This window comes from Pararge aegeria, chromosome 3 (assembly GCF_905163445.1).
Source record: "Pararge aegeria chromosome 3, ilParAegt1.1, whole genome shotgun sequence".
In the NCBI taxonomy this organism is placed as follows: Eukaryota; Metazoa; Arthropoda; class Insecta; order Lepidoptera; family Nymphalidae; genus Pararge; species Pararge aegeria.
This window is the reverse complement of record NC_053182.1, coordinates 20291933-20407239: the sequence shown is the minus strand read 5'-3', so window position 1 is coordinate 20407239 and position 115307 is coordinate 20291933. Positions and strand designations below refer to the sequence as shown.

The window sequence follows — 115307 nt, the reverse complement described above, 5'->3', positions numbered from 1 at the left end:
ATTGTTTACTTAGAAGAGGTAAATCTTATATTTTTACCTTCGGTATTATGTTATAAAAACATATATCCCATCCCCACAAAGGATTTCTGTTCTTTTCACAGACGATGTGCAGATTGCAGATATAACTAATTTATGTTCGTTTCTAGTAAGTCTACATTTTATATCGACTTTTTGTTTATAATTACATTAGTAATTGTTTATAATTATTATAAATATATTGCGAGGCTGACGTACTACGTCCTGGGAAGTACTATACTTCCCAGGACGAGCTCTGTCACAAAAGCTCTAATCCTACTCCTCATTTAAGATTAAAGGGCAGGAAAAAATGAAACACTTGTAAAAAAAGCTAAATTGGAACCAACTATTGCGTATTTAATGACTCTCCGTCCAGAAAAAACATTACAGTAATAATAATAAATATTTAATAATTTAAGTTAATTAATTAGATTTATTTATTAAGCGTGTTAACGAAAACTTCAACTCAGTGGCGCCCTCGGGCTATTCTAAAACGAATATAAATTAACCGCCGACTATGTGGCTATTGCTAACGAGTACACCCCGTCCGTTGTATCACTCTCGATTTGACAGTACAAGTTTACCATATCGATAATCGATAACCGATTCATTTATCGATACAAATAACAAGTTGTAATCGTATTTTAATTCTGTTTTTTTATTTGATTGATTGATTCCTAAATAACTTTTAATTAGCATTACTTAATTCTCTTATGTCGATAAAATTGAGCCTTCTACTCTTTTCACACCTTTGACATTCTGCGTTTAAGAATCAGATTATTCTTGACATCCTTGTTCGTTTATCATTGTCAAAAAGCACACCGTGCAAATGTCAAACAGAAAGTAATACAATGTGCGGAGATTAGGCGCTTGGCAGCCGGCGCCTGGCGTGGTGTTTGTGTGGTGAACTTGGCAACCAATTGGCGGACAGTCTGACAACTTGGCGGCCAACCACAGCTGACTTCGCTAAAGTGACTAAAATAGTTGGCAGTGGAGTTCTAAAACTTGGCCAAGTGTTAACACCAAGTTGGCACAGTAGCAAAATAATGTAGCCAACACGGATAGCTTTTGTAACCGTAACACATCCAATTCAATGTACGGACCACAGACAAGTTTAACGCCGTTACATTTTTAAATATTAATTTTTAAGTGATTAACGTATTCCTTAAGTTATAAGGGTAACCTTGCAGAAGTATAGCACAACTACCATTTTGCAGCTACCACTTGTAATGTGTCCGCTTCTAACACCTTATAGCTAGAGTACGTTAAACAATAATGTGGCCCGCACATAATACGAGAACCCTAGATTATTATCCACTACGTCTAAAATAGAATAGTCTCGAAAATTTCGAATTACCTAAAAGCTTTCATGCGTACCTGAACTTTAACATTATTATATTATTAATAAATGAATAAACGAACGATTTAAAATTGTATGCGCTTACTCTAATACTTATTTAGTTACAATGGTACACACATTTTAGCGCGGTAATACGACTTTTCATTAAATTACAGTTCTGAGTTTAGTGTCTATGGCAACAGTGGTAACATTTTAATCTCAACACTATAAAACGGCAGTATTATGTACTATCTTCTTCGACATCCTAAGCCATGGTTTTAGACTTTAACCTAAGAAACACTGTAGGTTAACGGTGCCTTAAGACTCTACCTACTGACCTCACACTCAGATCTGGATTCCTAGTCAGATTCAAATTCAAAATTCATTTATTTAAAGTAGGCCTAGTTTATAAGCACTTTTGAAACGTCAATTCAGTATATTTGTAGTGACTCTACCACCGGTTCGCAAGGCAGATCCTACTGAGAAGAGACGGCAAGAAACTCAGCAAATTGCTCTTTTTCAACATAATTTTACAGTTTACAATCTTTAGAATCTTGTGAGAGGTGATAGTGGAGCCTGCTTCTAAGCAGCCTTGAGAAATCTGCTTATAACGTTTAATACTTACATATTCAAACACACTGCGCTATCCGTTAGGGATCGACCTACACTATCGTCTATTTATTTGCTACGCTTGAAGGTTCTTTACCTGTTCTTTATATGACACCCCTCATAAACATAATACTCAAGTCAATCAATCACTCATCTTCATTCAAGCATGCTCAACTTATTATTATTGACAGATTTTCAACTTTGATGTTGTGATAGTACATTATACCGCCGTGCTCGGAACTGTAAGTTCATTAATTTTAACAGTGACGGCGTACAAAAGTCATCCGTACACCCTAAAACCTAAGCGTCTGATAGTTTGGCCAAGCAACACAAGTGTCAATTGTTTGCCGCCAAGCTGTCGGTCAGCGGCGTTTAGGCGCGGTCCACCATCAGCTCGAAGTGCACCGAGCCGCGCCGCTCGTACCGGTCGTAGAAGATATTCTTCGCCCACGCTTTGCACTCGATGTTGATGAGAACTCCCGCTACGATGAGAAAATATTCAGTTAGTTACACCAAATTCATATTTAGCCCTCTGGTATAATGGACTGGTGGAAGGGTATAAATTGGACGTGATATTTTTGATATGTTAAATCGATCGCTCATCTTTCGGATATAAATTTAAATTTATTCCATACGTTCTGCCGTGTTATTATTTTATGAGTAATTGATGAACTTTTATCTTAATATTTTAAATATGAAATTTCCAAGTTAGCCCAAATTAAAAAGATCACATTATCTTATAGGAGACAAAATTTATTGAACTTACTCCTTGGCTTCTCAAAGAGCACGGCGACGAGTGGGCTGAGGTATCCCTCCTTGTTGGTGAAGGGATAGTAGTAGGAGGGGAATCCGCGCCGAGGAATGTATTGCACGGGGCCGATGTTCTCTACGTCTGCAGGATTCTCACCCTCGCAGGACACCCACACTGTGTTAGCTTCTTTTTTGCCGGACTGCGCAAAAAAGTAAGGATTTATGAGAGTTCAATCAAACGAATGAGAACACACACAGATTTGTGTGTTCTGTTTTAATTTTATTAATTTCAAGCTCAGGACCTCTTTGGATAAGGAGAACCCATGATCTCGAAGCATGGAAGTACCTGGGGGTGTCCTATGCTAAAGCAAGACAATCAAGCGAAACCGGTGTCTTGATAAGTAAATACTCAGTAAGATAAGATTGTTGAAAAGGCTATAAATAAATAAATTTCAAGTTTAAGTGAGTATAAAACACACAATGAGTTAAACACGCATATAAAAGTGCGCAAATAGAAGTGCCATACGTAATTAAAACGGTATTGTATTTCAATTATTTACCTTAAGGAATTTCTGTTTGTTTGCTTTCGTTAGGTTAGGGTAGATTTTATTTTTAATTTCATGTTTTCTTCCTAGTTCGAAATTACAAACACACAAAGAGTTAAACACGTATATACGAGTAATAGTGCGCAAATTTAAGTGGCATAAGAAATTAATAACGGAGTTCTCTGTATTCCAATTATTTCTTTACCTTATTTATTTATTAGCTTTTCAAAGGAAACAAACAGTACTTATACTCATAAGAGTCATGCCGTAGTTTTATAACACATACACTAATGAAGCTACCACAACTTAGAAAATTCATTGGTTTATGTGATGGATGGAGGGAAATTTCTGTTTATGTGCATTCGTTAGATAAGCAAACTTTGTCACGCGCGCAATTTGACTTTGTTTACAAAAATAAAAGTTTGATGATTATGTAATTTTGTGGCTGTGAAACTTTTTGGTTCACGAATGAACTTGCTTTCGTGTTTCCTTTGCTCACCAGGACAAGCTCAGATTTGCTTTCCTAAGATATCAATTACTATTGAAGTAAAATACTTACGACCAACTTAATGTGTTGCTTCAGGTCATCTGGCATATTTGTTGGCAGGTCTTCTGTGTTGTTGAAGGGGTTTGGTGTCCAGTTGAAGATCTGGAAGGAAACATTTTTATTTATTACTAGCTTCTGCCCGCGACTTGTACACGCGACGTGGAATTGGGTCTAAGCTTTGCTCGTTAACAATTTTTAATCTTACCACGAGAATTGTTTAAGCGATCGGTATAGAAAGTACATGTCCTTTTCCATAGCATAGGTAACATGCATACCAAATTTCAAAACTGTCTGCTCTAGGCTTAGCTCGTAAACATTTTTCAATTTTCCTTTCAGAATTGCTTAAAAGGAATCGGGATAAAGAGTAGCCTATGTTCTTTTCCATATCAAAGGCTACATGTCATGTCTAATCATTAAAATCCGTTCAGCCGTTTTTGCGTGATTGAGTAACAAACATCCACAGCTCCACATTTATAATATTAGTAGGAAGTAGGACTAACTCACATTCTTTGTCTGCTTTTATGAAAAAAACCGCATAATTGACCTAGCAGCCGTGATATAATAAAATAAAAAAACTATAACTTTACGATCCCGAGTTTAAAAAAGGGGGAGGAGGAAATAAGTTTAAAAAGTGGGATAAGACTTCCCATGGTATTAACAATGCTGAAAGTACCGAACTTTATACGGTACTGATAGCAAAAAAGAAATCGGTTTCAATTTTAAGCATTTGTTCTAAGCTAAGAAAGAATTTCTCAAAGGCACAAGCCAATTTATTTTAGCAATCTTCAATTTCCATGGAATATAAAGCAGTCTATAGTACTCTCCGTCTTTTCAACTAACTCTGTGTCATAGATCAAGTTTATTGGTTGCTAAAAAAACACTCTCACATTTCATATTGGCTTCAAATATGTCTTAACGATTTTTCCGTGGGCGTGATCGGGTAACTTTTGTGGTTTTTAAAGTAGTATAAAAGTATCAGCAGAAGCAGCGTTTCAAATTAATTTCTTGATTTAAGGTACAATATTTATCCTCACCTTGTTCAGTTTGAGGAACACGCAAGGTCCAGCTTCCTCATAGTTGTACTGGTTGGCGGGAGTGCAGGGATGGAAATCGTCTATCGGCACGTCGCAGACTTGCTTCTCTGCTAAAGTTGCTGAGTTCGGAGAACAGGGTACCCTGTTCTCTGCGCCGGGGGCCTCTCCACTGCCACTGCCCTTCTTGTGGTACTCTGAAATAGTATAAAGACGCAATAATTAATAATCCACTAGCCAACCCAACCCTTTGATTTACTTCTGATATTTGACGGCCGATTGTCGCAGTGGGCAGCGACCCTGCTTTCTGAGTCCAAGGCCGTGGGTACGATTCCCACAACTGGATATACACGGGGTTTCGGGGGCCATTAATTGATCTAGCTAGGATTCATTTTTAGAAAAATTTGTCATTTTATTCGTGTTTTCTATTACATTCTGAAAAGGTGTGTGAAGTTCACCAGTACTGGACTAGCGTAGTGGAGTACGGCCTTAACTAAAACTTAACCCCTTCTCATTGTGGGGGGAGATCCGTGCCTTGTAGTGGGCCGGTAATGGGTTAACGTGATGATGATGATGAAGGTGATGAATACATGATATGAAATAACTGATATCATGAACTCACGTTGCAAGAATTCATCGATGACTGAGGCCCACTTGAGCACGGAGCCTTTGTCGTTAGCCTTGTAGTAAATAAGGGTGCTCTCCACGTTGGCAGTGTCCGGCATCGGTCGGAATCCAAGACCTGAGATAAAGAACCAAATATTAACATATTATCATTAACATTAGGAGAAAGAGAAAGCAATACAACACTTGTTTTTGAATGAAATTGAAATAAGAAACAAATTATACTTTATTTTTATCGATAGATAAATACTCGCGACTTCGTCCGCGTATGAGTCAATCGAGAAGCTAGAATAGATCTAATGTTTTTTTTTTTAATTCAAAATGCATATGAAAATTTTGGAACCAACAGGATTTGAACCTGCTACTCTCTGGCAATCGCGGCCTGAGCGCTTTCTCCAATTAAGCTCCTAACGTCGATGCCGAAATTAGTATATGCCTTTCACATCAGTCTTATAGCGACTGTAGCGTCATCTAGTAGGAAACGTTTTTCAAAGGTCCGTATTATAATGACACGTTTGAAACAAGAGACACATTTCCTTTTATTTTTTTTTGCCAATTTGACAGAATTTTGGTGTAAAATCGTCAAACTCTTACATCCCCTCTCCTAAATTGACGAAGCTGAATTTCGGGGATAAAAGTTATCCTATGTTTCAAGTTAGATCAAATTGCATACGTTGTGTAAATTTTATTAAAATCGGTTAAATAGTTTAGGAGTTCTTCGCGGACAAACAACGTGACGCGTAATTGATATATACATTAAGATAAGATAAGATGGTACCTGGATTACTGCCGATAAGCGATGCGTCCATCTGCCACTTAGGCATCTTGGAGTCCAGCGTCTGGTAGAAGATCGTCAGCATCGCGGCGAAGAACCCAACCAGAATCAGGTAGAAGATCAGGTAGAACAGAAGGATTTTTGCTGTGAACAAATGAAATTAATTAGTATAATAAGCAGGGTTCAGACCCTGGTCAAGGCATTATTAACTTGAACGTTATTCCGAAGATATACTAAGGTGCATTTCTTTTGTATGACTTTTTTTACAAAAGCTCGTAAATGGTTACTTGGAAGCTCTTGAACTTTTGCATACTCGTAAAACATTTTTGTGAACAGCGGTAGAACGAATTCGGGTAGGAATGCCGCTCTAAAGCGCAAAGTCGTGTTAATAATGATCGTGCTCGCGCAAATGATTTTAAAGATGCTATATTTCTGCTTTGCAAGCAATCGGGACTTCACTTTTGGATGCAACTATTTGATCAGAAATATGGTCAAGACAAACATATATATTTTTTTCGCAGCGAAGAACTACATAGAATATTAAAAGGTAAAATTCTCCACCTCATTTCAGCAGCACTCAGCACCTTAACAATATAGATCCGTGTGTAATCTTTCTTAAATTCGGTTACTGTTGACCCAATAAGGTAATTTCCAATTCCACGTAAAAGGAACTCGTAGGTATGCAGGATCAATACAAGCGTTTGTAATCGTAACTGGATATCCCGGGCAGTTAATCCACCGTACGTTGACAGCGTCAATGACATATTATGAAAATTAAGCTTAATTTGCTATACTCCGCGAAAAGCAGGAGAATCTGTATGGTGTAATTTATAATTTCTTCAATTCTTATACTCCACACCAAACAGATTTTCGGCAATCGGGCAAACGGGTCTTCTGTTAATATGAGGAGGTTTTGTACCGTAGTCCACCACGTTGGCCACTTCCGGATTGATATACTTCACACACCGTTGACAACATTATGGTAAACTCTCATTATTTGCCCAATGCCCTGTATTATTTATGACCAATGGCGTGCATAGAGGGCATGCACAGGGTATGCAGATGGTATAAAATGAAAAAAATCTCCAGTACAAGCTATAAAAAACTCAAGGGTGCATTGTAAGAGTTATAAAAATCCTACCCTCAAGTATTTATAACTAACTATTTATGACGGCCGACTGGCGCAGTGGGCAGCGACAATGCTTTCTGAGCCCAAGGCCGTGGGTTCGATTCTCAGAGCTGGAAAATGTTTGTGTGATGAAAATTAATGTTATTGAGTGTCTGGGTGTTTATCTGTAAATAATTAGTATTTATGTTATTTTTTTTTTTTTAATAAACCCACGCAAAATATGTTTTTCTAGGGAAATAATAATTAGTATGTATTTACAATAAATATAAGCCGTCTAACTGTTCACTTATGGGCATGGTACCCAAAATGCTGGCGCCTTTGAATTCCTAGACTTAGTCATTGGGCTAAATAAGTACTAGCTATTGAGTCACCAGACGTAAGGACCAATTTTTGAGACACGATGTTAATAAAATTTTAGTATTTATGTATATTATTCATGAAAATATTCATCAGTTATCTTAGTACCCATAACACAAGTTACGCTTACTTTGGGGCTAGATGACGATGTGTGTGTTGTAGTATATTTATAAAAAAAAATTATACTGGAAATTTTATTCAATTTTATATCATCTGCATACCCTGTGCATACCCTCTATGCACGCCACTGTTCATTACCAACCAATGTTGGTGATAAATAACTTTATTACTTGTTATAATATTAAATCCATCTGCCGCGATGGCTGGAGGGCAATCCGATTACACGCTAACATAAAATTTTCTTGGTACTGTCTCTAATAGCATTACACAGAAGCTTCGACTACTTGGTTTCAGCGAACGGAAAATGATATATTGATTTTTAGCTCTCATATAATATGTTGCGCTATATACTTGTGAAGCGGTGATAGCCCAGTGGGTAGGACTTCGACTTCAATTTCGGGGGAGCGAGTTCGAATCCCGGCACGCACCTCTAACCTTTCTAAGTCACGTCTCGTCAATATCACTAGCTTACATATACCTGGTAGTTCTCCATAATGTTTGAACATCCAGGTGTGTGGATTCCACCAAACACCAGTGCGGATTGGTGGACTTCCCAGGCGTTTAAGAACATTATGGCGAACTCTCAGGCATGCAGGTTTCCTTACGATGTTTTCCTTGACTGTTGAAGCGAGTGATATTTTAATTACTTAAAACCCACATAGCTTAGAAATGTAAGAGGTGCGTGCTGGAATTCGAACTCGGTCCCCGCGAAAGTGAAGCCGAATTCCTTACCACTGGGCTATCACCGCTTTGTAGCAGTAGATAAATATAGATAATGACCAAGGGTTAGTGTTTAATTAACCCGCAGTAATCTACCAACATACACGCAATAAAATAGAGCGAACCAGTCGATAAAAACTTTCATTTTACTGATAGCGCGGGTTTCAATCAGTTTAGTTTAATTTGCATGTTTACATTATTTCATGTGCTGTGTGGCCGCAGATAAGAATAGAGTAGTCACTACCCTTCCTAAGTCAAAGTCAAAGTCAAAAATATCTTTATCCATGTAGGTAGGCCCTTGGGTGGCACTTTTGATGCGTACATTACATGAGAATTACATTAGTGAGATGATGGCGATAACCATATTCGTAAACTTAAAAGTAAAGCTGCAAGGGTTCCAAATGTGTCCTGGTCTAAGAAGAAGCCCGTAACAAACTTAGCCGGGTGTTTGTTTTTTGTTATCACCATCTCACATTGTCATTTAAAATTAATCCGCGGGTGTCGTACGAGGCGTCTAAGGAAACAAAACGCAGAATGGACAACAGCGTGCTACTATTACTATCGACTGCGATCACGAACCCCTCTCTCCCCGCGTGGTGATAATGGGCAAACGCAAACCTTTCCGTTAGGAGAGGCCTTTAGTCCAACTATAATTCTAACCCTAAAGTTATGGATAGCACCACTAATTTCAGTGTGCCAAGATTCCAAAATAAGTTGGCGCATTGAATCCAAATTAAATTGATTAATAGATATCAGCAGGCGTAAGACACTCAACAAAAGACATCAGGAGCTCGCCTGGGGTGATCGACTAATTCAAGCTTATTTATTTATTCAAACTCTATATTTGTACACCACTACACAGGAATATAAAGGACGTATAGAGAAAAACACAAAGACTGGAGTAGAATAGGCGGCCTTATCGCTTAGAAGCGATCACTGCCACAAAAACTAGTGCTAGTGCGTAAGACAATAAGATTTAACTGCGTTTTTAAACATATCATGCGATTTTGCCTTTACGTTCTTAGCGAGAGCATTCCACAATTCGATGATGCAAGCTGCATTGTGAAGGAAAGCATATAAAACTTCGTCTCGTGGAATGGCATGCTTAGTGTCAGTATACGACATGATCTTAAGTCAGATGGCGTTCCTATAAAGTTGAACTTTTTCTTCAAGTAAGTAGGTGTTTTGGGATTAAATAACCTACAGTACATGGTACAAAAGAAAGTACGTATATGCAGATCCCGGAGACGGCGAATAGATCATATTACAACCATGTGCGTACCAATAATAGAAAAGATAATTGTAGTATAGCTGACTTGTAATATAACTGGTAGATAAGCGGGTAAGCAGCCATATACCTATTTGTCCAACGAATTAGTTTGGCCACCAAAGAGGCAATGCTGCCAGCATCTCAGGAACTGTGCCTCGCTGCGGTGGGTACGAAGACGTTTTAGATTTTATTTAGTTTTACATAATTTATTTTAGGTTATATTTATAAAACAAATATATTAATAATACCTTTAAAAATTAAAAACAAAATACTTTTAATGGCTTTATAATATTATGTACCTATAATGCTACTGATTTTATTTATTAATAGATTCCCTTGAACAGTTTTCAGCAGCACTCTAATAGTGTGCGATAATGGACACAGGTCGGTTGACGCGCGCACTCTAATTAAGCCGATACTAATTAGTGGCTCGAACTAGGCCGACCCGATCAGTGTGCGATGCATCCATTTGAAGATTCGAGACAACGACCGATGCTTCCTCTCAAGTCATCGCTCTCATCCTGAACCTATTAGCGTTACGTTCAACGCCGGCCTCATCTCTTGGATAAGAGAGAATGATTTAAAGCCTAAATCCTCGACGCTGCTTCTATAAGAGTAGGTTGGTGGAAGTCACAGGTTTATATTTCCCTCATAATGGTCAACTCATTATTGGTGACTTTACGGGTCTACTATCAGAATGAGAAGGGTTAAGGCCGTAGTCCACCACGCTGGCCAAGTGCGGATTGGTGGACTTCTCACAACCTTGAGAACATTAGGAAGGGAATGAAAGACGATTTGTGTAAACAGACTTATAAACATTGGTAAAGAATGAAGGACGATTTTCGTGTAAATAGACGAATGCTCCTGTAAACCACTATTAGGAATTTGATGTTTTTCCAGCATCAAAAGTAGCGTATCTTACTGGCCGTTCTTTAAACTAACTCTATGCCAAAAATTAGGTTGATTGTATTCCTAGTTTGGGCGTGAATGTGAAATGGTTCAGGCTGTAGTCCACCACACTGGCGCCATTGCGGATTGGTGGACTTCATTCACCTTTGAGAACATTATGAACTCTCAGGCATGCGGGTTTCTAGCGGTTTGCTTCACCGTTGAAACCAAGTGATATTTTAATTGCTAAAAACGCACATAACAAAGAAAAGTTAGTGGTGCCGGGATTCGAACTCCACGAAAGTGAAATCGAAGTCCTACCTACTGGACCATCACCGCTTCATATAGATATACTAGCGGACCCCAGCACCATCTGTCTTATATATAAAGATAGAAATATGATTATATATAAAGATTACCCTGTCATAAAAAAATACAGGACAAAGTTTTAATACGCTTTATTACATTAAGGTATCGCCTTGGAACTGTTTCTAAGATAAGTATTGTGTTTTAAGGTCACTAGGCCACCGAGAAGCTCAATGAAGTCTGATTATATTTTTGTATAAATATGTCACAATGTATGTGGTATAGGTGACTTAGCGCGCACCACAACGTGAGACTGAATGGGCTCATGAGATATTTGAATGAATATACTTTTATTGCACACCACAAAAAGTACATGGAAAAAGAAGAAAAGTATAACAAAACAACGTATACAATTTGGCGGCCTTTTCGCTTCATAGCGATTTATGAAGGTAGCTATGAAATCTTTAGTTTGTAAAATAAGATTAAATTTATTTGTATTAACAAAAAAAAAGGCGGCCTTATCTCTACTAAGCGATAATGCCGCCTTTTGTATACTGCTTCTGTCTGTGTTTTTTTTTATACTTCTATATTTTTTATGTGCAAAAACAACTAACCGAACGCAAACGCAGAGCTATGGATTAACGCAAATGAGTGTGTACACACAAGGGGGGCCTTTCCAGATCTCAACTAACGACTGACAACCAAACTACTAAAACTAAGTCGGAACAAACTAAGGACGGTAGTTCAAATTCAAATTCAAAATTCATTTATAGTTTCAAGTAGGCCTCATTTATAAGCACTTTTGAATAGTCGAGTCAGTCTGTTTGTAGTGACTCTACCACCGGTAGTAAGATGATAACAGGGCATTCCAAATTAAACAAACACCTTTTCATTTTAGGTATAACCGACAGTCCTCTGTGTAAAGCATGCATCGAGGTAGATGAAACACCGACACACGTAATGCTTCGATGTAAAGGAGTAGCAGAGCAACTCGCAACGTACCTTGGCTCCTCAGCATCACGCCCTGAAGCACTTGGCGACCTGGGCGGCCTGCTAAGCTTTAGGAGTGAGCTCGGCTGGCTGGAGTAACCCAGCGGGAGCTGTACCAGTGGCACTACGTACAACGGAAGGTTCCGGCCGACCAAGTACGGTGACAAGCCCAGGAGAAAGAAGAAAAGAAGATCAACCCATTACCGGCCTACTACGGGGCACAGGTCCTAGAATGAGCAGAGTTTTGACCGTAGACCACCACGTTGGCCAAGTGCGGATTGGTAAACTTCACACGCCAATGACAACGTTGTGGGTAACTCTCAAGCATGCAGATTTCATCAAGATTTTTTCTTCACAATTGAAATAAGTAATATAAAATTTCTTAATGCATACAATCACTCTGAAAAGTTAGAAGTGCTGGAGAGCGAGCTCGGTCACAAAAAGAGAATCCGAAGCTTTACTTTCTATATTAATTTTAATACTTGTTTCTTGTTTATTTTATTATTTTTAATTTTTTTTTTTTTTTTAATTTTTTTATATGTTAATTGCACTGTATATGGGCTATGGCTGAAATAAAATTTATATTTATTATTTACCACTGACCGCTTTTGCTACAGCATACCAGATAGGTACTTGATGATATCTAAAATGTCAGTAAAATGTCAATAGGTGATTCATTCGGTATTCCCGCGTAGGGTGGGGAAGTTCCTACCACGCATGCGTGGGCAATGAGGCTAGCTCCAACGCGCATCCGTCGTGACCTGCACAACACCTGCATAAATCATGCAGCCCACCACTAACGTGAAATGCATCGATTTATTTCCGTTTCCGTCGTAGAACTCATATGTTATGCGAACTTAGCTATAAAGAGTTCTTGTGAAACCTACTTTTCTAATGTAGAGCGACTGTTAGTTAAGTATTTTCGAACGCAGCTTTTCTTTAGAAAGACATAAAGAAGTGTCACCTACGAAAATCTTTTGGGAGTTGAGTATACGATCTATCTTATCTTAATATATATAAATCTCCTGTCACGATGTTTGTCCGCAATGGACTCCTAAACTACTTAACCGATTTTAAATAAAATTGGCACACCGTGAGCAGTCTGGTCCAACTTAAGAGATAGCATAGCTTAGATCTTTAATTATAGTCGCAATTTCATTTTATTGCAAATTATTTGTCTATAATTAATTGACAGTCACATGTTATATATATATATATACTACTATGGCTATGATATAATATGAGGCTTAGCGATACTGAATACATTAAAAACAAAATCAAACGCAGACGAAGTCGCGGGCAACAGCTATCTTAATATATATAAATCTTCTGTCACGATGTTTGTCCGCAATGGACTCCTAAACTACTTAACCGATTTTAAATTAAATTGGCACACCGTGAGCAGTCTGGTCCAACTTAAGAGATAGCATAGCTTAGATCTTTAATTATAGTCGCAATTTCATTTTATTGCAAATTATTTTTCTATAATTAATTGACAGTCACATGTTATATATATATATATATATATACTACTATGGCTATGATATAATATGAGGCTTAGCGATACTGAATACATTAAAAACAAAATCAAACGCAGACGAAGTCGCGGGCAACAGCTAGTAAATTATAAAAAGTCAACCTCTCAAAGAGGGAAGTTATAGCTACGAGTATATTGGTCCTAATTTTGTTTCGTAAATACCCTACCTATCTTTAGAAGAAGAGGAAATACTTAATTGCACACAAACATAAATATATACACAAAATAAAGTAGTAAACGGCTTGCAGAAGCGGCTTTATGCTGCAAGCAATCTCTTCCACGCAAACTCTGACAGTAAGAAACAGCTGCCAGAAAGAAGGGCTTAGGTTAAGTTAACGAATGCAGTTATCACCATCTCCTGAGATTAATGGAAAACACTGTAATATCTAGTCAAGTGACAATAAAATTACCTATTGGAACATAATATAAAATTCACCAAAATACCACCTAACGATCGGATTGCATGTTATTACTACAAAAGTAATTCTTTTGAACTCATTGCCTACTAGTCTAGTCGACAAGTTGAAAATGGTACAAAATAGAGATACTGCTCTTAAAATTACGTGCGATAGCTCATTGGATCCGGAATGACGTCTAGAAAAATGTGCTAAAAGCGTGTATTAGCACATAAAAAATTGCAAAAGTTATAAACAATTAAAGATGAAAAAAAAATGGCATTTCGTTTTTTGCCAATATTTCATAAACTATTAATATTTAAGAAATTTCAAAAAAAGATTCTGAAAGAGGAGGAAATTTCCAATAAAAAACTCCTAACTCCCGGAACTCTATCTCCATTATTTATAATTTTAATTTAACGCTGAAGATAGGTCCGCGCGCGACATTTTTAGGTTGCGCGCGCGGCGTCAAAAGCGAGTACGGCACATTAATTAATTTATTTAAGGTATTGAATATTTTTTTTTTAATTTGAAAAAATTATGGTGTGTTCTGAACACTATAAATAATTCATTGCCGTTGGAAATTTTACTTAAAGTTAATTTTTCAACAAGTTAAACAATTGTTAACTAACGAAATTTTCTCGAACTACCGTCTTAATTGTAAGTGAAAAAAAATGTTTAAATAATGGTTGTAAAAAATTTTCGCTTCGTAGAGCCTTTCTTACATACATACTTAACAAGATCGTGCCATAAAAGTTAAAAAAATATTTATACTTTGTTTATAACAATTTTTTTACTTGAACAAAAACTTAAAAATCCAAGTAATGTTGTTAAAAAATTTTTTTTTTTTCTAAATCATCATATTATCGTTTTTTTATTAATACAAGATATTAATTGATTTGCAAAAAAAATTTTTCCCGCCATTTGTTGATAAATTTTTTATAAACAAATTGATTAAATCAATATTTTTAAAAAAAATTTTTTCACAACTTTATTACATTATAAATATTATGATTTTTAAAAAAAAAATTTTTCCTTAATAACAATTTTTAATTGTTTATAATCGTTTTTTTTATATTTCTATTGTTTAAATAATTAGTTAAGAAATTATTTTTTTTCTAAAAATCATAATTGACAGTCCTCTATAAAATAACAAAAAAAAAATTTTTTTTATTAACAATTCTATTGTTTATTAACTTACCAATTTGTTATAAACAAATTTTCAACTTTTTTTTATTTTTTTTCTAAAACTTCTAAAATTAACAAAAACAACCATATATAACAAAGTATAAAAAAAAATTTTTTCAATTTTTTATTGTACTTTTAAAAAACACGTGTTACAAAAGTTGCAGCGGCTGCTTCGTTTGTCTACTAAAAAACTGAAATAACTTTTAAACTATTAGAGATAAATATTCTAGTCGATTTTATAAACAGTTAAACGATCTTTTAAATGAATTATTCAAAAAAAATTTAGTTATTACTAATTTATTGTTACGCGCATTTGTTTATAAAAACTTATATTTTTTTCGATGTTTTTCGAACTTTCGTGACTCCTAACTTTTTAAATAATGCAGATACGGTTACAGACCTTCAAGACTATTTTGTTAAGTAATAAAATATATAAACGTTGTAGTTGTTTATTTATAAATCATGTCATTTTTTAATTAATTATTGGCATTTTTTCTCTTTTACGGTTCTCTCGCTTCTCACAGTTATTATTTTTCTTGTAATATTCATCATTTATTTCGAGTTCTGTACTTAACAATGAACAGCTGCTTCTTTTAGAGCCCATTTTTTCTGTCCGACCTTTGAATCTTGTCCCTTCTGTTACCTGCTTTCTTTGCTGACGTGGCTTATATACATACCTGCAGGTATAGACATATCTGCTTCAGTTGAAAACGTGGCTCATAGTCGATCTTACAGTTACCAAAAACAGTTCAGTGTCCACAATGGTTGGAATGGATGCAGACTCATATAAGTTTAGCAAAAAGTACTGCGTGAAAACTCTGGCGAACACAAAACCAGTCTGTGTCATCGATAATGAGCCTATTACTGTTAACACTTCACTTTTATTTCAACGAATTGTAGCGGCTATGATTGACAACAAAGATATTGTAAAAACTGCTTTACTTCATGAGTTAGCTCCATTCCCTATGAGTTTATTTAATGATAAAGGGTTGATGAGAGAAAGCAATAAATCCGAGTTATACAAAGCATTACAGTCAACAACCTTCGTTCAACCGGATCCTTCTAAATATGAGTTCATTATTGATGGAGGATTTCTTTTACATAAAGTGGGTTGGCGTAAAAATGTTACATTTCAACAAATTTTTGAAGATTATACATCTTATATCTATAAACATTACTCACGTAATGCCACAATAGTTTTTGATGGATACAACACAGAAAATTTGGGTGTTAAATCATATGAACGCTACAGACGAGTACGTAACAAAACTTCCAATAATTAATTAAAAAATGACATGATTTATAAATAAATAAATACAACGTTTATATATTTTATTACTTAACAAAATAGTCTTGAAGGTCTGTAACCGTATCTGCATTATTTAAAAAGTTAGGAGTCACGAAAGTTCGAAAAACATCGTAAAAAATATAAGTTTTTATAAACAAATGCGCGTAACAATAAATTAGTAATAACTAAAATTTTTTTGAATAATTCATTTAAAAGATCGTTTAACTGTTTATAAAATCGACTAGAATGTTTATCTCTAATAGTTTAAAAGTTATTTCAGTTTTTTAGTAGACAAACGAAGCAGCCGCTGCAACTTTTGTAACACGTGTTTTTTAAAAGTACAATAAAAAATTGAAAAAATTTTTTTTTATACTTTGTTATATATGGTTGTTTTTGTTAATTTTAGAAGTTTTAGAAAAAAAATAAAAAAAAGTTGAAAATTTGTTTATAACAAATTGGTAAGTTAATAAACAATAGAATTGTTAATAAAAAAAATTTTTTTTTGTTAATTTATAGAGGACTGTCAATTATGATTTTTAGAAAAAAAATAATTTCTTAACTAATTATTTAAACAATAGAAATATAAAAAAAACGATTATAAACAATTAAAAATTGTTATTAAGGAAAAATTTTTTTTTTAAAAATCATAATATTTATAAAGTAATAAAGTTGTGAAAAAATTTTTTTTAAAAATATTGATTTAATCAATTTGTTTATAAAAAATTTATCAACAAATGGCGGGAAAAATTTTTTTTGCAAATCAATTAATATCTTGTATTAATAAAAAAACGATAATATGATGATTTAGAAAAAAAAAAAAATTTTTAACAACATTACTTGGATTTTTAAGTTTTTGTTCAAGTAAAAAAATTGTTATAAACAAAGTATAAATATTTTTTTAACTTTTATGGCACGATCTTGTTACGTATGTATGTAAAAAAGGCTCTACGAAGCGAAAATTTTTTACGACCATTATTTAAACATTTTTTTTCACTTACAATTAAGACGGTAGTTCGAGAAAATTTCGTTAGTTAACAATTGTTTAACTTGTTGAAAAATTAACTTTAAGTAAAATTTCCAACGGCAATGAATTATTTATAGTGTTCAGAACACACCATAATTTTTTCAAATTAAAAAAAAAATATTCAATACCTTAAATAAATTAATTAATGTGCCGTACTCGATTTTGACGCCGCGCGCGCAACCTAAAAATGTCGCGCGCGGACCTATCTTCAGCGTTAAATTAAAATTATAAATAATGGAGATAGAGTTCCGGGAGTTAGGAGTTTTTTATTGGAAATTTCCTCCTCTTTCAGAATCTTTTTTTGAAATTTCTTAAATATTAATAGTTTATGAAATATTGGCAAAAAACGAAATGCCATTTTTTTTCATCTTTAATTGTTTATAACTTTTGCAATTTTTTATGTGCTAATACACGCTTTTAGCACATTTTTCTAGACGTCATTCCGGATCCAATGAGCTATCGCACGTAATTTTAAGAGCAGTATCTCTATTTTGTACCATTTTCAACTTGTCGACTAGACTATACATTCTTCGTAGTAAAGTAACACGCATTTGACAAAAGTTATTTTCGTTACAGAAACGTGACTTTAAGTATTTTCTTAGGTTAATAATAGGATTTAAAAAATGAAAACATTGATCCAATGTTCTCTAAATAGTATGCCAGTAATGTAATAACTTTTGTATTATGATTTTTGCCCACTGATAGTTTGTTCCTAAGAAACCTCAGTCATATATTTTTCTTTTTTTATAGGAATAATTGACTGTCCAAGACTGTACTACAAAGTGCGCTTCGTGTTCATCTGAGGCAAAGGTGTAAGACCCTTGCGCCTGTAATTACACGGACAAGTCCTTTAGACTGGAACGTAGCAATGCTTCTTGGAGGCAGCAAGAAGCATGTTTTAGTACTTCCTCCGACGAGTCTTCTGCTACTAAGAGACAAACAGCACTAAATCATCACTGACAACTCGCTCTGTTTAAAGAACTTGATAGTTTTGTCTCTTTCAGCCGAACAACGCTGAAGCGAATCATTTTAAGTGTGTAATTTGAATTATTTATGTATTTCATACTAATTGGGGATGTTATATGTAATATATTTATATAGATATTTATGTTATATATTTTATTTGTATTTATATATAATATATTTACATATATATTATAGTTATATTTAAATATATATATATATATATATATTATTTATATTTATATATTTGTATAATTTTTAAATCTTATTTATTGCACCACCTACCTCTTTTCTACGTTTTTTCCTTTTACGCCATTGGTTGCCTGGAATAAATCGCTATGTAGCGATAAGGCCACCAAATTGTACTCTCTTGATTGTATTTATATCTTTGTAACTACTTTTTGTTTCTTTGGTGTACAATAAAAGTGTATTCATTCATTCATTCATAGTTATTCAGATTTCAGACCGTATTTATTGTTCTGATTCTAAAAAATGGATATTGTAGGTACAACATTTGCATAAAACAAGTCATTTTCAGTGCAAACTTACATTAGTCTTACACATAAGTCTTGGTCACCATAGAGAGCGCTCAATTTAGTTCATAATCCAAGGATGAACTAGTTCGCTCTGAACTAGTTTATTAGTTCTTTTTTTGAAATAATTTATGATAAGAACAATAAATAAAGAAAGTCCTGTTTATTTTTATGGATGGGTATGTGAAGTTGTTTAGTATCGATATCGAAATATCAAGGAGCGCACATTAAAAGTAAATACATAACTCGGTTGGTCACATAGCGACACTGTCTCGTAAAGTGGACGCTAAAAGAAATATAAAAAGAATAAAGACCGGGATTTTCAATGAACTAGTTCGCATAGTTCACCTAAAGGAGCGCTCTTTCCACTTAGATCGTTCGCGAACTACCCAAGACTAGAAAACATACCATATAAAATCTCATACCAAGCCCAAAGTTACGAAATTAGAATTTTCCATCTCCGTGTTTCGGAGAAAGCATTAATGCTTTGTGTCATTGTTTTGGGTAGCAAATCAACAGTTTTATTATCCAAGTGATGGCACCACTTAGATAATAAAATTCCTTGGGGCATTTAACACCATTATGCCATAAGGAGGGACTTGTCACGACACCGGCGGCCTGGCGCGGACGGTAAAGCGTCCTTGGATCGATCTGGCGAAGGACGTGGCGCGCGCAGCCTAACCGGCGCCCCGTACGCCTTGCCCCATATCTGTGACCCCTAGGGTTGTCGACACCTTTTAAATATAGAACTACAGAAAGCCATGTATGTATTTGTTTTTATTTTATACTAGCGTACCCAGCCCGCTTCCCCGGGCTAGATCTTGCTTTATTTTATTTAAACAATAAACTTACATCATAAAATTTTTAATTTAAGTCTCATAATATTTTAAATCATTTATTTCTCTCCGTATTCATTCTCTTCTATTCTCTTCTCGAGCGGGTGAAAATCATTATCTACACCCATGTACACCCAACAATAGAATATCATCATAGTAAATAAAAGCTATATTTGGCAGTTCAAAAATAGGAGTGCTCCGATGGTCACCAAACTTTAAAGGATTACTCGCCAGGTCAATCCGGAGATTCCCTGAAAGTTTCATTGAAATCGGTCCAGCCTATACGGAACATACCCACACACTTTCTCCTTTATGTATATAGATTTATTTTATTATATATTTCAGCTGAAAATGAAAAAGCACTGGCACAAGACCCACATTATTGTCCACCATTGTGATGTATGTTTAAAAAAATCAAGTTAGTGCCTAAAACAATAAATCTGATCTTTTTCCCTATAGAAAGTTGAAAATATAAAAATAAATCACGCAAAATTGATATGAACTGATTGTGATTTTATTTTTAATCCACTACAGCTTAGCCTTTGTCCTAAATCTCACTTTTTACTTAATCTCACTTATATGTATATTATAAGTATTTATGTATATTATTCATAAAAAATATTCATTAGTCGTCTTAGTACCCATAACACAAGCTACGCTTACTTTGGGACTTAGATGGCGATGTGTGTATAACTCATGAGAAAAAATAGCCTAAAAATAAATTAAATTCTCGTATGCCTTTGGTTGCCGAGAAGAGATCGTTATATAGCCTTCAACCTTCAACCTTATTGTGCTATTGTATATGTATCTCTTTGATTTTTTCTGTGGTGTACAATAAAAGTATTCATTCTTTCATTCATAACTGCCTCATTGGTCAGGTGATAAGATAAGTCAATTCTCGACATTATATAAATTTGTATGGGGCCTATTTAAAGCAATGCAAAAAACACGCAAATATACCAGAAAACGGCGCAGCAAACATTGAATGAATGTATGAATACACTTTTATTGTACACCAAAGAAAAAAAGTAGGGACAGAGATATAAATACAATTTATTTATTTATTCCCCATCTTACATTTTTGTCATTACAGGAAAAAGTTATCCTAATACGACAATGCAGCATGTTATGTTAATTTTAATAGTATATATAACTATAATGTTTATGATAAAATCCAAATCGCTATATTTGTGAGTTCACTCAGAGTGCAACAAAATAAATCCGTCTTCATTTAGTGGCCTTATCGCTACGTAGCGATTTCTTCCAGGCAACCAAAGGCGTAAAAGGAAAAACATAGAAAAGAGGTAGAAAACATTCTAAATTCAGAGTTTATAAAATAAGATATCCATAAATTTGAGAACTGTGAATTCGTGGATGATTGTTATAAATGACTGCATATTCCTAGGTTGGCAACCCTGGCATTCACTAATTGTAACAAATTAATTTAAAGTAGTGGCGACAGATTCTAATACATACATGCATCGTATTGTTTACTAATTCACTCGCTAAATTGAAACGCTTGGTTATTTAACCTACTACACTTAAGCCTCAACAGATGCCCGTCCACCCACGATGTACGTCCTGGACATAAGGATCCACAGACTATGGTCTTGGCTTGTGTCCAGCGAACTCTACAATTTTCGATGATGGGTAACCATTTCAGATCCCCGGATTTTAGGAACCTGCTTTGAGTTTTATCTTATCCGTGGGATGTGGAAAGTCCGCGCAAAAACCCAGTGGCATTATGAATGAATAATTTCTGAAGCTTCTTATCTCTGTCTAGTGGGAGGTTTCGGGCGTGCCTAGTTACCACACTAAGCGATTTCTCGTTCCAGTGGTCGCCACGTGGAAACCGATTAGGGGTATTAATTAACTGTCACACTATCAATCCCTATCCCTATCCCAACTTAATATTATAAATGTGAATGTAAGTTTGTTTGTTACGCTTTCACGCAAAAAGTAGTACGCAGTAGGTATAATAATTATTGCAATCTGATTTATTTATTTATTTATTCGCTTTTCAAGGGAAACAGGGTTTCAGGACATCAAGTCACCTATGTATACCTATCTACTTATGATTGTAAGAAAAAAAAAAATGAAAAAAAAAATTCAAGTTGGTCAGTTGTAGCTTGCTTCGGCTGCGACTGGTAAACAATTTAGCGTACCGGTACGGTAATGCGTAGCAAACTATTATGAGTTGATTGTTTTATATTTCAGTTAAGTGTCTAATATGTTTCGAGTTAGTTCCAATAGTGGCGATTTCGATATAATCGTTTAATTTTTATTAAGACAAAACTGTAACCTACCCAGAAAGATATCTGAACTGAGGTCATTGACATTGATTGGGATGTTAGTCGTTTCATATAAAAAGAACGCTTTTAGTGACTATAATTGCCGGTACATGCTCTCTTACAGGAGAGACGGCCATATAACGGACATTTATTTAGCGGAACAGACGAACATGTTGAAACATGTTATAGAGTTAAAACACTTTCCGTTCTAAATTAAAATATTTTAACTTACACAGCACGCTCACGACACTTCAAAAGAGTTTAATACAAATGTTTCTATGCGAGTTTTAGCCGAATAATGGAAATGTTTTGTTGATGGCGTATTGTGTATCCTTGCTTCAACCAATCGATTGTTATTTTCCTAGAAAATGGTACATGCAACATGTTTACATATGTGTTAATAAATATAAAGTGTCACATATCCTGGCAAGATTAGCGTGAAAAAATAAGCCTAAAAATAAATTAATCATTTGTGTTTTAGGGGTATGACTATCAAACTTACTAACAGGTTAGCCCACTACTATCTTAGACTGCATCACAACTTGTAGTGGAATAAAACAAAAAGGAATCGGAAACGCGTTGCCACGCGTTTCCGATTCCTTTTTGTTTTATTTTAGTGAAATAATAATTTAATTCAATTGTATTAACTTTTACTTTACCTAACCTAACCAATTTTATTAATATTAATGAGAAATTATATTCTCCATTTTGTGATGGCGGCCATCTTGAATTTGAAACAAGCTAGATGTAAGTAAAAACCGGCGACAACGTAATCTTTTTAATGTGAAAATCTGGTAACACTTTTGTATAATCAGATGTTTGCAATCTTTGGCATATAATTATCTAACTTGTCCTCTGCGCACGTTTAAAATCAGCGCCCCTTTTACATGACACCTACCATGCAAATCATTAAGTTTGACAATTTATTGTTGTTATTAAGATAAATCGAGCTATTGTGTGGAAGCATGAAAAAAATAATGTAACTTTTTAATAAATTAATATTTTGTGTCGCAATTAGGTATTATTGGTTGTAACAGGAATGTTATATAAGAAAATATGAGTGATAAGAAGTTTTGAGGAAACTGATAACGTCCGAAATAAATAATCTTATTAAAAATCATCAACATTTACAATCTTTCCCCGTCTTGCGGCAGATGAAAGCGAAGCAGTCAGCTTCGCTTTCATCACTGAACTGGCATAGTGACAGTTGACGCACGAAACAGATAACACCTTCATCTGACTAAGTATTAGTTTTTACTTTTTTTGACATCAATTAATATGCCGTACGTAACCTATTGTGTAACATTTCATGCCAAATTATTGGCAATACACTGTACCCTAAACAAATATATAACACCTTATTGACGTGTATTTTTCAATAAATGATTATTGACTGAAACGACGATCGGAACAATAACGGTCGACTCAACCCTCCACATGGCGGTAATCTCGTGAGCAAGGTCCAAGTATTTAGATACTTTTTCACTTTTTTATTATTATTTTTTTTTAATAGAAAACACCTTAGCACCTTGCACTACAATGGCGCATTAATAAATTCAGAATGATGATACAAAATCTATGCCTGAACTGAAAAGGTCAGGCAGGTTTACTGCCGACTGTCACGAAAAGACATTTTCCTTATGTTGGCAGACTTGATTTCCTATGCGCACGCAAGATGTCGCATAGATAGCTAAGTAGCTATAATCTGTAACTTGCGGCTATTTATAATATCAATTAGAGGTTTACCGAGTGCTCTATGATTACGAAATGCGAATGCTAACATTGGTACTAATTCGCTCTCTATACTTAGTTATTAAGTAACTGAGTCCTAGGCCGTGAGTTCGATTCCCACAACTGGAGAATATTTGTGTGATGAACATGATTGTTTTGATTCTGGGTGTTTATCTGTATATTATAAGTATTGATGTGTATTATATTCATAAAAAAAATATTCAACAGCTGTCTTAGTACCCATAACACAAGCTACGCTTACTTTGGGGCTAGATGGCAATGTGTGTATTGTCGTATTATATTTATTTATTTATTCTATTTCCTGTTCCTGAGCTTTGGCAGGTTCATTATATCCTTTGTCAGGGGGATATAATTTTTGCCTGCCTGTGCAGGTAAGGTTCAATTTAAAATAAACCCTTGTGACCTTCAAAAACCGCTATGGAATATAACAATGGTATTTACGCTGCTGTGCTCGCATTTCTAAGGGGTCCATTGATGAACTAAGACTGAGGGTTCGCCAAAATCTTTCTATATATATTTGTGCGTGTGTATGTCACTGAACTCCTCCTAGATGGCTGGACCGATTTGAATGAATTTTTCGGTATGGGTTTGTGTGGCACCCTGGATGGATTAGATTCACAAATCAGCCCGACAGATGGCGCTGGGATCCGCTAGTCTTATATAAAGGTTAATGGGTCAATGGAGTATATTAGCAGCAGTGGCGTGCATAGAGGGTATGCACAGGGTATGCAGACGCTATAAAATGAATAAAATCTCGGATAAAAGATACAAAAAACTTAAGGATAGGCATTGTAAGAGTTATAAAAAGCCTACCCTTAAGTATTTATAGCTCATACTGGGGATTTTCTTTATTTTATATCATCTGCATACCCTGTGCACACCCTCTATGCACGCCACAGATTATCAGCATTATTAAAGCAGAATAAAATCAGAGCAACATTTCGTATTACGAAAATTATAATTGGCCTTTTTAAATTTTTTTGTATTAGGATAAATAGATATCTTAAAGTTTAATAGTTTATGAGATGGTCAATCTCATACTAATATATGAAGCTGAAGATCTTGTATGTTTGCTTAAGCGCATAAATCTCAAGAACTACTGGTCCGATTTGTAAAATTATTTCAGTGTTGGATAGCCGAATAATTGTGGATCACGCTAAGTCCAATAGGAGGATAATGAAGAAGGTTTTAAAATCGGGGTTTGGTTTTTCTTTTGAGAGATTCCGCTGCCTGCGCCGCGTAGACGGTTAAATTTTCGCAAAAATCTTGGATCTATCTTTTAAAGTTGCCTTTTACGCGGACGAAGTCGCGAGAGATCGCTAGTCTCATATAAGATGGGAGGGGAAGCAACATATCTTACCAAATCTCATCAGGAGAGAGGGGGAGGGGAGAGTCTATATTAAAAAGTCATTTGACAGGACTTGAAATAGTTTGTCTCTTTCAACAGGGAATAATGTGAAAAGGACAGCAATACTTTCAGGTTGTCGGTAAGTTATTTCAAATAACATAGTATCTGCTATATCGAAATAGACAGGACAAAGGATATCGCATAAAGAAAATATCTGAAACAAAAGGAAATCTTTCAGCGTTAACTGTGAATAAGCAATGAAACAGCTTTTAATATATATTTTTTTCATATTCGATGTTAAGTCTGCGCATAGCATTAGCGATACTTAATATAAGGTGAGAACGTAATGTCACCAGATGGTAAGTGATGATGCCGTTTAAAACGGTAGCGCGCTAACCTGGAAGGGGTATAGACGTTTATTGATCCCGCACCCCTATTCTGTTCAGCGCGGTATCTCGAACAATAAAACTTAACTGGTACGAGAAGCTAAGATATATAGTTAGCTAAAGCTAGCCGCGGCCGAAACCTCCCACCAAACCAAAATATACCCAGTATAATATTTTCAACTATTATATACCGAATATTTTATTATCGATCAAATATATTCTCTGAAAGAGTGTTACGCAATAAATCCCAACAAACAATGTAAATGAACAAAACAACAATTTAACATGAAAGCATTTGATATGAAAATGAAAATCTTTCAGCTTATTTTAATCAATGATCTTCCCTCCATAATACGTAATTTTGAAGTCACTAACATGACTTCGCCCATATTCTATTTAGACTTATCGTCCTTTTACTCTATTAATATTCAGAGGGATGGATTTAGTCCTTCCCTTAGTACAAGGACTTATCAAACTTAGGGGTAGAAAATGACAGAAACTGACTCACCCCAGCTTGATCCCGTGCGGCCCAGGAACTGCCCCGTCTCCGAGTTCCACAGGAAGACCTTGAAGCCCTCCCATTTTCCTAGGTCCGGTGGTGGGGCATAATACTGCTCAGCAACTTTATTCTTGTCTGCCATTGTCGAACGCCTAGCCGGACTGCGGTGCGGAATCGATTGCCGGCTGCTTCGCCCCTGCTCGCCTCGCCCCGCGCACCCCGCACCCCTGCAACCCCCATTCGCCCCTTACGTAACGATTACGTAAGTCGGCGCGCGCATCTTCGAACCAATATAGAGGTACGAGACTCGACCAGCGAGCCGGTCAAATATTACCCCTTGCTCGCCTGATTTTGTCACGCTGGAGAAGGACGCGGAAGGTCATCTGAAACTGGTCGAAAATTGAGGCTGCAATCATCGATATACAAATAATAGACACACTGTTTCGCCTGAAAAAAAATCTAAAAACTGTGTTTCAATAGTATACATTTGCCACAAACATTAGGTACTGATATTATAAATGTCAACGTAAGTTTGTTTGTTACGCTTTCACGCAAAAACTACTTAACCGATCCTCATGAAACTTTGTATACATATTCTTGGAAGTGTTAGAAGTAATATAGGACAAAATATAAAGGATATATTGACTTTTAATCCCGACATTAAGCTCGGTTCCTTTGGGAGAGGGGATGAAAGTGTTTGACGATTTTACACCATAACTCCGACAAATTATAACCGATTTAAATAATTTTTTTAATATAGAGGTTATAATATGTGTTTAATTTTGTCCAAGCTGTGGTTGGAGAATGAGGACAGAACTCCTCAGCGGACAGCAGCAAACCCCTCATTCATGGCTTAGCGATACTGAATACTTTAAATTTTTAGCTACTTAATAATAAATATATTAACATAATACACACTTTGTCATCTAGCCCCAAAGTAAGTGTAACTTGTGTTTTGGTTACTACGATAACTGATGAATATTTTTTCATTTCATACATAAATATTTATAATATACAGATAAACACACAGAAACTTCAAAACATTAATGTTTATCACATTTTTCCAGTTGTGGGAATCGAAACCACAGCCGTGGATAAAGAAAGAAGGGGCAGGGGGGATTTTTATTAATAAACTAACCTAATAGTTACAATTATGTGATTTCCGATTTTTATAAACTTATTATATTTATCTGAGTACCTACTTCTAAATCCGGACCCGAAAGAAATTCATTTGTATCATAGATAACATTTTTTTATTTTTGCGATGCGATAAACCTGCTTGTATAAAAAAAAATTGTGTTCGTCACTAATATACAAAATAATATACAACATAACATATAACATGATATAAAAGAAGAAGTGGATATGATGACCTACTTTCAATACACACGAAGATATTATTCACACACACTGATAAATCAATGTTTTATTTATACCTTAACTCGCTTTAAATATTTGATCATCTGGACAATATGTCATGATACCAGGCCACATAATATATGTATAGACTCAAAACTACAGAAAATTCACTTACTTAATACCTACCCAGTTTTAAATAAAGCGATAAGTTAAAATTTTTGTAGCTGCAATGTGTCTGATTTTATATTTTACCTACGATAGTGTGCACCAGATAACCGTAGCCTAATCCGGACTACTACTTATTTACCTAAGCTAACTTCATCACCGGATTACAGATATCCCGCAAGAGACGCTGCTGGCACCATTTAACGATATGCGCTGTACACTGAGATTAGTTCGCTCGCAATCAGAGTAGTTTTTGATTATCGAAACGAATGGATAGTCAGAATAATATGGCACCTATCGCTATTGCTTTAATACCCAAATTAGTTTGCAATTCTTCAACTAGTACTTTGTCAAAATATAAATCCGTAGTACAGAATTTTGCGACTGACGAAGGATATTATGTCAATTTTGCAATAACGGTATTTCGATACTCGACAGCGATTCCACGTAAGCGAGCGTCTTTCTATACTAAGCTAAGGGTAAAAGCATAACTCGCCAGTTACAGTCAGATTAACGTCGAACCGAGCCGAGGTCCGAGCCCTCGCAGGAGGCACCCTCGGTTCGAAGTCTCCCACTCTCCCCCCGATGTCGTCGAGCCCTGGGGCTCTTCTCATTGCGAGCTTTCGCGCTCGCCCCACTCCTCCGGTGACGCCGTAGCAACCCCTCCGGTGGTTAGCGGCAAGTATCCTTCCGAGCGAAAAAAAAAATTAACTCGCCAGTTGTACCACGAAGACAAAATTATTTATTTTGTGCTAAATCCGTAAACATAAAACTAAAGAGGGACTAAAACCGACGCATTTTGAGTACCTACTCGACACAAAACGCGTAGGTATGATTTCGTACCTAAAGCGCGAAGTAAAACAGTCCGTCGGTCAGTATAAATTTGATAAAATGATAATTACAGACAATGTCATTTGTTAACATTGCCCTACACAATTAATCTGCTTCCGTCACAGCGTCGACAACGTGGTGTTTCAGTTACTATTATGTCACTCTGATTGCTATAAAATACTATGATACCGTATAGTACATACCAGCTACATGGCAATCTTTACTAGTATTATAAAGTATGTTTGTTTGTCCTTGCTAAACACTGTAATTAGGCTACAAATCAATTTGATTTTTAAAATAGAGCTAATTTTATTGTAAATATTAATTTTAAATTGTAATTATAATTACTTATAACTTAAAGTCTCATCTGTGCCAATATTTATTTCAAATACCAAATATACTTTAGTGTGTGGAACGAAAAAAAAAATTCTACCCTTTAGTTTAGTTTATTTATAAAAGCGTGATTTTAAGTTTTTCTTAAACTACTATTTTCATTAGGTATAGCATAGTTAATCGGTTAACCATAGAAGATGAAGATAATGGTTGGAAATTAAAATTGACATCATTCATGCTTTATCGACTATAGATGAAAATCATATAAATTAACAAAAATCTTATTTTTCAAATGTGGAATAATCTTATCAAATTAGTGTATTGTCATCGGTCCTCGATATTTCTAAAAATTTGTGAAGGGTCCAAAGGAGTCGGTTACAAACATACAAACAAACATACAGGTGATTTATTATTATTATGATTATTATGAAGCAAATATAAAGCGTATAAAAACAGACGGCTCCCATTGGGTTTGTATGAAACCGTAACAAATGCGGAAAAAAAATTTCAGTTGTGTGTTTATATTATTTCGATTTTAAGTTTTCAGTAGAATGCATAAAACTTGATCGAGGGTTTTTTTTAACTGACTCTTTTTTAATTTTTTATTCATTATTCCTGGTGGTAAGTGATGATGCAGTCTAAGATGGTACCTGTCAGGGAGTATGGCAGTCGTAACTCTAATCGGTTTCTACGCGACATCGCACCGGAACACTAAATCACTAAGCGGCACGTCTTTGCCGGCAGGGTGGTAACTAGCCACGGCCCAAAGCCTCCCACCAGAGGACCAGACCAGAGAAAACACCGAAATTCCTTGGAATTCCCAAATTGCTCTTGGGAGGTCGACAAAACTGGCCAACTGACTGAGAGACTGAGCCTAAACCTAGCTAGAGGGACCGGGAATCTATAAAATTCAGAAGAAAGGTTTTACATTCAATTTCTAATCTAACGACAGTGGTAAGGTATGTAATAGTTTTTATTATTATTCTGAATTCATCACGCGTGCAGCCACACATAACAGATTCACCATATTTTTTCAGTCGTCTAGAATTTATTAATAAAATAAAAGTTGTATTTTATTACCAAAATTTTTCTTTATTATAGCTTAAGTAAATAAATAGCTACCTACTAATAAATAAGAATAAAAGTACAGAGGAATAAGAAAAATAGATCAAGTTTTATAAATTACACGCCTGCAATTTTATAATAGCATAAACATGAAAATGGAAATTAACTATAACTATTTTGAACAAAATATATTATAAATAAGTTTTTATTTCAATGAAAAGCTTTCGCAAAAGTGTTGATAGTGCTTTGTAATTGGTTTTATAATAATAATTTAAAAGTTTAAAAGATAGACATGCATATTATATCTTTTAATGCATATGTTTGTTTTTGTTTGTCTCTAATGATCTAGTTTTATAAAAATACACACTTTTTTATAAAACTAGATCATTACAGAACAATTCACTTATACATTATTTTGGAGTCAATTCACCCGTTTACGCAACGCACTTGTTGGAACTAAGCCAAGCATGGGTCAAATATAATTATTTACTGTATATTTCAAAGTTATAAAGATATTGGGGAAAAATTATTTTCTTCTGGCAAAAGCTTTTGCATCAAACTACTTATATCTAAAAATAAATAGATAAATAATTGATTAAGTAGGATTATGTATAGATCATTCGTTCTTTAGCCGATTCTTCCTTCTTTTCATTCTTCTCAGTTACTGGTGAATCTCCATAAATCTCTTGAGGTGGTTTGGTCCAAGCTTGGCAAACGCACGTAGGCCCTTGAGTACCTTGGCCAGCTTGTGGAGCACCATTTCCATAAAACCCTTGGCTAGTTTGACCAGATCCATTTCCTTGGCCAACGAATCCTTGCTGTCCAGTATATTGGCCGGTGCCAGTATTGGTACCTTGATATTGGCCGTTGGACTGACTTTGAGTGTAGTACCCGGTCTGTGTATTTTGCTGTTGGGTTGGTTGGCCCATCTGATTGGCGTTGTGGTAGACTCCTTGATACTGCCCTGGGCTCTGTCCTTGGTTGAATGACTGCCCAGTCACAGCTGGATAGCTTTGGCTGCTGCTACCGCTGCCATAATTATTCCCATTTTGGGGAAAATTGTTACCAGATTGCGGAAAATTGTTGTTCCCACTTTGCGGATAATTGTTGGTAGCTCCTTGTGGGAAATTGGTGTTGCTCCCTTGGGGGAAATTGTTGTTACTACCTTGAGGAAAATTGTTGTTACCGCCTTGGGGGAAGCTTGTGTATTGTCCCTGATTCTGGAACTGTTGACCCTGGAATTGGGGCTGGGGCTGGAATCCTTGACCTTGGTAGTTTGACTGGCCGTTCCACTGCTGGTATTGAGGGTACTGGTAGTTGGGGGGGTAGGCTGGCTGCTGACCCTGGACTGGTTTGTTTTTGTGGCTCTGCACGATGTCGATAACTCCACCGATGATCTTCTCGGGTATGTTCAGGCTTTCTTTGATTGTAGATGTCACGCCGGTGACGGCTGCAAAACTCAGCACCTAAATAAAGAGTACTTGTCATTAAAATTTTACTAAAAGTATAATCGTTTTAAAAATAATAATATATATAAAATAAAATAAAATAAACCTTTGGATTCCTACTTACAATAATTATATAAGTTACATAGCAATAGTAATATTTAAAATTAAAACATAAAAACAAAAAAAAATCTTTATAATTGCATTATCAAAAAGATCTTATCATTATAACCATATCAACCCGCTATCGGACCAGTACAGATTACGGATCTTCTCCCAGAATGACAAAGTGTTAAGGCCATGGTCCACCACGCTGGCCAAGAACGGATTGGTGGACTCCTAACACCTTTTAGAACTGAGAACATTATGTTTTCCGTCAAAGTTGAAGCAAGATATAATTTACTTGCATAAAACGCACGTACTTGTAACTTAGAAAAGTTAGCTGGGAACCGAACTCGGCCCCTCAAAGTGAAGTCGAAGTCCTACCCACTGTGCTATCACTGCTCCAATTGAAAAAAATTGGTTGAACCTTCACAGTGCGTAAGGAAACACTATGAGACTTTAGTGTAAATATTAGTTTTATTCCAACAGTAATTTATTTATTTATTTATTTATTTATTGGGTCTACCAGCGATTTTACATAAATAAAACTAATATTACTTATCATATAAATATTACACAGAGTATGCAAAACCATATAAAGGTAAACACTACATGCTAATTTCGCTTATGTACTAACAATATTCAAAGAGAATCAATAAAAACTAATAAAAAGAACAACAATAAAGGCGGAACAGTTACAAACGGAAAAAAATAAATTATTATTATAAAAGAAGTTATGATTAAAATTAAAATTAAAATTAGAACTATGTTTAACTACTCTACATACTAAAGAGACTAATTATGCAAAATAAACAATGATTAAGATACTATTAAACTCGGGATGACAGATTGGTTAATTTACTGATGATAATTTTACGAAAAGTGCTATGCGAGTTAAAGTTAATGTCAATTGACTGACTGAATTTATTGTATAATTTACATAACCGAGGGACAGTGGAGTTTGCTCCGAAGACTGTTCTGGTGCGTGGCGGCACGATCGGCGTAATAGCAGCACGCGGATATCTATACGGTACTCTGAAATTAATTTTACTCAGCAAAAAATAGTAATAATTGATATAACTCACAATAAAGCAGAGTGTCCGGCGTCCTTCCATATTGTAGGTGTGAAGGCTGTCCAGGGAGTTGCCAAAAACTGGCCAAGGACACACTTTTATACCCAGCGGTCAGCAGGACTTGATGACCTAGGGTTGTCACAACCTTTTTACCAAAACTAGTGTTTACCCTAGACTCCGTTCGTTCCAAAATTTACCTATTTTAATTTCCGTTCAATCCTTTATTCTAAATGAATTTAAGCTTCTTCGAGGAGGATAAATATTTACCTTTTTATAAGAATCAGCATTTTTTTTTTTAAATCTAAATTGAACTAAATTTTATCACGCATTTCATGTTATATTCAATATAATTTTTTATTTTATTTAAATGCATTAATAATCCATTAAAATGGACATTGAAATTTCCTCCTATCTGAATTTTTATATAATAGTTTTTTTCACTATTCATTATTTAAAGTTTAGATTACTAATGGTGTACTGAAAAATACTCTATTGAATAATGTGTACTGAATAGTACTGAAATAAAAAGTTAAGACAGATTAGGTCCCACGATCAGAGTGCTTTCTACCATTTTGGTGTTGATGTCTAAAATAACCGAAGTACCGACTCTACCAACCGAGGGAACCGTTGGTAGAGTAAAACTACTTACTTGACGTTCTAAAAGGCCTACTTGAAATAAATTAATTTGAATTTGAATAATCATAGTGTCCATTTTGAAAACTTTTTGAACATTAAATCGAGGAGAATCTATTTGGCACAGCCCTGGCGGTGGCGTGTAATTTGTCTCGCAAGTGATGGAAGAGGCTGAGCGCGAGTTATCTCACCCTGATGCAGTACCGCTACAATGAGGCCAAACCGGTGCGACCAGATCGCGAGTATCGATACGTAGCGAGAATAATTTCGGTACCAATTTTCTTATACACAACTCTGTAACTAAATTGGCAGTTCTTGAATTAGTGCTATCAGTAATTAAAAAAAAGTAAAATAGATAGAACTACCTTTTAACTTACTAATTTAGCTTAGTTTAGAGTTAATAAAACAGGCAACGTTGTATGGTATATGTATAGTTTTATTATATTTTAGAAATTCGAGACAATCTGATTATGTGGACCATATAACACGAGGTTAATCAAGGAAAAAAAATACTCCACTCTCTTGTTAACATCTTTTAGACTTTAAAATACTAAAGTCATAAATAAATTAAATTCTTATAACTTATATTTAAAAAAATTTATTAAAACGATATCTTATATTATTAAACTTGATTTAGCATTATGTATTTTTGTTGAAGAATCTGTGTGAAAATATAATGTCAAGAAATTTAGTGACATTTAATCTCTCACAAGATAGAAAAGTTCTAAAGATTGTAGAACTGTAAAATGATGTTCAAATAGAGCAATCTGCTGAGATTCTTAGTTTCTCATTAGAATCTGCCTTCCGAACCGGTGGTAGAGTCACTACAAACGGCTTACTTGACGTTTCAAAAGTGCTTTAATAACCAGGCATACTTGAAATAAATTAATTTTGAATTTGAGATTGAATTATCATAGCGTCCGTATTTATATTTAGTTAAACTGAATATGGCAATCCACGTTTCAATCATAATATTATATTGATTTAGCATTGCGTTCACATTAATAACGTAAATTTTAAATAACAAAGTCAAAGTCAAATATTTCTTTATTCAAATAGGCACATAGATGACACTTTTGATACGTTGATTATATATAAAATGTGTACATAGTGAGTAGTGATGGCGATGACTAAATCCATTAACTTAAAACAAAAGCTACGAGGGTTCCGAACACCACCGAGTAATTAAATTCAAATTCAAATTCAAAATTTCTTTATCCACGTAGGCCTATTAGAAAGAAAAATCGTCTTTATTGTCACACATTTGTGTAAATTGTTACATTTGTATCATAAATTGTTAAAGAATACACAAAAAAAAGGTGTGACAAAGGAGCTGGCTCAGTATAGCTGCATACTAAAACGCGCAGCACTGGTTTTCAGCCGGTCCTAAACGCGCCCTGGTCTAAGAAGAAGCGCGCAACAAACTTAGCCGTTTGTTCTTTTTGCTATCACCATCTCACATTTTCATTTGTAAATATTTAAGAAACCTGCTAAGTGCAAATTTTTACACCCAAGCTTTTTTTATCGTTTACGTAATCCTTTATACTATAAGTATAATATGACTTTTATATAAGCTTTCAACAAATATTGATAAACTTTTCTTTATTCGCTTGTATCGACAGCCGAGCGAATATCGTAACTAATATCGCCCCCGCTATCCCAAATCATGATTGAATCTCCGATCGTTACCGAAGGGCATGCACGCTAATTTCTCCTTCTTTTCGTTTTTTTTTTTATTCGAAAAATTACCACGGATCATTGTGGATGCCCGATACATTACGATGTGACCCGGTTCCGCTTCGAGGAAGCGTGAGATTAAACCTTCATCCTTCAGATATAATAAATGCGAAAGTGTTGTTTTGTCCTTCAATCACGTCCTTTTTCCGATTTTGTACCTTTTTCCAAGTCTGTGAATCATATAGCTCTTTTGTATCCCGGAAAAGCAACCGGGAACCGTTCCCGAGGGCAAAAAACACTATTGATTGAGCAATACAGAGGTCGTTTATTCTAACTCATATTATTTAAATATGTGTATATGTTTTTATATAAATATTATATTAATATGTGTGTGTAATTTGAATAAGTATTAGTATGTAATTATTCGTGAACATGATAGTAAAATACCTACCCCACCCTTTTTAAGTTTCCTCATAGTTTCTTTTATTTTGGTGGTGTACAAATAAAGTGTATAAATAAAAAAAAAAATTACTCCCTATGAACGGCTTATAAGCAATACCGAAGTATATTTGACTGTAGATTGGCGCAGTGGCAGTTAACCTGTTTTCTGAATCGAAGCCTGTGAGTTCGACTCCCATAACTGGAAAATATTTGCGTGATAAACATGAATGTTTTTCAGTGTCTAGGTGTTTATCTGTATATTATTAGTATTTATGTATATTATTATATACATAAATACTAATAAAAAAATATTGCACTATTCCGTTTCCATAATCATTTATTTTCTTCTTTCATTATCTGTATGGAGGAGATCACTTAAAGGGATAAGACCGCCTTTGCATTTTGATTTTTGATGTATTTCTGTTTCAAATATTTATTATCTTTATCCCTTAATTATGTGCAATAAAGTATTTATCTATCTATCTATTTAGATTATTCATAAAAAATATTCAGCAGTCTTTTTAGTACCCAGATGTGTGTATTGTCGTAGTATATTTATTCAGGTATTCTCAATATCCTTTCTTTGTGTCCAGGGTGCACGCTACGGCGGTGTAACGGATGAAACATAGGTAACAAATAAATGATTAAGTAATACAAACCAAGTATTTTTTTTAATTATTGACCTATTTTTTTTAATTTATATAAACCAATAACCGGTCTTCTACAGGGCACTGGTCTCCTGCCACGATGAGAAGCTCCACCGCGCTGGCCCAGTGCGGATTGGTGGGCATTTATAAGGACTTTTTAATTCATGAACTTTTTAATCTTTTGTTTATTGTGAATAGACAAGTAAAATTAATGATCAAGATACATTTCTTGACTAAAAACTGACCTCTATTATAGCGTACTATAGTATACAGGTCAGTGGTAATAGAACATCTTTTCTGAAGAATTTAAATTTGACACAAATAACAAACAACACACTTTCCTCATTTACTAATAAATAATTCATAAGGATAAAATGTTAAAACTACTTACTTTATTCACAAGTAGTGCAAAGTACATGACATGCGAGCGAAGACGGGGCTGGTTCTTAATATGTTCGTAATAAATCGATGGCGAGGATAAGAGGATTCGCTTGTAATTTTATTCATTACCAGCGTTCACGCTATTTTGGGATGCCATTCAAATTAGTCAATGCGCGCAAAAAAGGAGTTTGATTTATTTTTATTTGGGTTTTTTATTCCCAATAAGTTTTCGTACGGTGTGAGGAACTCTGAACCATTCTTGGCGTATTTCGTGTAACTGTAATTTACTTACGCTTTAAAAGCACCAGCCAAGGACTTCTATGGCATTTGTATTACATCGCTTTTAGTTTAATAATCCAAGATATGAAATACTCTTGTTTTATTTCATACTAGCGGAAACTCGCGACTTCGTCCGCTTATGAGTCAATCGAGAAGCTAGAATAGATCTGATCTAATTTTACGTGGTATACTGAGTTAGTAAGTTGTAAATATTTTAGTTGACACATACATACATAAATCCATCCATACATCTATCCTCACAAACATTCGCATTTATAATATTAGTACGCATGATTCAATCGCTGTCCCATATGCCTTATGTTATTTATGATGAGTTACGTCCTTTATCTCCGACAATATTTATCAGATCTTCATTAAAATTAGACAATACATGTTAAATAGTATACACTTTCAAATAAAAAAAGAATTAAAAATTCGGCTCAAATTTAACGGAGTTATGAAGTAAAATTGATTAAAAACTTCATCTCATTTCACGGAGGAAACTTATTATTTATCGGGATAAAAAGTATCCTATAGTTAACCCGAAATATCAGCTACTACTATACCAAATTTTATTTAAATTTGTTCAGTAGTTTTCAAGTGATGCCCGGACAGACAGACAGACAGACAGAAAGACATACAGACAGACAATAATTAAATAAAAATCTGTTTTGGACTCAGTATCGATTATAAAGCATCCCCCGGTGAAAATTTTCAAAATATACTAAATATACAGAAATCTTCCAGTTACAGTTTTATTATAAGTGTAAATAAGCACACTTATGAGTTCTATTTTACGATAAGTGTTACGTCGCTTTTAGGTCCATAACCCAAGATATGAAATACTCGTGTTTTCTTTCAAATTACTACACCTGTGAGTTGTATTTTACGATCAGTGGCCTATCCATTACTATTTAGGAATTTATAATTTCTCTATTCCGGATTGGTGGGAGGCTTCGGTCGCACCCTACCGACAAAGACGTGCCGCTAAGTGATTTAGTGTTACGGTACGTTGTCAAGTACATAAACCGATTAAGGATATAACTTCCACACTACCTAATACGTTAGCCCGCTACCATCTTAGACTGCATTTACCAGGATAGCAGACAAGGGCGAACTTGAAGTGGAATAAAAAAACATATATTGAAATACCGATGTTTTCAGGAGACGACACGCATTTTCGAACTAGCGGAAGAATGGACCAAGGTAAAAAAACGTCGGTTTATTGAAAGTGGGCCCGCACTCGTGGGTGGCTACGTAGAACAATTATAGAGTTACTGACATAGCTCAACTAGTCGCGAAGCTGAGGCAAAGAGCTCGGAGAACCGATGACCGAACCGGGTCCCAAGGTGTTGGAATGGCAACCCCGCACTGGTCGCAAGGTGAACAGACGACATCAAACGAGTCGCGGAGAGCCGCTGGATACAATTTTACCAGAACCATGGAGTTCGGAACGCCCTACATAAGACCTATGTCCAGCAGCAGACGTCAATCGGTTGAAATTATGACGATGATAATGAAATTTACTTATCAGAACTTGCACGAAAAGACGCGGGGATGAGCTAGTTACTAATATACCCATTGTGTCTACTTGTTGTCTGGAACTTGAGGGGGATAAATTAGATTAAAGTGATGACTCCTAAAAACTGGAAATATCCAGTCACGTTGCTACAGTTTCGTTGAACTAACGACCACTCTGGCAATCTGTGACCTCGTATCCACAATCTAAACTCTAAGTGTTTTACTGGTTAAACCTAGACACGCTTCGCTCTGGCTCTGCGTTATTGCACTTTATATTTAGTACAATTACCCGTTTCTTCGGGAACTTATGAATAAAGAGTATGTATAGAAATGCAAAGTTTTGTAAAAAAACTCTAGTCAAATAATTGATTTTTTTTACAATTAAAATTAATATAAAAGATACAAGGTACGCTTACTTTGAGGCTAGATGGTGATACGTGTATTGTTTTAGTACAATAATTTATTTATTTATTATTAGGTACATCACGCCTGTGCACTCACAAGGTTTTTCGCAGAAGTATTCAGTATATCGGGGTAAGTTACGGGTAGTTTAAAGCAAGTGATATTTAAATTGCTTGAATTAAAAACTCCCATAACTCCGAAAAGTCAGTAGTGCGGGTGGTGGATGCCGGGGCTCGAACTCGGTCTCCACGAAATGAAGTCCGAAGCCTTTCCCACTTGGCAATCACTGCTTCCTTCCATAGCTGATATACTGAACGCAAATAAATTTTCAGAGGACATAATGGAGTTACGTTGTCCCTGATTGCAGTAAGAGGGTTTTATTAACGGCAAGGTGACAAATTATAAGGACCGCCAAGTGGATGGCTTTATGCAACTTTTATAATTTATAGTGGGTGTACTACCATCGCTTAAGGCAATAGTTTAAAATGGCGTACATTGACGTCCAAGTTTGTTTGTTCATTTACTTGAATGCGCTAATCTCTGGAACTACTAATAAATTCAATCATGCAGCAGAAAAATATAACAGGTGCTTAACATAATCAGCTACTACCGTATTCCTAAATCTATCGTTCACGTGGATCAAAAATCGGATAGTTGAAAGGGGATTTCGATGTTCGATGTTTAAAAAAACACTGTGTGTGTTCTCCTAATTTTTTTTTATATTTAAATAATAAATATACTACGACACTACACACATCGCCATCAAGCCCCAAAGTAAGCATAGCTTGTGTTATGGGTAGGTACTGAGATGACAGATGAATATTTTTCATGAATATAATACACAGTGGCGTGCACTTCATACATGCACAAAAGCACTGCATAGGGTATGTTGTATTACTCATAAAGGGGAAGGATTTTCCCAGTTTATGCCATTTTCCTTCTTTATGCATACCCTGGTCAAAAACCCTGTGCAAGAAAAACGTTCCAGTAGTGGGAATGAAAAGCAAACATTTTCCAGTAGTGGGAATCGAACCCAAGGCCTTGGCCTCCGAAAGCAGGGTCGCTGCAAACTGCCGCCAATCGGCCGTCATATATACTTCGGTTGTATAATATACTTCGGTATTGCTCATAAACCTAACCGTGCATAGGTAATGTTTAGTTTGGCCCTCGGGAACGGTTCCCGGTTGCTTTCCAATTGGTTCTGTATAGTATTTTATGTTTTTTATATGGCGCTCGTTGCCTGCTGATACAATTGAATAAAATATTATTCGATTAAATGCATAGATAGGGTTTTCAAACGACTCAATTTAATATTAACTGTACAAGACAGGATTTACTTGATTAGTTCCAACTTTAAGGAAGCTCGCATTTCACTGCGTGATTATGTTACGTGACTCACTGTCGCGGTGCGCCATCCCGCGTCCCGGCACTTGCGCGCGCGCAGTCGCCGCTGCACTCCGCCGCTCGACGTGCCCGATCCCGCTGGGTGAGATGCTAGCACGTATTTTCCATACAAATCATATTAAATCTTAAGTTAAGGCCTTTCAGAAAACGGCTTAAAGAATTTGTAATTGAAGCAACACTATGGCGTTTCCCTTAAGCTGTCCGCAAACAGACAGTATTATTGACACTTTAAATATTGAGAATATTTGTTACCATTACTAAAATTCTTCAATACACCAAGAAAATTTGGGGCTATTATTGACTATTGTCAATATAAATGCGGAATATTAATGATATCACGGTTTTTACAAATCTCCTGCAAACCGTTTGTTTTCCTGGGATAATAAACTCTGTGCAAAAAATCAAGTTGATTGGTTAGTCAAAAGTCAAAGTCAAAGTCAAATATTTCTTGGGCATGAGGCAAACAAACATACACACATTCACGTTTATAATATTAGTCAGGATTTAATTCATCATAAGCATATAACTACGCTCAATTCGGACTATCCGTATGGGGCAAACGATGACGAGTTTTGGCTATTTATTAAAATCTTAATCTATATATCTAAGAGAAAGTTGTGTTAGTTACACCATTTATAACTAAAGAACGGCTGGATCAATTTTTATGGTATTTGATATTCTGGATTATTCTTAGTCCGGAATAGGATAAAAAGTATTAAAATATAGTATTCATAAAAAAATTGTTTGACGGTACGAAGTTCGCTGGGACAGCTAGTATGAAATAAACTATAAAAGTGTTTGAAATTTTTTTTTTAGGATTTGTTGTTTAACCAATGATTGTTCTTTCACGCAGCGCTACTACATAATTTATGACATTAGTGTAATGAAAAAGTAAAACAGCATAAACGAATTGAAACTAAACTAGTATTATACTATTTTATTTATTTACTAGCACCGCGCGACTTCGTTTTCGAATGAGCCAAGTTCAAAAAGTAGTCGTGTTTTCGCAGACGGTTTTATAGAACTTTAAAAAACAATTACGACATACTTACTACTTATTTCCGTCGTTTGGCGTAACGTTTACCGTTCACGCATCGCACGCAACGGATTCTCTCAAAAATGTATATTTCTTGTCGTAGCGTGATGTTATACAGCCTTAATTGATACTACCAATCCAAATAAAAATCGAAACAGCATTTCAGATGAGATAAGCGCGTTCTACAAAACAAACTTAAAAGCTTGATAATACTTCAACTATGCCTATCTAAAAAAACCACGTCAATCTAAAACTCCTTTGCGCGGATTTTGTAAGACAAATGCGGAAAAAATAGCGATGCTATCCTGTAGGAGCAGTTTGCTTTTCCGGGATAAAAAGAAGCCTATGAGCTATTCCAGGATGGTACGCATGCATTCGATCGTTGTCCTATATGCCTTGCGATTTGTTATCTGTGAAGAATTATGTTCTGATCTCCGACAATATTCATCAGATCTTCATTAAAGTTAGACAATACATGCTTGGTAGTATACACTGTCAAATAAAAAAGAATCACTATAATCTGTGCAAATTTCACGGACATATGAAGTAAAATTGATAAAAATGTTCATCCCATTTGCCGGAGGAAACTTATTGTTTATCGATAAAAAGTATCCTATATGTTGACCCGGGATATCAGCTACTATTCCAAATTTTACTTCAATCCGTTCAGTAGTTTTCACGTGATGCCCGGACAGACAGACAGACACACAGACAAAAATTAAATAAAAATCTGTTTTGGACTCAGTATCGATTATAAAACATCCCCCGGTCAAAATTTTCAAAATATATTAAATGTACAGAAATCTTCCCGTTACAGTTTTATTATAAGTATAGATAGATAGATTTCATTAGACCGTGATCGAGAAAGTGTCAAGAAATAGACCACAATCTCACATCATGGAAAGTGTAGGTGTGAACTAAGATGGGACGCGCTTGTTTAGAAGATGCCTATTCACTCTTGTTTTAAAGATACCCAGGTTGTAAGAATTAGGAAACACAGAACTCAAACTACAATCAAAGTTCCGTCCTTAATAATTATTAAATATACAATTGCATTAGGTTTTTGAAGAAACGAAAAGCAAACTCAGTCGAAATGACAGTGAAGAAGAGGCCGTCGGATCTGACCAGCTTGGAGCGGTTCAACTTGTACTACAGAGAAAAGGAGCCGCCACTGACGTCGGGACAGAAGTGCAGAAGGTTCATATGGAATCCGAAAACAAAGCAGTTCTGTGGCAGGACTGCGTCTAGCTGGTGTGAGTTATCCAATATTTAATTTCTAAGGCATTCCTAATTTTTGTTCGAGCGCAGTGGTCTTCTAAGTAATGATACCGGATCCGATTGCCAGCGGGGGAAATTACGGAATTTATAATTTTTGTTCTATCTGCAGGGCTAGCACTGGACGTAGATAAAAATTATATCCCCCGATTATATCCCCTGGCAAGGGATATAATTTAAGTGTCCACCTGCTAAAGCACAGGAACAGAGAATAGAAGTTTACCCCCTTTTTTATTTTATATATTGTTTGTGCTCTGAGAGTTGATTAAGCTGTTGGAGAAGATAATTTTTTATCCTTTACCCGGGGATATTATTGTCTCCTGCCCATGTTAGCCGTGCTGGTGGCTTTAACCGTGGCTCACCAAAGACATGCCGCTACCATTGAATTGGATCATACAGAAGTCAGAATCCTCATTCAGCCATTATTGTGTCCAAAAATGGTGAAAACGCCCCGCGCACGTCCCACTTTACACCCGCTAAATGTTGCTAGCTCACATACTATTTTCCCATTTTATTGTGAACGCTCAGAATATTTGAGGTAAATAAATACTGTCATCTGCTAGTGTGGTATGAAGTGACCAACCGTTTGTTCGAGAAGCCATTCCAAAGTGGAGTTGTTTTTGATGCTTCAATATTAGTCGTGTACACGGTTTCTGTATGTTCTTAATTTTATGATCGCTAAGCGATTTAGCGTTCCGGTACTGATTTGGGTTATGGGTTTAATTTGAATTGCAATAGCCCTCACTGGTTAGATTAAATACCTCCTTAGATTAAATCATCGGTTAACAGTACCAGAGTAGAGTAGAGATTGCTATCTAGGGATAACTTGTAGTGGAAAAAAACGTACATACTCAAAGGATACAGTAAAAAAGCTTGGTTATGACGATGTCTCCGATTATGAATTTCTGCTATTGAGGAAAAGTTATAGATGCACATATCTACAACAATTAATGATTCAAAAAACAACATTCAGAATTCCATTATTTCGGATGGACCTAATATTATAAGTGTATTTGAAACGTCGAGAAAACCAAATACATCAAACTGGCAAATGTCGCAAAAGTGTGCACTGAGGTATTAACCTCTATATTAATTATAATGTGACGGTTGATCTCCAACAGGTGCAATTGTAAATACCAATATTTGTTGTGATATCGAACTCGATGAAAAGAAAAAAAAGTTCATAGAGACACAAACACATAAATGTATAGGACAGAGTGAGATAGAAAACATTATACATTTTTTACCTATTCTAGTTACCATGGAAACTAAATAATAAACTATAAATATATCCTAATAGTTCTGATACTCTACATCCACCTCAATCTCTCGTAGGCTACTTTTCAGAAGTTACACTTCTGCCCTGTGTGAATAAATTGCACAGGATATTTTTGTATGTTGTTTTCTTACGCCTAACTAACCAAACAATCTACTTGTCTTTTGGCATAGAGTTAATTGACAGGACGGAGAGTAACATAGGCTACTTTTTATCCCGGAAACAAACAGTTCCTGGATTTGTAAAAAAATCCCTAAAAACGCGGACGAGGATCCAGCCAACACCTAGTATTTTCATAATATTAGTAAGGATAGCGGATAAAATAAATAGAGAAGGCACTTTTTGATCCCCAGACCACAGAATTAAGAACATACAGAACCCGTGTCATCATCATAGTATCAACCTATTACCAGCACGGGTCTCCTCCCACAGTGAGAAGGGGTTACGGCTCTAGTCCACCACGCTGGCCCAGTGTGGATTGATGGACTGCACTGTCTTTGAGAACATTATGTAGAACTCTGAGGCATGCAGGTTTCCTCACGATGTTTTCGTTCATCATTGAAGCTAGGATATTTTAATTAATTAAAACACACATAAATTAGAATTTGGAGGTGGGATTCGAACTCTGCCCCACGAATGTGAGGTCGAGCTCCTGCCCACACGACCAATATTGAATCATCAAAAACAACTTGAGAATGATTTTTCGAACAAACGGTTAGCCACCTCTTACCACCATTTAGCAGTTGACAGTAATTATTTTACCTCTAATGTTCTAAACGTTAACCATAAAATAGGAAAAAGTGTGCGAGCTAGCAACATTCCGCGGGTGTAAAGGGAGACGTGCGCGGGCGTTTTCACTGTTTTTGGACACAGTATCTCTTGTTTTGTTTGTTTACCTACCTTCATTTTAATGTATATTGTTATGGTTATTTTAATTATAATGGAAGAGCGGAGTTTTCTGACAGGGTAGTAATACTACTATTAAAAGAAGGCTTCAGCGATATATTGATACCATTTTGTTTCTCACCGAAATAAACTATTTTAATTTTTATTTTTTATACACTGCATACAATAATAGCTGAATTAGGATTCTGTATGTTCTTAATTCAAAGCACCAAAGATTTTTATCAAAAAAAATACCCCACACTCTCGAACTAAGTCATAATAAATATGTTTTATCGCATAGTTAAGACTTGTTTATCGGTAGGTCGGAATGAAAGCGGAATAGTACAGTTTATATGTGTAGCCGAGGGTCAGTCCGCATTCCGGCTGAGCCCACGGCAGCGGGAGTGCGGCAGGAAGTCGCAATGAGCTCATTGAGGCAATGGTTCAATTCCCGCGCGGCTTCCTGCCGCGGCCGCGTCTTGGTCACCTTGGATGCACGGTACTTGCGATGTTACATAACCGAGTGCGGACAACGAAGCTCCAGTGTCTTTGTCTCCTTTTTATAGTGAGCCATTAACTGTAATCTGTTAAGTCAGATGGTAGACAAAAGGTAGCAAAGTTAACTTTTTGAAGAAATATAGAATATACATTTATTCATGTTAAGCGTTACAAACGCATGATTACCTATGTTGAAACAGCTAGGCTTGTTTATTTCGCATACTTTCACAGTATTATTTCCTATGGGATCTTGTTGTGGGGGAAAGCTGCAGGTATTGAAAGTATATTTATACTACAGAAAAGAGCAATACATAAACTTGGATCACGCGAATCGCTTCGCGACAAATTTAAACAGATAGGTACCTATACTTACAGTAGCTTCGCAATATATTAATAATTATATAGTCTTTGTGAGACAAAATATTACTCTTTATAAACAAAAAGCTGATATTAACAATCGACTTACCAGAAACGGACATAAATTAGTGATATCTGCATATCGTCTGCGAAAGGTGCAGAACTAATTTGTGGGGTTGCGCTTTTACAACATGATCAATTCTTGACCTACCAATACATACATTTAAAAAATGTTTAAAAACACATCTAAAACAGCAAGGTTACTATATATTGATGAATTCCTTAATGACAAAGTAGACTGAAAGCAGCCAGCTTCGCTCTCATCGCCCGCAAGATAGAAAAATGATTGTAAATGTTGATGTTAAAAAAGAGCAACTACTGAGTTTTTTGCCGGCTCTTCTCGGTACAATCTGCTTTCCGAACCGGTGACGGTCACTACAAACATACATACCTGACGTTTCAAAAGTGCTTAAAGTAGGCCTACTTGAAATAAATGAATTTTGAATTTAAACAGTAGTTACATCTTACAATAATATTAACAGAATGTCTGTGTGTAACACCTCAGGATGTATATTAGCTCAGCGGGCTCAGCATTTGCCATGCATTATAGTTGCTGTGAGAGAGCTGAGACCCGAGTGACGTTACAGAAAATTAAATAGATTAAAAAAAAAAAAAAATTAAGTAAAGTGAAGCACAGGTTATTTCCATTAAAGTGATAAAAGCAGCAAAATTATGATTAGAAAAATAATAAAAAAACAAAAATAAAGTAAATTACATTATAAATAAATAAAATGGTGTAAGTATAATTTTTGCTAACGAAATGATTGTGGGTAGTAAAAAGTAACTCTGTAAATCCGCACAAAAGTCCAAAGATGAAAAATTTTACATTTTTTTTTTTGCATTTTCACAGAACGCTTATATTGGAATTTGGTATCATTATTATACCTTTCCAGTGCTTGCCCACTATTTCACAGGAGAGAGGGAATCAGAGCGTTGACCCACCACGCAGCTCCAATGCGAGTTGGCGGAACGACTATTATCTCATGTTACTGATTATATCCGGGACCGATACGACGGCCTTACGTGGCATTGAGTGTACGCCAATTTCTCGTAGTAATTGGAATTTGAAGGGTTTAGTTGCCGGTGTGATTTATGCACATGTAGCTTTGTTTGGTGCACACAGGGCGGTACTTTGTAGGACGTATTTCTTGCATGCCCTGCCGACTCTTGCTCTTTATATGCGATGGGTATTTACTAACGGGTACGTCAATTATTTAAATATTAAAAAAATGCAGAAAATTTCAATTCAAATTCTAAGATTCATACATTCTAAACGTATTTTTCGATTATTGTTAGGTTATGGTGATAACCTCATTGGTTAACCTAAAACTAAAGCTACGAGGGTTACAAACGCACCCAGGTGTAAGAAGAGCTCACAACAAACTTAGCCGGGTTTTTTTTTTGTTATCACCATCTCACAGTCAAATAACTAGCTATGAAGTTAGAGCAATTCATACCCAAGCTTTCTTATTGTTTACGTAATCCTTCAACATTGTAATAGGAATTTTCCAAAAACTTGCTTTTTATGTAACCTTCGAACTTATTGAGAGACATCTCAAAGATTTCATTGAGTAATAGTATATAATATAAGACATAGAAGCCGAAAAGCCGGGCTTGTGATTTAATAAATATCTCTTTTAAATTTTGCTCGACTACTCCGAAATGCAATTCATAAAATAATAAATAAATATACTACGACAATACACACATTGCCATCTAGCCTCAAAGTAAGCGTAGCTTGTGGTTCTAAGATGACTGATGAATATTTTTTCATGAATAATGTACATAAATACTTATAATATACATATATAAACACCCAGACACTGAAAAACAGTCATGTTCATCACACAAACATTTTCCAGTGGTGGGAATCGAACCCACGGCCTTGGACTTAGAAAGCAGGGTCGCTGCCCACTACGTCAAATTGTACAGTATTGATTGTTTTAACATTTATATTTTTTCCCCTTCGCAGCCAAAATCTCCTTATTTTACTTCATCTTCTACGCCGCTCTTGCCATCCTCGTCGCGATTTGCATGTGGACATTCCTTCAACTGCTGGACGCGCGGCAGCCCAAATGGCAGCTGGAAGGTTCCATCATCGGCACCAACCCTGGGCTGGGCTTCAGGCCAACGCCACCTGAAGTGGCCAGCAGCGTCATCTGGTACAAAGGAAACGATCCTGCCAACTATCAGTTTTGGGTTAAAGAGCTATCAACTTTTTTAAAATGTAAGTACCATAACTGACTAACTGTCGCAACTGTCAACTATCAACTGTCTGTGTGGACTTTTGTAAGCACTGAGATCTCAACCGAAGGACGTCCACTGATGGACACAGGAATTTTGTAGGGATTTCAAAACGTTATGATTTTGTGCCATTTGTAGATCATAATTTTTTTGAGACTTAGCTCATCCGGGGAAGTATTACAGCCGTGCTTTTTTCTATCGCAAAGCAGCGTTGCTTTGATTCGGTCTGAAGGGCGACATAATATTAGGATTAACACCTACGCTTAAGTTTGACAGATCCAAACGTAGCGTGATCAGTACGTGTTTTTTGCATGCTATCACTTGTGTACTAAATGTGTAATGAAAAATAAACTATTTAATAAATACACTGACTGACTGATATACACACCGATGGTCGCACATTGCCATCATCATCTTGTACTCCACTAAATTGTACTCTCTTGCTCTGTATTTATATCCCTGTAACAACTTTTTTTCTTTGGTGTACAATAAAAATGTATTCATTAATTAATTCATTCATTCATCTTTATCACCATTAACGGCCCACTACAGAGCACGGGTCTCTCACAATGTGAAGGGGTTAAGACCGTAGTCCACAACGTTGGCCCAGTGCGAATTGGTGGACTCCACACACCTTTTGAGAACATTATAGAGAACTTACAGGCATGCAGGTTTCCTCACGATGTTTTCCTTTACTGTTGAAGCTAGTGATATTTTGAATGCTTAGAACGCACATAGCTATGAAAAGTTAGAGGTGCGTGCTGAGTTTCGCACTCGGCATTGCTGTAATTCCTGTCTACGAAGGTTGCCGGTAAGAGATTGCTATAAGTCAACCTTTGTATGTCTACATTGTTTGCTGTATACTCCTTACTGTTTCTTTTCCTGTATGTTAGATGTGCGATAAAGTTTTTCTTTTTCTTCTCCGGCTCCTCGACACTGACGTCGGTTGTCTGGTCACTAGGCTATCACCGCTTCATAACCCTCACTCCGCATAAAAATATTTCGAAATCTCCAATACAGTTTCATGCACAACCAATTACACTCCTGGCATAGCTTTCCGAACTTTCCGCCTCCGCCCGGCTATACTGTTCAAACCTACAAGGTTTTCAGTAATGGATGACATAAACGCATAAATTAAACTAGTAGGTCCAGCGTGAATTCTGCACAGGAACTCCATACGTATGTCCTAAGTGAGCAATTACCAATGGAAGGATATTAATGTCATAGCGAATGCCCAGAGCAGATGATATAGCACGGAAATTTTTATAATCTTACATAACTTAAATCAAGCTTGGTATCTTTTGAAGTTTTTTTTTTGTAATAGGCCTTAAACTTTGAACTTTGCTTATTGTCTGTGGACACTAATTTGTTGAAACATTTTTTTCCCAGTACTGATCATGTACTTATACTGAAACACCATCACAGGTGTTTCAGGTCATCACTTACTATCGGCACCAGATGAGATTGCAGTCAAGGGCTAACTTTTAGTGGAATACAAAAAAAAACTGAAAACAGCTACTGGTTTCTATTAAGGGATAAAAAGTTTACTACGTCCTCGGTGTCACAAGCTATCTCTGTGCAAAATTTTAACTAAGATCAGACCAGCAATTGAGCCAAAAATCGACCAGTGAGGTAGTTAATTAAAAATCTTCAATTACTAACAATCATAAAGCATATATTATTAAATAAGTACTAATATTATAAAAGCGAAAGCTGATGCATATTTTGGCTCAACAGCAAGGTTCTTTGACAAGAATGAGATTTTCGGAATATTTTTATACGGGATCAGTCAACATGTAAAGTAAGTTATATTGCCGACAAACTGTATTTTAGTTTAGCAGACTGTGTTTAAGTGTAAAGTATGTACAAGTGTAGAAAAAAAATAATCATTTTACAGCTTATAAACGGGATGCTAACAAGTCCGGCGCGGGTCAGAACATCCACAATTGCGACTTCAAGCTTCCTCCACCAGCTGGCAAAGTCTGTGACGTGGACGTCAACGCCTGGAGTCCCTGCATCGAGGAGAACGGCTTCGCCTACCACAAGTCAACGCCTTGCATCTTCCTAAAGCTTAACAAGATATTCGGATGGAAACCAGCGTTCTACAACAGTTCTGATCTCTTGCCCGCAGCTATGCCTGATGACTTGAAGGACCATATTAAGAATATGACTGCTTTTGATAAGAATTATGTGAGTTCTCTGTTTTGGTTATTAGATAATCCATACTACTATAAATTGTTTGTTTGTCCTTACGTTACATCCTAACTAAGCAACCGATAGACTTGAAATAGAATTAGATGAAAGCACGCAGAGTAATAAAGGCTACTTTTTATTCCAGGAGAAGAAACTATTCTCACGGGATTCGTACAAAAACTCGAACAAGTATTATTTACGGTTTTTTACGAAGGACACGGGCAAAAGCTACCGAAGTAATAAATGTATTTCTCAAGTTATTACATTAGACGTGTTTTATAATATTAAAACTATGCCTATTTAAAAAACCACGTCAATGTAAAACTCCTTTGCACAGATTTTGAAAGACAATTGCGAAAAAAAAGCGATGCTATCTTGTAGGAGCTGTTTACTTTTTAGGGATAAAAAGAAGCCTATGAGCTATTCCAGACTATATTGTATGTCTCTGCCAAATTTCAGCCCAATCGGTTTATTCGTTGTGGCGTTAAAGCGAAACAAACATCCACACATCCATTTATACATACAGCCATCCATACATACATCCATCCTCACAATTTTTTTCATTTATAAATAAATAAATAATAAATAAATATACTACGACAATACACATCGCCATCTAGCCCCAAAGTAAGCGTAGCTTGTGTTATGGGTACGAAGATAGCTGTTGAATATTTTTATTAATATAATACACATAAATACTTATAATACACAGATACACTAAAATCAATCTTGTCCATCTCACAAACACTTTCCAGATGTGGGAATCGAAACCACGGCCTAGGACTTAGAAAGCAGGTTCCCTGCCCACTGCGCCAGTCGGCCGTCAATTTATAATATTAGTAGGATGTTATACGCATGCATTCGATCGTTGTCCCATATGCCTTGCGACTTCCTGTTATCTGTGAAGAGTTGTTTCCTTTATCTCCGACAATATTTAATTTTTGATCTTCATTAAAATTAGACAATACATGCTTGATAATATGCACATTCAAATAAAATAAAAATTATTAAAATCGGTTCAAATTTACGGAGCTATGAAGTAAAATTGATAAAAAAACCGGAATATCAAATTTGACCCGGAATATCAAGTACCACTATACCAAATTTTATTTAAATCCGTTCAGTAGTTTTCACGTGATGCCCGGACAGACAGACAGACAGACCTATGTCACCGCACGGCATAAATCACTTTTGTGATATTTAAACTGTTGCTTCTTTTATTTTAGCTGAACATGGTGTGGGTGTCCTGCCAGGGCGAGAACCCCGCGGACAGGGAGAACATCGGCCCCATCCAGTACCTGCCCTACCGGGGCTTCCCGGGGTACTACTTCCCCTACACCAACCAAGAGGGTTACCTGAGTCCTCTAGTCGCTGTACACTTACAAAGACCCAAAAGTAAGTCTTAAAATTGCCATTGTACTTCCATTTTTTTAAGCGGCATCATCGTATTAACGCCCCACTGCTGGGCACCGGTTTCCTCTGTCGTAGGAGATACATATTACTAGCTGTTGCCCGCGACTTCGTCTGCGTTTGTTTTTGTTTTTTTATGTGAAATTAAATTTAGTTGTAGTTCTAAAAAAAATTTATGTTTGGTATTCTTAAAAAAGTGGTGTAGTTTTTAAAAAGTATTTTATCAATTCATATAGTAACAATATTTTAAAAGAACTGTCTGATCAGTCTTGGCTCCATCAATCACTTACAAAGAATAGCAATCGTTAAAGGAAGAATCGAAATCGCATTGTTAGTTGATTCATATGCTAAAAGTTAGCGAAGAACATTTCTAACATGTTTTATTTAGTCCTAGCACTGAAGTCCTCATAAATGTGGCAGCAATTATGTATTCAGTATCGCTAAGCCTTAAATGAGGGGTTTGCTGCTGTCCGCTGAGGACTTCTGTCCTCTATCTCCAACCACATTCATCAGATCTACACAAAGTTTGGGCAAAATTAAACACATATTAAAACCTCTATAGTACAAAAATAATTATTTAAATCGGTCATCATTTGTCGGAGTTATGGTGTAAAATCGTCAAACACTTTCATCTGCTCTCCCAAAGGAACTAAGCTTAATATTGGAATAAAAAGTATCCTATGTTACTTATAGTACTTCCAAGAATATGTGTACAAAGTTTCATGAGGATGTTTCATTAAGTAGTTTTAGTGAAAGCGTAACAAACAAACTAACATTTACATCTATATATATGCGATAGTTACACCATTTATAACTCAAGAACGGCTGGGCCAATTTTTATGATATTTGATTTTTTTGGATTCCTCTTAGACCGGAATAGTATAATAAGTATAAAGATATGACATTCATAAAAAAAAAAAAAAAACATCCGCGGTACGAAGTTCGCCTGGACAGCTAGTTTATAATATTAGTAGATAATATTTATTTAAATATATAGAGGATAATATTTATTTAAATATATTAATAAAACCTATTTTATTGCAGCGGGCATGCTGATTAACATAGAGTGCCGCGCCTGGGCGCACAATATCAAATACGACCGGCATGAGGGCATCGGCTCCGTCCACATCGAGATCATGGTGGAATAAAAAGAACAATCCAACATTAGCTTTATTGTTGTTGAACGCCCGAAATTAATAAAACCAGTAAACATCTTCCTTCATGAAGAAAAAAGGTTTTAGCTTATAAATACCTATAGTTTTTTTTTGTGGAAAATTTGTTTCTAATCGTATATGCACTTATTATTGGGCGATGAAAGAATAAGCGCCTAAAAAGTAGTATTTATAAATCCTTCTACTCCACTGAGTGGAGTTCTTGGCTTTCAAGTGTGAAAGCCAAACCTTCTTGTTTAAAAAAAAACAATCCAGGTAATAAGATCATTATAATATGAACTGTAAAATTTATGAAAGTATTTTTGGTCAAAGCGTCTACAATTCTTTGTAATCTAGGATCCCAAGACTAAAGATCGATGATTTAAAAAAAGAATTATTTTTGTAAAGCGCATATAAAATCAATCCATAGATTATGTCTTTGGTTGTGGATACGCTATTAGTTTCGGGCGGAAGTCATAGCAATCTGTGAACCGTTTTTTAATTTAATTTAATTGTAATTAAATGTTGTTCTTTAATTTTGTTTTACGTTATTTCCGAAAAAAAAACTTTCAAAAAACAGATTTTATAGCCCACTGCGAATTTTTCTTCTACTATGAAAATAAGGACCTTGCATATTAACGTTAATTAACGTCGGAATCAGTGTTTTGGCACACTTCAACTGAGAAGCACCTTTCAAATGTCAGAGCATGAAAAACGTTTTTTTGTAAGGCCTTTATGTTTCAAGATGGAAGTTGGTTCTTTAGAATAACTTTATTTGAAATTTTTAGATTTATTTTGAATAATTAGAATTATAAATAGGTCTAAGTGGGTGTTGCAATCGGACAAGGTAAATTAAATAGTTACATTGCTTTTTAACATTTAATACATATGTTTTTAAATACATTACAAAATTACGTCTTTCTTATATTTTAAAATTATTTACTTAAAACGCACATAACTTAGAAAAGTTGGAGGAGAAAAGGAGGGGCGTGCTGGGATTCGAACTTGGCCCCGCGAAAGTGAAGTCTAGCTCCTACCCACTGGGCTACGATCGCTTCTCAATATTGCAATTTTCTAGTCAATTGGCTAGTCCCAATATTGCATATAAATTACGTATAATTTTAAATAGTACCTACTACCTTCTTGCGCTGAAATACACATGAATCTACTTTTATGTTATTAAAAAGCTAATCCTATATTTCGCGTGTAATATTACGACTACTATGACACTGATCCCAAATTATTACATCTATTTTGCTATCATTTAAACGTATTGACAATTTCAATATTTGTAAAGTTAAAAAAACTTTGAACTGGAATTCTGGGTGATTTTTCATCTGGTTCTTTATTTGTCTCTTAAGGCACAAAATTTAAGGCACGTACTTCTCAAGTAGATCCTCAAAATGAATTATCTTCTGCTACAGCCAACGCCATACTTTCATTATAAATTCAAATAATTTTAATCCTAAGCAATAACATATTATACACTCAATGAATAAAAAAATTGCAATACACTCAATGATCGTATATCTTATTAAATATATTAGGATTCAACTTTTCTCAAAATCCGATAAGAATATTTTCCAAACTTACAAGCTTGTTGCCCTTCATATTACATACTATTTCTTTAAATTAGCCAAATATTAATCCCATATTTTCTCTACTATCAAGCCCAGCTTCCAAACCAACTGTTTATTTAATCCCTTTTTATTCCACACTAAATATCCTACACACTTCAATAGACTCTAAATTAATTACATAAGTGACATACAATTATGCATTAATAATGCTATTCAAGCAGTTCGCAAATCTCTTAAATCGAACTAAATCAACAGGTCCATAAGCAGTGCTATCTTTATTTATGGAAACCTAAAATACCACTCGTTATCATGTCTATAAAAGTTCGAGTGAGCCCGAGGTCTTTATTATTTTATGAAGAAGGTATGTCGTAAACTGGAACGATATTAGGCCATTTTAATTATGGCATGTCCATCTGCTGATGCTACTGGTCACCGATGAATAAAGCAAGTGCGAAAGGTATACTAATCAAATAAATCAAGAAGATGATTTGCGCTTTCGACTCCAGTAACTACTGTGTCACCTATCAACACAGTTTACGAAAGATCTAACTTATCAACTATCAACACAGTTTGAGATTTGTGTACGAAAGAATTAGCTTATATATCTAATAAGGATATGTACTCGAACTTTCAGTCGATCATTATCTCAAGATGCGTAGATCCGAGGCGCTCTTTTAGACTCTCTGTGTATTTGATGTTCTTGGCCCACGCCCGGCAGCGGATGTTAATGATCTGGTTTACTGGAAGAAAGAGTTTATTAATCAATTCACGAAGAGCCTGTACGCAGTACTTTTATCTACAACTAAATGTTGCAAACGTTCTTTATCCGCGTTTTTAACTGTTTTTTTTCCAAATCCATTTGTTTCCCTGGGATAAAAAGTAGCCTATGCTCTGCATTCTTACAACTTGACAGCCAACTGACGCAGTGGACAGCGAACCTGCTTACTGAGTCGTGGGCGTGGATTCGATTCCCACAACTGAAAACTGTTTGTGTGATGAACATGAATGTTTTTCAGTGTCTGGGTGTTTATCTGTATATTATAAGTAGTTATGTGTATTATATTCATAGAAATATTCATCAGCTATCTCGGTACCCATAACACAAGCTACGCTTACTTCGGGGCTAGGAGGCGATGTGTGTAATGTCGTAGTATATAAATATTTATATACTTTATAAATATAAATATTTATAAAGTATATATAATAAAATTATATTTATTCTTATAAAAAAAAACTAATCCAGCCAAAAATCGAAATGATTGGTGGCCGTGGAAGTAAGGGGTTGAAGGAATGACAAACAAACAAACAATCAAACACGCTTTAGCATTTATAATATTTGTAAGGATGATGTAGTCTAAGATGGCGTGATAATCTGCAAAGGGATGGCACATTGTTGACATTGTTTATTTTATAAAAGCTGCGTACACGATGACGGAGCAGTCAACGAGTGATAAAATGATTTTATTTGATTTTTTTGAAATATTTTTGTACCTGATGTTTGGTATTCTTAGACAGATTCGTTGCAATGGATTTCAAATTCGGAAATATCATGAATATCAATTTTCAAAACTCCTGGAAACTTTCCATATAAAAGTAAGTAAAAAATGATTCTGCATTTTCTGTTTACTCACATTTCGGTTTCAGCAGCTGTACAGCGACTAGAGGGCTCAAGTAACCCGGCGTGTTGTCGTACGGAAAGTAAACTTCTGGAAGACCAGGGTAGGGCCAATACTTCAGAGGCCCAAGAGCATCCACGTCAGCTGGCCTTTCTCCCATGCATGAGACCCATACTTTGCGGCGCTGTAATTATGAAAATTGGATTCGTAAGGCTCTAATTATATTTTACTACAGTGAGGGAAATTTATCCTTAGACTAAATGTAACAAGTGACAGGTCATTCGCCTTGTGAAGGGGTAATTCACCGATCCGCTGGGCCACCATAATGGACTATGACCATTATCCCTTCCCACTTTATTATCCCTTCTCACTGTGTTAAACCCGTGCCTTGTAGTAGACCGGTAATGGGTTGACCTGGCTTACGAAAAAACCTTAAAACAGATCAATAATATATATGCAAATATATATGTTTATTTATATGCACCACCTACCTCACTTCTTGAGCTGTGTTTTACGCCTTTGGTTGCCTAGATAAGATCGCTATGTAGCGATAAGGCTGCCAAATTGTATCCTTTTTGTTACATTTTTATTTATGATTTTTCTATATGTTTGTGTGGTGTACAATTAAAGTGTATTCTTTCACTCGTTCGTTCAATAATGTCTGGGGCACACCCAAAATATTAAGTGAAACCCTACCAAGTCAGCGATAAGAGGGCAAGCATGCCCTTTCTGATTTAGTTTCCGGCATAAGAAGACGATGTTAACGAAAGTATAAAATGTACTCAAAAGAAAAACCCATCTTATTATAATAAATAAATAAATGAATATATTTTTATGCTGCATAGCGATGATAAACCGCTTAGAACGCTTTAAGATTCGGTTTCAAATTGAAAGGCCCCAAACCATAAACTAGGGTTTTTGGAGCTCCTGTAATCTAATCAAGTATTTTCGAAAAGGTCTGTTGCAGGGAGTACCAAAATTCATGATTCTGGGCTGCTTGTTTCCAGTGGCTCCAAGCGACTCGTTTAATGACATCTGTCCAAATATTGGATACAAGCAGGCGTTACTTCGCGGTATGATAAATTATGTGATATGTTATGTAAGCTTAATTTGCTATACTCCGCATAAATTAGAAGAATCTGTACAGTTTTATAATCTGTGTTTAAGGATTAAAGAAATTATAAATTACACCATACAGATTCTTCTACTTTTCGCGGAGTATAGCAAATTAAGCTTAATTTTCATAATATATCATGGAATTCAGCAAAGTGTCCACCTCGTTGTGGACCGACCAACTGCGTTTACCGTAGCGGAGTCTTTATTCCAGCACCAAGCGACCCCAACGTCCATCGGTCTTTCGCGACTCGCTGAGCTATATCGGTAACTGTAGTTCTAAATATGGAAAAGCCGACCAATCCACCGAAAAAGTTTTCGAACTCCGTACAAAAGACATATGTCCAGCAGTGCGCCTGAATCGGTTTATGCGATGGTCATAATTTTTGAGAGCTCAATGTTGTAACTTACTTCTTGTAAAGTTTTAGTTGAGTTGATATAGTTTATTATGTCTGGGGGCATATTAGGAGGGAGCGTTTCGGGGTCGTCGTAGAAATCGGGGTTCCAGTCAAAAATCTGAAAAAAAAACAAGGAAATCAGGACTGCGTTGGTTCTTGAAGTTATCAGAACGTTCCTCCGCTATGATACCATTAAAACCAATAGGTAATACTCTGAGCATCTGATTAAGCCTATAAACACGAAAGTATTAATAACGTCAAATATCAGACCTTTGCTGGTTGTATGGAGGGTAGAGGTAAGGAGGATCATCTGTGTATATGAAAAAGTGTCGTCAAAATGTATTAAATTAGGATGGCGCCACATTTGCATCAAGGTAACTCTTAAAAGAAGCGCCAAACAAAATATTGTTAGAGTAGGCTTGAAAAATAAACAAGGAAGTAAGGTTATATTTAGCACAATATTTTGTACAACGTAAGTTGTTGAAATTCTCAATAATTAACTACTTTAGTCGATAATGACATTAAATTTTTTAACTCGGCATACTTCAATTCATCTACGATTGCTACATTCATACCATACCCTGTGCATCCACCAGCGCCATTGTGGAAGATTTTTGAACTGTTATTTAGCGCATACAACTGGACACTTTTTCAACTTTTCTCCCATATAAGATGACTCTCCTTACCTCTACCCTCCATAGCTGGTTGCTTTAAAAAACTGTCATGGAGTTTTCGAGTGGTTTTTATCCTTTCCGTTTCTATATATTTTGACGGCCGATTGGCGCAGTGGGTAGCGACCCTGCTTTCTGAGTCCAAGGCCGTGGGTTCCATTCCAATAATGACAATATTTGTGTGATGAACATGAATGTTTTACGGTGTGTAGGTGTTTATCTATATATTATAAGTATTTATGTATATTATTCATTAAAAAAATATTCATCAGTTATCTCAGTACCCATAACACAAGCTACGCCTACTTTGGGACTAGATGACGATGTGTGTATTGTCGTAGTATATTTATTATTATTTATTATTATATATAAAGAAAGATTTGCCGTTAGAAATAATTCTAAGTATCTTTCAACAGCCTAGTGGTTAGGATAGGCTTCGCTTTCGGAGACCCGAGTTCTAATCCCAGCACGCACCTCTAACTTTTCTAAGTTAAGTGCGTCCTCAGCAATTAAAATATCACATGCTTGAACGGTGAAGGACAACCTCTTGAGGAAACCTGCATGTCTGAGAGTACCGTTTTCAAAGGCGTGAGGTCCACCAATCCGCTCTGGGCCAGAGTGGTGGACTACGGCCTAAACCCTTCTCATTGTGGGAGGAGACCCGTGACCTGTAGTGGGTCGGTAATGGATTGATGTTATGATTATGATGATCTTCAAATCTGCATTTAATATTGTGGCGGTCTCCACATTACATAACTAGATGGCGCTACTAAAATCCTACATCGCGCTAGCGAAGTGTTCACTAAGAATGCCTATATATACAACTTCCAAAAATGAAAGTTCGGACCTCGGTCCCCGAGCACGATCACCCGCTCGGAGGAAGATCTTCCTATTGTTACGGTCGAGCGTATCACGATAGCTCCCGTACAATATGAATTATGGAATATATCTTTAAGGAACACCTTTTACCTATTTTATTAATGTCATACTATTTGTATGCATATTGTTTAAGATGGTTGAAATGCAACAAAGTCGCCGACCCAACGACACAATCCGGTGACTTGCTGGTTGCGTAACGTCAACAAATTTATCGAGCTGGTAACATCTACCGTCGCCGACTTACCGATCAATTCGCCGAGCAGTGTAAGCGTGTCTTATGTGTGTCAGACTCCGTTCAAATCTAGCACACCCTTTAATATAGGAACCGCAGAAAAATATATCGATAAGGTACCTACCCTATTGAGCTTAATAATTATACAGGGTGTGATATTATAGAATCCGTAGCCACTCTCCTTGGAGCAATCACCGAATTGTGAGATATTGAAGGAGCAGACTTCATTGCGAGGTGGTTTAGAGTCACCGCAGTCTCGCTGGTTTACTCCTTTATTATTCAGGAGGGTTTTGTTCTCATATGCTGAAAAATTAAAACAGAACATTTAACACTCGTGCAAACATACCTCTAGATTCAGAAATTATCGTCAAAAAGATTTTTGTGGAACCCCAAAAGCTCACCGCTTACAAATAGTATCTACTTAGCACAAAAATGCATGTCGCCTTCAATTGAAGCCCTTTTTATGCCCCAAGGTCAAACCCTACAATTACAGTCGATCCTGGAATCTAGAGACAAAAGCTAATCTCAATGTGTTTCGAATGAGTCGATCAGACGACATAATAGGTACGTTTGTTAGGAGAGCAGTGTGGAAGTATATATATAAGTTTCTTGTGTCGTATTTAATTAAGGTTTCATTAGAATAAGTGGCTGTATCTGGCCGTTACAGTGATTTAATTAATTAACGAAATAAATAAATAGCCCAAGAGCAACGCAACTATATCGTTGATCCATTCATTGATTCATTGAATGATTGATTTGTTAACCTGCAATCCGCAAATACAGATTTGAATTTGAATTTGCTTGCGAAATCGCAACGAGTAGGTATGCTATTAATTTGACGATCCTGTAGTAAGAGTTAATAAGTCTCGGCTTCCTTTTCGGGGTGAAAGCCTTTGATCTTCGGCACATACGCCTTAAACTTTTCGGAGCTATGTGAATTATTAGTTTAATCAATTCGACAGCACTTGCTTAAATGATGAACCAAAACATCGTGCGTAAGCCTGCATGTCTGAGAGTTCTCCAAAATGTTCTCAAGGGCGTGTGGAGTCTACCAATTTACACCTGTGTAATGTGGTGGACTTGGACCCAAGTTTTTCTCATCCTGAGAGAAGACCCTTGCTCTGTAGTGGGCCGGTTATGACGATGATGATAAGATATGAGTATTAGTTAACTTATCATAGAAGGTTTTTATTTTAGTCATACTCACGCGCTAAAAACTCGTTGATGTTGTCGACGTATTTCTTGATACGCGTGTCGTTGTCAGCTTTGTACCATATCAATGCGCCCTCTTCAAACAGAATCGGTCTGTGGCCCATGCCTGGATTGTCCCCTGAAATAACTCTCTAACTATGAGCTCACGATCTGTGTTTTTAATAACAGCTGGGATCTTAGCTTAGTCATCCAAATCCACATACAGCTGTCGTAACTTTTAGTAGGAGAGCTTTTGTAGCAGAGCTAGTCTTATTTCTGCCGTTAAACAGTGTTGCAATTGTTGCAATGCTGTGCTCCGGCCTAAAGGGCGTTGTTGCCGGTGTAATTACAGGCATATGTGGCTTAAATTATGACACACCACCAGGCCTTCGGCAAAGTACCCTCTACGCATGTTTAGCTCCTAAACCAGAGCATCCTCAAGTGATGCTGACTTTACAATGAATAATTTCGCTAATAAGATTTGTTTAGTGCGGAATATAAAGCTGAACAATTACACCGTATAGATTTTCCTGGTTTTCGCGGAAAAACTAAAGTTAACTTTCATAGTGTATTACGGAATTTGAAAAGTAACGCTTGAAATCCAATACTTATGGTGCCCGTAACTCTGGCACAATTGCATCTTTGTAAAAACATGGCCGTTTGGCTAAATAAGCACCAGCTCTAAGGTGACCAGAGGCATGTAATTTCCGGGACATTTTTTGATGATTCATATATCCTATGTGTAAAATTGTATGAGAAACTAATGAGAGTCTAACGTCATAAAGAGAGTTTAACGTCGTTTCTTAAAAAATGCTAATACAATTTACCAATAATCGAGTCTGCCAGAGTGAAGTACGGTATCCTGTCGTCCATAGCGGAGAGCAGACCGCACATGCAGAGAGAGAAGAAGATGATGATGCAGATGTACATCACCAGGTAGATCAGGCCTATCACACCTGGAAACAACATGAAGTCAAGGTTAAGTATACCTCTCTTATTTATTTATTTATCAAAGTATCATATGACAATGGTATACATAGTACGAATACTCACTACGGCGTCAACTGCGTAAATCACGTTTTAAAAGAAATATTTGTTAAGTCGGCTTATTCAAAACCTAATAAAACATTATAGTTGCAACAATTTCTACAAAAATATGAACCAAAAAAATATTTTGGAAGGAAATCTTACAATTATTTATTAATAAATTGTGGTCGCAACAGTTTATCTGTAACAGTACCTAATTGAATATTGATTATTATCCGGAATACTAGTTTGTAAATTCAATTTAAAAACTACTTCAAATGATTCATAACCAACTTCTTAAAGGCGTTTAATACGCGTAGAAAAATATATATAATATGATTGTGTCATTCTAAATAATGGAGAACGCTTGTAGAAGCAAAAAGCTGATGCTTTCAATTATTTCGTATAGGTTCTAAAGGGCATTCTATAATAAAGTTTTCGGGTTAAGGTAATACAGTCATATTTATACAGTTACATATATTTGTCCCATGATCTGGGGCGATGAAATCTAAGTGCAAAAAAAACTTCAAGACATTTCACCGCGGTTGATTGCCTCGTCTGGTGACAGAAGGGCTTGCTGATTTTTTGTGCAAAGGATCAGGAGGAGGCTGTTCAACGCAAGCATGACCTTAACACAGCGGCGTGCATAGAGGGTATGCACAGGGTATGCAGATGGTATATAATGAAGAAAATCTCCGGTACTAGAAATAAATACTTAAGGGTAGCCTTTTTATAACTCTTGCCTATCTTTAAGTATTTTAAAACTCGTACTGGAGATTTTCTTCATTATATCATCTGCATAACCTCTGCATACCCTCTATGCACGCCACTGCCTTTACAGTAATAAGTTTAGTTAAAAGTTTTATTTGAACAACTACATAAACTCTTATTTATAGTTAGTTTTGTTTTTGTTTTATATCTTTATTAATTAAATATTTTTATTACAGCAGTTCATATTCTAGTGACTAGCCTAGGTTAAGTCCGCGAAAAGCAGAAGAATATGTATGGTGTAATTTATAATTTTTTCCTTTTACTCCACACGAAACAGATCTTTGGCAATGATCTACGCACGTTTTGCTCAGAAACTGGAGCATCCTCAGGATATGTTGACTATAGCAAATTAAGCTTAACTTTCATAATATATCATAGATTTCCGCGAAGTAACGCCTGCTTCTATCCAATATCTAGGTTTAACAAATAAATAATTTATTACTTACAGTTTAGCAGGATAAAACACCTTTTAAAAACATTACAGCATATAAACTAAACATTTTTAACAGCTTATCGAGCCAAATACAGATGATAATAACTTGTTTCACGTAGAACTTAGTACAGGCATACGTTTATAATAAAATTTAATGCGTTAATTGTTCATAATATGAATCCTATATTTATAATTTGAACTTGGGTAAAACTCGGAACTATGCAATAGATAAAGCATTCAGTCAGTCGTCGAGAATTTTTACAGTGTTAGAGTGTATAGCACTCTTAGGTAAAACACTTAGAATGATAAAGAGAAATGAGGGATAATATATTAATTTCGGCACTGGTGCAATGAGAATGAATGAATGAATATACTTTTATTGCACACCACAAAAAGTACATAGAAAAAAAATGACATACAAAAGATATGAGAGCCTAGAGAAAGTAACTTAATCGTAAAGCGTTCAGGCCGCGATTGCGAAAAAGTCGCAGATTCAAATCCTATCGTTTCCGAAATTTATAAGTAATATTTAACTGCTAAAAACTTACATAACTCCGTACTGTACTACGTATATAAGATATCTAACTATCCATCGGTACGGTACTTTAAAAAAGATCAAAGTCGTTCTAAATATTTTTGCATAAATAATCTCGCAAAGCGGGCCGGTTCACGCACAACTCCCCGTCTGCAATTCACTAAACAAATTTCCACCAGTGCATTATATACATATGAATTTATGGCGAACAGTAAACATGTCCGTGACCGGTTTTCGCAGAATGTGCTATTTCAGTTGGGGATCGATTCGATACGGCTGTAGGTAGTAACTGTGGTACTAGAAGTAGGCACATTTTACATGGTTTCAGAGTACCTATTAGGCCCGCTTTCCAATACAGGCGTGCGATGATTTATTTGTATTATACTTTGTGGTATTAATATAACCCGCACTGGGCGGTGCATAGATGCAATAGGTATGCAAAGGGTATGCACATGACATAAAATGAAGAAAAACTCCAGTACGAGTTATAAAAACTTAAGGGTAGGCTTTTTATAACTCTTACAATGCCTATCCTTAAGTTTTTTATAACTCATACTGGAGATTTTCTTCATTTCATATCATCTGCATAACCTTTGCATACCCTATATGCACGCCACTGCCTTCTCACTGTGGGGGGAGATCCGTGCCCTGTAGTAGCCAACCATCAAACCGACAACAAAGTATTACCTGTTAGGAGTATGGCTATTATTACACCCATATTTATAACAGCTATGACCAAATCCAAATGTAAAAGCGGTGATAGCGCATTGGGTCCGAGCTCTACTTCGGGGGGGCCAGCACGCACCTCTAACTTTACTAATATATTTGCGTTATAAGTAATTAAAATATCACTCGCATCTACTGTGAAGGAAAAGATCGAGAGGAAACCTCCACGCCTGAGAGTTCTACATAACTTTGACGTTTGTGATGGATTGATATGATGATGCTACTGAATTGTGGCATTGAACTTAAGTCAGTCGAAGTCACTGGGCATATTTAATAAAGCTGTTAAGGCTCATTATCTCGCTCAGTAAAGATGACTATTATTATTTATTTACTCAAACTCTTAGTTATTGTGGTATGTTAAAATATGTATTAGTATATTTATTTTTTATATTTATCAATAGTATTATTGTATTTGTGTTGTCTGGTTTATGTATTAGTATGTAGATATTTGTGTGTATGTACTAAATAGTGTGCCCCACCTATTCGTTTTTCTTTTTAGTTTTCCTAATCCTAAGGTTGCCTGGCAGAGATCGCTACTTAGCGATAAGGCCGCCTTTTGTATCCCGCTTCATTCTTCATGTGTTTGTTCTTTTTTTTTGTCTTGATTTCTGAGTGGTGTTGCAAATAAAGAGTAAGCTTGCAAATAAATAATGATGATGATGACCGGTAGGCGGTAATTGAGAATCGGTTTAATTCATGTAAATTTATATCTCTATAATTTAGGCTATTCCTTTCTTTGTTTTTATTCCACAACAAGCTAGGCCTTGACTGCTATCTCACCTGGCTGTAAGTGATAATGCAGTCTAAGATGGTAGCGCGCTAAACTGTTGCTGTCATCGGAATCAACTCTTCAACCGTAGCGTAACGAGTTTGATAGACAATAATCCCAAAATCCACGGTCCTGGGCCGCTTGTTCCCAGCGACTCGCTTGATGTCGTCTGGCCACCTCATTGATGGTCGACCAACGCTTCGGCTGCACGACCAAAGACTTCCGGTGTGAAATCACCAGTCCAGCACCTTGAAACCTCAACGTACATAGGTTCTTATAGCCACTTCAGCTACGCAACTATTTGAGCTATATATTATTCTAGTTCTTCTACAGATCTCCTCTTATCTGATACTCCTAGCATAGCTCTCTCGATTGCCCGCTGACTCTGAGCCTTCTTATGAGGCACATAGTATGACCAATTTCATATCCGTAAGTCATTACTGGCAACACTGTTAGAAGACTTTGGTCTTCCAGAACTGAGTGTTTTAAAAATGCATCTATTTGGACTAAAAAGGAAGATAGTTTTGGGTTTCTGTGTGGGCTGCTATTGAATTAATTAATAATTCTTATCGCTTCATAGCGATCTCTTCCAGGCAACCAATATATAGGAATATAGATAGGAAAATAGCTAGGTGGTGCAAATATACATATACCAGTGAAAAAAATATTTGCTTCTGATGCTTTTGTTTATTTTGCTGCTTTTTATTACGAGAGTAAATAATAAATTTTATTCCGATGTTAGCTTACCTGCCTCTCACACCCTAAGTGAAACATCAACCTAACTTCCTAGTACCCGCAGGCGCTGGAGACGAGAATAAACTATGCCAATGGCGTATAGACGAGTGCTATTTTTTTATTCCCTTTTCAGAGGAAGTTATAAAATAAATAAATAAATAAATATACTACGACAATACACACACCGCCATCTAGCCCCAAAGTAAGCGTAGCTTGTGTTATAGGTACTAAGACAACTGATGAATATTTTTACTTACTTACTTACTTACTTAGAATATACATATAAACACCCAGACACTGACAAACATTCATGCTCATCACACAAACATTTTCCAATTGTGGGAATCGAACCCACGGCCCTGGGCTCAGAAAGCAGGGTTGATGCAAACTGCGCCAATCAGCCGTCGAATGTATATCTTCTAGGTACTGAGAATATTTTAGTATAGATAGTATCTATACTATCTATATTTATCTATATCTTTACTATATATACTAAAATATTCTTAAATACAATACAAATAAAACGAAACATAATAAGACAAATGTCACCCTCATTTCATTTGTTGTTCCAGTTAAATAAACCCCTTTTACTGCGAATAATAAAATGGGAAGTGAAGTGTTTGCTTGGGACAAACTTGACCCGCTCAGTTACATTATATCCACTCCAGCTGTCACAACCCTTAACTACGACTGGCAGTATTAATTTGGTCACACCTAAGCATATACTGTCACACTGTTGTATGTCAATAATAGCGGTCACTCGCGACTTTGTAAGCGTTTAATGCTGCTTTATTTTAGAACTTTTAAAGGGGGACAAGTTAAAACAACCGCCCAACGGTCCTCAAATTCTCAGGGATGCAGATTTCCTCACGATTTTTCCCTTCATTGCTAGAGTTATTTATATTTAAAACGCCAGGCGAGGCGCGTACTATTTATCAAGTTCGCCTTAGCATCTTAACACGAAAATTTTACGTAATCGTGTAAAGTGGAAAACCATATTCAGAAATAATATGGTATTTAATCTTATACTTACTTACATATAAAGCTAAAGAGTTTGTTTGTTTACTGGTCCGATCACAAAAATTATTTCAGTGTTAGATATCCCAATTATCGAGGTAGGCTATAGGCTATATATCGTCACACTAAAAAAGAATTTTTAAATGACATTGGGAGATGGTGATAACAAAAAAAAAACACCCGGCTAAGTTTGTTGCGGGCTTCTTCTTAGACCAGCGTTTGGAACCCTCGTAGCTTTAGTTTTAAGTTTACTAATGTGGTTATGTGGTATTTTTGACTTTGACTTTGACTTTGAAGAATATTTAATAATCAGGGTTTTTTCCTTTTGAGAGCTTCCGCTATGGGCCCTTCGTAAACAGTTAAAGTTTCGTAAAAATCAAGTATGACAAAGTTGACGCTCGTTAAAAGTTTGAAAAAAAAGTCCGCGACAGCATATTTCTATATTTTAAGGTTGACATATATGCGGACGCGAGAGACCGCTAGTAACATATATGTTTTTGCTGCAACAGTTCAACTTTTTCCAACCCTATTTAGCAGTACTCGGCACCTTAATACATTGTTTATCGGTATCTATAGTTTTGCGATAGAGTTTCTAGTATTCTAGTTCAGCGGTTAAGATATCAAATTGTCTCTAACAAGGATTTATATTCAAGGTTAATGAACGATGCAAATGTAATTTACCTAACTCGTGGTCCAACCTCGTATTTTATAGGCCCATACCATTTGGCTGAACAAATTGGCCATTTAAATACTTATATTTCGTGTCACGAATGTGTAACCTAGTAGTTCCCTCAGCCTACTTTTTGACAACCTTCCAAGCATAGTGGTGGTGTCGTGGGCTTTCGGCCCAAAGTTCAATTTAGAAAATTATTAATTTCTTTATTTTCTTCGGAAGGCTTCGGCCATGGTTAGTTACCACCATACCCACAATAACGTGCCGCTAATCGACTTAGCGGTCCGGTACGATGCAGCGTACAAACCATTTATTGATAGATCTTAAACAACGTGTAACAGAATTACGAAATAATATTGAAGGATGCCTAAATATATATCATAAGGAATCACTCAGTATAAATATTACATCAAAAGAAGCATGTTTATTTATCCATACAAAATAATTCAAAACATTCAAAATGTTTACTTATGACAACCCTATTGAAGATAAAAGACCGATACGCGCATAGTACCTACGCTACGCGACGCCTTCCTAATAAAGTGATAATAGTCTCATGATTGAAATTTTTCAGGTGAGCTTTCCCGCTACCATTCTGGAGATGCAGCGCTTAAGAACTTGGTGTGGAATAAAATAAATAAAATATTTTAATGTGTAGTGTGTGTGTAGTTTAGCTGGGTACTGTGTGACTTGTGATACTTTTGGAATGCAAAAAACTAATTATTATTTTTAAGAAAGCCCAACAGTTTTAGATAAAACGAGTGTGCTTTAGACCAAACGTCTCAAGTAAAACTTCGGTGGCTAAATCTTTATGTATGTATAATATATACATGCACCTACGTACATTCATTTTCTACAAACATTTAAATTTATTATGAGTTTTCGTTTATAAATTTCATCTTTTTGCATGGCTACAGTAGTAATAAAAACCTAATAACTCAAAGCTATAGGTACACACACCTACGCACCGTATAGTTTGAAAGCCCGGGGGGAAACTGCCTCCCTCCCGCCCTGGCGAGCCGGTCTACCCCAACACGATGGGAGAGGCTGTATTGCCAATCAATTAAAGAGGACTAGCTAGTTGCTAGCGAAGCTAATAAGTGGATGGAAAATTTCCATGTTTTACTTGCCATAGAAGAAATTTTACTTGTAACACAACCTACAGTTTTGTTTTTTTCCTTACCATGAAGAAAAAGCGAAGAACCATTTCTTATAAATAAAAAAATAAATATATTACGACAATTCACACATCGCCATCTAAGCCAAAGTAAGCGAAGCTTGTGTTATGGGTACCTACTAAGATGACAGATGAATTTTTTTATGAATGATATATCTTCATAAATACTAATAATAGACATATTATAGACACATATTCACGAATTTTCTTAAAACTACCATTTTATCAATTTAATTCTCTTATGATTTTTTTATAAAGTTTTAACTTTTATAAAGAAACGTTCGTGGAAATAAGAATTTCGAATTTTATATATATACTACTAGTCTACATATCTATATAAAAATGGATGTTCGTCAGTTTCACTAAAACTCGAGAACGGACCTAAATTAGAGGTCTTGAAATAATTTCGGAAGTATAGGGAAGGTTTAAACTGTAACCGATCAACTAAAATGCCTCTGAACGTGTGTTTGTAACCTAACTCCTCCTAAACAGCTAGACCGATCTTGATGAAATTGTGTGTGTATATTGTAAATAGGTTTCTGGTTGGTTTGAAAGCACATTTAGACCGGGTAAGTGGCGCTTCTTTACCAGGCAGGACGATGTCTGCCTGGTAAAGAAAGAAAGAAGCCTGACAGACGTCAGTGTCAATAGTAGACAGTTTAAAGGGGGGAAACGCATTGTTAAAATATTCAAGATGGAATAAACGCGAATCCTTTTAACACCTTCCATTTCATTTTCCTACACCTGCCCAAACTTAAATGCATATACAACGCCTTACACTGATAAGTTAAGGTTGGGCTTTAAAGATCTTAAAAATAAACTTGGAATAGTTGAAGAGTTTATTGTAACACTTCAACTAAGAGCCTTTCATAAGTCCGAGCATGATCAACCACTGGATTGCTGACGTTTTTGCACGTTTATTTCTAATGCGTTTTGATACAGAATCTTTTTTACAACATAACATAGCGAGTAGTTTATTATGGAATCAAATATAAACATGCTAGTGAAATATGAGTGTATTTAGATTTATCTATCATATTTTATAGCTTACAACGAATTTAGGTTTTAAGCACCGACGGATGGGTTTTATGGACTTCGCTACGACTATAAGTTTGTCTGTAGCATCGTAGCTCACAAAGAATTAACCGTATTAAAAGTATATTTTAGTACGAAAATATAATGGTTAAACCAAAATGGTTCTTAGTTACGATTTGAACCTTATTGGGCCTTATCTGAGAGAGGTATTTTAAATTGGAACACACTACGTTGATCCAATGAAAGTTGTCATTTTTTTTATTGCTCACGTCGCTTGTGAAAAATCGTGAAACGCCTTGGTACTATTTTGTTTTTAAATCATATTTTTTTTGCAAAATAAATGATCAAAATTCAAAATTCATTTATTTCAAGTAGGCCCAGTTTATAAGCACTTTTGAAACGTCAAGTCAGTCTGTTTGTAGTGACTCTACCACCGGTCCGGAAGGCAGATTCCACTGAGAAAGGCCGGCAAGAAGCCCAGAAGATTGCTCTTTTTCAACGTCATTTTGAAGTTTAAAATCTTTTAAAGAGATGAGAGCGCAGCTTGCTTCCAGGCAGACTCCGCTCTCAACCTATCTATTTGTACCCTAAGAATACAAGTTTGTTCTACATTCTATGTATATACTCGTACCTATATAAGTATTTATTCAACTAAAAGTTAGTCCGTTACGTAGTTTTATGATGCAGTCTAAGATGGTAGCTGGCTAACCAGTTAGGGGTATAGCGGTTATATAATCTATGTATTTATGAATCGCTTGGCGGCACGTCTTTACCTTTAAGGGGCGTCCATAAATTACGTGAGGTGTGTTTTTTTTTATTTTTCTCCCGCCCCACCTAGTGAGGTGTCGTGAGCTTTTATTCAATCTCACGTGAGATTTTTCAAAATGTGGGTTTCTTACGTTAACGCGTTGGATTGTAATTGTAAAAAGACCAATGGACTAAACAGTATAATTTTTTTTTGTTTCAATCTGGAAAAAAAATTGCGCGATATTTGCTGCGACGCCCTCCTCCCCTGATACATCTCACGTTTTTTATGAACGCCCCCTTAACGTTGTAACTAACCACGACCTCACCGCGGTATCGACATCACTTCAAACAATTGACGTCCTCTGCAGGTCATAAACTGTCTTTTGTAGGTTCTTATAGGCCCAATATCTCTAATTACTTACCTCGCAGTGACTTAGAAACTTATAAAATATAGTGAAACTAATTTAAGACCTATTTATTACATATAACATATAGGTACGTGAGTACAATGTAGTTTAATATCTAATTTATTTTTGCGAAACACTAGAAAGATTATCTTGCCATAAAAAACCTACGATAACGTGCCTACGATAATTGTTAAAGTTTTTTTAAATGAATTCGATCTACTTTACTATTCTCATCATGCGGGCCCACTACAGAGCACAGGTCTTCTCCCTGGATTTAAGGCCGTAGTCCACCACGCTGGCCCAGTGAGGATTGGTAGACTCCACACACCTTTTGAGAACATTATGCAGAACTCTCAGGCATGCAGGTTTCATTCACCGTTGAAGCAAGTAATATTATTACTTAGAGAAGTTAGGGGCGCGTATTGGGATTCGAACTCGGCCCACCGAAAACGAAGTAGAGATCCTACCCAATGCGCTATCACCGCTTAGCTACACTACACAATTACCTAGTCTAAATTTGTGCTGTTTTCCCAGTAACTAAGTAAAGTATTTTAGCCTAAGACAATACATCCTTGAGAACGAATTGAAAAAGGTCTAATAAAATCGTTATCGAGATAAAAAGTAGTTTCGAATACCTTGGAGAGTACGTAGTATGCCTGTTAACATTTCATCAAAATCGATTCAGCCATTGGCTCGAAGAAACGGACAGAAATAGAATTAAAAACGTGTTGCGTTATGGTTCAAGTAAACATCATATATAATGCCACATAATGCATGTCCACTTCTGGACACGGGTCTTTTGTGGGGAGTTCTCAATTCACCACGGTCTTAAGATCCTTTTTTTTTTTTCTTTTTTTTATCGCACGAATTACCCCTCGACTGCAATCTCACCTGATGGTAAATTATGATGCAGTCTACAATGGTAGTTGGTTAACCTATGGCGGTTATATAATCCATACCCATAATCGGTGTCTACGCGACATCGTACCGGAACGCTAAATCACTTGGCGGCGCGTCTTTGATGTTAGGGCGGTAATTATCAAAGGCCGCTGTCTTCGACCAGGCCAGACCAGACAAAATTTAAAAATTTAAAATTTTTATATTTCCATCGAACCTGAGACTTCTAGACCATAGAGCGCTGAGAACTGCGCGGTGAGATCGTAAAAAAAAAATCTTATTTTCGGCAGTTATTTCGAAATCACAAACAGAAACTCAAAACTCATTTATTTATTTAAATGTGAATTGTATATGATTTCGAGCGAAAGTCAAACATTAAATGATAATGTGGATATTAAGAGGTTTATTTTAAGTTAGATTATCCGGTTATTTTATAAAAAGAAGCCTTACCCCATCTCTTCCCAGTGCGCCCAAGGAAGGTTCTTTCCTCAGGATTCCAGATCGCGTACTGGATCCTCTGAAGAAAGGGTCGCTGTGGAGGTCTCCGGCAGTAGTTTGCCACTCCGTTGGGCTTGTCCGCACCCATCTTACCCACAGCACCAAATGAACTGAGCGACCGAAGACTCGACTATGATGACTCACTTGAATAGATGCTACAAAGTAGTTATCGCTTTTGCAGTATCTGCCCAATTCTATTGTGACTCTCAGAGAACAGAGCTATGTAACTTGTGAAAGAGACTAGTTTATTTTTACTCTTTGTGCTTATCATGTTAAAACCATTAAAAGAACTAAAGTGATAACGTGAAAGATAACGTTTAACAAAGTTGTTGTTATTGCGTAAACCTGGAGTTTTTCTAAGCGAATGGAGTGCGAAGACTGAATGAAATGAATGAATGAAGAATACCTCACAGCTATAATTAAATTAATTCTCTTTAACAAACCATTTAAGCTTGCCAATACATCTACGTGAACAGTCCTTTATGATAAATCTTCATTTAGGGTATGATCTCTGGCACTCAGAGATTTTTAATTAAATATCTACAATTCACTGTTTTATATCATGGAAATTCATTAGGTATTATGACTTCATTTTTTGATACTTAGGAACTTCGTTAGCTTTTAATTGGGTTAAGTGAAAGTTATAACTGTTATACAGTGCACTAAACAAGCTTAAGTTATAACAAAGAATAGCCAAAAAGCCTCGAAAAATATTAGTTGCAAAAAACCCTCTCTTCCGCATAGTCCACGAAGCTGGCTAAGTGCGAATTTGTGCTCATTAAGTGCCTTTGCGAAAATTATGGTAAACATTGAACCATGCAGGTTTTCTGATTTATTCTTTCACCTTTAAAGTGTTATTTAATTTTATATAAAATACACTGTGCCTGTAGTTAGGATCAGTCTCACTTATAGTCTAGTAGACTATAACCGCTTACTAGGCTATCGCCTTTTATTTGATAGTATTAGAAGGGATTAATTTTACAATATGCGGCATAATATAGTAAAGTTGGGAATTGCTCCCTCTGTTAGAATAATCTTGGACATCCGTTACAGATCCGCCCAAATCTGCCCCGAACCAGCAATAACCGCGCCCCGTCCCCAATTAACTTATCACCTTATCCTGGGGGTGATAAGTTGAGAGAAGTCTGCCTGGATAAATTTGTTTTATAACCACCCCCTTTATTGTATTATAATATCAATATCTGCTGGAATTTATTACTCGACCCAATTATTTCGTAACAGTCTATGAGTAGATCTATATATACAAACGTACGTGTTGATGTCTGTTCAACTGTAACGTATTGTACTGTTGGGTCGTACTTCAGGGGGTTATGCAGGCTGTAATGTTATATAGAATAGCCTAAAATAAAATTCATGACTAAAAATTCTTATGTCATTAGATATAGATCTCAGTGACATGACCCTGGATCTGAGTGGGACCCTGCAAACATAGTAACTTGAAGGTAAAAAAAACTTGAAGGTAAGATAAAATAGAAACGCAAAAGAAAATTCTTAGGAAAACGCCTACACTGTATGCCTTACAATCAAGTAAATCAATGGAATCATACTTATAAAACGCGCCGCGAAGTTTTGTTGGGTTTTCTTTATTCATGCAAACGCTTGGCATAAATCATACCTGATTGTAAGTTATGTAAGGTGACGTCTTAGAAGTTAGATGGACCGCACTTGGCTACAAGGGCACCTTAATTTTAAGGCATTTTACGCTACAGGGATGCAAGAGACCGAAAGACATAGTATACCGTATTCACCCAAAAGGACCGATTGACCGATTTTTTCATTCAGTTACGAGTATGTGAAACAAAAATCTTTAAGCCGGAGCGGCAGGCTGCGAGGGGCGGCACAAGCATAAGTTAGAAGTTAATGTACTGTGATAAACTCTTAACGCACAAACGCTTTTTCATTTATAACATTAGTGGAGAGATAGGGATAGGTACAGCAAATGCGAATAGTACAGCGGCAAAGTAGCCTGTAAAAACCCCTTTTAGTCATTACTAGAAGAGTAGTGAATAAAAATAAATTTAGGCGACCCCGCACCGGTAAACGCAGCGTTGGTCGACACCCATCGACGGTGGCAGAGATGCGACATTAAATAATCTTATCGTGACGATTTTAACGCGAATGGCGGTTAATCGGGACGAGTCGCTTTATAAGTATGCCCCTACCTTAATGTACCCATGTCAGCTTTGTTTATGTTAGCTGCCCTGCCCAAACTATGAACTTGTTAATGTAAGTATATACCTAATGGTTTGTAATACAGAGTGCGAGGAGGGTAGGGGGTGATTCTAGTTAAGCGATGTTGACCCAAGTCGGTCATTTATCAACAAATTAATATTTCACTTTTGGGTGCATGCCTCCTCTATCATTTGAGAGAGGTTCTTTTCTTTCAACAATCGTGTAGTAACCACGATTTGTTAAATGTGTTTTAATATATTGTTTAAACTTAGGTAAAGTTAGTTCTAATATTACCTTCGATATCATGTTATAAAAGCATATACCCATAAGATTTCTTTACTTTTCTCAGACGATATGCAGATATAACTAATTTATGTCCGTTTCTAGTTAGTCGACTGTTTATATCGAATTTTTGTTTATAATTACTTTTGTTTTCTGATAAAGATTATATTATTATGAATATATTGCGAGGCTACTGTAAGTATACCTATTTCTTTAAATTTGGTATGAAGGTATTCGCGTGATCTAAGTTTATATATCGATCGCACAGCTCTTTACTGTAGTATAAATATAGTTTATATATCAGCTCTGCCCCATAACAAGATTCCATACGACATTACACTATGGAAGTTCTCAAATAGGGGCCTGAAAATGCGGCAATACGATTCCAGTAGAAGATGGTACGGCAGTTTGCTTCGCGCTCGTCTTGGCGCCTACAAATACAAATCTCGTAACTTAACTAAATTGTTGTCCATAAAAATGCTTTTCTTTTCTTTAGAAAACATTCAAGTATATTACTCAGCACTTTTATATCATCAAGCATTAATAAATAAATAAATATACTACGACATTTAGCCTCAAAGTAAGCGTAGCTTTTGTTATGGTTACCATGGTGACTGATATTTTTTTTTATACCACTACAAGTTAGCCCTTGACTGCAATCTCACCTGGTGATAAGTTATGATGTAGTCTAAGGCGTAAGCGGGCCAACCTGTTAGGGAGTATGGTAGTCAAACCGCTAATCAGTTCCTACACGACATCGCACCGGAACACTAAATCGCTTAGCGGCTCGTCTCCGTCGGTAGGGTGGTAACTAGCCACAGCCAAAGCCTCCCAAAGGGTGTATCTGATTTCTTTCAGTAAAAGCTATGGCAGCAACTCAAGGTATTTATCGTAAAGAAATATCACGGGTGTCCCATGTATTTATCGTAATGAAATACAACAAAACTCAAGATAATATTTATTCAAACAACAACATTGTTTCAACAATTACATATAAACAAAGTTAGTGATGTGCTCGATATCAATAAATGCCAACTTTAACCAAATCGAAAAAAGAAAACCTAATAGGTAGATATAAATGATTAGATTATTATATAGAACATTTTACAATACATATTTTGTTCAGCAGCAAAGTTATTACTTACTTCCCTGAGATGATATTCAACATTAAAATACCACTAGCTGACCCGTGCAATTTCGTAAAACCAAATCGGTTATTACCGGAAAACACGAATAAAATGACATTTTCTAAAAATGAATCCTAGCTAGATCGATTTATCGCCCCCGAAACCCTCAGTATACTAAATTTCATGAAAGCCGATTCTGAGATTCCAATTATATATATACAAGAATTGCTCGTATAATAAGAATAAGATAAATTTTCGCTGCTTTATCAAATGAAATGTATTTATTTGTATGAATATGTTAAAAATGTTCTTAGCTAAATAAAAAGTCGCAACATATCCGGTCAGGCAACCCAACATACAAAATTTGGTCAATTATATATAAACGATCTAGTTCTGAGGCTTAGATTTCAGAAATTCATCAATTGGATAAAATACATTGTATAATATTTTTTTAGTAATTGATTCTTGATTTTTGTGCTATTTCAGTAATTAAATTATCAACTAATAGTGTTATCAAAATAATAAATTGGTTATAGGCCAGCATAAAAAAACCCTAAAAATCGATTACTGTAAACAAAATCCTTTAAAAGAAAACATAACATCTTATATAGATTTAAGTAATGTTTTCTTTCACAAAATATATATTTTTTAATTAATTATTGTCCTTCTATGATTTAAAAAAAAACGTGAAAAAATCGTGCACTTTTTACTGATTTTATGCAATATATTCTTACGAATGCAATAAATATAAACATTGAATACAATTAATCTCAATAGATAATTACAAAACAACACACAATTTGTACTGGTTACAGGTAAAAACATCAGATTTTTTACAGTTCGTGTCATAAAAGCTTTCAGTATATACCTATTCACTCATACTAGTTCTGCAGTATTTTATTAATAAGCTAGTACAAATACAACTTTATTTATTAAGTTTTAAATTATAGTTTACATTATATCTTATAAAGCTAAACGTGGATATCATAAGAAAGACATTTACTTCATTCCATACTAAATTGAAGCAATTTTAATCTACATTTCAAACATTCGTAGTTATATTTCTTCATAACCACAAAAAAAATGTGTATAATTATTTCTAAGGTGACATATTTTGTGCAAAATTAACGTCATTTCCATTGGCGTACCCAGGGGGCAGGGAAGGTCAGCTGCGCGGCTAGCATTGGCAAGGAGACAATAATCTCACCGGTGAAAGGATAAAAATGTATCGTCTCCCACAGCTTTATCAACTCTCACAGCATTGGCGCACAAGTGGAAATAATATTCATTATTTCCCCTTGACATATTGGTGTATACAGTGTAACTATCCAAAACAATTTAAGTATCTGTGATAGCGGTATAATTAGGATCTTTAAACTTGCTAACAATTTATCATATAGGTATGTGTAACATAGACATGTTATAATATATGTGTAATAATAATCGGGCCTCGGGGGTAAACTTCTCCAATTCCATGTTCTAGCAGGTGGACACGTTAATTATATCCCCTGTTAGGGGATTTAAAAAATACAATTTTGGCTTTAATATCGATTATAGAGGGCCCTCTAAAAGAAGTTCACTACAGCCGCGGACGATCTGACCAAAAAATTCTACTAGACCAGAATCTGGGTACGCCAATGGCCATTTCACTATATTTCTTTCAGTAAGCAAAAGCACGTAGGTACTCATATAGTATTCAGGGATTTTCTGATATCTTTAGCAAACACGTGAAATCACTAACTGCGTAGTTTCACATTTCTTTTAAATATTCCTTACCGCTGACCTCTATTTCAGTAATGTAAAAGGAAAATTCTTTGATACCGAAATATCTACATCAGGTATCAGAAACATTTGTTTATTAGTTCATTAAAAACTAGTTGGCTTTGCTCAAGCTAGTTTTGAACAAAATAAATTTCTTTCTTGCTGATCAGGTCAATAAATAAAAAAATTATGCTATCTTAGGTTTCCCTATCTACAAGTAATATTATTTTTTATATAACGCCTGATCAGGAAAATAAAAACCTGTTCTGGTAACGCCACATTTGCATGGCAATGCATTTGGCAGACTAAGTGTATAGAAAGAAATACTTATTTGTATCCGCTTTAAGGCGAGATTTTTATTTTCCTGCAGGCCTAGCGTGTGCACCACGAGATAGTTATCTCTAACCGTTACTCGTATTTTTTCTACAGTGTTTGACGAGATAATGGGTGGACATATCTCTCTAATGGCGCGCATCCTAACCCCACTGGTCAGGCTTTACAATTAATACTCCAATTAAGGATACAGGAATGATAAATGTAGTCGGTAGTATGAAGGCACAAGCGAGTAGGGTGTTATAAAATAACGTTTTCTAATATTACTCAAATTTCAGAAAAGAACTTACTTTTTTGCAATTTACTTTTTCTTTCTTTTATTATATATGCGATAAACTAATATATTTATACATGCAACCTTATATAAGAGCCATTTAACCTTAAATAGTGCAAAAACTTAACCGAAACTAATTATTCATCTGTTCAGTTACTATAAGGCATCAAACCGAACGTTAAATTGTTAAACGGCTTTGCCTTTACAGTAATAATAATCCACAAGGGATTCTTTGAATATTATTTATGAAAGGTGACATTTGGGGCTGCTACTTCCTTCAAAACCCCCACAAAACAAGGATTTTATCCTAGACGCGACGGGAAACCCCCTGACAGAGACGACACTGCGTACGCGCTCGACTATAATGCGCAGTCGATAATACAACGCACCCTGTATCGTTAATATAAGAAATAAAATAAGACTGGCAATCGAAGAGTTATTATTAGCCGATGAATAATACAGCCTTAAAGTAAAATATACTTAATTGTCCTTATTTTAAGGTCATATATGCTGTACAACAGATTTCTATTTTCCAAACATTCTGTGATAATGTGGTCGAATGTAATCTTTAAAACAAGAAAGATAAGTTCCATTTTCAGCTGAGCTTACCGTATTGCGATACTTGAATTGGACTCTTCGATTGCAAGCGTCTTACACCAGTTTATAACCAGTCGGACCATAGTTTTTTACAATCACAATTTGGCGCCGAGCTAATTATCTATTTAGTTATCTATACTAGCATGTGCGCCACGAGATAATTATCTCTACCCGTTACTCGTACCTTTTCTATAGATATTTAATATAAAATGGGTACGCGTAACTCTCTCGTGGCGCGGTTGCCTTACAGAACAGGTACCCCATTTTGCCCCCCACCTGGACTGCGGATGTCGTTAAGATGTTGCTGATACTGTAATGTTCACAGCGGCGTGATCTGTAATCATGATAGGAATCCGGACGTATCCCGATGGTTCCTTGAGACTCTTGTTATAGACTATGTTCTTTGCCCACGCTCGGCATCTAACCGCTATCAATGTGTTCGCTAGAATACATAAATAAATGAATTAATTAACAAACTTTTATTGTAAAAAAACACATAAACACAAAAGTATAGAAAACAGAAAACAAATAACACACTCTTAGTGACAGCTCGTCCGCGAAAGTATTACCGCCATATTTATTTCTGCATACTAGCAGCATATTTGCAATCCTGTGTTACAGTCTTAAAAGTGGTAACCGATGCCGTAGTAGCCTAATGCGTAGAACTTCTACTTAACTTTCGGGGGTCGGAGTTCGACTTCCAGCACGTTTTAATGGACGCAAGCCGATACTTTGCAGGACGTGTTTCTGGCATACCCTACGAAGTGTTACGCTGTTATGAGGCAAAATTTCAAACCTCTGGAAATCGGACCTATTGTACCAAATGTTTAGGACCACATCGCTCCATAGGTCGTTAAACCAACACACTCCTACGGCATTTTATTGCTGCCGATATAGATTCTATGTTCGTGAAATATGTAAATATAAAGAAATAAATAAAAAAAATAAAAAAAATTAAAGAAGTTCAAATAATGACGGTGCATAGTCAGTACATATTTGAAAATTTAATTTATTTCCATAAGAATATAACAAAATTTAAAAAGAAAATGTATTGACTGTAACAATATAAATATTAGAAGTAAAAATAAACTCGTGCTACTAGGCAATAATAAAATTGCTTATTCATTCAAGGGCAATTGTATTTTATTTTATAACAAATTACCAAATAAAATCTTTGAGATGTCTCTCAATAAGTTCAAAGTTTATATAAAATGTAAGCTTAAAGAAAAATCTTATTATAATGTTAAGGATTACTCAAACGATAAAAAAGCTTAGGTGTGAATTTACTGTGAGATGGTAATATCAAAAAATTATGTACCCGGTCAAGTTTGTTGTGGGCTGTTCTTAGACCAGGGCGCGTTTGGAACCCTCGTGCCTTTAGGTTTAAGTTGCCAAACAAAGTTATCACCATCCCCTTACGATTATGTAAACATATATGTATGAAAGCTTCATAAGGCAGTAAACGGGGCCAGCTGAAAACCAGTGCTGCGCGTTTTAGTATGCAGCTATACTGAGCCAGCTCCTTTGTCACACATTTTTTTTATTTTTATTCTGTAACATTTTACACAAATGTGTGACAATAAAGACGATTTTTCTTTCTTTTCTTTCTAATATGCCGACATGGATAAAGAAAATTTGAATTTACTTACTCGGTGGTGTAATTCTGACAGCCACCAGCGGACTGATGTAGCCATCTTGGTTCAGGAAGGGGTAGAACCTCCCCGCCAGCCCCCTCCCCCACGGATACTCGATCTGAGTCGTGGTGGAGTTGTTCTTCTCGTCCCAGCAGGAGACCCACACTTGCTGACGCTGGAACAAAATGAATAATCATATCAACCCATTACGGGCCCACTACCGGGCACAGGTCTCCCACAATGCGAAGGGGTTAAGGCCGTAGTCCACCACACTGGCTTAGTGCGGATTGGTGGACTTCACACGCCTGAAATGTGACGTTTGTGTAAAGAACACATAATGAATGAATGAATGAATACGCTTTTATTGTACACAACAGAGAAAATTTACAGAGATACAAATACAACAGCACAATAAGGTGGAACGTACAATTTGGCGGCCTTATCGCTAAATAGCGATCTCTTCCAGGCATAAATTCCATTTCTATTCCAGGGATAATTAGGGTGGGAAAAAGGAATAGTGTCAAAAATTGTTCATTATCCTTTCAAACACCCACTGATGGACACAGGCCCTCTTTGTCATAGGAGAGAGAGTTCAAGAGCATAGACCAACCACGCTGCTCCTGTATAGGTATAGTCCACCAACCCACACTTGGCCAGCGTGGTGGACTACGGTCTAAATCCTTTTGAGAGGAGACTTCTGTCCTGTAGTGTGTCAGTAATGGGTCGATTAGTTATGTGTTGGTGACTGAGTGAGGGAACGATGGCTTAATGTGCTCATCACAGACAGTATGAGCCCCGAGGGAATATCCATCAAATTGAAACCAAGGTTGAAGGGCTGCTTTTTTCCTCCTTAAGTAGTATTGTCTTCGACCAAGCACAAGGTACATGCACTCATGTCCCGATATAATAAATAAATAAATATACTACGACAATACACACATCGCCACCTAGCCCCAAAGTAAGCGTAGCTTGTGTTATGGGTACTAAGATGACTGATGAATATTTTTATGAATTATATATACATAAATACTTAGAAAATAAATATAAACACCCAGACACTGAAAAACACTTATGTTCATCACACAAACATTTTCCAGTTGTGGGTATCGAACCCAAGGCCTTGGACTCAGAAAGCAGTACTGCGCCAGTCGGCCGTCGAAATCTTTCTAATGCGAGAAATCTTTCCCCCCAACACTCCTGGTGTTGCCACGTGATCTAACTCCAAATTGCATATTCAAACTCCTTTGCAAAACTGTGTTTGTTCGTTTGTTTGTTTCTCCTTCCTTCACACCGTAACCAAGCAAGCAATCGACTTGATTTTTACCAACGAGTTAGTTAAAAAGACGGAGAGTAACATAGGCTATTTTTTATCCCAGGAAAACATTAAGATTTGAAAAAAAAACCCGTAATAAACGAGGGTGTCCTGCGTGGGCAATAGCTATTGATTGTTACTCACCTCGCTTTCAGATAGACCCTTGATGTACTCTTGTAAATCTTCAGACATATCTGCCGGCAGTTCAGTTGCGCCGATGAAATCGGGCTTCCAGCTATAGATCTGCAGAAATGAACACTGAGATTATCAAATAATGCCTATTCCAACTTGTTGATGTAATTTTTTTTTTTTCTTATTCATAGCGGGCAAACGAGCAAGTGGGTCATCTGCATCATCTGCAAACATCTGCAGCACCAGAGGAGCCACCGATGCGTTGCCGGCTTTTAAGGAATTTGTTTATCCGCCCCTTGAATAACCCTAGATTGAATTTTTGAGAAAACACATCAGACTCTCTACGGCCCATTATTCAATCATCCAGACAACAATTTAAGGAGAGCACTGTCGCCTGTAATACAGGTTTTAACCTAAATCAGGGACAGTGGATTTTAAATTGCACCATTACATACATTTATTGCGTACACTGTACACACCAATATAAGTTGTGAGGTACGCATTTGTTTGTATAATTATTATAATTACTTTACTTGTATATATACCTATTTATGATAAATAAAAAATAAATAAATGTAAAATAAATGAAAAACAAGAGTCAAGAGTCCACTATTGCCAGTCTTTCTGTACAGTGCATCTTTTCTGTCAGAATTTTTTTTTTTTGTGTTGCGGATGTAAAATAAAAATAAACAAACAAATAAATAAATAAAGAATATTAGGCACTGTCTCAGGATAAGAATGGTTTAGCCATTGTCCAATACGCCGGCCAAGTGCTTATTAGAAGACTTCACACATCTTTAAGCACATTACGGAAAACTGTCAAGCATGCAGGTTTCCTCAGGAAGTTTTCTTTCAACGCTACCCCTGGATATAATAAATTGCTCATATTGTTACGTGCTATATTCGAACCCGGAATATTTGGCATAGGAAAACCTGATGGCTCTTTTAAGATTTTAATCTTCTCTACAGTTAAAAATTCCAGAAGATTACAAATCGAAGGACAATCTTAGACTTCTGGAGTACTGTTAGCCGACGTCACTATATTTCTATATTACTTCCCTTCGCTCTCAGAGCAGACTGACTCAATCATTTCAATTTTTCGGGTGGACATTTGCCGATAACCACCTGATTGCTACGGCGTCACCGGGGGAGTGGGGCGAGCGGGAAAGCACGCCATGAGAAGAGCCCCAGGGCTCGACGACATGGGGAACTCGATCGCGTCGGGCGCCCGGTTTTATACCACTTCGGAGGGATAAAACCTTCTTTACTCGGGAATTGTAAACAAAGGAAACTATCTAGAAACGTTTCAAATTGTGCCTATTATCGGAATTGCTTTTCGTAGGTACAAATATATACAAAACTTTAAACAAACCGCAATTACGAACTTTACATTACTAGTATTGGTTCTGTATAATAAATAACATTAAAAACGCACGTAACTCTGCTAGATAAGTGAGAGAGGCTGAAGTGTTAACCACTGGGTATGCATTCAAGATGGATGGATGGATCACGTCTCTTCAAAATAAATAAATAAATAAATATACTACAACACATCGCCATCTAGCCCCAAAGTAAGCGTCGCTTGTGTTACGGCTACTAAGATAACTGAAGAATATTTTTATGAATAATATACATAAAAACTTATAAAATAGATAAAAACACTCGGACACTGAAAAACATTCATGTTCATCGCACAAACATTTTCCAGTTATGGGAATCGAACCCACGGATTTTGAGCCAGATAGCAGGGGCGCTGCCCACTGCGCCAATCGGCCGGCAATAAAATATATACATACCTCTTACATACAATAAAAATACATACCTTATTTAGTTTGACAAAAGCACACGGTGATTCGGGGAATCCGTAATTGTCTTCTTTTGTGCACTTCTTTTTAGATGAGAACCATGTTTCGTTCTCGTAGGCTGGAATAATTCACGATATTTAAATTAGGAACACATTCTTATCACATACTCAATGATATATTAATTGTTATTTTAAGTCATCATATGCAGTATTATAGTTGAAAGTAAGAAAATCTAGAAATTACACTTTCAATGACATTTATAGTAGGTTTTAATCTTAAGATGGCACACTTGATGGTAAGTGGAAAACCATCGCCTATAAACAGAGCAACAAGCGTTAAGCCTCATGTGTTCTTAAATACAGGATTAAATAAATAAATATATACTACGACAATACGCACATTGCCATTTAGCCCCAAAGTAAGCGTAACTTGTGCTATGGGTACTAGGATGACTGATTTATATTTTTATAAATAATATACATAAAAACTTATGTTATACAGAGACACCCAGACACTGAAAAGAATTCATGTTGTCAAACATTTTCCAGTTGTGGGAATCGAACCCACGGCCTTGGACGCATTGGCGGCAGAAATAGTAGAGTCGTCTTAAACTCTTAAAGTTAGATCAGGAAAACTATACGACTTATTAAAGGGCAGATATCTATTCGTAAAATCAATGAGGAAATTAATTGAGATCCCAATGTTTAATTCTTAAGCCACGGATACACTAGGGGACAAATGGAGCAACATGTTGCGGAACATGTTCCTCAACAACTACGTGGAATGTGCCGACATACATGTCGCGGAACATTTCGTCGACCACACTTCTCAGTGTTTATAGAAATGTCGCCCGAGGAGGTTGTGGCTATTAGTGCTGCGTACATAGTAATTATATCGAGTGTGTTGAAACGTAAGAGAAAGAGAAGGTGGTGGATGCGGAATTTCTTATTACAACGAGAAAGAAGAGTTAATATTTTAAGTGATCTCCGAATGTCTGACGGATCGTTTGTGAATTTTACTCGCATGTCATCATCTGATTTTGAAATTTTATTGCAAATGATCGCACCTTCCATAGCCAAACAGGATACAATATTACGGAACGCTATTAGTCCTCATATCAGACTAGCCATTACATTGAGGTACTTGTCGACTGGAGATTCTTATGCTTCTTTGTCGTACACTTTTCGAGTGTCAAAACAACTAATACGTAAAATAGTACCAGAAGTTTGTAAAGAACTGATAAAAAAATTGAAGATATTTGTAAAGGTAAGTTGAAGAAAACGCATAATTTTATTTATAATTGTATTTTAATCTTCAGTAAAATAAATTTTAAAGAGTACAAGATGGATATAGCGATCAACGTAAATTAATTAGTATTAGTGCCATCAATGCTATTAGTGCTCGAGGAATCCATATTTGCAAGTATATTTTGTATAATATGCTCTTCAGAAGGCTCGGGGCTAATATCACTGGATGCAGTGCTATAGCCCTGTTGAACAACTGACTGGCTTTGATTATTATAACTTGTACGGTATTTTCCTAAGCGTGCATCTAATAAAATATTATTAATATAATATTTAGCCATAATTACACTATGTTCGTCATTTAATGCACGTAACTCAGTTCCTACGTACTGTCCATAAACATCGAATTCATCTCGGGACATCATTCTGTTTTTAGCAGCATGCAGAACTTCATAAGCCTCCTCCAATCTATCTTCATTGGGGTGGCTCCTCTTCCGAGTTGGTCGCGACGATGAAGGTGTTAGTGCAGGGGTTGTGGGTTGCTCTGCTTGATCAATGGTACTCGTAGATTGCGATTCTAGTTGATGAGGAGATTGAAATTCCGGAACGGAAGATTGAGAATGTATAACGACATCTTCATCCGGAGACGAAATCGAGTTTTGGCTTTGTGGACTCTGAAAAATTAATGATATAAATATTAAGTCAATTATTATAATAAGAATATACTAAGTATAAAACACGTAGTGTATTATATCAAACATCTGTTAGACATGAATCCTTAATTATTAGTACGCAAAAATAGTATTTAATGTATCATTATTTCTTTACAGGTCCCAGCTACTCCAAATGAATGGAAAACCAAGGCTAAAAGCTTTGAAAATATATGGAATTTTCCGCATTGCGTTGGATCTATAGACGGTAAACACGTTTTAATCCAAGCTCCTTCGAATTCGGGAAGTGACTATTTTAACTATAAGGAACAATTTAGTATTGTCCTATTGGGTATTGTCGATGCAAATTACAATTTTATCTATGCAAATTGTGGTGCTAAAGGAAAATCTTCTGACAGTGGAGTATTCCAAGAGACTGCTTTTTATAAAGCTTTAGCTGATAACCAACTCAACTGGCCAACTCCAGACCCAATACGACAAGATGGGCCGAATATGCCTTACGTACTTGTAGGAGACAGCGCCTTTGCACTGACAGAAAACATGATGAAGCCATATCCCGGTAATCATGACGTGGGTACAACAAGACGCATTTTCAACTATCGATTGTCAAGAGCTAGAAGAATTGTCGAAAATGTGTTCGGTATCTTAGGTGTTGTATTTCGTATATTCCGAACTCCCATAACCATCCTACCCTTTAATGCTGAAGTTGTTGTAATGGCGTGCGTATACCTCCATAATTTTTTGAGGCGAAATAGTCAATCGAGATCACTGTACAACCCACATGGGACTTTTGATTCTGAAAATGTGGATCACGATATTTTAGAAGGATCTTGGCGCAGAGAAACTGGCTCTGTTAATATGTCGAATTTAAATGCTATGGGAAGACGCTACCCTGAATCTGCAATGGAAATAAGAAACAAATTTGCTGAATATTTCATGAGTGAAGAAGGACGTGTTCCCTGGCAGAATAATTTTTAAATGAATAAACTAGTATTGTACTATATTTTTTCTTTTAATGTTACTGAACAACGTCAATCCTTTTAGAAGTGAAGTTTTGTGGGTGAGGTGTGTACAAATCTTAGTTTATGTAAATAATATAGGTACGTATTAATTTGTTACTTTTCCTTTCCTTGTGTGTCCGTACAATAAATTATAAATAAATAAATATAAATAAATTATAAATAAAAATAAATCCGTTTGCGCTAAATTTGTCGCAAGTGATGTGACCGTGATTACTGATTACAAATGACAAAATAACTAAAGTATGACTTACGTTTGTGTCCAAAGTGTCCAAGCTTCCAGAAGTTGTGGCTCCCTTTAGCAAAAATTTCATTGCATCGTACGCAAACCATGCACTGGACTTCACGTCCTCTCGTCCACTACCAGTAGTTTTTGACGATTTCACTTTCTTCCTTTCTCGGACAAATTGCGAACGCAGGGTATGAACTTTGGTTTCTATTTCTTTTCTAGGCAATTTAAGCGCCTTGGCAATATCCTCCCATGCATCATTTTTCTTTATTTTATTTCGATAGTCACGGTGTGAAGTATTCCACAACAAGTCACGACTTTCGTAAAGCTCTATAAGCAAAAGCACGGTATCATTTCCCCACACTACAGACATTTTAAAGGCACGTTGCGTACGCGACTACACTCAGTGACAAATGGCGCAACACTGACGCGGGACACGTGCGCTCGCTCTCGAGGCGGGAGCAAGCAACATGCCCCGCGTCACGTACAATGTTGTGGGTCATGTTGCGGGACACTATGCAACGTTGCAGCGTCACGTATATTTTGTGTTGCGCGTCATGTTGCGGGACAAAATGTTCCCTAGTGTATCCGGTGCTTTAAGTCCTTGTCAAACATTTAAAAACGCGGTGAAAGCATATTATCTTGCACAATAATGACGACATTTATTATACCTTGATAATGTTTTTTTATTATCTATATGTTCATAAGTATTGAGTATATATTAGTTTATTATTTTATATTTATTTATTATATTTTTCTTATTTGTACAATTTTGTTTATGTATTTGTATTTAGCTATTTGAATGTACGTTTATAATAATTTTACACCACCTGTCCGCTCGCTCTCATCTTGTCCTAATCCAAAGGTTGCCTGGCAGAGATCACTACTAAGCCGCCTTTTGTATTCTACTTCTATCTTTGTATTTCTATTGTTTTTTTTATTTTCCTAACTTCGTTGTGGTGTACAAATAAAATAAAATAAACCAGTATCTTCTACAATCAGCTTGGCGAATAAACGTAGGAATAAAAAACTAACCGGTTACTAATTTACAATGAGTCTCTTCTTAGATCAGGACGCATGTGAAACCCACTTAGCTTTAGTTATGAACGCTTCACAGATTTCTGCGTTATGAAAAAATAACTTTGAAAATTAAATAATAATAATAAATATATTACGACAACGCACACATTGCCATATAGCCCCAAAGTAAGCATAGCTTGTGTTATGGGTAGATGACTGATGAATATTTTTATGAATAATATACATGAATTATACTTAGAATAAACATATAAACACCCAGACACTGAAAAACATTCATGCTTATCACACCAAAATTTGCAGTTGTGGGCACAGAACCCACGTCCTTGGACTCAGAATGCAGGGTCGCTGCAAACTGCGCCAATCGGCCGTCAAAATGAAGGAACGAAGTAGGTATGAGGTACAGGTACTTACGTTTTAGAAATTCTTGTAATTCATTCATGTAATCGTCAAAGTTTGATGAGTTTTGTGTATCAAACGCTATACCACGTGGCCTCGATGCAACGCCGGGATTTGCCCCTAAAACAAAAATATGTTTTAAACGGTTGCCATGTAGTGAACAGAGCAAAAACGTAGCAAAACATTATTAATTCAATATTTTAGAAACGTCGAAATGATGTATCGAAGTTCTATTTGATTCGTATCGATTTTCGAAGTTCAAGCGGTAGAAATGTTTATATAGAAGTGACGTCATGATTTTGATAGCACATCGCCAGATTTTGCAGTTTAATTTATTGAAAATAAATACCAATCTCACTTCGAAAATAAAAATGTGTTTTTCATAATACATAAATCATAAATACAATTTTTTAGCGATTCTTTGTTATTGTCATCAAGCCTGTTGTAATTTTATATTTATACAACGTGTAAATGAAAACCGGCATAATAATTTAGAAGCTTTAGAGGTTAATTATATACTGTCTGTCTGACACTTATCTGTGAAACCGAAACGTCAATAGTTTTTGAGTAAACCATTGCCATAGTTTTTACTGAAAAATCAAGTGACCCCTGTCACTTTATTAGATACCGTAAGTACTTTTCGCGTGTCACTCCTTTATCTTCAATAGGGTTGTCAAAAGTAAACACTCAGAATAAATAAATAAATAAATATACTACGACAATATACACATCACCATGTAGACCCAAAGTAAGCGTAGCTTGTGTTATGGGTTCTAAGATAGCTGATGAATATTTTTTTATTAATTTAATACACATAAATACTTGTAATACACAGATAAACACCCAGCACTGAAAAACATTCATGTTCATCACACAAACATTTTGCAGTTGTGGGAAACGAACCCACGACCTTGGACTCAGAAAGCAGGGTCGCTGCCCACTGCGCCACTCGGCCGGTGAATGTTTTGTATTAGTTTGTATGAAAAAATAAATATGCTTCTTTTTATTTAATTTTTTTATAGGGCGATTCCTTATGAAATATACTCATTCACCCGGTATTTCGTAAAAATTCGAAATCATTTATTTCAAGTAGGCTTAATATAAGCACTTCTGAAACGTATAGTCTGTCTGTTTAGTTTAGTGACTCCATCGGTTCGAAAGGCAGATTCCATTCTACCGAGAAGAAGCCGGCAAGAAAATCAGCAGTTGCTCTTTTCCAACATCTATTTACATTTTACATTTTAAACAAGATCCCGTAGGTTATTCCGTAATTCCGTTACACGTTGTACATTTGCATTTTTTTATTTTTGTCCTTTATGATGTTTTCTATAATAGTGTATTCATTGAATCATTCAAAAGGCTATCACCGCTCCGATTACTGTTGTATTTAAAAAGTTTAATTCATCGCAACCAGCACTTCCATTGACCTATAAACCCCGCAATGTGAACGCATTGCTCAGCACCGTTTAATATTGAAATTAAAACACCTGTACACGGCACAGTAGCCGGTCGGTCGCGGTAATTAAAACTGCTGCCGCTAATTACCCGTTTCCTATAAACATGACGTGATGGCGGACAATGAACAACATTTTTTTTGTATATCAATCTATAATCAACTCTTAGCACGACTAGCATGGACAATAAACGTTTTTTCCACGGGGGAAAGGAGAAAATCCTTCTTTAAAATCTCATAGATGATGGTACGAATAAATATTTCTATATGTACTTAAAATAAAGGGTTTTATCAAATCTCTGAAGCGGTGGGTACGACCTCGACTTCACTTTCGGGGGGCCGAGTTCGAATCCCAGAATTCCATCTCTAACTAGTCTAAGTTATGTGCGTGGCAATTGAAATATCACTAGCTTCAACGGTGAAGAAAAACATCGTGAGAAAACCTCCATTACATTCTGAAAAAGTGTGTAAAGTCCGACCAGCGTGGACTCATTGTGGGAGGAGATTTAATTTTTGTCTGTCTATCTGTCTGTCTGTCCGGGCATCACATGAAAACTACTGAACGGATTTAAATAAAATTTGGTATAGTGGTAGCTGATACTCCGGATTCACATATAGGCTACTTTTTATCCCGATAAACAATAAGCTTCTCCCGGGAAATGAGATGAAAACTTTTATCAATTTTACTTCATAGCTCCGTTAAATTTGAATCGATTTTAATAATCATTATTTTATTTGAAAGTTTATACTACTAAGCATGTATTGTGTAATTTTAATGAAGCTCGGATAAATATTGTCGGAGATAAAGGACATAACTCTTGACAGATAACAGCGAGTTGCAAGGCATATGTGACAACGATCAAATGCATGCGTTATACCATCCTACTTAGATTATAAATGCGACAGTGTGTGAGTATTGATGTGTGGGTATATGTTTGTATGTATGGATGGATGGACATGTTTAAAGTAATCATTATTACCTAAAATAAGTCCGGGAGGCTAAATGTCTAACTGTTAAGACGCAATAACCGTTTTTTGTTATAATTTGTCAATCAAAACACGGGTACAATCTTAAGATGGTGACGTCCCTATCAGATCCTTATCCAAATAAATAGTTTTATAGTTGAAATTGATTATGTACCTGCAAATTCCTCTTTAAATTATACAAATTGGACCTATCGTTTAGACGTTACGACGGGTATAGAAATGTTAATAGTGCCGAGAATTTTCTACAAATCTCTATGATAATATTGAAGATTACTTAAACGTTAAAAAAGCTTGCGTACTATTTGCTCTCACTTCATAACTTAGTATTGATTGACTGCTAGATGATGAAAGCAAAACAAATTACCCGGCTAAGTTTATTGTGGGCTCTTCTTAGACCAGGGCGCGTCTGAAATCCTTTAAGCTTTAGGTTTAAGTTGGCGAACGTAGTTATCACCATCCCCTTACAATTTATTTATTTATTTTTAGCCTTTTAACAATCTTATCTTACTGATTATTTACTTATTGAGACACCGGTTACGCTTGATTGTTTTGCTTTGCATAGGCCTCCCCCAGGTTCTTCCATGCTTCGCGATCATGGGTTTTTCTTGTCCACAGAGGTCCTGCTGTCGCTCTCAAGTCATCTTCCCACCTTCGGAATGGTCTTCCCCTTCTTCTCTTACCGTCTTTAGGATACCACTCTGTTATATCTTTAGCACAATTTTCTTTTTCCCTTTTCATAATTGCCTGTGATAGACCTACATGAATAAAGCATTTTTGAATTTGATGCTGGCTGCACTTCGTCGCTGAAAAGCCAGGCTGATCCTTTGCGCAAAAAATGGCATATTCACAGTCACAATGGCACGTACCTATCAAAGAACTCCCCAGTATGAAGGTGGGCTTCCGGTCGTCCAGCACGGAGAACAGGCCGGCCATGCAGATCGCGAACATGAGCGCCAGCACCGCGTAGAACACCGCGTAGAAAGCCAGCACGATGCCTGCAGCAGACAATATCAAAAATCAGCATAAACAGCGTCGTCATCACATATCACATCACACACATATGATGGATATGTCTGTTCCGTACTTTGTTATGGTCTTAAAATTTGGCGAAATTCAACCAATGTTAATAAGGTATTTTTAATGCAAAAAAATGCCTTAGAGCTATTCTAAGCATCGAACCCTACGAATCGTGTTAGCCGGCTTTTATAAAACTTAATGTGCTAACGCTTTCTTGTTAATTAATATAACAAACTTTTAAAATTCTAATATATATATATATATATATATATATATATAGATGTATTTGAATTTTGAAAGTTTGTTAAATTGAATATGCATATCTTCAAATCCAAACGCGACATAACTCATTTGAGTTCACATTTCCAAGCTCTGAGATACAAAGGTAAACTGGTTTTTAGGAGATTCCATCTAACCGCACTATTTAGGAAAAAATGTTACGCTATGGCAATAAAAATATATAGTAAACTTCGATCCGATCTCAAAACACTTTCAATAAAACATTTTACGCAAAAGTTGAAGAAACGTATATTAAAGTTGCATGTTTTTAAACTTATTCTATGTGTGTGTAATATTTGCACGCCAGTTAATATAATGGCAATACATTGTGATTTCATAATTGATATTTAAATGGCATCTATGTAAACGTGTGTATTATGCAAATAAAAATCTATCTATATATTAGGGTTTTTGACCAGGGTAGGCATAAAACCAAAAGCGGTGCCGTCGCCATTTTGTAGTGCCGGTCATTCAAACAAAGAAACGGAATCAAAATCGGTTCAGCCGTTTAGAAGCTACGATGCCACAGACGGACACACGGACGGAGGTCATCAAAATTTCCTTGTGCTTGTTGTGTATAGTTCAGGACGTCTAAAAACGTAGCATGCAAACTTTTTGGCCGCCCTTTTTGGTGAAACGTAAATCAGGGCGACCAAGAAGATCGGAGTCTGCGTCAGCATTTTTACAGCCTAAAAAAATGCTGGTCATAAACCAGACTAAACGAGTGGCAAACGAGATGGGATGAGTTACAGATAAACGTAATATGTATTACGAAAGAGACATATATAAGTAATGCTCAGAGTTCCGACGTCAGCGCCGTCTAAAAGTGTAGGGACTAAAATAACCGATGGACGCATTCTACGTCCTTAGCGAGTACATCGAGCCCGCGGAGATTGGCCTAGCGTCTGGCATGGCCGTAATGAATAAAGAGCGAAATTATAACATTAACGATAAAAATGGAAATGTGAATAAACTTCGTAATTTTTTGAGTTGTTTGTAAATTTTAAACCTTTTTTGGTTTTTCAAATATTCTAAATTTATCTGCGCCTACGCCTGATAGAGAGGGCGGTACAATTTGATAAAAAGCCGGTACATTAAAGAATTTCCACATTTCCAAGTTCATCTATTTCTAGTAGTCCTAGTTTATAATCCCTATTGAAACGTCAAGTAAGTTTATTTGTAATGACTCTTCCACCGGTTCGGAAGGCAGACCGAGAAGAGCCGGCAAGAAACTTAGCAGATTGCTCTTTTAAAAGATATACCTACATGTTTTGCTACAAAAAATTTAATCCTAATTCAGAAGAAAAAATTCTTCTACCTTCTTTTAAAAATTCAAAACCGTTATCATACGTGTTTTTTTAATTTCAACTCTTCAAATACGATCTACAATCATGGTGTACTTATCTGAATAAACGGGTTGTCAGACATTGTGCTGTGCTTAACAAACATGGAGCTAACAAAAGCAAGGTTAAAGGAGGGGCTGACGGTCATTCATGTTTGAATTATTCAAAAGCTATAGAAATTTGACCGGTCATAATGAAATGCAAGTCTGGTTACTGGTCCAGCGACTTTAGAAATACACGTTCAAGTTTGAAAAGAAGTTTAATCTTTTCTTCGAAGAGACCGTATTTTTCACCAATTTCGATAAATACAATTTATTATTTTATATTCGTGTGAAGCGGTGATTGCCTAGTGGGTGAGGTATCGGATATCCTTTCGTGGATACCGAGTTCGAGCCTCGGCAAACCACTTACTTTTCGGAGTTATGTGCGTTTTTAATTTAAGCAATTTTAATATCACTTGCTTTAAGCGGTGAAGGACAATATCGTGAGGAAACCTGCATGCCTGAGAGTTCTCCATAACGTTCTCAACCAGTGTGTGAGGTCTACCAATCTGCACTTGGCCAGCGTGTTAGACTGGCCGCGTAATGGGTTGATGATGAAATGATGATGGAGATATTCGTTTAGCCTGTCACAAATATGATGCGTTAATACATAGGTATGTTTTCTATTATCGTAAGCTGATGATGTTAAACATACTTATTTAGGTAGGTACATTTAAAGCTACCAGCGTTATAAACAAAGGGTTCTATAAAAAGGAATACTCATGCTTTTTTACGATACCAACCGTGTGAGAGCTTCTCGGTTGTTTTGCGTAATAGATACGTTTTACATTTGGCGTTTTGTTTTTTCTTCTTTTTAGGGGCCTACTGAAATACAAAATAGGTACATACATTATTTATCCCGGGTATCGTCTACGATCTATTTCGGTTCGGTTTCGGTTTTCAAATAAATAAAAAATAAATTTAAACCTACAGTAACTTGTATTGTAATTTTTCTACTGTAAAAACAAAAAATAAACAAAACGCCACTTCTACGCATAATCTAAAACGTAGGATCTGTTCTTTCAATAACAACCTATTAATTTTTCACAACTGGGTTAAACCCTTCTCTTTTATAGGGGAGAGGGTTTACCTTTTGAAGTGTTAGTTGATATTATAATATAACCTGTCGCAACTAAAACACCTTTACTACGACGCAAACGAAGTCGCGTGACACCTAGAAGTAAGTATCTTTGACAAAATAAATGTGACCGGCGAATGCCTGTGCGAGTAGGGTTTCCAACTCTTAAAAAATAAATAGAGGATATCCGATGTTAGAGAATTTATTTATAATAGTACATTTATTTTAATTTTTGATGGGTTTTACCATTTCACCATTTTTCAAAGAATTGCACGACTACAAACATTCTGAATCGACATTCGAGAACGGATTCTAATTCGGAAACGTGCTTGCGACAAATTTTGGCTTTGTCAATGTATGACTGATATAGCATTGTGGATAAAAGAGTATTTTAGCGTACTTTATTATCAGTATAAAAGGTTATTAAGTACGCCTATATGAAGATAATACAGACTCGAACACAAAATTCTATTTTAGAGAATGGTTGGCAACCCTACGTGCAAGTGAAGAGAAAGGTGCACGGAGAATGCACTCAAGCGTGGCTCGGAATGCTGGCCTCTTACAAACGTAGGTACATGCCAAAAAACTGCATACAGCTGAGATGCGGATGTTAAGATGGACAGACGACATCACCCTTCTGGATTATGTTTAAAAAATAACAAAGAATCGTATTTTTTTTATACCAACAAGAAAGTTTTATACAAAATTATTGTATAAATAAATTGAAAATTTTATTTGCTTGAATCTAATTAGCTTCCAGTCTACAAAAAATATGCAAATACTACAAATTTTGGTAGAAAATGTGTTTTTTACCGAATACATCTGCGTAACCTTTTCGAATGTGCAGGCGTAATGTGTGGAATAGCAGAAATCGCTGTTAATTTGGTGTAATGTAAAAGATGTGACGGCTGATTGGCGCAGTGGGCAGAGGCTCTGCTTTCTGAGTGCAAGGCCGTGAGTTCGATTCTCACAACTGGAAAATGTTTGTGTGATGAACATGAATGTTTTTCAGTGTCTGGGTGTTTATATGTATATTATCAATATTTATGTATATTATTCATAAAAAATATTCAGACTAAGATGACTAATCTTAGTACCCATAACACAAGCTACGCTTACTTTGGGGCTAGATAGCAATGTGTGTGATGTGTTTTGTCGTAGAATATTTATTTATTTATTTTAATTTTTGACGGGGTCCGTTGTCTCTCTCCGAAAATCAGACGCCTTTCAAACCAAATAACATAGTTCTGCAATTCCGTCTATAATATGACGGAGTTATGCCTCAACATAGGTAAAAAAATAAACATACGACCTATAGCTTTAAAGTCCGACTTTTAAAGTCGGTCCCATTGAAGATAAGCTCTCTAATTCTGGGCCAAGGCGTTGAGGAGCTACGGAAGTCTGTCAGATTATCACAGAATCAGAAAGGTTTTCGAAACAGGCAGAATAAATATACTACGACAATGTATATGGTAGGTGTAGTATACATATGTAGATGGTAGGTGATGATGCAGTCTAAGATAGTAGCGGGTTAACCTGTTAAGGAAAAGCTATAAGCCATACTCCTAATCGGTTTCTATGCGTTATTGCCCGGAAACACATATCGCTTAATAACCAGACCAGACCAGAGAAAATTCAAAAAACCGTCCCAGGTTTGATTCCCAGCTTTCACTTATGAGACCACAGCACTCACCAATACGTCAGAACTATCGTCATAGCGAATAGTTGGTAGGTGAGGTAATTAATTACCCTGTACTTATTGACTTTACTTAATAGCCGCTTATCTATGTACATATACAATCAGACCATAAAAACTGACCAAGAGCGAGATAAACTCCCGCGCAGAGGTTTCCGCATTATCTAGGAGATATACCTATCCTACCTACCTAAACAAATCAAAGCATTCCGTTACACGTTGTATATATAATAGACTAGCGTACCCAGCCCGCTACGCCAGGCTAGATTTTGCTTTATTTTATTTAAACAATAAACTTACATCATTAAATTTTTAATTTTAGCCTTATAATATATTAAATCATTTATTTCTCTCCGTATTCATTCTCTTCTCGAGCGGTTGAAGATCATTATCTACACCCATGTACACCCAACAATAGAATATCATCGTATATATGTATATAAAAGCTGTATTTGACAGTTTGACAGTTCAAAAATAGGAGTGCTCCGATCGTCACCAAACTTTACAGGATTACTCGCCAGTTCAATCCGGAGATTCCCTGAAAGTTTCATTGAAATCGGTCCAGCCGATCCGGAACTTACCCACACACTTTCTCTTTTATATATATAGAAGATGGATGTAAAATAGTAGACCTTTTTAATAGTAGTAATAGTTACTTCTTCTGCCGCCAAGCAGCATTCGATAATAAGTTATATTAAGATAAACAAGAAATACTAGTGGCTTACAGCGTACAATATCCCTCACTCGCAACCACTTCGCTCGTGTAGCTACGCTGTAACTAGATACAAGGTGTCATAAATCATAGTAAACGGGAGACGGGACGGACGGAAAAGAATTAGTATCCCCTTTTCGCATGGCATCGCACACCGGGAGGCCTTGAACTACTTTATTTAAGTGTAACGACTGAAGACACCGGAGGCACCTTCGCACCGCTGCGCCGCGTGCTGTTTCCGAGTAGGATTACCATATATAAATTCAGTATTTTTTAAATCTTCTAAGGATTTTGCAAATGCTCAGGATTTTTAGACGGCCGGCACAGTGGGCAGCGACCCGGCTTTCTGAGTCCTAGGCCGTGGTTTCGATTCCCACGTCCGTAAAATATATTGTGATCTTTCAGTGTCTGGGTATTTATATGTCTATTATAAGTATTCATGTATGTTACTGATAAAAATATTCATCAGTCATCTTAGTACCCATAACACAAGCTACGCTTACTTTGAGGCTAAATGGCGATGGGTGTATTGTCGTAGTATATTTATTTTTTTTTTAAATATACACCTTAATAATACAATAGTTACTTTAAAGTTTTGAGATGAATCATATTGCAGTTTTTGAGTCTTTTCTCTCAAAACGAAAATTCGATAGAAAAGTATGTGGCATAGTCAAAACATAATATATATGTTCTGAGGTTTATACAAACTGATAAACGACTGAGACACCGGGAGGTATCTTTGCATCGTTCGAGTCCATATAGGATGATGAGGTGCATCGATAATGCAGTCGTATTTATATCAAAATAGCCACCAACTCAATGTCATGAACATTGGTTGTTAATCAAATATTATTTTAATGGTTTCTTTTAAACTATCGATTAACGAGGTATTTAATAAAATATGTAGCAAATATGAATTTATAGTTATCAAAAGTTTAATAATTTACTGACTTTATAAATTTACTGTAACAAAATAAAAACTAGTCATCACAATATAAATAGGTTAGCACTTTGTATCTCGTCTCTGACCATCATTCGAATATGTTATTGTTTTAATCGTAATTTAAATCGTCCAAACTCGGCGACCTCTTTTATGCTCGTGTTTTTGTAAATAAATAACAAACCTACCTAATAGGTACCCAAGAAATTTTATCTTTGGTTAAATAACGTCCAAATCAGTAGCTGGATAAGTTAAAATTTTAGCTGATCTGATAATTCGATGCTTCGGTTTCGAGTTAATAAACGGTGTGCGAAGACAACATAGTGTTGTAGTCTAATAGTTCTTTTATCTTCTAAGACCACACCATACAACTTTTCACTCACTGCGAAAATATGTTATTTTTGATCATAATTAAGACTAAATGGTTATCCGCTTTACTAAATGGTTTTCTCGAGAGATTAATAAAATAAAATGTCAAGGTATAAAATAAGGTACGCAATACCTCAAACGAAAATTTGTATTTTCTAAATATTTATTCAAATTTCGGGATAGCATAAAAAATACAAGATGCTAAATACATATTCAGCTCTAACAGCTACGTTTGCACGATCAAGAGGTGACTATCTGTGTACCAAAGTTAAAAAGTAACCTATGATTTATTCCCAACTATAATCTATCTCTGTGTAAATTTTCATCCAGATATGTCCAGCCGCTATCGCGTGATTTAATAACAAAAAACCATCCAAACTTTCGCATTTATAACAGTAGTAAGATTACAGAGTATCATATTTATAAATTTATATATACACAATACAAATTTATATTTAACTATAACTATATAAATATAACCTAAATTAAACTATTTAAAACTAAGAGAGTATTTAGCATAATTAATATTTTTATTAATAACTAATTAATATCTACTGCTATTTGCTCCAAATTAAGCAATTTAATCAAAATATAAAATTGAATGGCCCATAAAAATCATCAAAAACCAACAAAAAATACGAATATCAAAGTCGCATACAGAAATTGAATCCGGGCACGTCACGCTCTTGAGTGACATATTAGACACACAAAGTTTAATTAAAACACATCACATATATTGCTCAAACACATGTAATCATTATGGTTCGGCGGTTAAATAATAACCCATCATGTAATATGGATATTATGAGGCCTACCTATACAGTTACATTCTAAACTGTGCGCCCACAGTACCTCTTATAGTGACACTATCTTTGTATATTATTTTCAACAAAGAAACATCTGTTTAGTCATGTTTAGCATCCGAGTCGCGTCAGTGAGAAAATCTTGTACCTACGCAATGTAAAATAATATACAAATCATGAAAATTAAGCTTAGTTTAATATACAGCGGGAGAAGCAGGAGAATCTGTATGGTGTAATTTATAATTTCTTCAATCTTTTTACTCATATTTCGGCAAAGTAACGCCTGCTTCTATCCAATATTTCATATACCACAAGCAGTTCCACAGGACTTATCTATTATACGTACAAGTTCTTATTAGATTGTATACATCACCAAGTTGTTTACAACTCACCTTACAAGAAATAAAAAAAATCCTGTACTTTTATGTGTTGTGCAATAAAAGTGTATTTATAACGCTAACTGGGCTCCTAAATTGGGTGATCAAATGAAAAAAATTGTTTTTATCCGCAGGTTAGAGCGCTCTATCATATAGTACGAGTACGTCACGTACAGATCGCTTAATAAACAACAGTTTATGCAAGTTTTTTATGTCTCGTATGCCGGTCGAATGAGCCTTTTATGCAAGTTTAGTTCGTGTCGTGTACAGGTCGCTAATGTATTTTATGCAAGTTTAGTACGCCTCGTATATAGCTCGCTAATATCGTTTATGCAAGATTAGATGTCTCATATACAGGTCGCAAGTGTCTTTTATGCAAGTTTGGTACGCCTCGTATCTAGGTCGTTATTTTATTTTATGCAAGTAGAGTACGCCTCGTATACATGTCCCCAATATAGTTTATGCAAGTTCAGTACGTCTTGTATGTAGGTCCTAAGTGTATTTTGTGCAAGTTTAGTGCGCTGCGTATACAGATCGCTAGTGTCGTTTATGCAAGAATAGTACGTCTCGTATACACGTACTCGTATACTGTATTTCACTACACAAACATACCACAGTGTTCACTACAAATAATATTATAACACCCTCGTGAAACTCAGGAGATACACTAAAATCCGTCGTTAGTATAACAACTAACGTTAACTATTATAACAGACCGTCAAGAAGTGGGCAAGTTCCTTTTAATACACCTCCGAGGCTAAACAATCTAAGTAAATCCATGCAAGATTAACTCGCTTATTTAAAGTGTACAATATTTAATTATGCACGGTTTATTATACTAACATAAATGCTGTGTACTACAATAAAGGTACATTACATATACGCAGTTTTTCACACATTCTTATATAAATTTATGAATCTATTTATTTTTTTACTTTTGTAACTTCCATATGAAAGACTACATATATGATAAAAAGTAAATTTATATTAAGCTATGAAGTTAGAGCAATTCACACCAAAGCTTTTTTATCGTTTAAGTAATACTTAACATTATAATAGGGAAATATTTTGTTTCATTCGAAATAATCTAGTTTTCTCTCTGCTATGTAAAAGGAGCTATGCCCAGCAATGGAACGCTTTAGGCTAATCATGCCAATAATGAAAGACATAGCATTTGTTTCTGGACACTTTTTTGAAAACGTCTTATAATTCGATGGAGCCGGCTGCACGCACGAAAAAACATGACGTATGCGGCGTTACCTCGCTCTGAGGCGTTCCATTCAAGGCTTGAAGTGCAAGCGAGAACGCGGAACGAGCGACAAAGAGGCACAGTCGGTCTCCGCGTTCGACATCTGTCTCTCTCCTACTTGAGTGAGCGATGCGTCCGCGTGGACAGCTTCTATACAATAATACATTTACATGTTTTCGGCAAGGATGAAGTGCAGAGAAAAGTGAATGTGGTGTCAATTGTTTATAGCAACGATAATATCTATCAAACAAATAAAATTAAAATTTTCTTTTGAAAAATGCAACCATTCCATCAGTATTTTCTTACGACGTTGTCACGTTCAACTATCGTCCGTAAGCCGACTTTACAGACAACCAATTTTTTTTTTTATTAACGATAGGCCAGCGCTTGACGACAATTATGCCCGTTAGAAAGCAATGATGAGGTCTAGGTTGGAGCACGCTTGCTTAGAAAAAGCCTATTCACTCTAGCCTTGAAGGTACTCAAATTATACGTGGCAGGAAAAACAGTTGCTGGGAGGGCGTTCCACATCTTAGCCGTACGTATCAGAATCGTGGATAAAAAACGTTTTGTGCGTACATAAGGATGCCACCGCTGACGGTGTCTCGCTGTTCTGTGGTGGTGGTGTGGTCTGTGGACTTCACTTCATTATACTCTGAAACACTCATAATATTAAAAAATCTACTAAGATGTATGATATCAATTATTAACTCGAAAGACATGATTATCATCAGAAATTTATATCATCGGTTTAACTATAAAGGAAGCCAAATGCGGAAAACATGAATAAGTAATAATTTATGAGGAATCATTGATAAATCTTACAAGTATCTGTGTACCCAATGACAAGGTTTTATACGAACAAAGAAACGTTACATAATATTATTACACGTACGACTAATTGCCTACCTTTAATGATACAGCTATACAAATAAATAAAGTCTTACTATCTGTCTGTGATTCCAGAATAACTGCTGCTATTTTAATCAGCTCAAATAATACAACCACCGCTTGCCATAGATATTTTGTAGGGAGTTCCAATCCGATTTGGTCCAGAGTACTACCTGTGCGACTTGTTTGATGTCATCTACCGAGGTTTCGTACGCTCACCCCTTCGCGTCTAGCAACATTCTCGCCTCGCTTATCACCTGTTCTCGCACTAATAATGCCTTTATATTTTATTAATTTATTTATTTCTTTAATTACCTTTATTACTTTATACATACAAGCTATCTGCTATACAATAATAAAATAAGTCATAATGTAAACCAACTAAGAGATTACCTCAGCATGCTTTAAAATAAAAAAGTAAATCATCTTTGCATATAATAATATTGGAATGTCTGTTTGTAATATTGAAATAACCGTTTTTACTACATGTATAAATATATATATATACGGTACATACACCAATTTTTTTTTTTTTTTTCATTTTTTTGCTGTCTGTCTGTTTGTTCCGGCTAATCTCTGAAATCGGAACTTTATAATTAAGGGACTTTTATTAGCAGATGGAATAGTAATTTAGCCTACGTTTATTTTAGAGAAATAAAGTAATGTTGCAATGGGGCCGTCACGTCGAGCTCCTTCCATCACTTCTCACACCAATGGTACAAATATATAGAGCTGAAGAGTTTGTTCGTTCGTTTACTTGAACGCGATGATCTCAGGAACTACTTGTCCAATTTGAAAAATCCTTTCAGCTTCTTTGACTGCCCAACTATCGAGGAAGGCGGTATGCTATAGCATCACGCTAAGACCAATAAGAGCATACCATCAAATAAGAATGTTGTAAAATCCGGTTTTTTTACTTTTAAAGAGCTTCCGCTGCGTGCGCTGCATAAACGGTTAAAGTTTCTATAATATCATGTATATGACAAAGTTGTAAAAAAGTCCGCGACAGCATATGTTTATCTTTTAAAGCTGACTTATACGCGGAGGAAGTCGCGAGGGACCGCTAGTTACAAATTAGTTGGAAAAAAGAAAAAAAATTGAATTATTAAAAACACTACCAACAAGAATATTTTTTTTTAACTGAAGAAAACACGTTCGAGGTATTTACACGTCTTTATTTGGATCAAAAAATAATTCATCGATTTACCTTTAGACTTTGGAAGACTGTTTGTATACTTAGTTAATGTGTTCACGGCATTACAGTTCGGCAACTAGTAAATTGCGTACATTCAATTTGTATCGATTGCCAGTTGATTGCGCCCAAGGTCCGCTCGTGCGACATTGATCCATCTTCATCATTGTATACTCGGAGCGACAAAGAGCCCACAACTGAACACTTGGGTCAAGGTTAACGTTCATTTCATATGGGGATTGTATGGGTAAATTGATACCCACATTGATTAACGTGCAATGGATCGACCTGCTGTCAAAGAATGCAATCGAATTAAGAACGTATATACCCCTCATTCAGCCATTGTTGAATGCAGTGCATTGTGTCCAAAAAACAGCAAAAACGCCCCGCACTCGTCTCACTTGACATCCGCATTACGCATTTTCACATTTTATGGTAAACGTTTAAAATATTAGGGGTAAAATAATTAGTTAATTTATTAGTAGGTGGACTGTTTGACGGCTGATTGGCGCAGTGGGCCCTTTTCGGGCCACAATTTTTTTTCATAGTAAACTAATCTTCTCGTTTGCTTTTGTACTTTATTTTTGTTTACCTCTAGCTTCTATCATATACCATACATACATCCATACATACATATCTACCTATAATAATTCCGCCTGTTAGGTTAGCGTCATATATATGAATGTCGAATGGAATAATATATAAAATAGGTAGCTATAGTAATAATGTTTCACTTTAAATATTCAATATGCATGTTGAGATACACAAACTGTACCTACCTAAGTATAAAATAGTTTGTATAAAATCCTTCATTCATCAATTTATTTTTCAAGCTACATCCATGAAGTTTGATTTTAGGTTTTCGATTAAAAATAAAGCAATAAGTGTTTCACAAATTTTAAAAATTCTGTGGAACCAATATAAATAAGGTTTTTATTCGAAGCAAGCCCTGCAATCTAAACTGGTAAGATGATGCAGTCTAAGATATTACCTGTTAGGGTGTAGGGCGGTTATATTACACCCTTACCCCCAATCGGTTTTTAGCGACATCATACCGAAAATTGGAATAGTTTGCGGCATGTTTTTGTGGGGAGGGTGGCAACTAGCGGCCGAAGCCTCACACCAAGCACACTCCGGACTACCTACTGAGAATTTCTTACCTATAAAGCCTATATATAATTTATTATTCCCGAGAAAATATACAGTTGCACAGAGAATAAAGCTTTCGCCGAGTCTTAAACATAGCGAGCGTCCCAGTAATACTCGTAAACAGAAAGTTTTCTGCCAAATATACATAACGGACAAACAACTATTCAGACCATTTACAGACGGAAACTTGAGTTCTATCGCTTTGTTCGGACTTATTTAGTGCATCTACACTTAACAATTTTCGTGGTATTGTCTCTTCATAGGTATTTATTTCTTTGGCAAAAAAAACTTAAAACAATGCAAGCAGAAAATAAATAAGTAAGCAGAAATGGTGGGTGGTCGGCTTTACTCTCAGAGGGCTGGGTTCGAATCCCGCATCTCTAAATATCACTTGCTTCAACGGTGAAAGAAAACATCGTGAGGAAACCTCCCTGCCTGAGAGTTCTACATAATGTTCTGAAATGCGTGTGGAGTCATTGTGTTGTACAACGGTTTATTTATATATTTATTTATTTATTGTTAAGGGTTTATACCCTACCCATTTTGGGAGAAGATATGCGCCCTGTAGATAGCTGTAGCTGTAGAATAGTGATGGGTTGATATGATGATGATGATATAAAATTCAAAGTCCTGAATTGGTTCATTGGTTTATCTTAATATATATAAATCTCCTGTCACGATGTTTGTCCGCGATGGACTCCTAAACTACTTAACCGATTTTAAATTAAGTTGGCACACCGTGAGCAGTCTGGTCCAACTTAAGAGATAGGATAGCTTAGATCTTTAATTATAGTCGCAATTTTATTTTATTGCAAATTATTTGTCTTTAATTAAATGACAGTCACATGTTATACATATATATACTACTATACTCATTTAAGGCTTAACGATACTGAATACTTTAAAAACAAAATCAAACGCAGACGAAGTCGCGGGCAACAGCTAGTATGATATAAAAATACGGCATTACTCGAGTAATAGTACTGCTTGTTTCCCTTGAAAAAACTAATAAATATATTAACAAATAAATGACTGTAAATCTTAACCGAAACTTAGAATTTTGACAGTAGAATTCTTTTATGACGTAACGACGCACTAAGAACCTCCCTAATTCTAAGAGATGACTGACCCAAAATGTTCTACAAAACATTGTTTACTTGGACGCTTCAAGGAACGATCGTGCCAAAGATCGTAACACCGTTCGTAGGTAGACATATTTAGGTAGGGTATCGAACTCAGAACTCACCACTTGAGACACACCTCTGAGCCAAAGAGGTCGTCTACAAAACGTCGTTTAGTTGGACGCTTCAAGGAATAACCGTGCCAAAGATCGTAATATCGGAAGTATGTAGATATGTAGGTGCATATAGGTCTATCTAGGCAATCATAGATTACCATCGCTCGCATCTCGCGATGGTAACAATGGGGTATAAAATATTCATAGCTCAATAATATATAACCACACCAATCAATATAAATCTCATACAACGGCTCAGAGTCACTCAGCGGGCGATGGAGAGAGCTATGCTCGGAGTATCTCTACCTTATCAGATGATGATTATGAGGACAGTGTATACAGGACTTTGGTGACCTCCCTGGCGCAACGGTGACCGCTGGGGGAGGAGGTCCCGGGGTCGATTCCCGACAGGGGCAGTTAGGGAATTTATAATTTCTGAATTTTCTCTGGTCTGATCTGGTGGGAGGCTTTGGCCTTTAGTTACCACCCTACCGACAGTGACGTGCCGCTAAGCGATTTAGTGTCGGTGCGATGTCGCCAGTGACGTGCACTGGGTTTCTTCCCAGGGTATGCATAAGGCAGGAAAGTTGCATAAAATGGCAAAAATCCTCCTCCTATACGAGTTGTACATCAGTTTTAGGGTAAGCAGTACTTTTAAGCATGTATGAAGTGCACGCCACTGGATGTCGCGTAGAAACCGATTACAGGATTTTTTATTTCCATGTTCCCGTGCTTTAGCAGGTGGACACTTAATTATATCCCTTGTCAGGGGATATAGGTAATCGGGGGATATAATTTTTGTTTCCTGCCCGTGCTAGCCCTGCTTTCGGTACTCTTCTGTACCTCTTTTTTCCCCGCAATTTTTTATGTCCTCCCTTTTTGACCTGGGTTCGTGTCATTTTAGAATTCCTACTCCAGCTTTTACTTTTATGTGCATAATTTAAAGTAGTCTGTACGAATGTGGGTATCCAACTTATACTTTTATCACAGATTATGCATAATTTAAACTAGTCTGAACAAATGTACCCACAGAGGCAGATTTGGTAACACTTTGAATGTCTCGTTACTGGCACAGGGCTTATTGTCTTAGAGATAAAGATTTCAAGTTGATACCCTCCACGCTACTCTAATAAAGAGAAGCGGGCTTTAACATTAATTACAACATCTTATTTTTATTTTTTAATTTTCAACAGTAAAAAAAACACTATAAAAAATTTATAAAAAAAACACTCTTCCGCTTGCGAGGCTTTTGAGTACCCAAGCAACCGGTGGTCAGAGCACCAGAGTTAGGAACCTCCTCACAATACGCGCCGTATACAATACGTGTACATTATGATTTCGATTAGAGTTCTAGGCTGTTTTATTCTGAGAAACGGGTAGGTAAATACAAATTCTATGCGCCGTCAATTTTTAGTAAACATTAAACACCGAGTACTTAGGTACCTAAACAGCGGTGTGGGGTTACTACTAAAATAACCGTAAGTACTAATTTAGCATTCATAAACAACTTTTAGTGACAACACCTATAAACCTTCATTTGCACATTAAACTTTTGACAACCACCCTGGCGCGCAGCGGTAAGCGCTTTGGTTTTAAGTTGAAGGTCCCGGGTGCGTTTCCCGGCAGAGGCGATTTCGGAATTTATTGTTTCCGAATTTTCTCAGGTCTGGCCAATTACTACCATAGCGACGCTAGTGATGCGTTACAGTAAGATGTCGCTAGAAATCAGGGGTTTGGGTCAAATGTAAGTTGTAACTGTTAGGTATATTCCCTGACATTAGGAGCCCGGGGCGTAAATCTTCAAATATGCAACTGTTCTGCCCATTTCTATCTATAATCCTTAACCTATTAAACTCCAAATGTTTGTCATATACCTCTTCTGTTATGTGAAAAAGAAATTCAGATCTTAAATCCACCAAGGTAAGCCGGATTATTATCACAAGAAAATAATATAAATTGGTATTATAACTAGAAATTGGGAAAAACCCGCAGAAGAAAAGCATAGAATTACTATTCTAAAAATCCGATAGAAGATAGGAGCCCTTTCACCAACGGTTAGGCTACTTTTAATAGATACTTTTTAATATTGAGGATTACTTAAATGATATAAAAGCTTGAGTGTGAATTGCTCTAGCTTCATAGCTTAATATAAATTTACTGGAAGATGGTTATTACAAAAAAAATACCCGGCTAAGTTTGTTGTGGGCACTTCTTAGACCAGGGCGCGTTTGGAACACTCGTAGCTTTAGATTTAAGTTGGCGAACGAAGTTATCACTATCCCCTTACAGTAATGTAAACAAATGAACGCTTCATAAGTGCCTGTGATAGGCCTACATGAATAAAGAAATTTTAAATTTGAATTTGAATTTGATAATCATCAATGGTCTATTAGTCAGTCCACTGGTGTTCTAAAGGCCCCTCCCAAAAGGAGGGTTTGTCTGTAAACTCCACGCTGCGTTGGGCAGACGGGACGGGTGGTCGCACTAGATGGCGTTACTAGAACAGAGGACGCTACTGCCCTTTATCCGTTAGAAGAGAAGATTATTTAGAATGACACAATCATGTAACGAGAACTTTAATAATATAGACATTTTTTTCTACGCGAATAGGCGCCTTTAAGAAGTTGGTCATTGATCGTTTAAAATAGTCTTGAAATTAAATTTATATGCTAGTATTCTGGGTGATAATCAATTACTGTTACAGACAAAGTTTATCACATCATTGATAAATAATTTCCTTCTTATATTTCTTTTTTGTTTGTAACAATGATATTTTATTAGTTTTTGAATAAGCCCCATTAACAAATATTTCTTGTAATATGTGGTTTACGCAGTTGACGCCGCAGTGAGTAATTATTTGTACTATGTATACCATTGTGTAATGTGATACTGTGTTGTTGTTTGTGAACCAAAATAAATAAAGAAGGGGTGGCTACAACTGTATATTCTGGTCTGCCATCACAACATAGCGGAATAGGTACAGTGTAAATGCATACGCCGAATTAACGCGTGTTAACTTGAAAATTTTCACGACGGTTTCAATTGGTTAGCGAGCGCTAACAAATAAACAAATAAACCGAAAATATGTTATAATTTTATATACTTAAGTCCAAAGGTAGTCAAACCTAGTATACCTATATATCAACCGATATATTATGACAGTAGTATTCTTTAAGTATCTGATGTTTTTATTTTTTTTAATCAACTACAAGTTTGTGTTTCTAAGGTGACAGTGCAATAAAATAATGTATTATGCAGGCAGATTATGGACTCGAAAGATGCATAGCCATCTGAAATTTTGTTGTTGACGTTTATGTATAGGCGAAAAGGCAAAAACAAAATAAAAACCCAAGGTTCTTTTAACTGAAAGTACGTTATTTATTATTCACGGATTAGATGAGAAGTCAAAAAGATCCAGTTAATCATTGGAAGCTGTTGCAAATAACGTTTGCTTTAATTGGTTTACTATATTGTAGATCCATACTCCTAATTATTTATCTTTATAGTATTATTCTTAAGTAATATTTAAATGTTACTTATAGCTTATTCATTGACCTTAAATATAATTTTAAAAAAAGCTTACCCCATCGCTTTGGCGTCCTCCCCAAAAAAGTTTTCTCTTCCGGATCGTATATAGCTCTCAGTGCCCTTTCACAAAAAGGTCTATTTGGCGGGGGTGCGCGTGCCCACGACGTCTCCAACCCATTCGATTTACTGGCCATTAAAGAAAATTAATTCAAAAATGGAATATGCCCGTTTATTTATATAATGTTCGTTTATTATTTCGCGGCAGTGCACGATCGACCGTCCCACGGCGCGGTGTTTATACGACTGCGGGCTGCGCGCTGCGCGTGCGCACGCATGTATCGCACGTGCAAGAAGTTAAATAGCATGTGTGAGCGATCCAATTCCAATCGATGCAACCGAGGTTTTGTATTTCTGGATAGCAATACAATGATTGGCAAACCTAGAACTTAAATGGTCATAATTATTATGTAGTTTATACCTAAACCAGTTTCCATAATTTGAATTGCACAAATTTATAAATATATTCACTTACTCACCAATATATGATATATCACTTACTCACATTTCATATAATTAAGTACCTAACAATTGTTTGCTATATGCATAATAGTTTTTGAAGGAGGTACTGTATAATATACTTTATAGCCAGTTGCGTGCACTTCATAGATGCACAAAAGCACTGTCTACCCTAAAATTTTGGTATAAGAGGAGGATTTTTGCCGTTTTATGCAATTTTCCTGCTGTATGCATACCCTGGTAAGAAACCCCAGTGCACGCAACTGTTTATAGCCTACGAAAAAAAATTTGGTAAATTTGGCAATCAGACGAAATTCATATATTAGATACGCACGTAGGTATTTAGTTTGTGTGTATTGTCATAGTATATAATTGCTAGGTACAAACAACTGGTTAATGATGTTATTGTTATACGACCGAATGACGCAGTGGGCAGTAACCCTTTTTTTTTTGTCTTGGTGGAAAAGCTTTATGGCTACCTCTGTCCTTTTGGGCAGGACAGAGGTTATGTGGGACTCGTTTACCCGAACTAAAAACCACCACGGCATGTCCCTCTCATTGGCTTTATTGGACGTCCGGGGAACCCGTTGTATACTTCCCAGACGTCTACCAACAACCCAAACTGATTGCCAGGGCTACTACGCTAAGGAGGAGGGCATCAGGACAGCTTGACCCCCCCTCAGACAGTAGGGAGACTCATATAGGGATGGGTAGCTAGAGCTAGAGTGGCAGTAACCCTGCTTTCTGAGTCTGATCTTCCGTTCTGTGGGTTCGATTCCCACAGCTGGGAAATGATTGTGTGATGAACATTATTATGAATACTACAGATAAACATTCATTCATGTTTATCAGTACATTATAAGTATTAATTTTCATGTTCATCAGTTAGATAGCTGTAGTACCCATAACACAAGGTACGCTTACGCTTATGTGTTATCGTCGTAATCTATATTTATAAAAATGTTATGTTGGTTTGTGTACGCTTCAAAAACTCAAAAAGTTCTGCACCGTTCGAGCTGAAATTTTAGCATGATATATAATACGCATCAAGGATTGTTTTTATCTATTTTTCTCAACCATTCAATCACAATATGCCACAGCGAAGCGTGGCAGGGTATAGCTGGTATAATATAAAATATACATAATACAGTATCATAGATATTTAGTTCCAGGCTAAATAATTATGTAGGTATTCTATCCAATACATAGATACTTTAGTTAGACAATATTTAGTTGGCCCCCTCTAAATCTAACGTGAAGTACTTATGTTTGTAGTGACTCTACCACCGGTTCGGAAAGCAGATTCTACCGAGAAGAGCCGGCAAGAAACTCAGTAGTTGCTCTTTTCCAACATCAACATTTACAATCATTTTGCTATCTTGCGGGAGATGAGAGCGAGGCTGGCTGCTTCCAATCTACCTTGTCAATACGATGCCATGTAGAGCCGATTAGAGTTATCGGTTCACCAACAAAATTCAAAATTCATTTATTTCAAGTAGGCCTAATTAATAAGCACTTTTGAAACGTCAAGTCTGTCTGTATGTAGTGACTCTACCACCGGTTCGGAAGGCTGATTCTACCGAGAAGAAGCCGGCAAGAAACTCAGCAGTTGCTGTTTCAAACATCAACAATTTACATTTAACATTTTAACATTCATTTTTCTATCTTGTGAGAGATGAAAGCGGAGCCGGATACTTCCAAGCAACCTTGTCAATAAGAAATTCATCAATTGTATAGTAACCTCGCTGTAATAAATGTGTTTTAACATATTCTTTAAACTTATGCATTGGTAGGTTCAAATTAGGAATCATATTATAAAAGCGTATACTCAATCCCACAAATGACTTCTGCACCTTTCGTAGACGATATGCAGATGTCACTAATTTTGAACATACCTCTCCCTCGTATATATTTAATCATCCTTCTTGAACGTAAATTTTGGCGACCTCCTGAGCGCATCGACGCGTTATGGCAAGTGGGAGCTCCCACAAACAGACGCAAACATCACACTCGGTGCTATGGTCTAAAACAAAAGAGTGCAAACACACGAAGGAGGCCGTACCAGTTCTCAACCCACGACTAACAACAAAATTACTGCAACTGAATCGACCTAAACTAAGGACAGTTGTAGGTATGATAACAGGGCACTGCCCACTAAACAAACACCTTTCCATTTTAGGTATAACTGACAGCCCTCTCTGCAGAGCATGCATGGAGACGGAGGAAACACCGATACACGTAATGCTCCAATGCAACGGAGTAGCAGAACAACGCGCAGCACACCTTGGCTCCTCAGCAACACTCCATGAAGCACTCGGCGACCTGGGCGGCCTGCTAAGCTTTTGGAGCGAGCTCGGCTGGCTGGAGTGATCCAGCGGGGAGCCGCATCAGTGGCCATACGTACAACGGACGGTCCCAGACCAACCAAGTGCGGAAAAGGCCCAGGAACAGAAGAAGAAGTGGGAGCTCCCAAGCTCGATTCCCAGTAGTACACTTTCGGAACTTATAATTTCTAGACTTTTTAGGTCTGAATGAATGTAGGCATACACTGGAACTCATTGTACCTACGTTTTTCTCTGGCAAGTTTTAAGTTAACAAATTACGGCATATTTAAGCTAGCACAGAATTTAATAATAATATTGAATTTTATTTCATAAACAATAACATTCATATCGTAATTATTACGCTGAGATCTCCTTTTAAGCATATTATTTACTTGTACCAGGAGGTTTCGCTCTTCTCTAGCAAAAGGTGTACATAAATTGAGCTAATTTTTTTAATCCAACGGAATATTCTAAAAACATGATTGTTTAAAGCGCACTTTAGGTTTATCTACATTTCGCCTGTGTCATAAAAGAGACATTAAGACATTTTCACTGTGACTTTATCTATTTATTTATATATTTTTTTATGTCTGTGAATGTAATAGGATTCAAAGATTAACTAAAGCGAGTTTCATATTGTTCTCTGCACCATTAAGATGGCTCCTGGCCGGATAAATGTTCATTCGTAATCGGTCTGATATTTAAGCATCGAAAACCACTCTACTTTAGTAGTGTTTTCCAAACAGGTGTTAGTCACTTCATTTCATTTAGCAGGTGACAGTAACTATTTTACCGCTTATGATGTAAACGTTTACCATAAAATGGGGAATATTCGTAAAAGTTTGTGAAAAAATAATAAACTACGTAGCGCGGGTGTAAAGTACGAAGTGCGCGAGGCGTTTTCACTGTTTTTGAACGCAACGCACTGCATGCATGCAATAATGGCTGAATAAGATTTCCGTATGCTCTTAATTCTTTGTCTAAAAATAATGAATTACCACAGTAAAAGATCTTTTAATTCTCCTTTTCCATTTTCAGAAATTAACTATTATAATTAAAATAACTTATTATTGAAAGAACTTGATCTTGAACTTCTTTAGATTATTTATAATTCATCATAACTAAACTTAACCCTTGACCCACTAACCCCGTCCCACCGCGTCGCGACGCTGTCTTGCACTATTAGATACTTCGTTTGCCTCTGCTGCTAAGAGTTTTAGCGTGATGCAAGATGTTAATTAATATTTACCTATAAACACAGCAATTACCTATGAGTGCTAGCATATTCAAATATTCATAGCATTTCCAATTTAAATAAGATTTTTCCGTTCATGCCCAGCGGTCCCTCCATATAAAATACTAGCTGTTTCCCGCGACTTCGTCTGCGTTTGATTTTGTTTTTAAAGTATTCAGTATCGCTAAGCCTTAAATGAGTATAGTAGTATTTATATATAACATGTGAGTTGTGACTGTCAATTAATCATAGACAAATATTTTGCAATAAAATAAAATTGCGACTATAAAGTGCTTATATTAGGCCTACTTGAAATAAATGAATTTTAAATTTTATAATTAAAGACCTAAGCTATCCTATCTCTTAAGTTGGACCAGACTGCTCACGGTGTGCCAATTTAATTTAAAATCGGTTAAGTAGTTTAGGAGTCCATCGCGGACAAACATCGTGACAGTAGATTTATATATATTAAGATATCAGGTGGGCAAAAATTGAAACTTTTGATAACTATAACTTAATAAATATATATTAAATATATAAAATAATAATTAATTAAATTGATTAGCATGTAAAAAATATTTGCTTATGATAATTGTTATTTAGTTTTTTTTTTTTAAGTTGAGTTTTAGTTTTATATGTAAATACCAAAGTTCATTCGCCTAGTCCGGCAATAAGTTCTATTACCAATGAAAGAAGTGAAGAACTTAATGTATTAGTATTCAAAATGTATAACATAAATCAATTTTCCAAAACATACAGATAGAATTCCAGAGATTAGAGCGTTCAAATAAACAAACAAACAAACAAACTCTTCAGTTTTATTATCAGCCTAGATTGATATGTACTTCATGAATGAATGAACGAATGAAAGAATGAATGAATTAATACACTTTTATTGCGAACCACAAAAAGTTCATAGAACAAAAAGAAAAGTATAACAAAACAACGAATACAATTTGGCGGCCTTATCACTACATAGCGACTTCATGGTATGTATAAAAAAAAACAATTTCAAAACCTCTAATTTTTTTTTAAGTTATATGCGTTTTGAGCAAGTCGCTCTAAATTTCAATGTAAGTTTGTTTGTTACGCTTTCACGCAAAAACTACTTAACAGATCCTCATGAAACTTTGTACACATATTCTTGGAAGTGTTAGAAGTAATAAAGGATACTTTTTATCCCGACATTAAGCTCGTTTCCTTTGGGAGAGGGAATGAGTGTTTGACGATTTTACACCATAACTCCGACAAATTATAACCGATTTAAATAATTAATTTTGTACTATAGAGGTTATAATATGTGTTTAATTTTGCCCAAACTGTGATTGGAGATAGAGGACAGAACTCCTCAGCGGACAGCAGCAAACCCCTCATTTAAGGCTTAGCGATACTGAATACTTTAAAGATTTTTAGATCTAAAACTAAATTTAATGCCGGATCAAAAAACAATATCAAACGCAGACGAAGTCGCGGGCAACAGCTAGTATTAGATAAAGGATAGTGATATGACCCTTCTCATTCTGAGAGGAGAACCATGCTCTGAAGTAGGCTTATAATGAGTGGTTTATAATGGTGGGATTGAGAACATACAGGACCCTCATTCAGCCATTATGTTGTCCAAAAACCGTGAAAACGCCCCGCGCACGTCACCCTTCACACCCGCGGAAAGTTGCTAGCTTACAAACTTTTCCCATTTTCCCCATTTTATGGTAAATGTTTAGAAAAATTAGAAGTAAAATAATTACTGTCAATTACTAAATGGAATGGATTTTTGGAAAGTGGAGTAGTTTTTGATGACTCAATATTAGGCGTGTACACGGTTTCTGTGCGTTCTTAAATCTCTGGGGTATACAATAAAAAATCGGAGCATTATAAAAATCTACACTTTATTGCTAAGTATTCGAGGCACACGTTGGAATAGTTGAAGTTAAATGTACTAAAATGTAAAATGGACGGATTACATAATTGTCATACAAATACATTCACCATTTGTCACAAGAGATTCATATAATTATAGTCTTAATATAAATAAAAATAAATGCACAAAGCTAGCATATCAAAACATTACTTATTAACATCTATTATAGTTTAAAATAAAATCGGTATAGTTCGACGCGTTCGTTCGCTTTTAATAGTCTGCAAGCTTTGAATGCGGGCGTTGGCTACTTCAAAGACTCGGCAAGTACTCAACACACGCGTTGGACACTGGTACGTCGCGATTCGGAGGATTCAAATGATTGTATTTTGATTTTAAGTTGTTTTATAGTCATTTCAATTAAAGTATTAATTCTAGTATTTGTTCACGTATTTTCACATAACTAAGCATCGTGTTGATTGTACTGCAAACTATTTGAACGAAAAAACCGTTTCTTATATTTCCTTTAATACCGTTTCAACTATGTAAAATTAATAGTTAAAAAGATACTAAGGGAATTCATACAAAAATATGTATTTGTAACCTTATTTTTCATTTCATATGTCATAATATGATGAGCTTCAAAAGATTTCGTCCCCGTTTTTAAATATACCACTCACACAAAGAGATACTCCAAAGTGAAGCAGTTTTGAATAAATTCCAATACTTCACGGGTTAATTACCTACTCGCATAACTAACTGGGTAATCTGTGAACTTTTCCTATCCATATAAGTACCACATTTCATATTTACCTTCCAAACGATTCAAAACAAAAAGTTTCTGGCAAACGGAAAAATGAGCTGACATACAGACGGACAGAAAATTAATAGCGGGAAAACAAGCAAGTGGGTCACCTGAAGTTGCCGGCTTTTAGTGAGTTTTTTTATCCGCCCCTTGAATAACCCTAGACATCAGATGGGTGACAGTGACCACGATTTGCTAGTTCGCGGTAGAAAAGATCTGGTATTGCGATTAGTAGAAGAATACAAGATGACGAGCATTGAATTTATTTCTAACGAGTAAGGTGCGGTCAGAAAACAGTGAAGGAGGTAACAATGCAAAGAACTCTTCAGAATACTCTCCATTAGAGTCGATAGACCACACAAATGGAGCTAACATCTCTTCGGTGCCCCAGGGACTCAAAACTGCAAGTCAATTTGGGATTGTCAGTCGAACAGCCCGCTTTTTTATCTGATTAAATGGAAGGAGCAGTACTCCATGTGAGGTCTTACTTGCGCTTTGTTTGTGGTTCCGTTTCCCCATTAAAACTTATGAATTAGAATATTTATTTCTTTAAAGTTTCTTTAAAGCTTACTCTATAAGCACTTTTGAAACGTTAAGTCTGTCTGTTTTAACGACCACCACCGGTTCCGAAGGCCGATTGTACAGAGGCAAGAAACTAAGCAGTTGCTCTTTCCCAATACAAATTTTTTTTGTAACTTGTATTATCATGTAAACCATATTACAAAAGTGTAAATTATGTTTTAAAAATAAAAAAGAAACTAGTGTGACAATATAAATAAACACAATAAAATTAAAAAAAGATTGTTTCTTCAAGTAAATGAAATGTTAGTGTGGTGTTAGATCTGAATACAGTTGAAT

At 36.0% G+C, this 115307-nt stretch overlaps 7 protein-coding genes across 8 annotated transcripts; 2 read left to right on the top strand and 5 right to left on the bottom strand.

Moving 5' to 3' along the window:
* Positions 1-339: 339 nt before the first annotated feature.
* On the bottom strand, positions 340-26226 carry LOC120637214 (sodium/potassium-transporting ATPase subunit beta-2-like). Its single transcript, XM_039908934.1, has 7 exons — positions 26065-26226; positions 6239-6379; positions 5459-5578; positions 4840-5033; positions 3818-3907; positions 2730-2913; positions 340-2445 (listed from the first exon to the last, which is right to left on the bottom strand). The coding sequence occupies exons 1-7, from the start codon at positions 26195-26197 to the stop codon at positions 2336-2338; spliced, it is 972 nt and encodes a 323-aa protein (XP_039764868.1). The 5' UTR covers positions 26198-26226; the 3' UTR covers positions 340-2335.
* A 4187-nt stretch (positions 26227-30413) lies between these two features.
* Positions 30414-32470, bottom strand: LOC120637011 (glutenin, high molecular weight subunit DY10-like). The gene is made up of 2 exons (XM_039908593.1): positions 32441-32470; positions 30414-31274 (listed from the first exon to the last, which is right to left on the bottom strand). Exons 1-2 carry the CDS (start codon positions 32468-32470, stop codon positions 30414-30416), a joined length of 891 nt encoding a protein of 296 aa, XP_039764527.1.
* A 7369-nt stretch (positions 32471-39839) lies between these two features.
* On the top strand, positions 39840-52734 carry LOC120637486 (sodium/potassium-transporting ATPase subunit beta-2-like). Its single transcript, XM_039909351.1, has 6 exons — positions 39840-39895; positions 41909-42102; positions 47173-47427; positions 49342-49634; positions 50864-51032; positions 52092-52734. Exons 2-6 carry the CDS (start codon positions 41943-41945, stop codon positions 52193-52195), a joined length of 981 nt encoding a protein of 326 aa, XP_039765285.1. The 5' UTR covers positions 39840-39895; positions 41909-41942; the 3' UTR covers positions 52196-52734.
* A 456-nt stretch (positions 52735-53190) lies between these two features.
* LOC120637487 (sodium/potassium-transporting ATPase subunit beta-2-like) lies at positions 53191-71413 on the bottom strand. Of its 2 annotated transcripts, none has more exons than XM_039909352.1 (7): positions 71277-71413; positions 60706-60834; positions 59895-60017; positions 58812-58990; positions 56919-57023; positions 55410-55578; positions 53191-54518 (listed from the first exon to the last, which is right to left on the bottom strand). In XM_039909352.1, exons 1-7 carry the CDS (start codon positions 71410-71412, stop codon positions 54409-54411), a joined length of 951 nt encoding a protein of 316 aa, XP_039765286.1. In that variant the 5' UTR covers position 71413; the 3' UTR covers positions 53191-54408. The 2 variants fall into 2 exon arrangements, with proteins under 2 accessions (XP_039765286.1, XP_039765287.1); XM_039909353.1 differs by lacking the exon at positions 71277-71413 and adding an exon at positions 62657-62751.
* Positions 71414-74741: 3328 nt separating this feature from the next.
* On the bottom strand, positions 74742-108009 carry LOC120637489 (sodium/potassium-transporting ATPase subunit beta-1-like). The gene is made up of 7 exons (XM_039909355.1): positions 107771-108009; positions 90681-90809; positions 87390-87494; positions 82792-82892; positions 80982-81080; positions 79541-79700; positions 74742-78333 (listed from the first exon to the last, which is right to left on the bottom strand). The coding sequence occupies exons 1-7, from the start codon at positions 107907-107909 to the stop codon at positions 78185-78187; spliced, it is 882 nt and encodes a 293-aa protein (XP_039765289.1). The 5' UTR covers positions 107910-108009; the 3' UTR covers positions 74742-78184.
* Positions 83510-85818, top strand: LOC120637485 (protein ALP1-like). The gene is made up of 2 exons (XM_039909350.1): positions 83510-84040; positions 84849-85818. The coding sequence occupies exons 1-2, from the start codon at positions 83513-83515 to the stop codon at positions 85665-85667; spliced, it is 1347 nt and encodes a 448-aa protein (XP_039765284.1). The 5' UTR covers positions 83510-83512; the 3' UTR covers positions 85668-85818.
* LOC120637488 (transcription factor Adf-1-like) lies at positions 84038-86525 on the bottom strand. The gene is made up of 2 exons (XM_039909354.1): positions 85963-86525; positions 84038-84692 (listed from the first exon to the last, which is right to left on the bottom strand). Exons 1-2 carry the CDS (start codon positions 86308-86310, stop codon positions 84141-84143), a joined length of 900 nt encoding a protein of 299 aa, XP_039765288.1. The 5' UTR covers positions 86311-86525; the 3' UTR covers positions 84038-84140.
* Positions 108010-115307: the final 7298 nt, after the last annotated feature.

What these genes read in the sequence shown, in the direction of transcription:
- LOC120637214 (XM_039908934.1), bottom strand. Translation starts at nt 26,197, where the DNA reads ATGGCAGACAAGAATAAAGTTGCTGAGCAGTATTATGCCCCACCACCG. An exon ending in CCGCACGGGATCAAGCTGGG is followed by an intron (nt 6,380 to 26,064) that starts GTGAGTCAGTTT and finishes ATTTGTTCACAG; the next exon opens with CAAAAATCCTTCTGTTCTAC. An exon ending in TGTTCCTCAAACTGAACAAG is followed by an intron (nt 3,908 to 4,839) that starts GTGAGGATAAAT and finishes GTTTCCTTCCAG; the next exon opens with ATCTTCAACTGGACACCAAA.
- LOC120637011 (XM_039908593.1), bottom strand. Translation starts at nt 32,470, where the DNA reads ATGGAAGGACGCCGGACACTCTGCTTTATT. An exon ending in GCCGGACACTCTGCTTTATT is followed by an intron (nt 31,275 to 32,440) that starts GTGAGTTATATC and finishes CTCTTTATTTAG; the next exon opens with GTGCTGAGTTTTGCAGCCGT.
- LOC120637486 (XM_039909351.1), top strand. Translation starts at nt 41,943, where the DNA reads ATGACAGTGAAGAAGAGGCCGTCGGATCTGACCAGCTTGGAGCGGTTC. An exon ending in GCTATCAACTTTTTTAAAAT is followed by an intron (nt 47,428 to 49,341) that starts GTAAGTACCATA and finishes ATCATTTTACAG; the next exon opens with CTTATAAACGGGATGCTAAC. An exon ending in ACACTTACAAAGACCCAAAA is followed by an intron (nt 51,033 to 52,091) that starts GTAAGTCTTAAA and finishes ATTTTATTGCAG; the next exon opens with CGGGCATGCTGATTAACATA.
- LOC120637487 (XM_039909352.1), bottom strand. Translation starts at nt 71,412, where the DNA reads ATGGGTGCGGACAAGCCCAACGGAGTGGCAAACTACTGCCGGAGACCT. An exon ending in CATCAACGAGTTTTTAGCGC is followed by an intron (nt 58,991 to 59,894) that starts GTGAGTATGACT and finishes TTAATTTTTCAG; the next exon opens with CATATGAGAACAAAACCCTC. An exon ending in CAACTAAAACTTTACAAGAA is followed by an intron (nt 55,579 to 56,918) that starts GTAAGTTACAAC and finishes TCATAATTACAG; the next exon opens with CGCCGCAAAGTATGGGTCTC.
- LOC120637485 (XM_039909350.1), top strand. Translation starts at nt 83,513, where the DNA reads ATGGAGCAACATGTTGCGGAACATGTTCCTCAACAACTACGTGGAATG. An exon ending in AATTGAAGATATTTGTAAAG is followed by an intron (nt 84,041 to 84,848) that starts GTAAGTTGAAGA and finishes ATTTCTTTACAG; the next exon opens with GTCCCAGCTACTCCAAATGA.
- LOC120637488 (XM_039909354.1), bottom strand. Translation starts at nt 86,310, where the DNA reads ATGTCTGTAGTGTGGGGAAATGATACCGTGCTTTTGCTTATAGAGCTT. An exon ending in TGGACACTTTGGACACAAAC is followed by an intron (nt 84,693 to 85,962) that starts GTAAGTCATACT and finishes TTAATTTTTCAG; the next exon opens with AGTCCACAAAGCCAAAACTC.
- LOC120637489 (XM_039909355.1), bottom strand. Translation starts at nt 107,909, where the DNA reads ATGGCCAGTAAATCGAATGGGTTGGAGACGTCGTGGGCACGCGCACCC. An exon ending in GAGGACGCCAAAGCGATGGG is followed by an intron (nt 90,810 to 107,770) that starts GTAAGCTTTTTT and finishes TGTCTGCTGCAG; the next exon opens with GCATCGTGCTGGCTTTCTAC. An exon ending in ACTGGGGAGTTCTTTGATAG is followed by an intron (nt 87,495 to 90,680) that starts GTACGTGCCATT and finishes TTTTTGTTTTAG; the next exon opens with GGGCAAATCCCGGCGTTGCA.